Below are 144,179 nucleotides of genomic sequence, written 5' to 3'. Positions count from 1 at the left end.
TTTTTGTGTTTTTGTGTTTTTGTGTTTTTGTGTTCTGTTTAATTAGTATTGAATAAAAGACCAATGCTGAGTAAAAGACCAATTACTGGGTCACCACTACTATTGACACATGTAACTCATGGTTCAGAGGGAAGCTTTGTGCCTCTGGCCCCCATAACTTCAGGTCCAGGACAGAAACCTACATTGATCTGGGGGAAGGACAGCTGGTGTCTGGAAGCAGGCAAAATGGCCCTGACACTACACCTGCTCCACACCTTGCAAAGACTGACAAGAACCAGGATGATTGATATGCCTGGATTTGCACTGCATTAAGCTTCACTGAGTGGCTTTTTTGTCTCAAGCTCCAAATATGTAGTAATTTCCTAAACTTCCTTTTTGTTGTGTAGTGTAAGTAGAGCCTAGGTTGAATGCTAATCTCACATATTTGCTACATTCAGCAGAAGGCATTTCTCCTCCAAGAGGGCTTCCCACATCCTTAATTTTTAAGTCTTTTTTTCAAGGAAAATCTTCTACAAGTTCATTGACTTGATTGTGGTTTTGCATCAAAATGCTGTTTTGAGCTAAATCAGTAAGTCACTGACTGTTAACCAGTCCAAGCTGACTTGAAACTTTTGGAAGTACAGTCCCTGACCTGAGTAAACCTGGCCTCAGTTAAAAGTTTGTAATGAAGTCCAAGGTAATTTGCTACCACATGTTTTGTCTGAGGCTTAATATTCCATATCCTCTTCCTTAACAACGAATTTATCACTATTTACTGTTTGCATGGTTGCAACGGTGAAGACGTACTAAGGCACAAACACCAACTTTACTTATCTGGCCACTCCTATCTGCTACCTATGTCAGTATCACTGCAGATTATGACCACTCACTTGGCACTGCCAGCTACTGTTGATAGGATGTGGTCTTTGCTCCAGTCCCCATATTCGGCATGCAAGCAGCTAATCAGTCCGACCGTTTGCTGAGTGACTTGACAACTGCAAGAACCAGATGTTAAATTCTAGAATTTATTTTTCCAATAGGGTCATTTAGATCTCTGATTTGTTTCCTAGCTAGCTCTTCTTAAGTCTTTTATCTGCCTTCTTGGCTGATTTCCATCAAAACAATAAAGCATTTATAAGTCTCAGTTTCCGCATAATCATCATCTCCAACTGCAATTCCAAGAAGTCCCCTGTGTAAGGATGTGAAGGTTTTATTTTCCTTGTGAAAGCTGCGAATGTGGTACAGATTTTGTTATGTCAGATATAATATTCGTGTCTTGTTTATAACAGCTCAAAAGAACATATTGTGAAGCTTCATTCACAGAATTGACATTTCAAATTTATCAGAACAGGATTTACACTCTGATATTGGTACAACTACAAAAGTTATCTCTGATGGGTGGAGGAACAAGTTTGTTTTGGGTGGAGTGAATCCATCCAAGTCTCCATAGGGAGCAAAGAAAGGACAAGAAAACCTGGGATAGCCTTTGCAATCATACTGATAACAGTCACCCTGAAAACACTAGGGAAAAATAAATTAAACACTACACATTTTCCTGGTAAGCATTCTTATCCTTTGCTTGCTTGCACTCAGAGTTTAATATTAAATGAAACTAATGTGCAATAAAAATATATATGTATATGCACACACTATATATGTGCATCTAAACATTTTTAAGACAGTGCAGCTTTCAAACTCCATATAATTTGGTTCTGCATGAAGGAAAGCATGAAAAAAGAAAAAAAATTCTTGATATGTCAACACCCATTAATCAATGTCTAACAGAATGTCCTGGTTTGAAAGACAGGTATTTGCAAAAGAAAGGCAGAAGCCTCCCTCTGAAATGAAGAGTATGATCCCTTCTCCCTACAAATTACTATAATTTTGGAATTAAGGGAGATTTTAGGTAAAGATATGGGGAAAGGAATAACTGTTCTTTACCAATATATCTACAAGACAAACAAAAACAACAACAGCTATGAAATTAGCCAAACAAAACAGCAACTCAGTCCCAGTCCTTTCTGGCTGCAGCTGCCTTTTCCCTGAGCTGCAGTTCCCAGTGCTGGGGGCGGGCAGGTCCCACAGAGCTGCAGGAGGGCTGGGGGTGATGGCAGCGCTGTCCCAGGGGGAGAGAGAGATGGAGAGAGAGCTCTCCGCTCACGGTGTGGGTCCTGGGGCTCAGCAGAGTGCTGGATGGTGGCAGGTTACAGCGAGAAGGCAGCAGGGCAGGGTCCCACAGCAGTGAGGATGGCTCCAGGCGCTGGGATGGCAGGAATGGAGCTGAGGTGGCGATCGTCCTTCTCGTCCGAACTCCATGGGGGAAATGGGCCGAGCCAGAGCCTTCTGTCTGCTCCTCTGGATGTTTGGATATTGAGAGGTTTCCCTCTTCCTTCCCCTCCCCCTTGCTACAACATCCTAATCAACAGGTATCTTAGCATGGCAATGGGGAAAATTCCACAGAGGGGAAAGGGAAAGAAACAACTCCCAACATTATCCACCCCGAATTTTCCCCATAACAACTTGCTACATCAAATTAAAATCTACAAATTATAGACATCCATATAGTTACAGATACAGGCACAGTATCATAGGTAGTTCACCCTAAAGCAAGGTCTCCTTAGGGTATGCATTGGGTCTGTCCATCCCTTTGTATCACCTACCAGGTACAACCTGGTCCTTGAGCGAAAACCACCCCGCGAATTGGATTGTCTTTGCTGGAGGCAGAGCTCACCCAAACAGTTTTTCCTAGTATACCTCTCATGTGCACCACTGGAACCTTATCTCCACCTGCTGTTCTCAAGGGCTCAGACTGGGCAGGGCCTGCTTGATTAGTGGAACCTCGGGTGTTCACTAACCATGTGGCCTTTGGTAGATTCATCTCCCAGTTCTTGAAAGGCCCCCCACCCAGTGCCTTCAAGGTGGTTTTAAGCAGTCCATTGCACCGTTCCACTTTCCCAGCCGCTGGTGCGTGATAAGGAATGTGGTACACCCACTCGATGCCGTGTTCTCTGACCCAGGTGTTTATAAGGCTGTTCTTGAAATGAGTCCCATTGTGTGACACAATTCTCTCAGGAGTACCATGCCTCCAAAGGACTTGCTTTTCCAGGCCCAGGATGGTGTTGCGGGCAGTGGTGTGAGGCACAGGGTAGGTCTCCAACCATCCAGTGGTGGCTTCCACCATGGTCAGCACGTAGCGCTTGCCTTGGCGTGTCTGAGGCAGTGTGATGTAGTCAATCTGCCAGGCCTCCCCATACTTATATTTGGACCACCGCCCCCCATACCAGAGGGGCTTCACTCGCTTGGCTTGCTTGATGGCAGCACACGCCTCACAGTCATGGATAACCTGGGAAATACTGTCCATGGTGAGATCCACCCCTCGGTCTCGTGCCCACTTATAGGTAGCATCTCTGCCTTGGTGACCTGAGGCATCGTGGGCCCATCGAGCCAAGAACAACTCTCCCTTGTGTTGCCAGTCTAAGTCTATCTGTGACACCTCTATCCTTGCAGCCTGATCTACTTGCTCATTGTGTCGGTGCTCCTCATTAGCCCAACTCTTGGGGACATGGGCATCTACATGACGGACCTTTACGGGTAGCTTCTCTACCCGACTGGCAATGTCTTTCCACTCATCAGCAGCCCAGATTGGTTTTCCCCTACGTTGCCAGTTAGCTTTTTTCCATCTTTCCAGCCAACCCCACAGAGCATTGGCTACCATCCATGAATCAGTGTAAAGGTAGAGCTTTGGCCACTTCTATCTTTCAGCAGTGTCCAGGGCCAGCTGAACGGCTTTGAGTTCAGCAAGTTGACTTGATCCACCTTCTCCTTCAGTAGCTTGTGCAACCTGTCATGTGGGGCTCCATACGACTGCTTTCCACTTCCGGTTCATCCCCACGATGCGACAGGAACCGTCAGTGAAAAGAGCGTAGCAAGTTTCATCTGCTGGCAGCTGGTTGTATGGTGAGGCTTCATCAGCCCAGGTCGCTTGTTCTTGCTCTTCTTTGTCAGCAAGACCAAAGATTTACCTTCTTGCCAGTTTGTAATTATTTCCAAAATCCCAGGGCGATTTGGGTTTCCAATACGGGCGTGCTGTGTGATGAGGGCGATCCACTTGCTCCATGTGGCATCGGTGGCGTGGTGGGTAGAGGGGACCTTCCCTTTAAACATCCACCCCAGCACTGGTAGCTGGGGTGCCAGGAGGAGCTGTGCTTCTGTGCCAATCACCTCTGAGGCAGCTTGAACTCCTCCATAAGCAGCCAAGATCTCCTTCTCTGTTGGGGTGCAGTTGGCTTCAAACCCTCTGTAACTTCGGCTCCAGAATCCCAGAGGTTGGCCTCGGGTCTCACCAGGTACCTTCTGCCAAAGGCTCCAGGACAAGCCCTTGTTCCCAGCTGCAGAGTAGAGCACATTCTTCACCTCTGGTCCCGTCCTGACTGGGCCGAGGGCTACCACATGAGCAATCTCCTGCTTGATCTGGGCAAAGGCTTGCTGCTGCTCAGGGCCCCAGTGGAATTCGTTCTTCTTCCGGGTGACCAGGTAGAGAGGGCACACGATCTGGCTGTACTCAGGAATGTGCATTCTCCAAAAGCCTATGGCACCTAGGAAATCTTGTGTTTCCTTCTTGTTGGTTGGTGGAGACATCACGGTGATCTTATTGATGACCTCAGTGGGGATTTGGCGTCGCCCATCTTGCCACTTTACTCCCAGGAACTGGATCTCTCAGGCAGGACCTTTGACTTTGCTCCTCTTGATGGCGAAACTGGCTCCCAGCAGAATCTGGATGATCTTCTCTCCTTTCTCAAAGACTTCCATTGCCGTGTCCCCCCACACAATGATGTCATCAATGTATTGCAGATGTTCTGGAGCTTCACCCTTTTCCAGTGCAGCCTGGATCAGTCCATGGCAGATGGTGGGGCTGTGTTTCCACCCCTGGGGCAGTCGGTTCCAGGTGTACTGCACTCCCCTCCAGGTGAAAGCAAACTGAGGCCTGCACTCTGCTGCCAGAGGAATGGAGAAAAATGCATTGGCAATGTCAATGGTGGCGTACCACTTTGCTGCCTTGGACTCCAGCTCGTACTGGAGTTCCAGCATGTCCGGCACGGCAGCGCTCAGCGGTGGAGTCACTTCATTCAATGCACGATAGTCCACAGTCAATCTCTATTCTCCGTCAGATTTGCGCACAGTCCAGATGGGGCTGTTGAAGGGTGAGTGGGTTTTGCTGACCACCCCTTGGCCCTCCAGCTCACGGATCATCTTGTGGATGGGGATCACGGCATCTCGATTTGTCCTGTACTGCTGGCAGTGCACTGTAGAGGTGGCAATCGGCACTTGCTGGTCCTTCACCTTCAGGAGTCCCACTGCAGATGGGTTTTCTGACAGTCCAAGCAAGGTGTTCAATTGCTTAATGCCTTCTGCCTCTACAGCAGCTATTCCAAAAGCCCACCTGAGTCCCTTTGGGTCTTTGTAATAGCCATTCCTGAGGAAGTCTATGCCTAGAATACACGGTGCCTCTGGGCCAGTCACAATTGGATGTTTCTGCCACTTCTTCCCAGTCAGGCTCACCTCAGCCTCCAGCAAAGTCAATTCCTGTGATCCCCCTGTCACCCCAGCAATAGAAACAGGCTCTTCCCCAACATGTTCTAGTGGTATTAGGGTGCACTGTGAACCAGTATCAACTAATATTCTTATGTTTCTGTGGCTCTGATGTGCCAGGCCATCGGATCCACACCGTCCAAAAGACCCGGTTTTCCCGTGCCTCTCCCTGGCTAGAGGCAGGGCCCCTCTAGCCCTGGTTATTATTTCCTTCCTGGGCATACATATTGGAGGTTCCCTCAAGGGGATCTGACAAATCATCCTCCCTACTGTAATACCCTGTACCTTGGTTATGGGAAGTTGAGGCTACCTTCACTTTAGTGGAGATCCCTTGGTTAGTGTTTCCCTCCCTGAGTTGATGCACCCGTGCTGCCAGGGCAGAAGTGGGTTTCCCATCCCACCTCCTCATGTATTCCCCATGGTCACATAGAAAGAACCACAGGTCAGCTTGTGGGGTGTATCCTCACTCCCTTGCTGGGGGACGTTGGGCTCTAACTCTGGGATCTCTGACTCACACTGGTGCTGCACTGACCTTCCTCATCTCCTCCCTCATCTCTCTCATCTCCTCTTTGAGTTCCCTAATCACGGCAGAGACCTGAGTCTGCATTGGGCCATTGATCATATTCTCAAAATTTCTGAGCTTATTGGCAACAGAACCCACTGTCTCATGGTTGGTGTCAGCATTAATGGCTGCAATGAATGTGGTGTATTGAGATGGCCCCAGGTGTGCCAGATTCCACAACATCTGCCCTGTGCACCTGACCCTGTCGGGGTCATTGTCATGTTGTCCACCCCTCCCAAAGAGGTACCTCCAGTACTGCCACTTCTTTCAGCTGTTGGATCCCCTCCTCAGCGGTCTTCCAGCGCATTCTATGGTGGTGGTCCTGCATTCTCTCTCTGTGAACAAACCTTTCTCTTAAACTCATTAAAAGCTGCTCCCAGAGAGAAAGGAGGTCTGGTTCCCTGACTTAGCATAGTTTTTCATTTCCTGGCCAATGCACCAAAAATTTATAGTTTGGGTTTGCCAGTTGTAATATATTTACCTTTTGTTGTGAAATAGGAGTAAAAGTAAAGCAGGCTTAAAACTTAAAAGGTAAAAAAGAAAAGCTTTATTAACAACACAAAGAAAAATAAATAAATTCAGAACAGATCTTCAGACCACTCCGTCTTTCCCCTTTGTCACAGCTTAAGAACATACAGAGACACTTCAGTCAATTCCTTACTTAAATAATCTTTTTTAGTTCACTTTAGGGAGAGGAGTTTCTTCTTTTCAGCTATAGGCATCTTTTTCAAGAGGGGAAATAATAAGTTCTCTCCTGACTTCACTTTTTCCATGAATAACAGCCACCCAGGATCTGCCATCATGAAACTCCTCCCACTTCACAGCCTTCCCAGAGACGTGCTTGTGGGCCATGTTAAAAAGTCATGGGGTATTACTTTTAAGGATGAGCTACTCAAAGGCAAAAATTCTCTTCAGCTCACTTCTCTCTGTTCATACTTCATACCCAGGAACAGAGATCCCCTTTTTCCCTCAGGGCAAAGGATTCTTCAAACACTTTACACCTCAACCCCCATCCACCCCCCTGCCACCCCCTGTGTCTTTCTCCATGGTTTAAAGGAATTCTTCAGTGTAGTACAGTCCACCTCTATAACTTACAAAAAATATTTTTTCAGCCAACCTTCATGGCATCTCCTCATCTTCCTTCCATCTAGAAACTTAGCTTTTGCTTCATTGACTTTGGTGTATCCTTTCTATTCTTCTTCCTCTCACCCAAGGAAAGATGGAAAATCTGTAAGTCTTATCTGAGCATTGGAAAAGTTAAAACCTCACACAGAAGTTTCAGGGGCTGTGTCAGGCCATGCCGGAGCTGTGTCAGGATCTCAGGGTGCCCGGGCCACGCTGGAGGGGCAGGACGAAAACTGCAAAGCGCATCCAGAGGAGAAATGGGTGCCAAGGCCGTGTGTCCATGGCTTTCCCCCGGCGCTGCCCGCCCCCAGCTCCAGCCGCAGCCCGGGGGTTCTCCCTCTGCCCTGCCCAGCACACAAAGCCCTGGGGGCTCTCCCGAACCGGGCCCGGCTGCCTCCCCCCAGCCCGTGAGGGCGGCCGGGCGGGCTCGGCCACCCCAGGGCTGCTCCGAGCCGGGGCAGGGAAGGGCAGGGCCCCCCGAGCCACGGACACACCGGGAAAAGGCGAGGATCCCAGCAATGGGCTTTGATTCTTTTTGGTTATCGGGGCTCCTGGTTGGAAACTGGGCCCGGCAGCTCCCGAGCCCAGCCCTGCCTGCCCCGGGCCGCACGGGAGGGGGGCTGGGCCAGGCCGCTGTTACCTTGTGAAAGGCTGGAAATGCAAGAGAGCTTTCCCGGGGTTTACTTGCTTCAAATGTGATTCACGGAGAGAACCGAATTTTCCAATTGGTTTCTCAGGCTGTGAACAACTAAACCAGCCTCCAACTGGTCCTATCAATTCACAGAGGAAGTTCTCATGGAGAAAAACTTCCTAGTGTGCCTTCTGCTCAGGTGCTTCAAGGTAAAACCAGCACATTCCCTTATGAATATGTGATCCACACCTGAGTCCTGGGTCAGGGGTCCCAAATTCCTTGCCTCAGTACCATCCAGCTGCACACCTGTACCCATAAGGTCCCAGACCCGCAGTAACCACGTTGTAAAAGCCTCACGGCCCCTTCGTACAACATCTTTACGCAGATTACGGAGACTCTCGTACGACAGGGACTCTGTGACGATCTCAACCTCTGGCTCCCCTGCTGGTTGTGAGAGCCCTGCTTTCTGATCATTATTATCTAGGTGCTTTGTTTTCACCTTAGACTTTCTAGTTTCCATGGGGTCAACTGCTGCTGGCTGTGAGTGCCCTTGCAGTTCAGCTGGAACCTGGCGAGATGTAATGTTTGTGGGTTCCACTGCTGCACCATCAGGTTCTCCCTCTTTAAGGCAGGGGGAGAGTTTCTCAAGAGCTGGGGAAAGGTACTCCTTCAGCATCTGGCCCATCTCAATGGGGATGACAATGGGGAAAATTCCACAGAGGGAAAAAAAGGAAGAAAAAAAAAGAAAACCCCAACACAGAATCATACTTGCACCTATAAATTAATGCTTCTTGTTTCACAGGTGTGCTTCTTTCTAGGTTTGAATTATAATTCTCTCTCTCTTTTGCAGTTCTGGTATGAAGAAGTACCTGCTTCTCACAATCACTTAAATTAATTGCTTTTCAACCCTCCTTATTTGCATGGTGATAACTATCGTAATGTAAAAGCAGTATCCAACAATATATTACTAGTTCTTCCAGCCAATCAGGCATTAGATGAATTTGCTGGTTCAAATGCAAATCCTGTCTCAGAATCTGCAGAATGTCAGCAGACAGGGTGTATGCACTATGGAAGAACCTTGTTAACACCTCACCTCCTTCAAAACCCTTCCCCTTGGTTTCATGTTACTGGTTACTGTCAGAGATGAGCTACTGGTAGAGGGTGCTTTAATCTGAATCACTCCATTGGTACTCATGTCAAACAGTTTTACTTTGGAAAGCTACTCTGTTAGCATTATCAACCTCCAGCACTGCTGGGATGACAAACCTCGATTTGACAATAATATCCAAACCCAAATCGTCCACTCACAACCATGTCCAAAATTAACAGTTGTGCCATCCTGAAGCAGTCAAAGGTGTAGTCATGGTTATATAAAGCTCAGAAGACAATGTAGTTACTACTCTAAAGAAATTAAATCCAGGGTGCTGAAGCCTTCTCCTTTTAGTCATGGTAAGTGGAATTTCATTTCCACTCTATTTGAGGGTTTAGGTTCCACTTCACTTGAGTAATCACAGGACCACAGAATGAGTCATAGAGTCAGGTTTGTACAGTGTTGCTGGTAGTGACATGAAGTATCATTTTCTCTAAAACATACTTTCAGAGGCCAGGGTGCATCTCTTCCATTAACAGCATAAGCTAACCCCTTTTGTTGGCAGAAATTCATGAACATCATGGGTTTTAGATTCTTATGAAGTTTTTAAGCCTTGTTAGAGGCTGTTAGTTTTTCCACATTCATGGCTATTGTAAACATGCTGTCTGAGCAGTGTTGTTGGCACACCTAATTAATGTCCTTGAAAAGGATGTCCTTTCTCTATGGGTGAAAAGATTAAAAGAATTTGAAGAGAAGAAAGCAGATAACAGTAATGAAGTATTTGAGTAATGGGTGAAAAATTCAAAATTACAATTTCACCTACCTGACTCTGAAATATATCACAATAATTGTTTAATAACATCTCTTCATGCAAGGAGGTGCTGTGAAAACAAACAAAAGAAATACTCTGAATGTTTCTGGCACAGTTCTGGTAATGTTCAGTCACTTGTCTAGTATTTAAGAGAATTCACAAACTACTTGTCCTGGTTTGAAAGACAGGTGTTTGCTAAGGAAAGCAGAAGCTTCCCTTTGGGCTGAAAAAAAATGTGATTCTTCCGATTATTATAATTTTGGAATTAAGAGAGCTCTCAGGCAAAGATATGGGGGTAGGAATAACAGTTCTTTACTAGTATATCTAACAAGACAAACAAGAACAACAACAGCTATGAAATTACCCACAAACAGAACAGTAACTCAGTCCCAGTGTTTTTTGGCTGCAGGCACCTTTTCCCTGAGCTGCAGTTCCCGGTGCTGGGGGCGGGCGGGTCCCGCAGAGCTGCAGGAGGGCTGGGGGTGATGGCAGCGCTGTCCCAGGGGGAGAGAGAGATGGAGAGAGAGCCCTCCGCTCACGGTGTGGGTCCTGGTGCTCAGCAGAGTGCTGGATGGTGGCAGGTTACAGTGAGAAGGCAGCAGGGCAGGGTCTGACAGCAGTGAGGATGGCTCCTGGCGCTGGGATGGCAGGGATGGAGCTGAGGTGGCGATCGTCCTTCTCGTCCGAACTCCGCGGGGAAATGGGGAGAGCCAGAGCCTCTGTCTGCTCTTCTGGATGTTTGGATATTGAGGGGTTTCCCTCTTCTCTCTCCTCTCCCTTGTCACCAGGGCCCAGTCAACAGGTATCTTAGCATGACAATGGGGAAAATTCCACAGAAGGGAAAGGGAGAGAACCAACCTCCAACACTACTTTTTGTCTCACTCTTGCCAGCTGTGAGTGTCAAAGGGGCCCCCAATGCCATCAGCCAGATGATTAGGTTTTCAAACCCAGTTTGAAGTCTCCCCAGCAGATTATTTCTCTCTGTTGTATCTGGGCAGGATGGCTTCCAGGGAATTAATTTCTGAAGCTTCAGACAATTTTCATCTCTTTGTTTCCCTCGGTTTATTCCCTCTGATAAAAAAAAAAAAAAGTTACTACATTTAAAACACTTGAGTTTGAGATCTCACTATTTCTTGTGACAGATGGATCATATGTATAAAACTTGCATGACTTTTCTTACTGTGTGTATCTTGAAGATTTATTTTTTTAGTGATGCTACACAAGAATGAAAGTGGCTTTACCTGGATCTTCTTCTGACATGCAAGTGTTAAGGTAGCTCCATGATCCTCCATGTTGTTTTTCGGTAGTGCACAGGCTGTGTTGGTGGGCCAGCACAAAAAGACAGTGCTCCCCTCATGCCTATCCTTTCCAAACATGCTGTGTCTTACCCTCATATAGGGAAAGGGAACATGAGCATGTCTTTCTAAGGAAATTTTCATCAGTGAGTGAAAACATTCCTCTCCTCCATTCTGAACATCTGACAGAACATTCAGACAGATCCTCATCTCCTATGGGTTGGCCATGGGAACACTGGTGACAGTGAGCTGGCTGGAGGTTCTTTCTGTAATGCCTAGCTCATCCTTCTGCATTTCATTTCATTTCATTTCATTTCATTTCATTTCATTTCATTTCATTTCATTTCATTTCAGGTGCCTGCATGCATGCCCCTACTGTGTCTAGGATTCCTCCAAGCCTTGAGAGGGTCCTGTAGCAGAGGTGTGAACTGTAGTGGCAGGTTTCTGCTGTGGCAGATTTATCAGTCCTGGGAATCACTTTTTTGAAAGCTGCTACAATTTGCTTGTGTGGCTTTGGTTGCATCTCTGCTTGGGTCTCTGCTGGCACATTTTTCTGTTTCCAGTTGATAAGGCATTCCATACTGAGACATTCAGATGTCAGGTTGAATTTTCCCCAGTAGATAGTTTTACTTTGCAGCCAGCTTAGTACACCAGCAAAACTTTGAAGTTTAGATGATATATTAAGTTTACTGTAGGTTTTGATTTAGTATCAGAAATATTATACCATCAATTATTCTTTAAAAACTCGTCCTTTTTTTTTTTTAATTAATCCATGAGGTCAGATCCAATGCAACTTTCATTCTGAGCTGAAGAAACTATCAGGAACCTTACTTCTTTGATTTTGTTGTTTTAAAAATAATCTCTTGAAGACTAAACAGCTTTCCATATGCTTATAGTAGCTAGTAGTAAAATACTGTGGAAAAATTCTTAGTATATCAGATAACTCGATGCTGATGGATATGCCATATACACACTTTTAGTTAATAAAACAACCTATTTAGCAAATAAATAAATAAATAAATAAATAAATAAAATTTGACAAAATTTTAAGACAAATACAGACCCATAAAAAGTCATGACTCCAGGGGTCAAAGGCATCAACTTCACTAAGAATGAGATCAATCTCTTATTTCAATAAGCTTTCAGAAAAAAAAAATACAATTGTAAAGGGGTTTTTTTTTAAGTATTTTATAAATAGTATTTTACAGTATCAACAAATTCATAAATCTTAACACTACCATTACATCAGTCTTTTTTTATGCAGAATCTTATTTTTTGCATTTGTAAAACTTGACAAAAAGGAACCATGACTGAATTTGTGTTGTTCACCCTTGGTTACAAGGCAAGACATATTTCCTAAGTTCTGCAGAGCAAGAAAGAGAGAGACCATCCAGTATGGCTTTTATTTCAGAGTAGCAGCTCCCGGTATAGTTCTGAAGATCATGGTAAGTACTTCTTCATTAATTTTCAGTGGATTAACCAATCTTTTCCACCCATTGTTGCCTCATAGCCATCAAGCTGGTAAGTATGAGCAGGCCTATGACTGATGGTCCTCTTGGTCAACATGACTTCACAGAAGAAAGGGAAAAGGTTTCTCTATTCATCTTACCTTCACAAAGAGGGTTCAATATGAATGTATCAACTTAAATATGGTAGATACACATGAAATGGAAAGACTAGGGCAGATTTATTTTTCAATATGCAAGTGGCCTCTTTGCATTTTGAGGTATAGTCATCTTTCATAAGAGCTGCTCCTGTCTGTTTCTGAGCTGGATTATGCACAAATATCTGCCTCCTCCTTTACCAAAGTAGCCTATATGCAAATGCCAATGGTTAGCCAGTGCAAAAGTCCTACTTTAAATTACAAAAATTGCCAATTGTCTTAGAGGTTTTCTTCTGCTCTGTGGATGCTAACGTGTTCTATTCTACTCCACTGATTTCAGTGGCAATGGATGAGGAGGGACAGATTCTGCATTACAGATGTGGCAAGCCCAGTATTCTGTGACCGAGTTAAGTTGTTGGGAGGCAATTCAAAGAATCACAGTAAAATTCAGCTCTGGAACTGATAAAAAAATTAATGTGATTAATGTGATAACAAGTTATGTTAAAGAAGAACCTATTGTAAATCTGTAAAACAACCACACATCTTGTAAGAAAGCTTTTTTTAAAATGCAAGATATCCAGTAATTGTTCCTAGATTGCTACATTTGTGCAAAAAGAACTGCTATGTATAAATAACTGCCATATGCTTTCTATTAACATTACTCTGATTTTAGATTAGAACAATAAAATAAGGAATAATGCAAAGTTTCCATGAAAGACCACAAGAACACAATATCTGTATTTCTTTCTCTTTAGTAAACTCTGCAAGAAAGTGGGTGCCCCTGCCTTTTACTTGCTTAAATAAGAAAATTACTAGAAATAATCCAAAATCTTAAATAATTGTTTTAAATTTGCAACTTAAGTAAGGAAAATTTCAGGCTACAGCTATCCACTTTCCTGTACTCATACATTCTATCTCACTCAAACTCTATAGTGTAAACCTTAAAAACAGGAAAGAAATTAGTTTTAACCTTAAAAACAGGAAAGAAATCAATTTTCTGGAAGTTGTGACAGCTGTTTCTTTCAGTTGTTTAAAGGTAAAGAAGTCATGTTAGATATGTAAATAGTAATGCTTATACCTTTGTCAGAATGCTAGCAAGAATTTATAGCCTTAATTCTGCCTAAATTGGAATGATTACAGTTAGAATGTTTTAACTTTCTGTCTTTGCCATATGTGGATGTCACAGGAAGAAAATTACATGAGGCTGGTGTTATATGCCCTGAGTGTGCCACTTTACATGATAGATTTTAGAACTCTAGTTCTAAAAGTATATAGGAAGCAAAACTCTTCTTGTCAGAGAGAAAAAACAGCTACAGGACCCAATTAAAGGATCAAACTGCTTTCTTAAAATATATGAGGCACTTCACAAAGTGCATAAAAACATAGTTTTCAGAAAGACATGAAGAACTGTGACTTGAAATGCCGAATAAACCACCAAAGGCTTCTCATTCTGTTACAACTTTCTTCCAAATTAAAATTGATGATCCACTGGGGTATAATCTTTATTAGTTATGAAGAGCAAGATGTGATTAATAGCCTCAGTGGTATCCATTTAGGCATAATGTGTCTTTGTTTGACTCAATAGGAACTACAAAATAATTATACGTTTTCTTAAAGGGTTTCTGTACAATTGCACATCTATTGCAGACATTACTCTGCTGCCCCAGCTTGCAGAATTTTATAAAGAATTCCAGTACTGTCACCTACAGAAAAAAATAATAGCTTTGAATTTTTACAGCCAATTTTGACAATGCAAATAACATACAGCCTTTACTAATGAGAACATCTTGCAATATCCCAGAATAATTATCTGTTCTAGGAAGAAGATCTGCTTGTTTTTTAAAATCTTTCTTTAACCACTATGCTGTGGTGGATGAAGGACCTCAGCCATGCTTTTAGACGAAGATAATATCCGTTTTAACAGCAACTTCTATGAGTAGAAGAAGCATTCAATGCTTTGGGCATGAAATTAAGTTTTTACTGACCACAAGTGTTGTTATGTCCATTGAGGATTTGATCCAGTGCCGAGTGTAGTTGAAAGACACTGTTTAAAACCAAGTTAAAGATTGAGAACTGGATCAAGCTTGAAGTGATCTAAATTAAATCTTGTATTTTTGAAAAAAAATCATACTTGCTTGCTGAATTCCTATCAGGATAGCATCTGATTTTGTCTTTGTAATCTGTTTTACTATCTCAGATACTTCCAATTATCACTGGGCTTTTAAACTTCCAGAAAACATAGTAATTTTAGCCAGTAACAGTATAAGTTATTTGCTTTCTTTGGTTATTTTCATATGAATCTCCTAACTTTAAGCTCTTTCATGTTTAAAATTCATAGCTAAAGTTACAAAGCTTCTTTTATCCACTTACTCAATGACCCTGATATTGGAGTCCCAATTAAAAGCAATAAAACTAATACTGCAGACCTTGAGACTCCACCTTCACTATGCTCCTGTGTGTATTTTCACTAGTTATGAGCCCATACTTCTCCCAAACACACTTAAAAATTATATCTTACCATATTCAGTTGCACACACTAAACTTGATAGGACTGAGTCCTCTGTAAAATAAACAGGAGGAGTTTGCAGTATAACTTTTTATGCACACCTGAAAAATTTCTAAACTACCTCAAACCTAATGACTGATCCAAGTGCTTAAGAATAGCTGTAGTATAAGCAGATTGCATTAATGGATGAACCAGAAATTTTTTTCATGTTTGTTGTTGTGGACTTCTTGTCCATATATAATTCTGCATTTGCAAGGTGAAGCTCTGTCTACTTTATTTCTTTTTCTGTGGCTGTGAGAAAAAGGCATAACCAAGAACTTATTCCTACACAGATATATAAAAGGAAGACCATGCCACTTATGTCATGACATGGCATTTTTGAGATGGGTTAATTTCTTCTTTCTTCTGCTTTGTAGGTTTGAGAAAGCTATCATATCCCTGTATAATTCAAGTCTCCTTCCAAATACTAGGAACTTTGGAAATAGGCATATTGATAGTAATAAGAGCTTAATTACCCATCTTGCACATAAATGCCTGTGTTTAGACATTTAATACCGACAGGTTATTGTAAAGAATTCTTTCTACATTAAAATCCAATCGTTTGCAGGAAAAGCAATTTCTGTAGGTGCATTCTGAGCAGAAAAAGCAATAGGATTGCTGTTATGGAAGATGCAAGTGATCATAAGAGACTGTCTGAGCTAAAATAGCTTCATTAAAGTTTAAGACAGTATGGGTAAGGTAGGTAGGAATGTAGAGGATTACTTTGCATTGTTATGAAGGCAGTATCAGAATGTGATTTAATGCAAGTTTTCTACTGAGAATTAAGTGCTACTGTGACCTCCAACCTCCCCTAATTAATAATTAAGCCTAAAAGAAAATGTATTTTCCTGCATGGCAAATAATAACTATTGTGCTGTTTGTCCTGCTGTGCTGTTTATGCTCCCATGAAAGTGGCAAACTTCTGGCCCACCTTCTGTTCTGTGTCTGTGGCTTGGCATAATTCAGGCTTGCAAATTTCAGTCATACTGGCATCCTTTGGAAATAAAATTATATCATTTACAACATGACCTCCTGAATAATTCTGCTGTCAAAAGTCAGACCAAACATAGCTAGAGCTAAGGAGAAAACAATATTAAGACAACTGTCAGAAAACATCAAAAGTACATAAAAAAAAAGTGCATCAAAAGTACAAGGAACTTTAAAAACTATGGCAAAAACTTACTTGTATGTGATATGTTTTGTCAGGAAAGCCTCTGGATATACATTTTATACCTTCCAGGTGTTCAGTCACATAGAACAAAGGTGTGCTTAATACAGAGTTACTGTCTTTTCAGTTATATATTAATTAATATATGAGGTTTCTTCATTCTTCAATAGATTTGAATCACTAATTAACTAATAAAGAATAAAAAGTAAAAATATTATTTTTTTAAACAAAGGGAAAGAGAATTATGCTATATAATCCCTGGGTCAGCTAGGAAATCATTAAATTCTGTTTTCTATAAACAAAAGGGTAGAGTTGACCTATCTGTTTGTTAGGGTAAATACTCTGAACAAACAATAATTACAAGTGGTGGGGGGGAGCAGGGGGGAGGCAATATTCTTCTGATTTAGACAAATCTAATCCCACAGAGTACAGCTGAGCTCATTCCATAAGGACAATTATGTGCTCACTAGAAAGTTGGAGTTGTCACATAGCACAGATTTACTGACTCCCAACAATTTTAAAGAGGTATACTGGTTTTGATTTTTATGAGACATTATCAGTTCAATGCACACTTCCTAAAGGATTGCTGTGTGTAACAGCATAGTATGATTTTTCAGTTTTTGTTCCAGATTACTGTGAATTTGAAGGAATGTCAAGATGGAGAATTTCACCTCATAAGACTGAGACACTTCCAGAGCTATGAAGTTAGAATTGGAGTTAAGCCTGTTCAGCACAAGAATTTTTAAAAATTTATTTGATTACGGGCAATGGACATTATGAGAGATGGAAGAAAGGCAGAGGCAGATTTAGGAAGAGTAGTATCTGCATAACTTTTGGCTATGAGCCCACACCCAGAGCCAGGCACTGGAGATGCTCCAGAGGGGAGACAATTACATGGAAGAGCTGAGAAGCCATGCAAAGGAAAGTGTGGCATGGATATCCATGAAAAGGGTCCTCCATTAAAGACCAAAAGAGCATCTATTTCTGATATCTCAGGTAGGATATCTGTCCAAACATAACCTTCTGCTGTGCAAGGTCCACACAGCCAGTTATCCAGATTTCCTTGGGAGATGATGGAGAGAAAAGGGCAGTTTACTGCTGAGGCTGCCTTCAGGAAGGTGTCCATGCAAGCCAGACAACCAGCTCTCCTGAGTGCCAGTTTCTGCGTGTTGGATAAGAAGGGAACATAGACAGCCAGCTCAGATCACAGAGCTTTCACCGAATAAAAGCAGCATCCTGAAGTTGGAGGTGGTGAAATTTTATTTAGCACCTGGGCTGGGCTGGGCTGGTGTTTCAAAGAGGCTGCAAATGATGTTCAGGGAATATTGTGGTCATAGTGTGGGAAGCAGTGGCAGTGCCCAGTATCTGTGTCTGTATGCCAGGGAATAAATGCAGAACAGTCCGGACTTTGAGGGAATGAGAAAAATTAAATGGCTTTTCTGAAGGAATAATTACATTTCATTTTTCTCAGATGTCTAGAAATGTCTTAAATTTTCTAGAAAGAGAAAATAAAATACACTGTCACTGGCCAATGTGAGCACTCAGTGTTTCTGTTTCCTCTGGCATGTTGGGTAGTCTATAATCTGGGAATGCAATCCCCCTGAGTTTAGGAAGATGCACACTTTCACTCCACACCATTCACCTTTTCTAGGGGTTGCTGAAGGTTGAAAGGGCTGAACAATTACATGCAGTCCATGTACCTACGGTAATTATCTTAACACTCATGTGCATAGCACATTAAGATATTTTCTTCTCATTTAGCCTTCTAATTTAGCAGACAGTGACTGTTGTTGCTAGTGGGGTGATGTACAAATGCAGCATAAATTACTGTAAACTTCAACTATTTTCTGAAACCCACTGACAGCCTGGCTTTTTTGGTCTATGACTATGCTGCATCTAAGGAGTTTGCATCCTTCTACCTGGATGATTTTGCTCTGTCTAGATACACAGTGATCCCACAGAATGAGTAGAGCATTCTCTTTTATCTGCGCTCTCTCTGCCATGAGAAACCTCTGCATCTTTTTAAAAGATTAAACTCAGGCCCCTAACCATTTCACAGTCCTCCTTGCCCTTCCAGTGAGAAGATCTGTCATGTCCACACTCTGCAGTTACCGATAACAGTAACTGTCAGGTTGAACTAGAAAAAGTAGTAAATATTTGCATTTGTTTGTTTTGGCCATGTTACTGCTGAAATCTCTCTCTAATCCTTACAGAGTTTTCCCTGACCACAGAAACTCATTGCTTCTGACACACTGAACAATGTACATCAACTCCCACTGCTCAGTGTAGAGTTACATTTGGAAACTATTATTGTTTCAACAGTTTTCCTGTCAGATGTACATACACTAGAAATTTTCTATAGGGAGCGTTGATAAATAGACTGCAAATTTTGTTTATAAACTTATTTATTATTTATAAACTTACTTATTTTTGTTTATAATTTATTTATAGACTACACATGCATGAGGTGTTTGGCTTAACATTTCTCTTTCTTTTGACCACAAGACATCCCTGAATATCTATACAAATGTAGATATTCACGGAATGTCCACAAAAAGGAGGATAAACAGCTTGTGTGTTCTTGTAACAGAGTATTGATTGTTCTTTGTAACTCACAAATTAATGATAAATTAGAGATGACAAAATGCACTTTCAGTATTAGAGTGTCCTCTAAAATATTCTACAATACCAGAACAGCATTTTGAAAAAGCTTGAGAAAAAATGTTATTTTTAAATATGGAAAACAATTATCCCTTCCTTCACTGATGTGGGATATCACAGCTATACTTCTACAGACTACAGAGATTTCCAAATTACATTAAAATTAAGCAATCCAGACTGTGCAGTCTATATATCACAGTGTAAAATTCCACAACTTGGCTCTTTAGAGCTGTCATTTCTCATTAGACAATTAAAAGCTTCTTCACAAGGATTAATTTTCCCTAACAGTGTCACACTGCAGTAATTTGATCCCACTGAACACACACTGGCTGCTGGAGAAAGGTTTCAGGAACCTTGATCCTTCTACCTGGCTCCCACTGTGGTGTTGATACCTTCCCAGCTGCACCCAGCATCACACCTTCTCAAACACGTTTTGCATGGATGGCAAATATTTTATAAATTTCTTTAATTCAAAAAATGTAATGGGGAGGTGTCCTTTAATACATGGACAAAAAAGTTGTTCACAGAATCTTAAAGGACATTTATCCAAATACTGTTATTTGTACACATCTATGAAGAAAAAGCCTGTCTTGGACAAAGGGAAAGAGGAGATGATTTACAAATTAATGTAGTATCTCTCATTAGACTACCTAGGGTAGGTGGAAAAAAAGCAGCCAAACTCATGGGCACAGCAGTCATTCTTAAGGTTTTGGGGAGAAAGTTTGCATTTGTAATAATTTTAACACTTATTTCTATGACTCATGATTTTACCTTCCATTTGCTTTGTATCTAGTCTGCAAATCTTGTGTTTATGAAGACATAAGTGCCACAAAACACTTTGACACTCTCCGTTTCCTTCATCTGAAGCAGCAGCATTATCTAAAATAAACGGGCTGCCTGGCTAAGGAAGGAGACACAGCGAGTGCTTTTGCCTGTGTTTCTGCCAGTGACTCCAAGGCGAGAGCAAGAGGGGAAGTGAGGCAGGGCCTGCTGTGGATGCTGCTGGAGCAGCCAGTGTCCAGCAAGATACTGCTGTGTTAATTTGACAAACATAGAGAGACAAAGGGGTGAGAGCAAAACTGTGTTTGTGCCAGTAGAGATTAAAAAAAAACCAAAAAAACTGCTTGGCACAACTTGTCTTGAGGCTGCGGGTTATAGCTTGTGTTCTGAAGAAGCATGTGCATTCTCACATGCTTTTTGTACTCCTTTGAGATGCAGGGTGATTGCACTTAGAAATAAGTACACAATGTACCTTGGATATTGTCCTTTCCACAAGACAAATGTTTGTGTTCCCCTCCGAGGACCCAGTTTTAGTCCATAGTCATAGATTCTTCCATAATATTAAACTCTTTGATTAATATGTTTACTAGGAGATTGTCCTAAAATCTGAGTTTGGAAACTCAGTCATCCCCTGGCATATCCTTCATTCTTACCAAATTTCTGTTTTTAGAACCTCAAATAGTGCATTACTCTGACCACTTCTTTACCAGTACTCTTGGGAGAAAGAGCAGGAGTAATGATCCACTGTTGAAAAAACAAGGTAAGCTCAGGAACATCTCTTACAGCCCTGATTTGTAACAGTCTCAACAATAGAAAGCACAGTATATAAAATAGCTTCCTAGATTTGTTGCAGAAACATCAGTTCGGGTCAGTGCTTTTCAGCAGTTGCTACTGCAGCAAAAATGACCAACAACCAGCAGCCAAAGCTGAAGTAGTCTTATCTAAGTAGTAGTGTGGCACCTTGGGCACCTGTTTCCTTGCTCTTCTTGCTGCTGGCCCCATCATTCTCATCAGGCAGCACTGAGGTTCCATTTAATGCACAGACTCACTGGACCAGTAAATATCTGCTGGATTTTCTAGTGCAAAAACATTAATTAAAAAGTATTTGTCAGACCTGTGTATAGTGATACCAAATGAATCTGCTGTATGCTAAAAATGAATGTCAAGTGATCCAAGTGAAACAGATACCTAATTTGCTTCCCCTCCCCTTGCTTCTGTCAATGTGTACAGCTGGAGATAAGACACAGAGACAGATACTTAGATCCTTGCATGCATGTTGTTACCTTGTAAGAGACAATTCTCTCTAGTGCTGAATGTTTAGTTTTCCTCATTTGCTTTTAACTTCTTTTAGCAGACTGATTTTTCAAGAGTGCAAAGAGCAGACTTTTGGGCCAAGCAGAAAGGACACAGTGAATGTTTTAATAACCATCAGTGTCTTTTGTAGTATTTGGGCTCCATCACTTAATATATTTGAGTCCTTTTGCTGAGTTGTTGTACTCACTGTTCTTACTAACTATAAGATTATGGGTTTAAGAAGAGAAAATTTCCAAGTAAAAGCACAGAGATTAGCCATCATCCATCAAACAGGTAGTTAAATATTTGCTGAATACGGATATTTGAAATGCAAAACTAAAATTAATACAGCGTTAGGGTGTAGTGTAATAACCAACCAGAATACTAAAGCCAGAATTCATCAAAAATAAAAATTATAAACCATACAACAACACAGGAAAATTAAAAAGGTAAGTACAGTAAATAGTTTAGAAACTATTGTGTAGCTCTCCTTTATGTTCTTTAGGTGTTTCTATCCTGTCCTACTCCACCAGCAAATCTATGCTTGGTTTTCTTCCATGTAGTGCTTTCAATTTTGCCTTGATTCAGGATAGTCCCTTACAAACTACCACAGAAAACATGTAAGAGTATTGCATTCATTCTTAAGTCCTCCTCCTCCTCCTCCCTCCCCTGTAGCACTAACAACAACAGAAATCAACGGAATGCTGGTAACTGAGTGAACACTGATAAAACAAACCTTTGCTGCTTCAAGTGGATGTTAGGGGAATCAGAAATACCTCGCTGAGCAGCTCATCACTCAGTGATGTGTGGGTTTGACTGCAGTTCCTCTGCACTCCTATTACTTGCTACAGCCCTTTCACATCCTATCTTAATAAAGTCTGCAAGTTCTCTTATGGGGCAGGTATGTTCCCTGCCCCTCTGATGGTAATGGTATGTTGGTTCTGTGCCCTGTTTCATCCCTCCCTTTCTAATGGGAGCTAAAGGCATGAAGATACTTCCTGTACCCAGCTCTGTGCCAGTGCTAGCTTGACTTTGAATTGGTTGTGATTTGTTATTGGCAAACAAATATCAAAACTAAAGGCTAAACTCAAGCAAGTGAAGTATCTGCATTCCACTGGCACATATGCACACCTTGGTTCTGGAATACTGCAAATCAGATCTGCCTCAGGCTACTGGAGGACAAGGTACACTGATCTCTAGATAAATCAGCTCTGCTGCACTGTGCACCCTGCAGCTACAGTGCTGCTGCTATCTCTGCAACAAGTAGAAACTTACCTAAAGGTCAGAAAGGGTTATCCAGTCAGATCTCCCAGAAAGCAGAAACCATAGAATTAAAGAGTAATTTTGGTTCTAAGGCTAGAAGAAACCTCAGCAGTTTATCTTATGCAACCCTCTGTTCAAAGTGGGACCAGTTTAGATTAAGTTGCACAGGGTGTCAAGAATTAATTCCCATGTCAGTGGAAATTAATTGACTTTAAAAAATTCTGGGAATTGAGAATTTTTCCCCAAAGACTCATTTTTAGCCTTTGTTTGACTAGCTTTAGTATCCTCTCTTTTAACTCTGATTTCTTGTTTTGATACTACCTGGCAGAGGCTGTCATCACATAACCCTTTGAAACAGACTGAGTTTCATGAATTTGTTACTGTACTGTGTTTTTCGTGTTCCAACTGTTTTTGCAACTCTGCTCTGAGATTTCTCTAATTTATCAACTCACAGATTACATGAGCAACTGCCCAGATTACAAGAGGAACTGTCTAGTCTTGGGCAAGTCTATGAATTTTCATAGTTGCAGAACCAAATACAGAGCTAATGTATGCCTTTTCTATCTATGGTGACTTTCCCCTTTTATATCTATCCAAGGGTTAAAATAGCAGTTTTGGAAATGGCATCATGATGGTATTCATATCCAAGTTAGCTGTCTGCCATGAATCCAAATTTACTCTTCCCCATGTAGGCCATTCACATGCTACAATAACATTTCTATGTATAAGACTTCCCATTTAGCTATATTGATCCAGTGATTCCATGAATTTGTTTGTGACTTCCTTGTGAAATTATTCAATTATACTAAGCAGTTCATTCATTACATTACATTACATACACATTTTTTGTGGTATCTGCAAAACTGGTCAGCAGAGATTTCATTTTTTTTCTCAGATAATCTATAAAATGTGATAATTAGCACCAGAAAAGGGCTTTTGGAGTATCACTAAACAGCAGATCATTGATGATTCTCAATCTGCATTTCTATTTCAATAACTAATATTTGCTACTATTTTATTTAATATGTACAATATTGGTATTTTAATTTTTATCTTTCCTTAATCAAAATGTCAGCAGGTACTAGATAAAATATTTTTAAAACCCTGAATTGTACTGCACTCATATTAATTTTGTGGTCACACGTAAATGTCAGAGTTGGGGCTACATATGTGGCAGAACTGTCTCTCTACAAACTACCAGTGTGAACTTTCCTTTGGAAACCTGATGAGAAGAGAGTTTTGTCCCTGAGAATTTTTCAGTTGCTCAGGATAGAAGCCTTCACAATGGCATGTACAATTATTCTCCAATTAAGACATTCCACATGCCCTGCTTTCTTGCACAAATACTAAAAGCTGCATATATTTGAATTACACTGAGGGATTTCACTGCTTTTAAAGAAGACTGTTTTTTTTTTTTTGTGTGTGTGTGTGTGTGTGTGTGTTTGCTTGATGTTTTCCTTAGAAGTTTATCTTAAGTGAAGGAAGGGAAATATTTACAATTGCAATGGAACAATGGCCTGGAACTAAGGAAGGGAAAGTTTAGGTTAGGCTATAGTAAGGAATTCTTAACTCAAATAGCCTGAGACTCCAAAATAAGTTTTTTGAGATGGCCTCATGGAAGATTTTAATTAACTGTGCAGGTGGGACATTCTGGAGAAATACTTTATAAAGAAGACAGTCCAGGGAAAGTTGAATACTAGACAATCATGACCTTTTAATATTCTTTCTTTCTTTCTTTCTTTCTTTCTTTCTTTCTTTCTTTCTTTCTTTCTTTCTTTCTTTCTTTCTTTCTTTCTTTCTTTCTTATTCTTTCTCTATAATTTTATTAGTGACACAACGGAGATATAAATTTGAAGCAAATTTTAAAACCCGACATACTTTAGAGGCATATCCACCATTGCACTGATCCTATTAAGAATGATATCTCAGTGAAAAAAATCCAAATCCAGTTTTTTATTCAATTTACAATTAAAGAGGAACATTCAGGCACTGGATTATTGAAAATTTCACCTGTGCAGTAAAGCCCCTCCAGACTGCCCTAAGGATACACTGGCCTTTAGAATTGCCAGCACACCAAAGATAAAAGAGAAGAGTGGGGGGAGATCAGGGTGAGGCTTTCTGTGTCTGAGATTTTTTGAAAAAGACAAGAGGCAGTACCAGACAAATTAGGAGTTCTCACTTTACTCTTTCTAATTCTCTAAGAACTAAAAAACAAAATATCTAAGTGAGAAAAAGTTTGATTCACTTTGGTGCTTCATTCTACTGCCTATTCAAAGAAGTAAGGGAAGTTTATTTAACAAAGTAATCAGCTTTCCTTTTAAACCAGAATTTAAATATGCTCTGTTGCATGAAACTCAATTTTCTTAGCTGTACCATATAAAATAAGCTGGGAGATGGATAGCACTTGTTCTGAAACAAGTCCATTTTATGTGGTAAAAATGCTTCAGATTTATGGTAGCAGAAAAGTGTTCAATCTGTTCTGCTTAATGATATCTGAAATTATCAATTTCAGTATTATGAGCATTAATTTCTTCTTTCCAGTCACATTCATACTTAACAATTGCAGTTCTCTGCCAGAGAAATATCATTCTGAGCTGAAGGGAAAAAAATTATACATCAGATAACTTTGAGGTATTAAGTTACTTTCTGATTTTAGAACACAAAGGATCCACTAGCAGTGCCAGAAGTACTTATTCCTTGAAGCTGCACTGTCTTCTTTGACTGTGACATATGTCCAGAATTGAAGTAAAACTTGTCCCCCTAGTGTACTGTTGTAACATATTTAGGTCACTAATCTGATGGAGTTTGTATAAAGGTTCATTTTGACCTCTTCTGTATTTTCAGCATGTTTTTACTGCACTGAGCACAACTCCTGGTGAAGGACATTTCTCTTGAATAATTTTCTCTAGGCTTCTGTAATAGAACAGATTCCACCTGGTATTACAGTTCCTATAGAATACAAGATAAGAACTAGATAATATTTTGCTTCTGTTTATCAAATCTTGTAAGAACTATCTCAGCATTTATCAATGCTATTAACATCTGTATTTTTGTTATAAAATTTAGTTTTAAATCTGTTTATATACAAGAATTTTCATTATATTTACGAATAGCATTTCCATTGCTTTGGAATACTCTGTTAAAAAAAAGTCAGATGAGATAGGCAAAAAATATTTAAATTATTCATTAATCAATATTTTCTTCTGGGAGATGGCTCTAAAATAACTTATAGTCAATATTTATCTGGTATTACTATAGTATTGGAGACATATTTTCTAAATTATATTTATAGTAAATTATTATGTTGTTCCCAGAGCATCAAAGATAATTTAATTGTTTTATGTAAATGCATTGAACACAATGCTGAAAAATATTCTTGACTATTCACTGAAGAGCCTCACTAAGCCTCAAAGGGAGGCTGTGAGGAACATGTAAATGAGTACCAAATCAGATTAAAAATTTGAAAATTTACAATAGGATATTTAGCAAAAGATGTTTGACTGGAATGGCCACATGCAGCATTAGTATTGCAGAAAATATTTAGCATTTATTTGGAATGTCACCTGCGAGTCTGTGTCTTGGAGTTGTTTGTGGAAGGTACTGTTGAGGAATCTGCACTGAGAAATAGATCCTTAGGAATCTAAAGGGAAGGTTGAAGGATTTTGTTGCCTTTCTGGCTGAGGTTGATGTTTGCCCTAGGGAGGGAGTGATAAGGGGAATTTGGAGTGTGTGCACAGTGTAATACAGCATGGTGGTGCTACAGCCAGCTCCTCACCCCTGCTGGCAGCCACCTCAGACCACCTTGCTGATCCCACAGCTGCTAGTCTGCACCTCAGCCAAAGGAGTCTTTTCCTGTAAAGTAGGAAGAAAAAGGTTTAAGCCTAGGCCATCAGATTAAGGGCTGTCAACAGGACCCTCACACCCCCAAGCAGTCCATCCCCTAAGCTTAGGTATAATTGGGTTAGGGAACCATCACCCTCATGTATATTTTGGAAAAAAAATAGCTTTTTTTTGATAGGTATTGGATGAGACCAATCTTGACAGGATCACCCTCAGAACACCTCATACTTGTTCTCCAGCAAGGAGGTTGAAGAACACCTCACTGGTAAATACCAGCAGGTTGAAATCATAACTTAAACAGGAGCTTTTCACAACTGCCATGCACAAGAGGACAAAGATACTTCCAGAAATTTCTTCTGAAAGTCTGAACTTCCTACAGACTTCGCAACCTTCCACATGCTGTAGTAAATTAGAATTTTGTGGTTTGTCATTTAGGCATCTAATGCCGTCACTTAAAATCCTCTCTAAACAAACTAAATCTTACTTATTATAAATTTAGCACAATACTTGCTTAGTACCGCTTTTATGTTGTTGCAGTGAAGAATCTTCACTGTTTTTCACACACTGAGTTACAATCAATATATATCCTCATTTGTATTAGGATCAGGTGATGGAATTTAAGGAGACCAGTTTAAAATAAAGAATGTGATGGAGCAGAGATATGTGTCTTGCCTGGAAAGGTCATCTGCAGAGACAACTTTAAAAGCAGGTAATTTGCAGTCCTTTACTTATTTTCTGTTAATTGTAGTTTTGTAGTAATATTTATTCAATCATATCTTTCACAAATATTAAAAATATCCGAGCAAACCGGCCACTTTCTGGATGATCTCCATGTATTCAGAGCATTGGCATGGGCAAAAATCTAAACATGTAGCACTTGATGTTATGGCATATAAAGATATTTTCTCTGGATCACATTTATAGAAAATTTATTAAATATACAGCTAGAAAAAGCTAATGCTATTTACATTTGTTTTCTCAAGATTAATTTGTTCAGATTAAAGGGCAATTTACTCCCAGTAGTTTATTTGTAGATATAGGATATTAGCTCAGTTTTTAAGAGTGTGGTGCTAATAAATACCAAGGTTGTGGGTTCCATCTGCACATTGTTATCCACTTAAGAGTTGGATTTGATGATCCTTTTTCGCCCTTCCAAAGCAGAATATCTTATGAAATCCTATGAAAATTCCATGCCATCCCTGGAAGATGGAGAAGATTTTGATTTAGATCTCACAGCAACTCATTGTACCTGCTGGTCTCTGTTAGATTATAAATGAGAATTCCAGTCACTTCAAATTGTTCTTAGAAGAATATTTTGCCTCAAAACCCTTTCAAATATGTTTGCTCCATGCACCATTTCTACAAGGAGTATTTTTCCCTAAGCCACCTGACATTCCTGCCTACACACACAGAAAATGGCGCATGGAGGATTTGGCACAGTCACCTTCAGGATGGAAGGTGCCTGATCTTTTTTCCTCTGAGTTCTCCCTCGGTAGCACAGCTCAGTTCACCGTGTGTACATGGACTTTGAGCTCCATTGTGGATGTGTTTCAGATGAACTCCCATAGAATCCCAAGCAATCCTTCCAGCAGAAGATTTTCCAGCGAAGAATCAAATCAATCATATAGGGGGAGAACATTTTCAAAGTTGAGGGTTCAACAAACAAGGCTGTCAGGCTTGCCCTCAAGGTCGAGCCTTAATTTTTCAGCCTAGTGATAGGAATTGTTTGATTTAAAAGAAACTCCACATGCCAACTCCTCAGAGAAGAATAACTGAAATTTCTTTGCTTTGTGTGTTACCTAACAATCCTTTGAATCAAACTGTGCTGTCTGCTCTGAAACTGTGTCAAATCCTTGGCTATTATAAATCATTCTTATCAAATTCATCTATTTTTGTCATCTGAGGTTCTGACTCTTCCGACCTATGCTCTCCCCTTATTTAAGGTTAAGAAAATATATCTCCAAGATGTACAGCCCAAATTTATGGGCTGTAATTCTTTGGTTTTGAAAAAAAAAGCTGATAAACTCCCCCTGTTAGACCAACAAGGCAATGTCTGCAAAAGAAATACAAACATTTCTAAAGAATTATTAAATGCAACCTTTACAGGCTTTTCACTTAACCAGTTTCATGACTATCTGAATAAAAACTTGTTTAGACTTCTTAAAGGCAAGCAGGACATATCTAAAGAAATATTCAACCTGAGCATGGTAAAGATTGTATCAGGAGAGAGTGAGCAACAAACTCCTTAGAGAATTCTCCTTCTCAGCTGGTGTTTGTGGCTAAACTGAAATGATTGTGATGAAGAAGTGTAATACAAAGAGTAACTGTGTGAAAATAGAGAAGCATGTGTGACAGATTGCACATAACCCTGTAAAAAACACACAGATTGTATTTGATTTTTAATCACTTCCCTGTGAACCTGCTGAGCCCACAAGGGTTGCTTGGGGATAAGTGAAATACAAACCTGATCCATTTGGTTTGCTACAGCCTCTGGCAGTCTAAATGTAATTTCAACCAAATCAGAACAGCAGCAGTTTATCCTTAGCCGGCACAGATGCAAGAGATGACTCAAGAAGAAATGAACTGGTAACACATTTTGGATCAAGAGGATATCTCTGGCTGTTTTGGAATTCCAAAACAAAAAGGAATGTAATTTGCTCCCCATTTTGTAGCAGCTGAAGGCTGTTTTCCATGTGAAAACAGTAGCTGTAAAAGGGACATCTTGCTACATTATGCATTTTCTTTCTTTGCTACAGCAATCACTGATATGGCTCTTAAAATTGGAAATTCAAGTTCCAGTTTCTTGAGATCTACTGTTCTGTTGGAGCCAAAGAGCAGCCTTGATGCCATTCACTGGTCATGGAATTCCTTTAACTGGGAAAGAAGGTTCTGCTCTGAAAGAACAACAGGGACAAACACTGGATTGTGTACCCTTGCACACGCTGGGCCTCTGCTCCCTGTGGCCCCAAGACAGAAACACAAAGGATCAAGAGGAAGAGGCAAAATGGGCCTGGATGGAGCCTGAGGAATTCTTTCAGCTAGATCTACCAGCTCCCACACTTCATTTGCTTCTAATCAGCAATTACTCTTTCACAGGCTGATGACAGCTCATTAGAAATTAGGCAATCTGGAATCAATTATGGTTTTAGACCAAAATGGTTGTGCTGTGGATATATCAAGAAAAACTGCTGAACTACAGCCAGCTCATGTGCCCTATGCTGAATTACCTTGAAGACATGTGCAGGGTGTCCTAGTTTGAAAGACAGGTATTTGCTAAGAAAGGCAGAAGCCTTCTTTCAAAAATTAAAAGTGTGATTCTTTCTCTTTACAAATTATTATAATTTTGGAATTAAGGGATCTTTTAGGTAAAGATGTGGAGATAGGAATAACTGTTCTTTACCAGTATATCTAACAAGACAAACAAGAACAACAACAGCTATGAAATTACCCACAAACAGAACAGTAACTCAGTCACAGTGTTTTTTGGCTGCAGGCACCTTTTCCCTGAGCTGCAGTTCCCGGTGCTGGGGGCGGGCGGGTCCCGCAGAGCCGCAGGAGGGCTGGGGGTGATGGCAGCGCTGTCCCAGGGGGAGAGAGAGATGGAGAGAGAGCTCTCCGCTCACGGTGTGGGTCCTGGTGCTCAGCAGAGTGCTGGATGGTGGCAGGTTACAGCGAGAAGGCAGCAGGGCAGGGTCCCACAGCAGTGAGGATGGCTCCAGGTGCTGGGATGGCAGGGATGGAGCTGAGGTGGCGATCGTCCTTCTCGTCCGAACTCCGTGGGGAAATGGGGAGAGCCAGAGCCTTCTGTCTGCTCTTCTGGATGTTTGGATATTGAGGGGTTTCCCTCTTCCTTCCCCTCCCCCTTGTCACCAGGGCCCAGTCAATAGGTATCTTAGCATGGCAATGGGGAAAATTCCACAGAGGGAAAAGGGAAAGAACCAACCCCCAACAAAGGGAAAGAAACTTATTGCTTATTAAGAAGGTGAGAGCACTGCTACTGCAGGCATGAAGGTGAGAGCATAGAAACAGGGCACAAATTGAAATGTGGTTTCTGAGCTTTAAGAACAGAAATGGTTGACTGAAAGTAACTCAATGGACGAGTTAATCTATTGTTTAAAGTGACAGAAAGCACTATTCAGACAGGATTCAGAAATATTTCTTCCTGTTCTCTTAGGGAAGCAAAATAATTGCTTTAGCTCTTGGTATGGAAGAAATGGCTAATTCTTTGGAAGAATTATATTTTGTATGTCATATCTGATTTTTAGTTCAATCCAGTGGAAATAAATCAATTCCAAAATATCAGTATCAGATCTCCTTCTACACATTTTATTAATAAAATAACTCCAAAATAGAGTTTCCTTGAAAGATAGGATTTTTTTTTGAGAAAAATAATTTAATGTTAATGGAAATAGCTGAGTTTCACCAGAACTTGGAAAACCTTTTATAAAGAGTGTAGAAATATACTTAAGACATTTTTCAGAATTTTTCTCTCACTTGGCTCTTTCTCAGACTTTTTTTTTTTTTATTAGCATGTATTTGACTAGAAATCAAAGTAGAAGGGCAGTGGTGTCTGACATGGCTCCCACTTGTGTTATCACAGATTGTAATGAAAAATTGCATATTACAGAGATGAACAAAGGGTTGGGGCTTAGAAAGAGAAGCTGAAAGATTTTTAGAAGTTGGTAATTAACCAATTTAGTACTTCCTATTTCCTATTGAATCTAGAAAAGGAAAAATAAATTTCTTCTCCAAGTCTGTTATGACATCCATGTAAGTTTGGGTTCATTCCTCTGACTTTTGGAGTACCCATAATGTGCCTAAGTTACCAGCTCATTTCCTCCAGATTCTATATTTAATAGACAGGTAGATGACTGGAAATTTTCAAAGGTGATTTTGGCTTAAAGGTGGCTGACTAATTTACAGTGCCTTTCCCTCCATTGATCAGGAAACAGACTGAGGAAAAAGGTGTCTTTAGTGGTGGGCCACTCAAATAAACACTTACAGTTAAGTGGAATTAATTCAGGACTACAGGGTTTTGGTTTACCACTGAACCTATCTCCCCCATGCTTCTTTTCTGTATACATCTCCTGTTTGAAACTAAATGTGGTAAAGATACATGTTTTAGTGCTGCCAGTCTTAAGTTTCACTGCCAATTTATTCAAGCATAGCTTTTTGTTTTCTCAGTGTTCCTTCAAGCAGTGACATTTAAACTGAAAAAGCACATTTTCAACAGGATGCTCAAAATTTGTATATGTTTTGTAAGCAAAACATATATGCGTAAATCGTATTTCCTCATGTAATTAAATTTCAATGATCTATTGAAATTTAGGTCTGTCCAATATGTAAATCTGAGTTCCCCTTATAAGCCATATTACTTAATCCAACAAATATTTATTACTAAATAAAAAAAGCTGTAAAGGAAATTTTGAAGTGGATTATGCTGCTTAATAGCCTTGTTTTCTTTTTTTTTTTTCTTTTTTATTTCTTTTTTTTCTGCATGCCTAATTAATGTAACACATTCAACAATTCTTCCTGTTTGGTCCAGGACAATATAGCATGTGTTAATGGGTGGAACATAAAAAGTAAATAATGATTCTTCCATTCTGCTCCCTAGTGTCTCATAAAATTTCTGTCAATTGAAGCAAATTACTTCAAAATGTGTTAGACTTGTAAAGGTGAACTATAAATTAAGCTTTTACAATTTTCATAAAAAGAGGTCAAGAAAGAGATGTCATTGCACATTTGTCACTGGAGATCTTGAGCTTTACTATATTCCTTCAAACAAACCACCCCATTCTGGTTTCTGAGGACCTAAGCTTTTTCTTGGGTCTCCACATGTTTTCTCCCCAATATTTCCACAATTCTATCTTACTATTTCAGCTGATTTTGAGGTAAAATTTGTCTTTTTCTTCTTCTTAGGCTATGCCTTTTGCACTGAGCATGAACTGCTTGTAGTTTCGCAGACCTAATCTGCAGCTCTGGGTGCCTTTGAACTGGACTATATAGTCACCAAGCAGCTCTCTAAACAGAAGAGGATTCTTCTCTAAATAAAAGCTGAAATATGATACCAAGCAAAGTTCTGTTTTACCCTAGAACCTTTCTAACCCTTGGAGGGGCGTAGGGTCTGCCTAGTTTAGATGAGTTGTGTAACTGACTCTGATAATTTGGCCTGACCCATCCCTGTTAATTTGGTCCCCCACATCTTCAGAATTTGAGGGGGGGAGGAAGACAAAGGCAGAAGTACACATTTAAGTGCTTACTACATTTGAATGAAGGCGAATGTTGATGGCTTGACTGAAGCCACAGTCTTTCACCTTGACCTAATAGATGGAAACCAAACTCTTTCCACCCTTTGGTTCTCCCTTACATAAATATTCAAAATATTTCATTTTCCAGGAGTCCTTTAATCCGAATTTAGAGATCTTGACTTTTATTAATTGAAAATAGGGGGACATCTGGGTGCAAAATCATAGAAAGATAGTAGTTTTAGTATCATTCTCATTCTTAAGTATTAGCTGATATTTGGCTCTCTCCTCCTTGTCTGCATCAGTCCCACACACCTGAGTAACTGACACATTCCACAATGCCAGGAAAATACAGAAACTTGATATCTATCATAGCCTCAGATTCCTGTTTATCATTACTCTACACTAAGTCCTTAACAAATAAAAAGGAAAACATCCTGTCTCGAAGAGTTTTGCAACATAAAAACATCAGGAAGAGTCCAAGAGCAGATGGCAGAGGATGCAGAGTACAAAGAAGGAAATCAGAATTCTGGTGCACGCTACAGATGGTAACATTCAGGGTCAGACTGGACAGGGTTCTCAGTAATCTGATCCAGCTAAAGATGTCACTGCTTGTTGCAAGAGGGCTGCACTAGATAACCCTGTAGGTCCCTTCCAACCCAATCTGTTCTGTGAATCTGTGTCGTCATGAACCTGTTTGCATGAGCACAGACTGGGGCACTTACAGCAACACCCGGAAAGAGAAGCAGGGTAGAAAGGTGAAAGCAAACAGCCCACTGATCTCAGCTGAGTAAAGCACATTCCTGGGGATCACACAGCAGGACTCATGAAAGGCTTTTTAAAGTTCCATGCATTTTTCAGCTGGGTTTTTTCCTAGCGGTGTGACGCACTTCGAGAAGCACCTGTTGTTGATAGGAGCATATTTTTTTAATTATTGCAAGTATACAAAACAGAAGATTTCTTTGTTACAGAGGGGCTCTGTTGAGAAGAGAAAACAAATCAGAGTCAAGGGATGCAGTCTAAACCAAAGGTTCCCATCCCTTTGCTCACCATCTGTGTAGTCAAAGATAGCAAAGGCTTCCTTGCCATTGAATAATGCAAACTTGGGGACTTCCTAGACGTCATTGTGAAGGGTGGGTGGTCTGTGTGAGACATCTGGCAGCATGCCAGTGATGAAACACTTTAGAAGATCTTCAGTGGTAAAGCATAAAATGTAGTTCATGAAGAAACAGTGCAAGTCTTTAAGCAAACATGTATAGTCCCTACTTTTTAAAAAGAATATTTTACTGAGATTTACTATTTTTCTAATAAATTAATTCCCACATGCCAATCTGTAAAGCTGTGCAGAAAATGTTTTAAACACCAAACAGGCATTCAGGGAATAAGATCTAGAATGTCATATAGATAGGTATAAAAAAGCTCTGCTTCTGGGTTTCTTTGAGCTATCAAAACTGCTAAAACACTGATGGAAATGCTGGAAGAATTGCAGCTGTCTTCCTGTTCCAATTCCAGGCACAAATTCTGTGAGGAAGAATGATATTTTATAAATCATTTCCTGTCCCTTTGCAGAAACAATGCAAGTACTTGGAAGTTCAATATTTCCTAAAGCCTGAAGTGACCTCTGAGGATGAGTTTAGAAAAATGACTTTTTTTTCTAAGCTAGTGAGCACCAAGATGACACTGAATGCAAAATCAACAAATAGTAACTGAGACATCTTTTCAGTGTTATCATGGTTTTATTTGGCATCTGATTCAGCAATTCTGTAAGTCAGGGTAAAAATTTTCCATAATGTGGGAGTGAAAAGAGATTCTTCCATTAGGTTTTCACTCACTGACAGAGTCTCCTTTCTTTACTTTGGTGCTGGACAGTGCTAAACCAATCCTCATTCACACCAACAGTTTCAAGAAATATATTTATCCTTTCTCTTCCTTCAAATGCTTTTATATTTCATCTGATAAAAACTGGGAGATTATGCAAAAATGGACACAAAGCAAAAGCAAAAATGTTAGGGAGGAAAAGAGAATGAGTTTCCTGTGGTCCAGCCCTTTCCTTCACAAAAGAATCCCACCAATTAATGAAATATTGCTTGCAAGGATCTAGCATCTTTGGTGTCAACTTGAACAAAGGAGAGACTCCAGATCTACAGCCTTATCCCAGGGAGAAGATCAAGACTGTAGGCCAGTTTATTCTTGCAGGTGAAAGCTGCCAGGTCTGTTCTCCACAGCCTGATGATGTGCTTATAAACACCACGAGGCACCAGCTGTTCCTTAAAGAAGTTTATGATTAACTGGTTTAGAGGCTTTATTGGTAGTGACTAAAGAATTCAGTGATAAAGGAGAATCAATTTTTACCTCAGCATAGAAAATGCAGATGTCTATTTACAGAGTTTATAAACATGCATATGTAGGTATGTCCTGAATGCAACAAATGAGGCAGAATGCCTGTGAAGGTTACCATGTGGTGATTCTGAGTATCTCAAGTGCATGCTAAGGATAATTTCCAAAACCAGTGAAAGTCACTTCCAGCAGCTGGCATCAGCACCAATATAACCTCCATGTATTTGCAGCTCTCTTTAGTGTCAACTTGTAAGTTCTGAAAACTTGTAAGAAGTGATATCCTTGTCATGCTTTTTCACTGCTCACCTGAAGCTGATCTGAATGTCAATGTCCAGGCAAATATAGGACACTCTTGCTGCTCTCACAACTATTTGCAGTCAGATTAGGGCAGCCATAAGCCATTCATGAGCACATTATTGTGATTTGTGACTGCACAGAGTCCATTCCTCAATCCCCTCAAAGCCCACATTTGAGATGCAGCAAAATCATCTTCACCTTCAATGCTCTTCAGATGATTTGCATCTTTAAAGGTCAGGTCTTGAGCAGAAGACATTACTGTCTACTGTTTCTGAAATTATAGCAGCTCTGGCCAAAATTGTGCAATGAAAAATGTTGGACCTGAGTGGATTTCAGAAGAAAGAAGATGTTAAGATGCACGAAGAAACAGAAAGGAGTCAAATAATATTCCTTAAATAGTAATGAATAAGACAGATATCGGCATCTTTACAGGAATGTGACATGTTACAATCCAAGTATCATTCTGAATAGTTTGTGGTGGACAAAAATATGTTTAAAACACATCTTAGAAACATACAGTTCAAAGACATAAAATTATATGTAAATCCTTTGGCTTCTTTTTTTTATTCATCCCAACCTTACAGCCTCTTGTTTCAGAACAAAAAAAACTACTCTTCATCTTTCAGTGACAATGAGTGTCACCGAAAAGTCATAATTCACTACTATGCTTAGGATTTCTCCTCTGCTTTTGCCAGCCTTAATGAAAGAAAAAAATGGAGAAAAAGGCATTTATGGTCTATCAGACAACAACCTTCTTTCCAAGAACTGCTGTGAGACATACATCTCCCTTGACATCACTGCTATGTTTATCCTAACAATGAAACAAAATAGCAATGCAGTAATATTTCATAGCTCTGTGGTGCTATTTAGATGTTAAGACCAAATGCTTCGCAGTTAGACAGTACTTGCAATAGCAGTAGCTTAAAATAATGAAAACCACGGATTTAATATTGGCAATGCAAAGAGGTCATGTATTGGATGCAAAGAGTGATTTATTTGTGCTTTGAAACAGCTGAAATGGCAGAAGACTTATTTTCACCAGAATTTATCAGATGTTAAAGTCGCTCTGGGTAGAAGAGCAGAAGATGGTCCTGAAAAGGCTAGCAACTACATAAAGACAGATTTTTCTGTGGATTCTGTGTGAGAAAAACCCCCAAACCTCAAGAACTCAAGTAGTGTTTAGAAAGCCACTTCACTGAGTGTGGGAGGTATGAAATTATACATGCATGTAGTAGAACTGACAGAAAAAAAAATTGTATAAATAACCATCAAGCAAACGAAGATGGGATAAGGAAAATTACATTATCTCTACTTCACATTTAGAAGATTGGAGAGATTAAGCATCTTACCCAACAAACTAAACCCTGGATTGCAGGCAACAGTATTGAATGAACAACATTCTATTCCCTTGTCTCTGCTAAAGTTCTTGTCTTTGATGTGTGCCACCAAGAAACTCAGATATTTGTGGGGTTTTTTCCACCTGCAGTACTGCATCTTCTGAGCTGCAAGACTGAAGAATAGAGGTTAAGAAGTTTGTCCTAAGTCACATAGCAGACCAGTGAAACTGTGGCATTTCAATTACTCATGTCCTGCACTATGAGCCCTTAGAACACCATGCCTGGCTGCTACATCATGTCATGTCCAGAGCTGCTGCTGGGTCAGGATAGTGAACAGCACATGTAACTCAGGTGGTTACAGAGTGCAGTTCATCATCTCATGAAAAAATGCACATTATTAAAACAAGTGAAATACTAAAACAAAAATATTTAAAAATTAGTCTAAAAAAATTGGAGTGAAAACCAGGAAATCTTATGTGTGTAAAAATAGACAAAACTTAAAATTTCTTACTTTAAATGTAGTCTGAAAGTCTTAGAGAACTTAATCCTGTCAAAAGTACCTGCTTTGCACATTAAACTGAACACCATTTTTAATGTCAGAATTCCTTTAAATTTTGAGACTTTCTAGTAACCCTCACACTACTTTCTGCCTGTTCTTTATTGTCCTTCACATCCCAGAGTAAGTGACCATGTATTGAGCTAAACCTTGTGAAGAGAATGACTGCAGTGCACAGGTCTCCTTCAACAAATCTGTAAGGATGAATTATGCTTTTCTGTTGAATTAATACTACACCAGTAAGAGACACCAACAGAAAACATAAACACAGCAAAAACAAACAGCAACTCAGTGGAATTGACTACAACTCAAAAAATTCCTTCATGGAACAAAGATCACAGTAGTAAACATAACAAGAATCTATACAATCATTTTTGGGGATTTGCAGGTGGCTGGCATGGGGCTCACTACAGTAAAGGAAGTACTATCTCATCTCTCATTCAGCAAAACAGTCTCTGCAAATAAAAGCACTTGAATCATTCAGTTTTCCTTGTAGCTGGAAAAGCTTGGAGGACTCTGCTAAATGTTTGGGGCAGAAAACAGAAAACAAGGCAGAAAGATAAAATTCCTTTACTGCAAATGGACTGAGGAGAGTGAGGAGGGGAGGAGAGTGAGCCCATGGTTTTAATGCCAACTGTGATGAGGAACTGCACAGCAGGCACTTTTTCACTCATCACCTGACCAGCAGCTCCTCTTCCATGGCTGCTAAGCCTGATGTCACACAGACTTGCCCACAGGGCCTAGCCTTGGTAAAACAGTAAAGCACTCCCCTAAAGACTCTAGAAACTATTCTAGACATTCCTCTAGAAAAGCCATAACATAAAGGAATAAGTGCATTTAGATTACTTGTGAGCCACCTTTTTTAAAAACCGGGTTGTACAGTACAGCTAATTTCAGCAGAATTCCCAATGTTTTAGTGTACATTAATGATTTTAAATACAATTACATATATAATAATTGTATTAATTCTTACAGTTGGCATAGGCTTTGGCAATTCTATAAAAATCATGTTATATATCAAAAGTTATACAATATTAAGAGACATGGAGTCCAGAAGGAAAATGCAAATTCACAGCAAAGACTGAATCCAATTTTGATTTTTCACTCTGCTAAATCTGAACTTCCTGATTACTCTCAAGCCTAATATGTCCCAAGTCAGATTTTACTTTGAAATTCCCAGTGTTTTTGTTTGTTTGTTTTAATTTAAGAATATTTATCGCACAGAATTAAATATTACAAGCTCTCTAATATGTAAACATTGTTCCAGGTGTTTGTGAAGAGCTTAAGTCTCCAAACAGTTTCTGATTTCTTGGTAATATATGACCCATGGTTACTCTATTCATCTCTATCATGGAAAAATTAAGGGAAAGAGAGAAAAAAACAGAAATCAGGCTAGTTTTTTTTCAAGATGAAACAAACACTTTTTCTGTTGTTATTTTCTCATGCCTTTCTTAGAAAGGAAGAGTGCCAGATCATGGGATAAATATCACTGATTTCAGCAAAGTTAATCCTGCATATACCAAGACTGATCCCATAAATCACATGCTCACTAAAGAAAGGGAACATAATGTTTTTTACAAAAGCAGTGGTTTCCATCGCCTGTAAGTGAGGCAGACAGAGTAAGGACATATCCCTGTGTAGAAGACATAACATAGCTTACAGTGTGTGTGCTACAGAATGCTTGCACACAAGCAAACTTCCTGAGAGGGCTGCAAAAAATCAGATTGTTATATCTGGGGCATGGTGTGTAGGCCAGAAGATTCTCTCTAATGGGCTGAATTCAGTACAGGGGGTATTGCCTCAGCATCCATTCATAGATTATGCACTGCATTAGGGAATAATTACCTCTGGGGACAGGATAATTTATGAAGTTCCTGAAATAAAAAATGTTTGGTGTACTTGTAAAATGTTTGCTATGCTGACACTCTTCTCTGTTTACTGTTATGACAACAGGAGGTTTGGGTAGACCTTAGACAAGATGTCTGTTCTATGCTTTTGGACAGCTGAAAATGAAAGACCACTATGAGTTAAGTTACAGTACATCAGCTCTAAATAAATATTAACCTCTATGGGTATCTTTGAACAAAATTTCCATTTCCTTGCCTTATAAAATATTGATTATTCTGTAAACTCAGTATAAGTACCGCAAAATTTGACAAAAATAAAATGTTTGGGTGTATGTGAAGTCCTGATCTTAACCAATTACTCATAAAGCAAACCCAGCACCTTACAAGAAAAAGTCCTAGCCACTTTTCCATGAGTTCTTCCATGACAAAGGCTGGGCTGAAAATTCAGTTCCATGGAAAAAAACAGTTTTGCCATTCATACTATGGATCTGGCTTCCACCCTGGTTCATAATTTATAATCTTTAAGAGATGGTGTTTAACAAATATCACAATGACGTATGGGAAATACCTGAAAAGATATGTTTAAATAGAAAAAGTGTTCTAAAAGCTCATCTTTCACAAGATATGTTCATTCTTGAGTAGATGTCATGAGGCAACACGAACACCTACACTTTTCAAAATAAACTAGTAAGACTGCTTAGGTAATCGGCCTGAGCTTAAGCTTGGGTAGTACTCTTTCACAAATACAGCACCAACTGGATGATGTTCTGTGGCATTTTTGTATCATAGAGCAATATTTTCATTGGGAATATGATCACCATTTTTGAAGGAGCCTAGATTTCTCTCTTATATACTTAAATCAACTTGTCCAATATGATGTGCAGCCCTTGAAAAAATACTCAGGGATGTTATAGTAGAAGCCTAAAACACTTGGGTGGTGAATAGGAAGTCCTTCAGTAGATGAAGCTCTAAAATCCCAGCCCTTTTTAAAGGATAAACTCTGTCCAGCATTTCTGAAACACTATGCATTCTACAGAAAGCTTAAATGAGATATAGGTAAAAGATATGAACTCCTGAAACAATTAGTAGTTGTTTATGTCCTGCTGTGGGCAGAATGGCAGAGCCAGCACTCAGGTTTCCCAAGCCAACTGATAACACAACCTTCCCATGGCAGTTCTAAAGCTGAAGATACGTCAGTGTGGAATCACTGAGGTCACTTCTCTCCTTTGTTATTCCCCTTTTTGGCTCTCTCCTAAATTCAAAATTGTTTTAAAGCTAACAGGATTTACAATAGTGTAAATAAAGGATATTATATTAGCTTGCATATCAGATATGCTTGTTTATTCTGTCCAAGGAAGAGCTAGCAATAGCATTTTCATGACATCAGAGGCGAAGCAAAGGAAGCCATTCCAACTAATTAATCTCAGTATTGTTTATAAAGGAATACAGGCAACTGATCTGTATAATTGTTCTAAGGAGTCACAGTTTGCACACTATGTTTAAACAATGTATGACTATTAAGGGCAACTTTGAGGATGGATTTTTAATTCATCAGTACAAGGAAATTTTTTGAGTTTATCGAAGTGTGAGATCCACAGTGGTGCAGATGCAGACTTGTCTGTAATTAAAACCCTGGTGAGTTGGTGGAAGGAACTAAAAACCTTGTCTAACACTAGTAATTTGTGAACTGCATAGCAGAGAGTTAACAAGGATTAAAATGATTAAGAAACTAGATTTCCACTAATATGACAAAATTTTGTGCAGACACAGTGGAACTTAAATAATAATTCTGAAATATGGTTCTCATTTTCTTCTACTTTATTTTCACCTGAATATTTGCAACTTCTAAAGGAATTTGTTGAAACTGCAATACATTGTACATATACAAACACTGAAAGCATCACTGTGGCTAAAATGTGACTTAAATATGGGAATTAAAGGATGTAACACTGCTTCACAAACACCAAGTGCTCAAAATTCATCTTTTTTTCTGTGTGATAAGGTGATTTGGGAGCAGTTTCTTTAAGTTAAAATTAATTTAACCAGCCTTCTAAAAAATTGCATGTAAAAGTTTTGTTCTGTTTACTTAATAAATATGTTTAGTAATCCTTCATACTTTACTTTAAACTTCATTGAGACTTTTAGGGGGAACTGAGCTATAAAAAGAGCTAATACCATTACCATTGCAAATTTTTTCCCTCCTGTACTTCATCAATCACTTTTCTTCAGTTTGCTTTCTGTCAATACATGGGGACCAGTGATTTTTACATGTCCACTGGGTAGTTAGTAGTATCTAGGTCAGTTCAAGTTTAATTGCAGTGTTCATGATGCTACTGAACTCATGACTAAAGCCTAAATTTGCTGGGGAATCTGTGGCGTGGGAAGGGTATCTGGTTGTTCTTTACTACCCTGCATGCTGTTTTGCAAGCAGAAATCCTTCCCATCTAATAAATAAAAAACAGATGTGTCTTTCACCCCCTGTACTCTATAAACTCCTCCCTCCACACCCCATTTCATCCCTCCTCCTCAGCCCAAGATACCTGCAAGTGGTTCCTTTTCTCCTCAGTGTCTGCAGGTCAGGAGCTGAGCTCATGTCTCCTTAATGCCCCTTGGGTTTGGTGGGAACACTACTGCCACTTGCAGCTTCCCATGGCTCCCTTCAGTCGTCTTCAAATTGTATTCCACCTCCCTCTACCTGACTGCCCTGCAGCAGCCGACTGCGTCCTCAGACTTCCAAATTCCTTCACCAAAACAGTTGTCACTGCCCAGTGGGATAGGAAGAGAGGGAATACATCTGGGACAGGTGATTTCTTCCATCAGAGAAAGAACATAGCTCTTTTCAGTTCCAAAGACATCTTAGAATTTTTTTTTTTTTGTAATGTTTGAGATACCCCAAAAGTAATTCAGAAGGATAGCACTTTGCCAGTCAGCAGCTGCCAACATTTAAAGTGGCGCTGCCCAGGGCCATTTTGGCCATCAACAGGGCCTCAACATGGGCCTCAGCCAGGCCCCCAGCAAACAGAAGAACATGCCAAAAAATCTCTGTTGATACACTAAAGTAGTCTACTTTTAGGGCTGTTCAGTTGAGCTTAAGAAGGATGGTACTTCCAAAGTGCCCACTGGCTTCTAAGGTTAAAATTTAGCCTTGAACAGCCACCCCACAGCTCCCGAAGGGGAGGCCTTCCTCCACACACTGCCAGCCCAGCCTCAGAATCCCACTCCCATCCACAGCATCTTCCAGCTCTCACTTTTGGCTGTCTCCTCCCTTGTTTTCCTGTGCTCCACTCCATTTGTTCCTCTCACAAGCTGTGGGGAGACATTTTGTTGTCTCCCAAACCACTGGCAGTACGGGGTGGTGGCAGACAGTTTGTATCTAAGACGATTCAGGTGTTGAAAGATATCCTCTTGGTCACCATGAAAATTTTAAAAAATCACTAGATTCACAGTAGTAAATTCTGCTAGCGCTGGCTGAGTTGTGACTTTTCAGAGAATTTCTTTCAGCTGCAGGCTATCTAGGTCAGAAACCTGCTGTCAGTGACCCGTGGCCAACACAGGGCCACCAGACCTGTCACCCAGCCAGTCTGTCCTTGCAAAACCTGCTGAGGATAAGGAGCAGAGATGACAGTGGAATTCCTGTGTTTACATAGCATCTATTTAATCGAAATAAAGTCTTGCTGTCATACCTTCCTGTTTTCAGAAGTTATCCAGCTGTGAGCTTCCTAATCAAAAGAGATGTGGCAGCATGCCATGGAACAGCCTCCCTTCCACCATGTAGCCCAGAGTATTTCCAAACCCCAAACTGTGACTGGAAACACATGCCTTGGGTGAAAATTTGGCATTTATGCTATGTGCATCAGAACATACATTCATTCAAAAAAAACCAGAAATTTCAGGCACCAAGACCCACAGGCCACTTCGGAGAAAACCCCAGTGTGGAGTGAAGCCAACTAAAAAATCCAAGGCTTCACTTGTTTTTCAACAGATAGATATCTGTCCAGGAGGGACATATCTCATCAAGTTGCACAGCTGAATCTTCATGTATTTAATTTAATGTCTGAATTTGCTTTCAGCACACTATAAATTCAAAGGCCTCATACATACAGCATTATAAATCTCTACTGTATGCAGTAAATATGAGGTAACAGGTCCTCTGGGTCCTTTGGTTGGTGGTATGAGTGATCCTAGTCCTTTCATGCTTCACCTGAGGGCAACATGAAACAAAATTCCAAGTACACTGGAAATCTGACTGCCTGGCATTACTTCCAAAAGGAATTTTTGTTCCTACAGATTTTAGTTTGGGATTACTAATAAAAAACAATAATACAAGTTCCAGGAGTCCTGTCAGCAATCTAGAGGCATACTTTATTAATTTCAAGGATCCAAGAGTAATATTCCTGACGTGGGGCAAAGTGAAAATTTCTTAGCAGCATAGTATTGCTTTGTTTTGCATAATGGGTGAGTGACATGTTCCTGACTTGGATCTTGCTGCTCACAGTGTGGAAGAGGGAAGAAGGCAGAAGGTTTGAGGCTCTTGACATGAAGAGGAGAGTGTAGAGAGTAGCTGTCATTGCTTAAAGGCGTGGTGGTTCCCCCAGCCACAGGTGCTGTCCATGAGCTCTGGCACTTGCCTCTGGGAGGGGGGATGCTTAAAGATTCCTATAGCATGGAAAGATAAACTGTGGGGTTATGGTCATTTGTTCACACCAGGAATCCACTGCCTTGACTGATGCTACGGCTGGCCCCAAATTCAGCGAACAGTACTTGAAAATCAAACTCTCTTCATCAATGAGCATATTTTCCATGAAAATTTTGCAATAAAAAGCAATAAACTTTTTATTGTAGTTGCTAAAAGTATATCAGCTCACTGAACCCAGTGGTACTTTTGTTTTAATGCTCCTATAAATCAGATGATAATAACCTTACTATCCTCTGTTTTCCAGGTGTCATGGTTGAGGCTTACAGAAATCCTTTCCTTGTCATTTGTCAATCTAAAAGTCAGGTCATAATTTGTTATATTTAAATGTCATTCCAGCATGGATTTGACTCAATCTCAGGTAAAATCAGTAGATACAAAAGAGTTTTGATGTGTACATGAGCTCTATGCCCAGACATACTCTAGAAACTGCAGCTGAACCAAGTCACAGGCACAGTGCTGAGACTGGAAAGCACTTAATCCCTTTTGCCTTTCATTCAGCATGAGCCTTGGATTCCCGTGGTGCACCTCCCAAAAGTCTGCTCAAGGTGATTCTTAAGGAAATTTCAGGGTGCAAAAATTTCCACCCATGTCAACTACCTACAATTCAAAATCCTTCTGTGAAACATTTTATTTTGTAGAGAGGCAAAATGAAAATGGAGGAAATGGTGATGTGAAATACTTTACCAAACCACCAAGATTTACCTACTGTGAAGTTGAGCATGATCCTTTCCTCAAAAGCCAGCATGACCTTGATATTGAGATCATATCTGGAAATTGTTCCCACCTTATGCATGGAAGTGTTTTTATCATAGCTAAAGAAGAACAGTGCATGTTTTTTCACTTTCTTTCCTGATGCACATCTGGACATTTACATTTGCCAGCCTGGGCAGTTGGTTTAATAAACATGTAAGTGTGATTTTTGGGGCCTTGTCATACTTTCATTGTGTGGTAACAAATCTCCATAACATAGGTTGTGGGTTATTACTGCAAGAGACATCTGTGATGTGGAATCTGTGTATGAACCAGTCTCATTTTATCTCTGTAGTTGTTTTTGCCCTTGAAGAAAATGATGTGCACATATTAACTTAAACCTGAATGAACTGGTTTCTAAAAAAATTTCTTAAAAAAATGAACTTCATCTGGACATACCAAAGCTAAGACTACCCACATTTGCTGTCTGTCACATCTCTCCACAGATAAGTCATACTGAATATCAACAACACAACAGTTTTCAAAAATTAAAAGCATATTTGTAAATCTAAAAATAAGGAGAAACAGAATCTTAGATGATTAACTAAACCTTACCTCCTACTCTAACTGTATCAAGACAGTCTGTGTTATTTATAGAAGCTTTGAAGTACAAAGACACAGAAATATTTCTTTTTTCCCATGTTAATGAGGAGCCTGTGTCTCCTCTGGGCACTGAAGTGAAATCGAACAGAAAGCCTGGCCTAGTCAACTGAAAAATCAATTACTTACATAAGGCTATATGCAAATATCCAGAATTGAATTTTTCACACCTGATTGGTGAGCATAATTGCATGCATTTTCAAAAGCCTATGAACCCGAGCTCCAGTTTATGCAGTGTTTACATACATAAATTGGATGAGTAACTTCATATTAAATACTGAGAGAAATTTTTACCTGCTTCACGGTTTGGCAAGTGGGAAATTTCCATCAGTATCTGTGTGCATGCCTGAATCAGACTATTTTCCACATTTACTCTTTCTGCAGTTTTTCTTTGAGAATTTGTTTGCCCGTTGGTGTGATATTTTCTGATGACACAGAGAAAGACTGCAGCCCCTTGTGTTTTGCTGATTATTATTTGCTGACTAATCTTTGCATGTGTCTATCTGTCTTCCAGAGCTTTTCCATTCTCTTCTGTCCTGGTTGGTACTCTGTGCATCCCAGTGATTCTTCTACTCTTCTATGTGTGGCTGTTTCATCATCCAGGATTGTGGAGGACAATGATAAAGAGACTACTGAGTTATTAATGATAAGCATCTCTTCTTGAAAGCCAGGACTACTTGTTGACACAGTGACTCCCCCAGATATTTAGGACATCTGTGTAGAAATCCAAGGAGGATAAGTGTATTCTTAGCCTCCTGAAGAACCAGAGGAATGCTGTCTTTCAGTGCACGAGACAGACAGCATTACAGAACTGTACAGCAAGGACACATAAACAGGGATTTCCCTTCCAGCAAGATTTTGGAGGAGTTTATTTGGTTCATCATTCTTGCACACTTCTTCAATCTTCTTTGTATTGTGAAGAGTCTCTTCTAATAACATTAAATCCAAACATTAATACCCAAAACTGTAAGGCTGCCTGCAGACATGCAGGTGTAATTAAAAACCTGTCCCCACCCAATCCACTCTCCCCTTGCCTCACACTCAAGGCTGCTTCATGGTTGAATGCTAAATATGTCCCTCTTTACACTGTAAAGCCAGATGCTGTCGCCCATTAGTCCAGACCATTACTTCACACAACCAGTAATAGTATTTGGTTCATAATAGGAAGAGTCATAATTTGACCTGGAGAAAATGCAGCCTAAGCAAGGAAATGTGAACACCCAGACACAGTTCCTTCTTTTAACCGTTTTCTACAACCAATATAAAGAAACAGCCAAGATACCCAAGATGAACTTTGTTATTATCTTCTAACTACTGGACTAGTAAGATGGAAAAAAGATGATAGGTCAGAAATCTACCAAAATCATAGAAGAAAGTGAAAACAAATGACATCTTATTCAGGAGGAAGGAAAGAAAATTAAGAATCTATGTGATGGCTTTGGGCTGCAGAACTCTTATATGAGAGCATTTACCTGCACTAAAATATTGCCCACAGGGCAGAAGCAACCAGAGGAAGCTCTTGAAGATGATGAAGAGGTGAATGATTTTGCACAAGTGCAGTTATTACTGCTGGTTTGTCAGAGACTACAGCAGTCTCGGACAATAAAACGATCCAGTCGTAAACATGAGCTGTTGAGAATGCTGCCTGCTGAGGGGGGAGATTTTCTATGCAGCACCTTCCTCTGTGTATCTCTCTTAATGGCATACAGAGCTGGGGATAGTACATGACCTGCTTGAAACCTAAGTTTTCAGTGTGCTGCTGAACTCATCATGAAACTAGTAGAAAGCTGGACCCTCCCCAGATATTTACTCTTTTTCAGTGGTTATAGAGTTATATGTCCACTGATGCAATGTTTGATAAGAATGTTGTTAACATCTGATCTGATTCTTGTAAGGCAAACCACCTGAGGCTGAATGCACAGTGAGTAGCTGATAAAACCATTGATCTTCACACACACCAGCAAAGTATTGTGAAGTCCAGTGGTCTCCACTGCCAAAGTAATATATTTAATCTATGCTATTCTCTGAAAAGTCATTATATTTCCCATAAAAGCATAATTCCCATGCGTATGATGAATAAAGTCACTTTATTTTGATGCTCCAGGTAGGAACCCAAATGCTCTCTGAATTTGTTGCCATTGCCAGTTGCCATCTGGGAACACCTCCTGTTCTTTGACTCCATGAGATATGGTTTCCTTTTTTCTCATCAATCTGGAGCAAACAAGCAGGCACTTACATGGGAGATAGTGTGCACAATCAGCCGCTTAAGTGCTCTCTTTCTGTGCTCCAACTCTTAAATACACGTCTCCACTGTCAATCTGTAGTTTCCCAGAAAAAAAACAATATTTCTTTCTGTACAGGATTCTTGTTTAAGGGCAAGGAGAATGGTAGGAGCTTTTTTTTCCAAAACAGTAGCAACAATTTAAACATTGTGAGTATCCCCTGTGGATTTTGGAGCAAGATCTCTTTTCTGTTCAATGGATACATGGGTTTGTGACGGTGGTGTTGGAGAAGCTACCACAGTGACAAGGCAGTCAAAACCCATAGAGGAACTTCTGTTTAACCACATTTCTTTAGAATGTTTCATCTTGGTGCAGCAGGCAAAGTACAAAAAAATCACATGATAATAAAATCACATAAGAACAAGCAGTAATACCACCAGGAATCTCCTGTGCCTTTTATGTTTTATGGTCCATGCTGCTGTGCTGCTGCCATTTCTGTAAAATTAGCATGGCAGAGATCCCAAGAACAGAAATCATCACAGTTCCTGTATTGTTATTGTCCCCATTAAGCACTACAGATATGTAGTACAGTGTAGTTTCCCAGCACGTTCAGCCTTTTACCTGTGCTCAGAAAATGAATTTGTTTCAGAAACTGTTTATTCCTGGTAGTATTCCCATCTTCCTCCTGGTGCCACCACTTCATTTGAGCTGCTAAATGGCTTGTCAGAATCCTGTGTGTTTTCCACACACAAATCCATTCAGTACAGAGATTTCAACTCTTTTGTTTGAGAGGTTCCTAGGGCCATGGCAGAATGAAGAGTTCCCTGATAGCAACTTGAAAACGCTTTGGTTCACCAAAAGATGAATCAGTGCAAATGTATAGTTTGACCACACATCCTGCAGTTCTGGCTGATTACAGCTGGCTTGGCAGTGCAGTCACAACACGCTGCAAGAGAGGATCCAGAACACAAACAGCTAGCTCACCATCTGGAAGAAACAGCACAGGATTCCTGCCCAGAATAGGCCCCTGCTGTCTTTATGCCATTGTTATAGAAATTAAGTAGGAAACAGCTGGCCATATGGACACGGTTATTGCAGAATATCACTTCTGCAATAGGGTAGCAGGAAAGGTCACTGAAAATGTCAATGTGAAATGAGATTTTCATATGCACATGACTTGGTCAGTTTGCAACATCTATTTTAGCAGTGGAGCTTGACTTCTTTCACTGCTGTCCTTTGCCTTCCTACCAGGTTAAACCTCAGAAGTAACGACAAGAAAGAATTTTGTGCTCATTACAGGGATAATAATAGAAGATAATTATAATATGTTGCAATTTTTGCTGATTTGGCATTCAAATTGCATTGCAGAGAACTGTTGCTCAGGACAAACTACTTCTTCATGTCTGAAAGCCTCAAGACAGAGAAATTAAACAAAGTTAATTATCTTGTCATGGTAAACTAAGTCTCTAAAAACCCCTCTTTTTCACTAGAGGACATTTTGGAAAAGTTTAGGGAAGCTTGTTTCAACTCTGTGCTTTGAAGGAAAAGTCAAAATACAGTAGGAAGAAGAAAATGCGGAACTCCTTAGAAGAGTAACTTAACCAAAAAGACTGCTTAAGCATGAGGAAACAGGCAAATATATACAGATGGGTTATTGTGTGATGGTTTGGAGATCACTTGTGCTACCAGAAGTAAAGATTAATAGATTTGGATCTTCTTCAAGGCCTGTCTGCTTCCACAATTGTGCATCCATGAATACATGAACTCTAAGTCAGATTGTCCATGAAATGGAACTCAGTTAAAGGTTATGCTCAGCCTATGGCTGCTCTACTAATGACAATGTGTAAACTCAGGGACCACGGCCTTCCAGCTCTCAGAAATGGATTATTAAGCACCAAAATCAGAAGGAAGAACAGAATAAGCATTTTACTATTCTCAGGAACCTCAGGAATGTGCAAAAGTGGTGGCTTGATGATCTTCTTGAGCACAGACATTTTGCAGAAGTCCCCTTTTGACACAGCAGAAATCCCTTCAATTTTTATTTTCAGATTTTTTAATTAAAAAGTTTGCTTGCAAATACGCAAATGTGTTGTCAGGTTTGCATTACCTGAGACAGGGAGTTTTCAGTTCACAATAGGGTAATAGTTTTTGATCAGTACTCCGTAAATCCCTGCATGAGAAGGAGGTAGGTTTTTTTCAATAATTTGGTTTGGAGTTGGTTTAGATTAGTGCACCTACAGACAGACAGGTCTGCTTAATTGCTATAGATTGCATTTTAAGTATTCATGGATGAATACACAGCAGGTCTGACAAACAGCTATACATTGAAGTCTGTGAACCATAACTGGTGCCTGGATGATTTGTGTACAGTTCCACTAAATATGAAAGTGAGTCGTATGTATTCCATGCATATGACAAACACTTGAGTATTTATATGTGGAGTTAAACTAGCATTAAACTCTGCATAAGTAGGAATTAGAGAAGATGAGAAGGGGGAAATACTGAGGAAAATAAATGAGGTGAGATTAGAATGAATGACAAAATGCTTTAAGGTAAACATGGGAGAGCAAAGAGCAATTTTTGTGAAAGGGTCAGGGAGTCAGGGTTATTAAAAGGGTAGCGTAGCATAATGCACAGGGTAACCAGCATGTGTTAGTTTTTCCATTTATGAAACTTTCCCTTTTATTTTATTTTTTTTTTAAACTGAAAGTAACACAGACATGTTTGGATTAACTTCTGTATTTTCTGCTATCTGATAGCAAATGTTCTGTGTTGCATTTATACAAAGCTAGCCTTCTAGACAACATAAGGTTTTTCAATTACAGCAATATACCAGCTCTCTGTTAGTGCTGTGGGAATACATCCAGCAGACCGGAAATAATTTCTATGAGAAATGATTTGCACTACAGCTTGATTAGGGGCAGCACCATCAGGCTCAGCTTTCTGTTGCATGGCTTGCTGTCCTGACTGTCATTTTCCTTCTACTTGCATGAAAGTGAGAAATACTAAAAAACTGTAAAATTATTGGAGAAATAATCACCTCCAAAATTCCTCCTGGAATGGTTAGACAGACTTTTTTTTACAACACAAGGTGCTGGCAAAAATCACCATGCATTTCCTCATGTCCATGTGCTCTTGTGAAAGCTCTAAATCTGGCTGAAGACCTGCCCTGAGACAGACTTACTGTTGTGGTTTCTTGCTGTGGTTGTTGCTTTGTTCAAGTGCCTCTCCCAGGAAAACTGTAAAAGCTTTGTATAGACTGCAACTTTCCCTTAGTTACTCTTCTTGTTAGGTGTGCACTGCACCATGCAACTTTCACCTAGACCAACTGTGGTGTTTTAGCACAGAAAAAAAGTACAGAGAGCCCATTTTTTAATTATGTCACATCCTATTGTCACAGATTCACTACACAATTTGCTTTTAAAAATACCCAAGGCACATATTTCTATCTGATAGAAATATTCTGGAAACTCATCACAGAAAATGCTGTCTTTTCACAGACAGATAACTGCATGAATTCAAATAGGAATTGTAGCTTATGTTTATGTATGAATCCTTTGCTTCAGGACAAAAAATAATCACTAACTTACACAGACTGGGAGAAATTCCTCCTCTGGGAAGACTTTACATGATGAGATTTTTCTCAGCTTTCTTTAAACCATCTAACCACTGCCAAACACAGGGTAAATGCAATGAAATTAAAGATCTCTTGGAAAATCTGAGTTCTTTCTCATTATTATTATTATTATTATTATTCTCCTGAGCAATGTATACATTTCTCACTATCAAAAAAGTCATAATGTCCCTCATCAGAAAGAATCAGCCTCCCTGGTTTCTTTCTCCAGCTACTGCAATAGAACTTCTTCAACACAAATCCAATATCCACATCCAGGCTTAAAAATGAAACCTTGTTTCAAGTCAATTGACTTTATCAACTTCACTTAATTACTCTACAGTCTTTTAAAAGGGAGCAACTGAACCCCCAAACAAATTTATGTTCCTTAGTTTTGTCTTTAATGCCAACTATCAGTAGTCAGAAGTCTGCCTGGCATTTTTCTTTACCTTTAAAATTGCTAAATATAACCCTCTTTAAAAGTTTTCCTCCTGCCTCCATCTCAAGATTTCCTCAAACTAGCTGCTAGAGTGAATTTAATTACCATTGCAAAGAAGAAAACAACTAAACAAGGGTGTTTCTGTCCAATGGTCAGAAGTTATTCAACAGAGAAATCCCATAAGAGACCAGATTCAGCAACTGTCCAGGACAGCTGCAGAAAACTGAGGAAGAAACTGAACTTTGCAGGCCAGGTTACATTCTCCACATCAGCAACATAAATCCTAAAAAATGTTTCAACTGGTAATATTTAGAGGTTTCAAAAGCTCTATTGCTTCTAGAGCTGCTGAGTACTTTTAGCATGCCCTCCTTAGAACAGGAAAGCTCATGGAGGACTTGCTTCTCCCGTGACTGCAGTAGTACTGTTTCTGAAACAAAAGATTGGCGATCAAAATCTCTCAAATCTGCAGGTGCCTAGATGTGCCTTGATAAGTAAATCAAAATGATGATTCCTCTCACATGCCATGTTACTCCCACTCAGCTCCATCAATTTCATGGAGAGAATGTGGATAAAAATAATGTCCAGCACTGTGCAAAAATCAATTTGCAGTTCATCTAGGGATTTTTTTCCCCCAATTACATAAGTGAATTTAGTTAACCATATCCCAAACATTTTGCACCACTAAATTACTTAATTCAATTTCAAAAATCTCTACTAGAAACATCAGCTAGTATTTCTTGAGAAGGCTCTAACTTAACTGCAATTTAACTTGGCTAGGTGTTACTAACTTCCCTTGTGCTTATATGCTCCAGAATGTAGTCCTATGGAAAATTCCCTGTTGGGTACTTCTCAAATATTCTCTTGCATGACTATAACAGCCCAGCTACAATGAAAATGAAGGATTTTATTTGTGAGTTCCATAGAGATGCTTCTCTGCTTCTCCTTTATCATAGGTTTTGAAACTTTTCAGACCAGAAAAGAAGATCAGAAAATACCTCTTGTAAACAAGAAGTGGTGAAGTATTTTGCTTGGAGACAGAGTTCCTACATCTTTGGGAACAATGTTCCTTGAAACATTTGTTATCATTTCCTCTTTTAAACAGTTAAATAAAGAGACCTTAAACCAAGGGTTCACAGCAATATTAGCAAAAGGTTAAGATAATATTTGCAGACTATTTTTTCATCAATGATTTCAAAGGGGAAAAGCAGCATAATTTAATTTTAATTGCTGCTCCCATTTCCACAGAATGGTGCATATTGATAAAACAGATGTAATCACACTGTCTCTGGACACTCTTACTCAGTGTGGATGTGGACATGGTAAATTAACCAGAACTGAATAGGAGGAAGTATGGGTTACATTAAAACACTTTAAACTAGTATGTAAATACTTTATCAGAAATGTTCTTTGTACAATGCTGTTTGAACCATTTGGCAGTCAGTCCTCCAGAGACTAATTCCACAGTTGCTTATGGTCCCAGTAAGACAGAGCTCCAGGTGTGCTGGAGCTCTGCAAGGCAGCAAAAGGATCAGCTGCATCAGTAAATCACCATCTCCTCTCATCTTGGGCAGGGGCAGAGATGCACTGCAGGCTTTTGCTTTCTAGCAAGCCCAAGGGATTGCTAGATTGCAGCAAACTTGTACACTAACCATGTCCCAAAACTTTTCCAAAGTGTCCTCTTCCTGCCATGAAATACATCTTACACTGAATGCAAGCCACACTCTGTGCTGAAGTAACCTGCTGGAATGGTGGGGGAAAATATTTGCAATTTACTCCTGGTATTCAGAAATCAATCAAGATTTGATGAGTCTTTCAGAAAAAAAATTGCATCTGTGGCTTTAATAGTACAAAGAAAAGGTCCCACAGGATGGAGAGAGAAAAAAAAACATGAAAGAGTTAGAGAGGAAGACTGGAAGCCACTAATGTGAAGAACAGATAAAAAAGATCAGCCAAGCAACCCAAGCATACAAAGAAGCTATAAGCTGGAACAAAGGGTAAAGTAATTTACTGAGCTAAGTTTTCATACTACTGGGGCTCCATGCACAATCTCTAGTCAAAAAAGAAGCTGTTTCTTTTTCCTCTGAAAAATCTGGAATATTTTATCATTTAGTGAAAGAGCAGGATTAAATTATCTTTTAATATACAGTCCAGTTCATACTTTTTCTTCACTAGAGAAAAATTAAGTGATCTGAAAATATCTGCAGACAGAGAAACAGATTCAGACCAGAATTAAATGAAACCAGGTTGTTTTCCCAGCAGAGAACAAATAAAAGAACCAAAGTATTTCAGGTTATCTGAAGTCTACTGCTAAACACTAAATAAAGTGTTTCTTCTGATGACTACTTGGTTCAATTTTTTTGCCCTTACAGCTGGAAGTGTTTTGGCCAGCTGCATAGCTGATAGGAGGCATTTGACCTAGAGGGCAAGAAGTGCACTCAGAAATAAATCCAAGTAAAAAGCCAAGAACAAATGCTGCAATATTTTTTGTCCTGTTTTTCTGCATCCCAGATAACAACCCCAAAGTTTAAGGAATTCTACTTCGATATCCAGGTCTGGTTCAGAAATCTAGTATGACATCTTTTTCCATGCTTCAAACTGCAAGAATGACAAAGAAAAACAATTATTTGAAAATCCCTATTAAAAATCTTGTAATTAAACTGTTCTCATAAGTGAATGAATTAGGTTTAGAACTGGCCTGAAAAATTCCTTATGGGTTTACAAGTTGCAGCAGGTCTCCGGGGAGCTAGATTCTGAGTTATAAACCTGCCAAAGTACACAGATCTATGCAGTGTAGACAACATTTGGGAGCTGACAACTTTCCACATGTCTTCTGCATTAAATCATACTTTGTATAGGCTTTAACCTAAGGTAAAAATGATAAAGTTAGGAAAAAGGGAAATTCCAGATAGTAGCAGAAAAACAAAAATAAGAGTAGTTGTTCCCAATCTAACAAACTTAGGAGGGTTTCTTCCTTGTTTCCTTCGATTTGCAAACTCCTGTAGAAATGATTTAATGTTCACTAGCGTTTTAGATGTGTTTTGCAAAAATGTTTATCCTTACCTTTCCTTGTCTTTTTCCTTTGTTTATTTATATGCCAAATGAAAAATAATGACTCCAACTTACACTACCATTCAAAACTCTTATTGTGAACTGAGCCTGGGATGGCTGCTTGACCACCAGCTCAGTGCTTGGATTTTGGCCTAGCTAGTACCAGGACAACAGAGATAATAAATGCTGAATACAGTTTTGATTCTTTCCATTAACAGAGACCTTTAACTGTTTCTCTCTGCCTCTCACTCTTATCACCTCCTTCTACTTAGCATTTACATGAAATATCAGGACCCCAAATATCTTTAAGATTCAACAACCCCTCTATCAAACACAGTTGAAATGAAACAACTGTTTCAAAAAACTGATGGACAAACTATTGGAATGCATAATCCCATTCCTTCAGTAAATCAAATAGGCACAGTAGAAAGCATAATGATGCCCTTAAACTACAGAAAATCTTTGCTACGAAACTCTTGCCTGAACCTTTAATTCTTTTTCAGCAAATATTGTAGAAGGTAACATTACTTACTTACTTTACCTTTTAATAATTCCTATGTGTTCCACGCTGTTTAAACAGAGTTGTTTAAAGGAAAAGTGAAAGGTCTCTTTCTTTTGCAGAAAATACTGTTATTTTTTAATGGGCTGACAGAAATTTATTTTTTGTTGTTGAAGAAGTAACAGTCTTTCCAAGATTTTGAAGGAAAGAGTATTATGAGCAGGGCTCAGTAGTGTTTCCTTTTTTCACTGAGTGTATGCATATTTTTCAGGCAAGCTCACATATACATCTTTTCAGATGTGATCACCAAATCATGAGTAAGAATGCCAATAAATAGGAAAAAAAACCAGGAAGTTTCATAAGTTGAAATAGGCATTGAAAACTTTTTATCTGCAAAAGTATTTTGATTTGATAGAATTACATACAAGTATTTGTGAGAAATCTTGCACACATGTCTTAAGTGGAAATAATTCTATCAGAATTTGTTTTGGTAGATCATGCCTTGAACAATTTCTAAAGCTTGTTTTGTAATCTTAAAAGCTGTGTTTTCCTTTTCTGAACACTTCAAACTCTGAAGAGAGTTGTGCAAAGAAGGATGCTCCAGGAAAAGAGCCCTCATTTCCATTAAAAACTGTTGTTTCTTAACTATTAGTTTTCTCCCCTGCTATTGGAGTGAAATCTACGTATATATGGAGGAATGATTTTTATGGCACACGAAGTATTTAGGCTTGATATTTTGAAAAACCCACAAAACTACACAACCTAGCTTTGTTTCCACTATGTACTTAATGTATGCTTGTAGTGTTTCCAATATTTATGCGGCACGATCAGACAGAAGACAATGTGTTGTGCATGAGAATGCATCAATATAATTTGCCTGCATTTAATAAGTTCCAGTTAAAAACAGTAGTTTTAATTAGCAGCGTAGCATAACATGACCACCTTGATTTTTAAACAGAAACTATAATAGGAAACAATTCTTTTGCAACACTGCCCAGCTTTGTGCCTCCCAACTAGGATATTAACTTTCTTGAAAATCATGAAGTAATCCAGTTACCCTTGCAGCCACCAGGGAGCCTAAGTAACGCATGAAACACAGAGCACTGGAGCAGTGCAAATGTAATGTAAATATGTGGGCATTTAAAGTAACCAGAGCTGCAGACCTGAAAGGTGATGGTTTTGACCAAAAGCCCTGCTTCAGGCTGCAGGTGTTAGTCAAGCAGTGACTTGAGGTTTGTTACATCCACAGGGCTGGTGGTTCTTCTTCATTTTCCAATGTCTTGAATTTTCCTGTACACTTTTCTTGCTATTTCAGTGTTTTCTCCCGTATGTGCGTTTGTGAAACAACTACTGAGAAAAAAACATGTTACCAAAAAAGGCCATAATAATTTTTTATGTAGTAAGTAAGGATTTGGGGGTTTAAGAAGATGTGAGAATTGACTATTTTTTATTTTAAATACTTCTGTTTTCCAAGTGATTAGGTGATTTTGATGCATTGTTTATATGTGGGCCTGCTTGAGTCATCCAAATTAGATGTGATTTTCTCAGGCATTGACAAAATCAAGTTACATCAAAGTATCTCAAATCAGGCATCCTCTGAACGGAGAGATATAAAACCACCAGTTCTTTTTCACAGCCTTGGCTGCTACATTTGGAAGCATTTTAACCCAACCACCCTATTCTGATGCAAGTAAATTGTGGCCTTTGCCCCATAGTTAGTTTCAATATTTAGCCAAATCAACAACAGAAATGCAAGGGCTGCATCAGATGCTTGATCTGTCATGGGGCAGATCAATTTATCCAGAGTTTCAGCCGAAGAATTTATTCCACAAGGAAAACCATGCTGGCATTCAGCCAGAAGATTAAAACATACTTTGGGAGCAGCCCTGCAGACTGTCAAGGCTGTGTGATGTATGCTGGTTGATGTTTCCATAGATTTTCCTGGCCTTGTGAAGCCTTGTGTAAGGCATGGTTACTGCCAGGGTCTGAAGAACTTCTCCTACAGCACAGCTCTCTTTGCTGCCCAAACACAGGGCTGTAGGTCTACAGATAACAAAGTCTGCTTCAAATTTTATAGGCCTGGAGGGATAGGAAGGATTGTGCTGGCACCATGGGCTATGTAGGGGTGTGTCTTTGCCTCCACCCTCTGTGATGGCACTATCCTGTTAACATTAGTCTGCCAAGTTAGGTACTTCATGTTCTAGCAGGACACAGCCTTCTAATGATGTTTGTCTGACAAACAACAAACTTGATTTCCAACAGGTGGTCTGTATGGGGAAGGCTGCTATATTGCAATTAGATTTCAGTCATTCTTACAATCTGAGAAACCAGAGCAAAGCCACTTATAACTAGTAAAAATAAATTAAAAATCAACATATCCTAAGGAAAGTTGTTTTTCATGAGAAAGAAAAAAATATGAGACTGTCTGATATCCATGAATGAACAGGTGACAGAAGCAGTGTCCCTTGAAGGAATAGTTGTTTGTAGTTAATTTTACTTCTCCCGTGGGCCAGAAATAAAATCAGAGCCCCATAGAAGTAGAGTCCCTCAGTATCAGCCCCCACTGCAGTTAAGGGGTTGAGCAACACTCAGAGCAGGCCAGTGACAAAGGAGCAGGATGCAGCACCCCTCAGCACAGCCTGGGGGGCACAGTGGAATGACCTCTGGGACTGACTTTTGTTGTGCCAGGCTTCCACACAGCTTGGTTGGCATTTTTCTTCCAGGAGTATACAATCCAGGGGGGTTCTTTAAAGTAAGTCAACAGAAAGTTTTTAAATGGCATTAAAGAAAGCAAAAGAAAGCACTTAGAAAAACTGGCAGGCAGAAGGAAGGATATAGGTTAGGTGTAGAGTAGAGGGATTGGAGAGGGTGATAGAGGAAACAAAGGGAAAAAATAACAAAGTGAAAACAAGAAATAAAAGGAGCAACTATAGAAACAACTGACAATGTAAAGGGGCGAAATAAAGCATAATTTCTTAAGCAGACATTCATGATTAGGAAAGGTTATTTCTCTTTTCATTTTTATTTCCTTGGCAGAGAAGGGGGAGCTGTAGGGAGGAGGAAATTAAGTTTTGGTGCTGGTGCCGATGGAAAACTTTGTTTCAGCTGTAGCTCAGAAAGAATTTCCCCTGGTCAGACCCAGGTGAGGGCTTACAGAGCAGCGGTATCTCTGTCCAAGGCAGAAACCCTTAATATCTGTATTAATTTGTCAGTCCTTGACTAAGGAAAGCAATATAAGTGAGACTTTAAAATACTTGCCACTGGCATGTGACATGTGTCTGTAAATATTTAAGGAATGATGGGATCACTAAACCACTCTTTCTTCATTTCAGCCTCAGTTCCCATCCCAAACTGAACTGGAAAAATTTTTTATGCACTTTGGCTTGTCTCAGTTAAATTAACACCCCCACCCCTCTTTCTATACCTCCTTTCCTGTCTACTTCTTCTGAATCACTCTCTCAAGCTATGTCCAGGCTGCTTTCAGCTCTGGCGTTGAACTGCAGCTTGTCACTAAAAGCACCTTGGCACGTACATAAAAGAGATTTGAAGGTGGAAATGACCACCCATTAAATCACTTCATCCCTCCAGTCAGTGTGAGATTGCTCCTGCAGCACACTCCCCACGACCTGGGGTTTTAATGCTTTGAGCAACAGAAATTCTACCTCCACCCCCTTTGGGAGGAGTGCATGAGGGCTAATAGATCACACTCTTACGCAATTTTTCCTGATACATAGCCTGCATTTTCCTTTGTTTGATGCCTTTACTCCGTTATTCATATTTATAACTGGTGCTGGGTGAATCCCAGGTGGTTCTGAGGTTTATTTCTGTTTAAGAAGGCATGCAAAAAGCCAGAGACTACTCCACATTCTTTAAACCTTTTGGTGCCTTCCTGACAGCCTCTGTTATTTCTTCTCTGAAACTGCCCAGGACCCAGTAGAAAGCCCCATTTCTCTCTATCCCAGGAGGGCAGAAGTTTGGATCCTGTTCAGTCTCCTGCTATGGTAAATCTATCCTGAGAACAGAGACTAAAGCCCTCATCTCCTCAATCTACAATATGCCTTTTTCTCATCAATACCCAGTAGCCTAAGTCCTCCAGTTTAATTTCCTGTACTCATCAGGCTGTTACTGTGCTTTTTGTACACCTTACCTAATTGAGGGGTTTTATCAATCTCTTTTAATTGCACTTCTTCCTCTGATGTCTGAACATGAGAGATACTTATTTAAGTATTTCTTCTTAAGAAAGGAAGATACTGCTTAAGATGTTATTTCAATTGATATCCCATGAAACTCTGCAGTAAATCAAACAGGAGCAAGCAGGATCGCTTCATTTGTTCTGAAGAAATCTTGCACAGCAGGATTTGGTCAGGGGCTGTGAATTCATTGTGTGGACCTTCCATCCATTTGGCACATGGAGCCAAATACTGCAGAGGAGTCTCAGGGTACTCCATGCTTTAAGGATGCCCAAGCAAAAGTCCAACTAAATGGTTACTGGAGATCCTGTTTAGCAGGGGCATATTATAATGTGTGCAATGCCAGTGACAGACAGTGCTGCTAGGACTTTCTCATAACCTGATATTATTCACTGTGGGAGAAGGCTCCTCCCTCTTCAGATGCCAGAGACATTATTCCAGTCCTTGATTCAGGCATCTAACTTGGCCAGGACGTGTTAAGTCACATTCAGAGGGATAACTCCTAATATTGTCATTTTAATGAATACTAGTTACCAGGGCTGTAGCAAGTGCCAGATCATACCCTTCTCCTGCAAGGGTTGAAGAGGGATTTAAATCCATGTTGCTGTCAATATGGCCCCTGTGCTACAGTGAAGTCTGTCTTCTCACTCTTCCCCTTTGAAGGTTAAATAACAATAAAAAATTGTTCTGCTGCAGCAAGAGAAATAAAAAGTGAGAAATGTCTGCTGTAGTCTGGTAGTCTAGGCATTCAGATTACAGGAAAATTATTTTTAAATGCCTTTACCTGAGGCATTTTCATTTTTTATGCAACAGTAAATTGAGTACACACTGTTCTACAAATAGCATGTTTTTTTTCCTCTTAGAAGGCAAGAAGACTGCAGTTCTACACCTCACCCAAATGCAGGATGCTGGTTTTCCTCCAGTCACATCACTACTGCTGTAACACCAGGCAAGACAGAAGGAAGAGGCACAAGCACCACTTCTGCTATGTTCTTTATATGCTTTAAGTGTGCTTTTTTTCCCCAAAAACAGAAGCTTGCTGGCTTTACAGGCCAGCACAGGGGTGCTTGTTGGCCTTTGGAGGTGTTCATGTAGTGAGCAGCTGGGGACCTTGTCTGTTTTCATACCACAGAAATACAGGTGGGAGAAAACCAAAGCTTACATAGACATGAGCTTCCTATGCCCTCTGTCCTGGACAATTACAAATACATGGATACAATTCTTGTCATCAGCTTATTTTTTAATTATATACACAGGTATAAAAAACCTGAGAGTAGGGATTTATTGTCTAAATTAAATTAAATGGCAGTGTCAAGAAGTAACTGACACTGAAAATAAACTGCCATGCCAGAACAATTAACTGGGCAGAGTACTTACATATAGAAAGGGGAATACAGTTATTTTTTTCTTAGGCAGAGGACTAAAGACCATCAAACCAACCCTAAAATGACACAGGAAGACTTACCAAGAGTAGTATGTGTACATAGAGAGACCCTTTTTGGCTCATACAGGCTGTATAGACTGTAAATTATGGTTATTCCTAGGAGGAAAGAAAAGAGGTTCTGTCAGTTGTACATTTACTTTTTATTGGCAGTGCTCTTTCAACTCAAGAAAACATTGGCTGAGGTTCAAGACCAAGATTTGGCTCAAACGCCACCACAATTTTTCAGAAATGTGATGAATGTTCCTCAAAAAATAGTTTCCTAAGAAAGCCACAAAAATGTGTCCAGCTAGGTTTCAGGATATCTAAAATGATATCCAAAAGTTGTTACCACTGAAGATCAATTGCCTTAAGTAATTTCACCAAATGACATTTTTACCTGTCAGATTGACTGATGCTCTCTGACAAAGGGATCCCTGGCACATCTGGATGAACAGTTTCATAAACTTTGATGTATGTACATTTGTACACAATTCATCACACACATCTCAAGCATTTGTTTTGAAGGATAAGCTATTAAAAGTGACAGTGGAAGACAGTCCTGTCAGTCTGAAGGTAGTGACATGGTCGGCCTGAGGGTGATATACTGAACATAAATTCAGTCACTGATCCCTCATGCCTGAGTGAAAATATTCCCAACCCTGAGTGAAAAATTCATTTCAGAAAAGCTGATGAGACTTTCTTCAATTGCTATCAATGAAGATAAGATGTAAAAAGTCTGTCTTCCTGCTGTCTTCCCTGAATATGTGTCCCTGCGATATAGCAGGGTTAAAGTATTAACCATTACTACTCTCAGTTCTAGAAAATTAGCAAATATTAGTAAAAAAAATCTTCAGCTTACCTTGACCTGAATATTAGATTGCTAGAAGAGACTGGAGATGTGTCATGAACATCCCCTTTAGTTCCCCAAAGATCTGTAATGGTTACTGCAATAATCTAGAACACAAAAGGCTATTTGTACAATTTTTCTACAGTGCTTTATACAGAAATATTGGAAAATTTCTAGGCACTTCCAGAAGGATTCCTGTCTGTAATGGGATCAAGACATGAAAGTATAACCATCAAGCAAAAGCAGGAGAAATAGTAATTTTTATTTGTAAAACATGCATATAAAGAGGCAGATTTAAAATAAGCTTGACTCTAACAAATATTAGAAATATCTTCTACAATTTCAGAAGTTTATCACCTTTGGACTTTTAATCAGCTGTACAAATTGGTGTTTTTAAAAAAAAATCATTTCAGTATTGAGTTAATTAAATGTAGTGACATATTTAGAGATTTACCAGAGAAAGGCATTGCTGCTGGATATCAGTTCAACCCTCTCCTAACTGAATGGGCCTCTTCAAATCTGTACTTTCTCTGTTCCTTTTTATTTTCCTGGGTTGTATAAAGATCCATAGTTAACCCAGAGGATGGTTTTATCTCTCCATCAACTCTCCAATGAATTCTTAATACTTGAAATTTTGATACAAGTGTGATCAGATACTTCTTCCTCACACTCATTTCCAGTTATTTATAAGATTGTAAAAGGCCTGGCATAGTCTCAAGCACAGATCTTAAATCTGGCAACAATGCTCTAACAGACACAAGCATACAGAAAGAAGAAGGCTAGACAAAACAGGATAATGTGAAGACTGTATTTAATAACACAGGAAAGAAACAGAATCAAATTCCCCAAATTTGATAAGATTGCTGCTAAGAAATGAACTTGTAGCTTAGTGAAATATTTAAGTTTTGCCCCTCTGCAGGCTATAAAAATTAATGCTTGCTAGTTGAGGTTTCAATACATTTCAATAGTTTGGTTCATAATTATTTGTATTTCTAGACAATTGAGAATAAATACAAAAAATATTCATAGTTCATCTGGAGTTCACTGACTGAAACCTTTCCCAGATCTTAAAATACAACGGGGCGCTTTCTTCCCAAGGAAAGGTTAGATTGATTCCTAATCAAATCAGTTGCTAAGCATTATTAAAATCAGTGGTTCATACAGTTTCCTAGACCAAGAATAACCCTCCTGTTATTAACTCTGTACCATCTGACAGTACCCTCTTATATGGAACAGACCAAGGATGTAGTAAATAGATGACAAAAGACACCATAGAAACAGGTGATAACATATTCCTATGTCTTTAATGGAAACATTTTGTTACAATTTAGGTTATGTGTTATTCTTGCTTTTTTTAAATTGTGGAAGAAAATGCACAGAATAAAAAGTCAAAGGACACCAGTGAATGTAGATATTTTAAATGACCAAGTCATAGAAGAAATAAAATACATTACACAAATGAACATAGGTTATATCCACAGTCATGAATACACACTCTCCTCTACACAAAAATAAATAAAATCACATTATATGCAGATAGTTCTACTTACATCAGTACAATATACTGTGCAGCTTTCCATTTTTTTTCCATTTTCTGCTCAACTGGCACTAGGTTTCTCCATCGTATTGTCTCTTCAGTATTTTTCCAATAATAGGGAACAGCATCACCATAAAAAAGGGGACAAAGTTCCTGTCCACAGTGTCTATCCTGAGTCCTGTTATTTTTGATTGTTACATCCCATGCACAAGAAACATAGCAAATTCTACCAATTGCCTTCATCCTGTCTCCCCAAGTTTTCTCAGCACTTTCAGACCTGCACGGTAAAGAATCTCTTTTCTGAGAGGAAGGGAAGTCCAGACCATCCCCAATTGGAAAAAAACACAGCTGAGCTCCTTGTCCTGCTGCTAATGCACAACATCAGTGAAACCTCTGTTCATAGTTGGGGCAGAATCGTGTGTTCCCTGTGCATACCAGCTGGCATTACAAAATACATCCCTAAAATAAGGCTTTTTTTTATATATATACCGATTTTGGCACGTTTTTGGTGCTTGCTCAAGTATCCTCTAGAAACATTCATGTAACAGAAACACCACAGAACAATTCACACAGAGCGGATTTTCACTTTTCAAAGACTTTTAATCCAATGAATCCAATAACATTTCTGTAACAATGTCAGGTTATTCTGAGTAATTTTTCTTTGATGCAGAATATTAATTTAGTTGCTAGCGAGAGAATTTGAAGGAACTGTAAGCCTCTCCTTTTTGCTAGTTTTTAATTCTGTAAATTTGTTTTATGCCAATTAGGACCTTCTGAAAGGTAAATTCTTGTAGAAGTAATGGCATTATGAAAGTCTATATAGTGATACACTGGGTGCAATTAAACACTAACCCAAGAAAGCCTCAAAACTATGGCAGCCTTATCTTCTTCATCAAAACCAGCAGTAACTCCATAAAAAGTCCAACAGCAACCTTTTTTTCCTTTTTTCCTTTATGCATGAGATAAAGGGAGAGCTGTCTTTATGACAGACTTAAGGCTTCACTGGGGAAAACCACAATGCTCAGCTTTCTGTTGTTATTCTTTAGAAGAGAACAGACACTATCAATGTCTGCTGCCCAGCTTGCTGACCCTGCAGACAGCCAGGTCTGAGGTCTCTCACAAACAGCTATTTGCTTTAATTTCAACAATCATTTCTCATCAGTCTCAGAGCTCAGATGTTAAAAGGTATCTGAAAATGGAAAACAATTCAGCTCTCAAGCCATCTGAATTAATTTTTGCCTCTAAGCAGGGATGTGCACAGTGCAAACTCTTCCATTCTTTCACTTGAAAGGTTTCACACACACACATCTTTTTGTGCTTTCAACAGTGAGAAGGAAAGGGGGTGAGGAGAGGTGACACACAACATATCTGAAAGCAAAACTTTTCCCAGCATGTCCTTAAAAACACATTCCAAGAACAACGCCTGTGTTTCTTTGTTGTTAAAAAGAGCTAAAACCGACTCCTACAAAACATGCACTTTGAAATTCGTCCCTTTACAGCTCACTGCTGTGATGTGAGTCATTAGGGCATGCTGCTAACCAACAGAAAAGGTAATGTGCCATTAGAAACAGGTTGCATATGCCCTGCCTTGGGGAAGGTGGTCACTAGACTTGACATCATTTTATAAGAACAAGAATATTTAAAAAAAAAAACCCAACAGATAATTCTAGGTCTAGAACTCTGATAGTGGCTGGCATGGCCATGGGCCAACACAAGGTGTATTGAGAGCAGAGCAGGGTTCAGCAATGAACGGTGTCTCAAATTACATAAAAGCTAACACTCTCAGTGAAGAAGATTTCTGACTAAATGATGGAAAATGGCTTTCTTCTTTCCAAAATACTTCTGAACCTAGACAAAAGACCATGAAAGAAATTGGTAATTAAAGACTGTTCGCTCTACTCTGGGAGAAAATGAGGAAAAATAACCTTAACTGCTTCACAGAAAGAACCAGAATGCCCCCATGGCTACACTCTGAAGCACAGAGGAGGGCAGCGAAGGATGTGGAACTGTCTTGAGCTCCGGAAAAGGAGGACTGAACTGCCAAAGAAATTTATGACCAGGCCTATTAGCTTCCTGTCTTTGATGTCTATTCTTGGCTTTCCAGGAGCATTATGGCATTCATGAGGTGAAAACAGCACTGAAGCCAAGGTCAGCTAAGGCTGACGCAGCCTGTTCTACTGCAAAACTCAGAAACTGACTCTGAACTGCTTCAAGCCTGAAGACACTCATTGAGGGCCCAAATTTACTTCCACTGAATCAGTAAAGAGGGTTTTTTTTTTGTCAGCTTAATGTGTGATTGCATTTCTAAGCCAAAAAATGAATCAGAGATCAACCTCCCAGTAAAACATGTTGTCAGGGAGAACACTCTTTATTTTGTCCAGCACAAATGTTTTCAAAGCATTAGCTACACCTTAATAACTCTCCACTGAAAAACCCCAACAAAATACTTCCAACAATGTAATAGCGTATGGCTTAAGAACAAACTGAAATTAGCTCAACATGGTTTATTTTCAGAAATTAATTAATACAACACTTTAATAAACTGAATTCTAGCCACAATCTTCCAAGGTGTTCTCAATCACACTCAATCACAAGTTTTAGCAAAGACTGAATGTTTTCAGAGCTCACCTGGGTGTGGTCTTCAATGAAGCACACTAGAGCAGGAACTGTGATTAACTGGTGATGGTGGTAGTCACAGACAACTCAGAACACACAAAGTGTCCATAAACAAAAGTTTCAGAACTACCAGTGGCCCAGGACAAAGCACCTAGAAGTCTTACTCTGAAGCTGTGGGTTTCAGGAAATTAAATCACAGACACTTTTGAAAGTTCTGCTTCATCTTTGTCACTTGCAGTAGAAGCCTGGGTATTGAAGTTATGAGGATAAAAAGGCAGGAAAACTGTCCACAGAACCCTCAGGAACAGGAGGTGAATCAGATTTTAAGATGGCCACTGTTGAGTGATTTTAATAAATACTAAATTAGCAGAATTTGTCAAACTTTGACAGAGTATGAAGCCACTAGTTGTATTTCAATTTAACAGGCACAACTGTAAGATTTAGCAATAAATATGGCCTACACACATAGCCTTTCTTAAATTCAATCACATGGTAAATTCTCTGGTTGGTTCAGCCACAGCCAGGATCATACCCTTTGATCCCAAGTGAGCAAAGTACTTAGAAGCTGAAGTTGAGAAGAATATTTTAAGTGTGTTCTGAAGTGCTGAGCTGAGTCAAGAGTCTCCCTGTGCTTCTCTGTAATACAGATGTATGTTTGTAACAGGGGCAATTTGTTGAAGTCAAAAATGTAGGTATTGAAACCTCTTTTGAGAATCAATTATTATTATTATTATTTTGGTTAGACATTCCCTTACAGAGTTCAGAACCTAAACATTGTGGCACTGAGCTAATGCAGATGAATCAGAAAGGAAAAATGCATTAGCCAGTAAAGAATCCCTCTGCTGAACAATCTAATAAACTCAAGGTAGCTTCTGATCTATGGCCTATGGAAGACTTGGGAACTATTAGCAAGAGGCCTGTGAAAGGCAGCTAAGAACAGCAAGTTTATTTATGCTATGAAGGAATCTACTTATGTGAAATGTCTTAACTGATCTCCACACTTCCATGGGAAAAACGCCTACGTTTGTCTCATCAATTTGCAAACATTAAAGTCCATTGATCTAAAATGCTCTAAGGTGCAAAGAAGGTTCACCTTTCTTGGGAGGTGCTGGGACACACAGTTTTGGCTAAGCCTAGGTCAGCACCCCACCAACAGATATCTCACAGAAACACTTCCTGAGGTCATTATTTAAAACCCTACATAGGGTTTTTTTAAAGGATCAGAATTTTTTTTTTAATTCAAAAGTGACCTTTCACTATATTTTTCTAACAGGTAATATAAAATGTCATAATAAATAAACCATCATGAGAATTTGTTGTCTCAACCAGATCTCATGTCTTCTGGTGTGACTCAGCTGTGCATGAGGAAAAATGCACATCTATACAACTGTCTTGATTCCAAACTAGCCACTGTTTGAGTACTAGCTCATTCTGCAAAGCAAGTCAACCTCTTTTCTGTACATATTTTAACATTTTCCTTGCCTTTTTTTCTGTGACAGAGTAGTCAAATGGGTAAAAGAAAGCCAAAATACTGAAAGGCATATCTGCAAAACCAGAAGTAAATCAAAACCACTTTGGAAAGTATCTAAAAAAAAAAAAATCCCAAACCTTAGGCATGTCCAGGGGCTAGACAAACTCAACTGCTTGGGGAAAAGAAAAAGACTTCCTGATTTGTTTCTGGATTTTTTCCTCCTCAAGTCTATAGCTGTATGAATGCTGCTCTAGCCTACTTCTGGTGCCCATGATACAAAGAGAATACCTTTCTTCTCTGGTGCCCATGAAATAAGGAGAACACTTCAGGAAACTGTCCACTGATCAGTGCTGCTTTGGCTAAAGCACCTTTGCAGAAGTCACACGGGCCCAGACTGGGAAATGGGATGCTGTACTGGAACTGCCCTGACAGTCAGGAAGCTTTGCCCTCTGGCTGCTTGGGACATAGGACAGTAGATCACAAGGGCAGGTGATGAACCCTCCATATGCTAAGAATAAAATTAAATATAAGGAAAAAAAAATACATGTCCAGCAACAAATAAAAGGCAGCAGAAAGCAGACACAGTGAGTTTTTGCTCTTCAGTCCCAGGTATCCCAAAGTGGTTTCTCAGAATTAGTACTCTGGTTTTCAGGGTCTAGAAGTTTTGTAGACATCAGGCTTCAGAGCCAGTTTTGAGATTAACTTTCAAGAACTGCTGAGACCAGAAAGCTCTGCTTATGAAATCAGAATAGAATAAAACAAAATATTTCATGGACTCTTAGAACCATAGTCATAGCTCCGTTTCCCCACTGACAATACCTTTATGGGTCTTCTTTACCACATTTACAGTAAGTACTGTTCATTTCCATTTGTTGACTAGAAAGTGCAAAGCTCTCCTTTGTCTAGTATAAAATAACCTGTCAGTAGCTAATTCAACACAGATTCAGTTTTGCTCCTGATAAAATAAATGGCAAAAGTTCCAGGATACTGATGGCAGCAGGATTAAAGTCTGCTTCAAACAGCATTTTAACACACAACTTCTGAAGGTAGTTCCTAGGGTGTTCAATTGTACACACATGGATAGTTAAATCTCACTGACTTATATAGGACTCTAACATGTGAAAAATGCATTATGTACAGCATCAGGGTGACCATCACATAGACAATTCAATAACTGTATTTGTGTTGTTTAAGCAACTATTTGAATGTTGCACATGCCTGGAGAAAAAAGTGGGGCAAAAAGTCTATCACCATCCACAAAGTCATTTATCCTTCCCCAAATACTGGTTCCAAAATGTATTTACAGCTGTTGACTTTCCCTGCATATTACTCCTATCATAAAAAATATGTCTTCAAAACATCCTCTTCCTTAATTTTTAATCCTACCAAAGCAAAAATAGATACTTTAATAGAAAAATACAAGATTAAAAATATCCTAAAAAATAAAATGGTAGCATGGAATGTCATTTTTACACACACACAAAAGAAATCCCCTTTTGAATTGCATCAGCTATACAAACACTTTCATATTTACAGTTGTGGATGCAGTCCTGTGCTCACTGAAGTTAATGGGATTGTGCCATTAACTTCACTGGGAACAGGAGCAGGCTTGACATGGGCTACATCTGCTCCTCTGAAAAGTCATGGCAGTGGACAGAAAAGAGTGTGACAAAGCACATATAAGACTGAGGAATTAACAAGTCCTCTCCAGGGACCTGATTGTTCTCTGTCACTTCTTCACACGTGTGAAACTCCTCATCCTTCACTGGAGTTTTTCCTAAGTCCCACCAGCTAAGAGGGGGAAACAGTGCTTTTGACTGTGACAGCCACACAAACAAGGGAAGAATGGTTCATGTGTTTCCACCTGCCTGACTTTCTCAGTGGAATTAATTACAACCAAGTGCCAGTTCCCTCCCAGAACTAAGGCCCGTACACCAAATTTCATATCCCCTGTTATCAGCGTCAGTGATTCAGTGATGCAGGATTGTACCCCAAATGACTCATTTTTTTTCCTTTTGACAGCAACCAACACCTGTGCCTCTGAAACCATATTTGATACCCATGGGTGAAATGCAAATATGGAAGGAGGTGGTAGAAGCTAAAAAAAAAAAAAAAAAAAAAAAAGAAAAAAAAGGAACAAAATGAGGCATTCCCCATCCACTACACCAAGATCTGCTAGACTTAATGTATGCCTTAGGAAATACTGTCTTTGCATATTAAGTACATCCTATAACATCAAACTGCATAATTTTCTTTTCTTATGAGATGAAAGGCCATGCGGCATAATGTGATTAGTAAATCATTCCTGAGCTTCTGAAAGAAATTAAGACAAAATTACTGCTTAAAAGAGTGAGTTCTTCAAGAGCCTCTTCTTTTTACACTGATGTCTTTGGTTGTGTCCTTTTATCTAATTCTTTCTTTTCCCTAGGAAGAATGGGATTCTTTTTCATCTTCTTCTTTATGCAGCAGAAAAATGAGACCTAATGGAATCTTCACGTAACTGCCGATGTTTCCCCATGTTACAGTCCTCCTGTCGAGTTCGTCTCTCAATAGTTATTCTGTATTTCTTTCTGCATGAAAGGAGAGGAACAGAATGAGAAATCATTCTCCAGCTACAGCCTAACAGACTTCCCTTATGAAGAATGCCTGTAGGGGACAGCTGGGTGCCATTTGAAAAATGAAACGTGGCAGAATGTGAAACCCTGGTCAAAGATTAAAGTAGTTTGCCTCAGAACATTTTACCCAGGCTCAAGAATGCCTGTTAATTTCTACACGGCAGTCTCAAAGCACTAAGGCATGGACATTTGCTTCTTTGAAAATTTCTGATCTAAGTGATTAGGAGTTTTTGTGAAATGTCATGTGAACTGTGCCATATCACTGTTTTATATTGATCAAAGCCAAATTTCTTTTCAGTATGCTGGGTGGCAGAGAACTTTCTGGAGAGTTCAAACAACAGATCTGACTATTCAGCTGCATTTCTCACTGAAACTATGTATTAACTAACTAATCTTCCCATTTCCCTCTGAGAAAGCTACTATGTTTGCAATGTCAGAGGAGGTAAGATGATGAATTAAGAAAAGGGATGTAGAAGACAGATAAGAAATAAACACAAATGCTCATGTATCAGACACAGCTCTTCCTGTGTGTCTTCCTCTAGGGCCTTTTGAATTCTGTGTTACTTTGTATGTCAAACAAACCCTCTGACCGGCTTTTAGCTTCCCCTTTTGTACCCAAAATCTCCCCCCTCCCCGCTCAAGAAATCATCAAATGATTCACATCTACATTGTATACCTTTATGCTTCTACTGAGTTTCAGGAGAAATTTTTCAGAAGGGCATTAGTCCAGCTCCATGCACTTATACTGCTGGTGGAGATGCATGGCAAAAATCTTGTGTGGGAAGGAAAGCCCTGCTCCACCAGCACAGCTGGCAGGAGTCACAGCTAGGTATGCAGCAGCGGAAGAAAGATTTTCACAACACCAAGGTTTTGATTCAAGCAACATGGCTGAATAGAAAACGGCAACCTAAAAGTTCTGAAAATATTCCCTCAATACTTATGGCTGTATCAGTAAGCTTGGAAAACCTGGGCTGTTTACTTCCTTTATGTATTTTCAAGACAGATCCTTCCATGGGTCAGAGCATGCACAGTAGTGGCTCTTGCACAAGGACAGGTCCAGATTTTAGATACACAGGTGTTTAAGTTAAAATCCAGTCTACATATCAGAATTACTCCACAGACCTTTCAACTGTTTGCCTGCACACTCAAAACTGTATTTTCATACTTGTTTGTGCAATTACAGATTCAAATGAAAGGTAATCAGAAGGGCACATTTACAATTTAAAAGGTACAGAAGCTGCAAGTACAAATTACTTCCAGGCATACAAGTGCTAAATCTACATTTTCTGAAAATCTGACCCATGCACCCTGATTTGTCAGGTTTCAGGTATTTATTCTAATAGTGGAATATGCAGGTTGTCCCTGCTCTTGCTTTGAGTAATTGCAATCAGATCTCCAGAGTGAAATTCATCCACAGGTCTTTAGACATCTCCAACACATAGATCCATCTGACAGCACCTGCAGCTTTCTTCAGTAAACTGAGAAACAGGCACTTCTCAGAGACCTGGTTTAGCTTTTATATGAAGATGACATGAACTGCACAGAAGAACACTGCTCATTTTTCCCCTTTGACCATACACAAACAGACGGGGTGTTGAGCTCAGGTGTATTACATCTACTTTTACAGACACCCACCTCTGTTCACATGGATTTCCAAATCTTTGTGTCAGATGACTAGGAGTTCAAGTTCTGTTCTTGCACTGATATTTCGCACAGCTTTATAGTAGCCCAGGATATTTGTTGTTTTATTTATTGTCCTTACACACCAATTCCCTCCCAATAATGCTACTACCCACACCTAACAACTGTCATCTCTGTTTGAGAATCTATGTAAGATTCAAGAACCTCTGATGACATAAAATATAAAGACAGATTTTTGTTCTCTTTCTTTTAAAGATAGTCTTTATCCAGTCCAAGCCAACTTAATGCTATTCCAAACCCAAACAACATACTATATAAGCAACGAATGCAAGCAACAATAAAATCACCCTGCAGAATTTCAGTTTTAAGTACCTGATGAATAAGCTTGGTTCTTTGAAACCCTGAAAATGTTCTGGTGAACTGAAGCAGGTTTTGCCTGTTTTATCTTGTTAACATTTTTTGTGAACAGTTATTTTTTATTGGATAGGAATATTTAATTCTTGTATGCAGAGGCTAATTCTATTCTCCTATCTGTCTTTTCCATAGCAGGAGGACAAATTACTGCATACATAAGGTGCTGAATATGTATAACTAATTTATTCCATCAGTACAGGGTCAATTGTCAAGACTTCAAATTTGCTGACAAGCAGTGTGAGAACTATTTTACTTAAACAAGAATAAAACACTGATCACCCTGCACTGACCTCAGCTTATTAAGTTAAATGCACAGCTTTGGAATCCAAATGCTCTCATACTCCAAAACAGAAATCTCTTTCTGTTCTGCAGTACAATTCCATTCAATACCAGGCAAATGATATAAATCTCTTGCAGATCACAGCCTGCACAACTGTGCTGACAAGGAGCACCAAACAAAGGCAGCTTTCAAGGCTGGAGCATTTTACTAAAGCAACTGTGAATGTCTGGAACTCACTGGAACTACTTCCATGAGTAACATTACTTAGAGATGTAAGTAGTTACAGGATGAAGACCCAAGTCAATAAAATTATTTGGATAAACACAAAAGGACAATCAAAGCGTGTTCCCTGTCTCTGGTGAAAATGTTACCACACATTATTATGGTGCCTCTCTGTCTCCCACCAAGGATGTTCTGCCAGGAGCTGAGAAGTTTGGATGACACATAAAAAGTTTACAGAACTTTCAACGAATTGGACTAACCTGAAGAAGTAAAAAGCCATTAGCAGTCCTGCTCCAAGCAAGGCGCCCACAACTATTCCTGTAACTGCTGATTCTCCTAGACCACCTGCTTGAAAAAGGGAAAAATAAGCAATCAGGGTTTATATTGAGAACCATCTGCATTTATGTTTTGGAAAATACACACAATTAGGAAATTAGTGATCAACATTAGATAATAACTAAAGCCTTTCAGAGGTCAGGACTCTATGGGAACCTGTCCAGTGTCTGCATGTCTACTTTATGTCCTTGCCTTACTTGGGGTTGAAAAATCCCCCAACTCAGTGTCAGATGAAGACACAATTCTGGAGATGTGTTCCAAGCAAATGTTGTTAGGAAAGTGTTCTGGACAGCTTGGTCTGAATCCTAGCACTGACTAGGGTTACAGTGACGTACATAATGGGAATCAGCACTGAATATGCTTTGAGTCACTGTAACAGAAACAAATTCATCTTACCTGGATTAGAATCAAACCCTGTATCACCCAAGGCTTATTAAAATGACTATGATTATTCAACAGTTCCTAATTTTTTCTTATTTCCTCAAGATACATTGTTTCAAGTTAAAGACATGTGACTTTGGACTTGCTTCAAATCTCAACAGAGGCAGAACAGAGACACAGTAGCTGAAGAAGAACCCAAACAGGGACTGTCTCTGGGAAGTGCACAGCTCCTGAAGAACAATGACATTTTCATGTGCATGTAGTCTACTCCCATTTCCATTCCCACCTGTTTTTGTGGAAAGGAACATACAAGGAAATTAAACTGCTCCCTTCCTTTCCTTCATCCTTGACCCTTCGAGGGGATTCTATCTGTACAGAAGGAAGAAGGGGCATAGCTACACCACACTGACCACAGATGATCTGTGCACGCACCAGTTTTTGAAGGATTCAAGAATTTACTGGGCTGGAGTTACCTTGTCACTGGAGGACTAGCAGTTTGTCTCCTGTGAAAAGTTAAGACCACCCTTTGTCACTGAGGCACCAGTATTCTCCTAGCCCAATCTCCTTGCAATGTCCTACAACACAGCCTGTGATGACAGTGTGCTGGAAAGAATGGCAAGCTGCCCTTTGGAGGGTAGTCCCAGACTTCTGAATTCACAGATGTCACTCCATTCAACTGCCTTCACTTCTCCTCAACCTACTGACCCCCTCACAGTGCCTTCTCATAACACTGAAAATCATTCTGCACTGGGAGAACGCTGCTCCCACCAGCACAGCTGCTAATTATCAGTGTGATTATTCTCTGCTGGGGTTTCAGTTACATCCCTCTTTCTGGCTAAAAGGCCCCTGCAAAGACCTAAAGCCTCCAGGGCCCTGGCCTCTGCATGATTCCTGTTACATTTAAGTTCAGGGGAATGATTCAGACCATGAACTACCCATGGCTGCCAGACCTTAACCTCCCAGCAGTCAGAAGAGAGAGACAGTCACCATGTCTCAGCTGGACAGCTGTGCTAAACAATTTAACATGGCCCATGATGTTGCAGTAACTCATGGATTCTTCTCTTTAGAGCTGGGGCAGAAGTATTAAGTCGCTAAACTTACATGATTTACACGGTGTATTGTTTGTGTGCTCTGAAATTCGGCTTTCATCTAGCCGCAGCCTGCCGTGGTTCCACGGGTATTTCACATTCGATCGGATTTCAAATCGTCCCTGCTTTCCATAGTAGTCCCCGATCACCTATGCAAAACAAGAAAGGGATGAAAAGATTCCCCTATCAACTTAGAGAAGTGGAACAAACAGGAGAGAAGCATCTCTCACTCGACTCCTGTGGCATGATGTTGGATCTCGAAGAGGGCTGAAGGGGTCTGTGGGAGGTTATGTAGTGCATGCCCTGCCCTAGGGCAGAATCAGCTGAACAAAAGCATTCCTGACAGATCTTTATCTAATCTGTTCATGAAAGCCTTCAAAGACTTGAGACTTGAAAATTTCTGCACAAATTATTCCAGAACTTAGCTATCCCTACTGTCAGTTGTTTTCCCTAGCATGTAACATTAAAACATTTTTTAGTAATTATCCATCACTTGTTATCAAATTGTCAGTGGTCATACAAACTCACCCTTTCTAAAACACTGCTTTACATATTCACAGATTCTTACCCGATTCTGCCCTGTGGCTTTTCTTCTATATAAATCCAGTTTACACAAGCTTTTTAACATTCTGAATATTCCTCCTACTCTCCTCGGGCTTTTATGCAGTTGCTCCATAGTGAGTTGAGTGCTCAGGATTGTCCCCCAGCGAAGTGAAAGCATCTGTAGTTGGACACGAGTCCAGAATGGGCTTGAGCAGCCCTGCCCAGAAGGACTTGGGGGTGCTGTGGGTGAGAGGCTGGACATGCCCCAGCCATGGCACTCACAGCCCAGAGAGCCAAACGTGTCCTGGGCTGCATCCAGAGCCCCGTGGGCAGCAGGGCAGGGAGGGGATTCTGCCCCTCTGCTCTGCTCTGCTGAGACCCACCTGGAGCACTGCATCCAGAGCTGGGGTCCAGCACAGGAGGGACAGGGACCTGCTGGAGTGAGCCCAGAGGAGAGACACAAAGATGATCAGAGGGATGGAGGATCTCTGCTGTGAGGAAAAGCTGAGAGTGATGGAATTGTTCAACCTCAAGAACAGAAGGCTCTGCTGAGATCTCACTGCAGCCTTTCAGTATTTCAAGAGGGTTTATAAAATAGAGGGAGAACAACTTTTTCACAGGCAGGTAGTGACAGAACAATGGCAATAGATTTAAACTAAAAGAGGAGATATTTAGATTAGATATTAGACAGAAATTCTTTGTTCTGAGGGTGGTAAGACACTGGCATAGGTTGCAGAAAGAAGCTATGGGTCTAGCTTCAACATTCCTGGAAATGCTCAAGGCAAGACTGGATGGGGGTCAGAGCAATCTGGTCCACGGCAAGGGAATTGGAACTGGATGATCTTAAAGGCCTCTCCCAACCTAACCCCTCCTCTATTTCCAGGAATTCAAGCACTTTGCATGTTGAGACTCTCAGCTACACACTCCAGGTTGGAGTTTTCTCTTTTGGCAGAATCTGGAGGTACTTCATCATGTTGAGTTAAAACCTTCAAATCTTGTGTTTCTTGTTGATATTTACATATGCATTATTCTGGTAGTACTGTAGTATTTTTTCATACCAATTCATAAAGGCACTTCAGAATTTCAGCCCTGTCTTCAGAAGTTTCAGGCTTTATTCAAGATAATCTATGTTAAATCTACTGCAGCAATATGTCTAAAAATATCTATGTGCAGCAGCCAGACCATATACTGTGGTACTGAAATGGCCAGAAGCAAGGCAGTAACACATCAATAGATCCATTTGTCCTACCACAGATAAAACCCAGACATTAATACACCAGGTTTAGAATTCAAGGCATGAATAGCCTCTTCAAAGCTTTCATCTGAATTTCATTTTGAAGCCAATGACAATACAGAATGTTTGCTCTGGTTAAATACACAAATGTATATTTTACATTAAATAAAGATACTTATTTCTCTCATAGTTGCAGCTGGAATATAAATCCTTTGAGGAATTAATGTGTCCAACATTTATCCAAAAATTAAGGCAGATTCAGTAAACTGGAAGAAATGGAGCCTATTCCCAGGCATCAGATTATTTATTAAGAGATTGTTTAATTTATCAGGCAGGAGTAGGTGAGTCTTCTACCAGCAAGAATTACCAAATAAGAAAATATGCAAAATGATTTAAGAACAAAAAGCTATAAAGCACGAACCACATGGATTCAGATCAGAAGTAGGATATAGATTTTTGAAGAGCAGGAGTGGTTCATCTGTGGAACAAGCATTGAGGGAACCAGCAAGGCAGTCTCTGTTCTTTCAGTGTCTCCAAACCAAAAATAAAAAAAAAGCCTGTTACAGCATGAGCTTTAGTCACATGTAAACTACAGGGCTCCATAAAGGTTAAGAAACCTGCCTGTGTCTAATACAGCAGAGGACAAACTAGGAAATCTAGGTTTTCTTCTAGCTTTAAACTGTGAATAGACCTGGGAAAACAGCTCTGCCCAAAAACCCATCCATCTGGCACAGTTCAGCTGAGAAACATTCTCATACGCAGAAAAAGATCGTCCAGATGAACAGAACAAGTTTTCAAAGAAATAATTTTTGGAGTGAAGCATGAAGGTTGAAATTATGTGGCAGACAAAAGTGGTAAGTAATCATGTGTAAAATGTTAATTGCATGTATATTTATGTACTTAATAAAGCAGACAGAAATTCCACAATAAGTTAAAATAATAAATACAACATTAAAAAAACCCTAATTTAAATTGCGCGTGAAAGAGCAATGAATGGAAGAGTAAGAGAAGGAAATTAAATTGATAAATGAGATAAAAAGCTGCTGGGCTGAACAAAGAAAAGAAACACCCAAGTTGTTCCAACCATTTTGTACTCTACTGCCCCTGGGAGTGTCTGTGGTTTACTGGTAATAGATTTCCAATCACTTTTACACACTAAATCACACGAGACATCCTCACGCTTTTAAAAGGGCTCCTTCAGTTTTTCTCTGCTGCAGCAGTACCAACAATAATATAACTTGACTGGATTCAAAACCACACATTGAAATGTCCAGCTCAGATACTGCTAAATTTTGTTTGAACTTGTTGATATCAGCAAGACCAGCAAAGCCAAGGTTGATGCTGATTTTTGCAACCAACGAAAGCGTTACACTGCAGCTGGACTTGTGGCACTACATGTATTAATAAACTCAGCCCAGACATGCTATTCTCTGTGTGCAGCTGGTGCTGGTGCTCACAGACCTTTTCACAGTCTACCTCTTCCACTCCTGCATCCAGTGGAATAACCTATCAGGTATATATGGAGTTATCTGATTAAAATGTTTCTTAAACACTGAAAAGAAGACACTCAGGAATGGCTGCCTGACAAACAAGGCCAGGCAAGGCGTGCACTCCTGCTTGTGGCTGACCACAGGCTGACCATACCTGTACTTGCTGTATTGATACATCAGGACAAGTTGTACATCACTGTTACTGTAAGATTTGCTTTGTTTTGCTGTAAGGTGCTTTCTTACCACCAGTAAATAAAAGGCCTTGCTCATTTTCAGTCAATAATTTCTCATATTCAGAATTAGTGGTGCTTAGCCAGCTTGTGAGAATTCATCCTTTACTTAAAGGCTAGCATCATGTGAAGTTGTATTGTTACAGAAAACAAGAAAGTTTAAAATCTAAAACCTACTTTGAGATAGCTATTTTACAGAAAGGACCTGGTCTTTAAATTGGTAAGATTAAGCCACCAAGTAAAAAGATTATACCATGTTACTTTATACTGAATTACCAATTTGTTAGTGGCCAATTGCAATGATGTTTGTTTTCTTACCTCCTGTGTGCCTGCCTCCGGGTCTGTCATTCCAATCACAGAGAAATCCCCATATCTGTCTCCATTTGCATCAATGGACACCTGCCCTGCAATGCCTAAAGAATGGCATGTGAGGAATCAGAAGATTAATTAGTTAAAATACTAAGTCTTTCCAAGTAAAACATGAAAACAGTGGACAGGTTTTTGCAGACTGATATGACAGGAAATCTCATCAGTCTCCCTGCATTTTTGTTGGCATTCCAGAAGAAATTGTAATTTCATCTCAGTGTCTGCATTCCTAAATTCTTAACATTTCTCCTTTTTAAATATTAAATGTGTGAGACTGGAAAATACGTGAGAAAAATCTAACCCAAAAACCAGCATGTAAGACTAAAACAGAAATATATTTAACATTAATTATTTACAGAGAGCCCAATCCTGAAATATCTGATGATGCCTCAGTAAAGAGAGTCCAGCTCATGTGCTGCAGAGGACACAGGGGCAGATCCCACAGGCTGAAGGGGCTGCTGCACCCATACAACCAATCCAGTGTTGTTTCCACCTAATAGGGTACTGGAGGTGGAATGGACAAGGGACACCATTTGCACTACATATGCATTAAGCCCGGCATTCATCTACATGAGATTAACTACTTAATACATGCAGTTTGGTTTATATTCTTAGAGCCCCATTCCACTTCCCTGTTTTACAATTTCTACAAAACTTTGGGGAAAGTGGACTCATTGATTCATAGGATATCTCAAGTTTGAAGGGGCTTCAGGAGATCTTGAGCCCAACCTCCAGCTCAGAGCAGCAACAGCCAAGAGGATGCTCAAGGTTTTATCTTCTCTCTAAAATCTCCAAGGATGGAAACTGCACAGCCTCACTGGGGCAACTTGTTTGATCTGCCATGGAAAATGAACACATCCTTGGATTAAATCTAAACCTCTTCTTTAAATGCATGTCCTTGTATACAAAAAGCTTGGCTTCAAATTCTCGAGGTGTAAGTCAAACAGGTTTTTAAAATCCATCAAACAATACCTATTAACTATGGTGAAGACATCTTAAGACTGCTGATACTTTTTCACTCAGATGTTCTCAAATGTGATCCTCCACTGCCTTACACCAAACAGAGTCATTTACACCCGTGCAAGGCTAACAGTCATCCTTGTACATCCATGTTACAACAATTACATGTCTAGACCAGGCACAAAGCCATGGAGATTCAGGCTCCCTGTGACAGTCAATCAGAAAATAGAGGTCAGATATTCAGAGTATAAATTTCCCCCAGCATGCCTGGTGATAGTGAGTGTGCAACAGACTTAACACACCTCCATTTATTCTGTACCTGTTCAAATTAGGGATGTCAGGAATATTGCAGCTTGCTGAGGTTTTAAAAAACATGTAGTGGTAATCAAAGATTATTGTCAAGCAACTATTTCATTATAACAACACAGTAATCAAGCCATTGTCAGTTGAATTACTGCAGGGAAATCGAATGGGTGTAACAACTACTTGGCTGTGAGACACTGAAAGAAAAGGCCACTCTGAAGAACTGTAATGTCCCTGCTTACACATCAATTTGGATTCTGGATCTGACAGGAGGTGCTAATTGGAACCTACATATTTGTGAAAAACTCAGTTGTTGTGAATAGGTACTGGAATTGAAACTTGGAGTTCCTATGGGATTTTTTTTCAGCAGGAAAGACTAATCTGTCAATTTTTCATCCAAATCAAAACAAGGAATTTGAAAAGGTGATATTTCTTGCAATTTCCTTAAGAAATAGAGTAAAACAGAAACAAACCAAAAATTTTGCTACTTTTTCAGAGGAAATGCCAATGAATAGCAAATATTCTCCACCAGATGTGCCCTGAAATTATATCATGCTGTCTTCAATAATCCAATCACTAAGAAATCATTTGATCACCTCAGCCCTATCCTTTCCTCAGCCCATAATGTCTGTGAAGCTGTGGCAGGCAGATGGAATTCTGTAGGAAGCAGTATCTACATTTTGTTGGGAGTCCTGGTAAGTCAGAGCAGGCTGTAAAACGAGGTGCCAAGACAATCAGGTATCTACATGTCAGAAGGTAAATTATGTCATTAGTGAAACTAGAGCTCTCACTATCAAGGCCTGCAAAAGCCAAAGGGAATTACAAAGCTTCAGTCAGGCAACAGAACCTGATGGGTGTGCATGAACCATACTCTGTGATGCTGCATCCACTGCAAAAAGGGGCTCAAAGGCAGAATAAAGGGATGTGATCTTCCTTAAGGGACTGGATTGCAGGACATTGAGTTAAAAGCCTCTTTCAAAATCAATTTTATGTTCAGCAAACTACTGCCAAAGAGAGGAAAAGGCATATGACTTACAAGAATTTTGAGCAACTGCACCCTCACAGCCCAACTCAGCTACATTTTCAGAATAGGTGGAACAGGTCAGCCACCAGCAACAATCTGGTTTTCACAAGTGGGGAAAGAGAACATGTTTTTCCTCCTGCCAGGTTTTACAAGCAAGGTGTGACAATCAACCGTGTAGCCCACGTGGAGCACGTGGCATGCACAAAGGATGCATGGGCACACCAGCTGGTGGCTTCCTGGAGCACAGGAGCAGAGGAAACACAGGCTGTGCTGGGGCATCTGCTCATGCACAGCACAAACAGAGAGCCAAATCCAGACACCAGAATCCTTCCCTTTTAAAAAGTGTTTCAGGAAGCCACAGATTTGAAGAGATGTAGTGGGATGCAGAACACAACCTACAGATGGTGGAGGGCTGTTTATGGGATGATTGCAACCAGCACAACATAAAGCAATCCCTTGCTTTAAAGTGCTTGAGTGTTCCCTTAAGCTGCCCTGAGTATACTTCTGCCTTGTGTTCACACAACAACAGAAAATTGGTTTGGAGCTGCTGCTCTTCTTGCCTCCCTACACTACGTCCAGTGTGTTCTTAGAGCTGAGAACCTGGCCACTGAGGTTCTTCTTACACATTCAAATGAATCATTTGCTTTTTATCTAGGGGAAATGTTTCCTTCTCTCAGGCATTTCCACAGGAAGTCTTGCCAGTCCTGCATCAAATGATTGGACTGTTATATGAGATGGACGGAAATATTTTAAGAGATGACAGATTAAACCAATAATCTTCAGTTTCTTTATTACCATTCTTACCTGGCAAAAGCATCTGCATTGTTTTGCATCAGCAAGGTGACATACAAGTGCCAGTTGCACTGCAGAACTGCAGCCTCGAGAATTGGGCACAAGGCTGCTCAGCTGCTGCCTCTGAGACAACACACACAGCTCCTGAAAGGAGGCTGGGGGAAATCCTTCTAGGGCCCAAAGAAATTCCATTGAAAAACACAAAATAACCCCAACCCTGGCACCTGCTTGCTTCTATCCATTCCCAGACTTTCAAGATAAAAAAGTGAAATGGAAAAAATGAGGCAATCTCAGAGCTAACAGATGAATGTAAGCAAAGCAAGCAGCTGTAATCTTTTCAAAAACAAATTAAGGAGCCTGAGAAAATTATTGGTATTTCTTTACAACATCAGTGAGGGTCATTAAATTGTTAAGAATTTTTTTAACTGAGTCAAGACCTTGACAGTTGGTGCAAAACAAAGACAGACTGGTGAGATATGTGAGCCAGCCTCAAAGATGCATGTGGTTTCATATGGTTGTTTTCCTCTCTTAGGAGTGGAATAGTCATGAGTCCTTACTTTGCACAGAACAAAGCCCTGAAGTTTTTTGACTGTGAAAGCTGTAATTCCATAATTACTCTTACCTTCGTATGTTCTGTTCCTTGTTTGTTGAACTATTTTTTCCCCATCTTTCTTACTGAAACCAATCTTCAGCACTTCCTGTAATGCTAGAGCATAAAGAAGGATGGCATCATGGAATCCTTCCACAAACATGTTCACCTAAAAAAGAAAGAAGAAAAAACAATGGCGATTGATACATAACAAAATTTTTCTTTCCTAGGTAATTGATTGACTAGACAGAATCTAAAAATTAGCCAAACTGACTAATTTGGAGAGTTACTTTCTCAGCTGTTGGAACAGAAAGGAATATACCTCAAAAAAACCTCAGGGAGACAACAGCAACATCTGACCTATTTTTGGAAACAGTTAACCACTATCTGCTATTCTGGACATTCAGAATGTTGTGTCTGAATAACTCTGCAGATAGGGGAGAAATCTGCAGACCCCAGTTCCCATGCTCAGAGCACAAACTGTGCACTTGACCATGTGAGATTCTGTCAGGTGCTGAGCACCCTCATCCCACAGCAGAAGTATAACCCACTCCCTCTGCACAGGGGACTTAGCACCTCTCTGGGAAGTATTTTCTGTCATGATTTTATTTGGAGAGCTCAGCTGGTGGATTTGCTTGTTTAATGATTACCACTTCCATTTCTGGCTCTTGTTCAGCCAAGCATCTCTCCACTAGCAAATGAGCAATGGAGAAAACTACTTACCCTCTCCAGTAATGTGTTCTCTGGAACTGCCAGGAGAACTTTTCCTGTCCTTCATAGTTTTCTCAGTAAGTTACATGAAATGAATGAAATAACCCTAATAATCCTAACCCTGCTTTATAACCCTAACACAAAAGAAGATTGCTTCCAATGAACCTTCATAGCTGACTTACAGTTTTTGGTCTGTGAGTTACAATAAGAGTTAACAGCTGAGTGCTGCAGAAACATTACAAGTTTGCTCTCAGGAGCCTGATATGCTTCAGTGGTGAAGCAATAATTATTTCAGGAGTGGAGCTCAGATGGAGACCCATCAGCAGAAGCTGATGTAGAATGACCAGAGCAGCACAGGTACTCCTCTTCTGTAGGTAGCAACTCACATTTCAGCAGTGCAATCTACTCACTCAATGCACAGTAATTCAGAATTAATTATCTTTTCAGCTGCAAGAAAGATGTTCCCATCCACTCAGAGTTTCACTAAAATAAAAAAAAACCTCTTGATATCCTAGCAAAGGCATAACCACATTATGGGGTCTCTTACTGCCACTTCCAGCAAACAACTCACCTTTAAAAATATTCTCCTGGACAGAAGTAAAGTTTAGTTTGTCTTCTATTTCAGTGTATCTAAACAATTTTAAATGCTGGTAAATGAAGTGCTACTCTAACCCCCACAGGTTTAGCTGGACATTAAAAATGCTACAAAATAAAACATGTGGCCAGTTAACTAAATAACTGCTCCACAGATAAAAAGTATTACATAGCTGATTTGCTAAGCTGAACTAATCAAACCCTGATAATGTAATTACATCCAAGACATTCCTTCACTCTTAAAGCAGTTGCCAACAGTAAGGAGAACTTCGGAGTTATTCACTGATAATATAGAAGTTTACATTGCTCTGATATTTAAAACTGGACTTTCATTAACTCCAACCTATGCTGCAGTTGAATGCATCACATTCACCACGGGAAGAGCCCATGGTGCTACAGGAGGTGCAGAACACCTCAGCTCATTCTGACAGCCACAGAGTAAAGGGCAGCTACAGTTATTCTGAAGTAAAGAGAAAGCCTGAAAGGAGGGAAAAGTCAGGCTTTTTGGTGGAATAATAAAAGCTGATGGACAGAGTGCATACTAGGACAGGTTTTGCCAGCAGGGGCTTTAACTTTTCAGAACTGAAAAAAACCAAACCAAGAAACCACAAATCTCGACAACTGCTTCATGTGCCAGTGTTAGAGTCCAAGTGGCCTGTGGATGATCAAACTTCAGCTTTCTTAATGTGACATTCTTTCTCTCAGGACAGAAATCAGACTCTCCAGTAGCTACACCTCCCTGCTGGTTGATTTAGTTTGTGGCAGGCATTTGTTTCAAGGTAAGCTATTTGTCACTTCTTGTGTCCATGGCAAAGACCTCTCAGTGTAACACAGCAACCTTCAAAATCCATTTTGTCAGCTAATTTGCTCAACCTGAAATCTACTCATGACACCAGCCTGAAAACCCTTCTGTAGACACCGCAGATTTGCCAGATAAGCCCTGTCAAAATTCACTTGGTAGTTTGGGAGGTTACTGCCACAGCCTCTTGCCAAAGCTCTACTTGGCAAAAACCCCTAACGTTACAAGCGAAAAACCACATTAGAAAATCGTCAGAAAGTCATTTATGCCACTGCTCAGTTGCTCACACACAAACCCCAGCATTTCATCTCATGTTGTCAAGGAAGCTGAAACTATGGATAATTTATGCCATTTAAAATCTTCTGAAAAAGTTGTAATCACTGTTTGCAGATGGGACTGCACTTACACTCCGCAGCCAAGCCATATGCTGGGCACACCTGAGACTTTTCACATTAATCCAGGAACACATTTAAGCAGCAGTTCTTGAAAGGTGATACAGGATCCCATGAAGGGAATAAAGTTTTCCTGCGTATCACCTCATTCAATCATTCATAAGTTGCCACAATTCCACACAGACCACAGGTTGCATGATGTGTAGGATCAAATGTGATGTAACAGCTGCAAAAAAATTTTGAAAGGTTTGCTCTTTGCAGCAGGAAAAGCATTAAAAAGGGCTAGACTATAAAGTTTATATTTCAAGAATGCTTCAAATAGGAATGAGAGCAACTCAGATGTCTTCACAGGCTGCTTAAAGGTGTCCATGGTAATTAATAATGTGTTAGTTCAACCTCAGACACCCTCAGGATAAAAACTGAACAGAGCATAAAATCTATTAAGGGCCCACTAATCTTACAGGTAATTTGCAATTCTTTTAGTTGAGCTCTAATACAAAGCAGAGTCTTTTTATTGCAGTGTTCTCCATTTTCACTTATGCTGCCTTTTAATTACAGGTGTGAGCAGAGCTCCAAATGCTGTGATCACAATTTCCATGTCATATCTACTGAAATGTTGCTGTCCCTGGCCCATACTGCAGGACCACCCCCTCAAAGTGGCAGCAATGCCACTGGCAGCAGAGAAGCTGCCAGGTTTGCTGAACATCTTTGGAGGCTGCAGTACAAATATGTAAAAACCTCTTTCTGAGCTATCTTCTGTATAACTTTCACATCCCATTCCAAGGCATACACCAAAAAAGCAAGTATGCTAACTGCATAGGTGAATAAGATATATACCCCTTCTAACTTCCTGCCTTTCTACCCTAATCATCTTCTATCAGAGAAAAGAAAACAACCAAAACCCAACAACCCCTCTCAGTGGAAATCGCACGCATAAATTGTACCCAGTTCAAAGTTATAGTTCCCCAAGCAGCCATATCGTGACCACACTGTTCATATATACCAAGGTGTTAACAGCATACACAGCAATGCAAAATACTACCGATGTGGAAGACAGCCAAAATACAGCTATGCAGGACCCATAATTTTCCATATCCTGCCTACTGACTGTAAAATACGATTCTCCTGCATCTGGAACTGCCCAGCCCTCAATCACAGCAATTCCAGCAATTCATACCACTTCCATGCTTAGTGGGGAGCATCATCATCATCACTTTCATTCTATTGAAAATGAAAACATCTCCCACACTTGGCCTCTGCATCTACTTTCTATGTTCACAGTGATATTCAAGCTGTCAAACTATAGTTTCGGCCCCAGTCAGTGAGGACCCAAAGGAACTGCAGAGAACTGTACCCAGACATTTTGCAAAAATCTCACCAATTCATTTATTTGACATGATGCACCTACTATCTCACAGTGTTACAAAGTATCTCAACAGAAGTATTTTTCTAAGCAGTTGCAATTTAACTGTCAGTTCTCCCCTTTTATCCCTCCTTCATGAAGCCAATTATAATTACGGTCCCTTCTTTATCTGCTTTTTTAAGAAGCCCTGACATAACTAACTTCTCTTACATGCATCCTTGACAGATATCTTAGGTTGTCTTCTGCTGACTCACTATCCAGCACTATTCACTTAATTCTACTGCAGGAACTTCTTTCTTTAATACCATTTTTTGATGTTGCATATTCCCATTGCATGGTGCCACAGCTCATGCTCTTCTAAGTATTTATTTATGGTCCTGAGATGGTCAGGGGCCTTCAGCAGTTCTTTGATGAGTTGCTATGACCTTGCTCCAAGCTGCACAAATTTAGAACAAGGTGCTCATGACTGCCATACAGTAGATGATCCACATATAGAAATGATTAATGTTTAATTTTTTAAGACAAAATATCATTATTACAAATTGATTTTGTGTTAAACTTCTAGTTCACATAATCCCAGTGAGAAACTCTGGGTGGAGCTGACAGGTAGATTGAGAACATGAAGCTGAGGGAAGAGTACTCTTACACCTGATCATCACCTGAGAAAAGGTGAAGTGCATTTCAAACCAGCAACATCATATGCAGTTCCAGCTTTACAGTAATATATTAGTTCTACTGCCATAACACTACCATGTATCATTCTGCATGCTACCACCCTAGCAGGATTATCAAAGTTTTCACTAACCCACCGTCCATCTCCTCAGATCTTCACAGGATTTCTTCATTCCATTATGCAACAGAAACTCACAGAGCTCCTGAACATCACCTATGGATAATAGCTGGGTAATGCTAACATGCACTGGGACTGGGATTTCAAGGACTCCCAAGAACAACAAATGCAAAGCCATGGGATATACCCATAGTCAGCTGTCATAAACAGCATATCTTGGGATGCCTACACACCGGGCTGTATCCCTGTGGAACCAAAGCAGGATCTGGAAAGGAGAATAAAGCTGTAAGCTAACCAAATCTCTATGTTTAGATGCCTAAGACTAAAAATACAGATTGTTTCCTTGGGCAACTGTACTGCTGTCCTACTGAATCATAGTGCTTCAACCAAACAGCAACAAAAAGGAAAAAAAAAATGAAACATATGCTTTCTTTAGAGAAGGCCATTTCCACAATATTTAATTCAAAACTGACAAAGAATATGTAGCATTACATCAAATTCTGGGCAACACAGCTGTAGCCTCACACTGTATTCACTGATATTCAGTCTCTATAGATATATAAATGGGAACCTGTTCAGGAACACATGAGGCCAGGGCTCAGGACTTGGTTTTCTAAAGGATATATCCAAACTCGCTTCATTATTTGTGGCTGGAACTCACATCTCTCTCTGGGAAAAGAGGAAGAGCCTAACAGTAAAACCTTGTGCATATCTAGGAGAGATTTATTCAAGTACTGTTGCATCAATTTCATGTTTCACTGGGAGATAATGCTTATGTGGAAACTCACAAGACATTTTTCTTACAGGGCAGCACATGACTTTACAGTGGGATTCTGCAGACTGGGGCTTATACTCCACTCTAAAATTTATACCTTAAAAATTCAGCACCACAGTCAAACAGGACATCACTTCTTCCCTTTAAGGAGGCTTCTTCCAATAAGGCTGCCTGCTGGGTTCATCTCCTTGCCAGTATTTGCTGGAGCAGCAGTGCTGCTGAGAGCAGAAGAGATGAGGTGTGTGTTCCACCCAAGCACTCTGCACACCAGGCAATGCATCCCTGGCATGAGGAATTTGCAACTGAAGCCCAAGTTCGGAGAATCTAGGGCACTAGCATTGCTAGAAGTTCATCAGCTGCCCATCACCACCACAAAACAGCCTGCATGCACCGTTTGAGAGACAAATGTAAAGTGAAATCCCTGCTTTTTTCTGCACTTTCTGTTTGATTTGGACACAAAGATGCTGTGCTGCAATTAAGCCCATTTCTTTGAGATGAGACCATGCCTCTGCCTGCCTGCACTGTTCAGCTGGTACACGAGCTGAGGTGCACTCCAGGCATGCCAAACCACTGCTGCCTTTGCTCCACTCAGACAAGAGCATGCTTACTCCAACAGGAGTGAAGTACCACTACTGACAAATTCCCATCCACTTTAAAGCCAACTCCGGACCAGAATCCAGCCTTTTGTTCCAAGAAAAGGTCTGCTGAAATAAAATTAATTAACGAAAAGAAAACAAAAGTAAATTAACAAATTACAGCAGTATCTGTGATTTACTTAAAGGCAGACAAATTCAGGGAGTTAAGGGTATTTGTCAGTGAAGGTTGTTTTCTTGCTATGGAAAGAAAACTAACTACAGAGCCAGCTCCTTTGCTCTTGTTTCTCATCCCATTCTTCAAGCCTTCTTCCTTGTTTTTCTTAATACCCCATTCTTGAACAACTAGTAGATTTACTCACAATCACCTGGCTGGGGCAGCCACAAGTTGCTCTATTGTCTCAATGGTGAACTGAAGCAAAACTCGACTCAGTCTGAGACTACAGGGCAGCTGTGCTGTGAAATGTCAGCTAAAACACATCAGGCTACAGTGACAACTGAGATACAAAGGCGTGGAAAAAACCTTCCACCCCACTGCCTGCAAAAGCTGCCCATTCATTGTTTATTGCTTGCAACACTCTCCTATAGTTATCTAAAAAATGGCTGTAAACCCCCAGTGCCTGCTAACAGGCTGGGAAGCAATTTCCAGCTACAGCCAAAATGAGCTCCTTCCATTAAACACAGAAGGAGGAAGTGTCACCTCAGCAGAGTTGGAACCTTACCCACAGTCAGTTCACACCAAAGGGCTCTGACCGCTGCACTCAAACATGGCTTGACATCACTGGCCTCTCAGACTCTCCCCAAAACTCCACTTGCAGGGCCAAAGCAGGGACAGGTTGAGCTGAGAACTGCCCTGCTTCAGGAACAGGATGCTCTTCTAGACCAGATTTCTCCCCTGAAAAACTGTGTGGGATTTATTTCTGGCTCTATTCATTGTGTTCACTGATACCTTCTGCAAAGTGCTTACCCTTCTGTGACTTTTGTTCCTGCATTACCTTTTAAAGTTACCCTCAAAGAAGTGCAATTGATGTATCTAAGGAGCAAAACTGTTTTGTACCAGAACTACCTACCTACAGAATAATCATTTAGAGGAATTTCTCCTTTATGTATGATTCACACACATACTATTCACCTCTACAGTTTAGCTCTAAAGGGTTCCAGGTCATCTACCAAGGAAAAGAATAGAATCAGAGAATGCACTATTGTGCTCCTGCAGTTAAGGTGAAATATCCCATGTTTATATTACATCTCTAACATCAGATAAACAACTAAGGCAAAGGATCTCTAGCACATAGTGCTATACTGTGACTGCCTGAGTAATGAATAGATCTTAACCACAGAACGTACACTTGTCATTTATAAAATTAACCTTCCAACTGTTTTAGGATTTCCTGCCTTCTGAAATACTATGTGGCCATTCATATGACGACTCAACAAAACTATGTCCAGAAATTTTATGTCTAGTCATAGTGGTGAAACACAAGAGATATTAAAGAAATTATTATTTTCAGCTGAAAACACACAGACATACAGAAACTAAAATATGCTTGTTTTAAGAACATTTTTCTAAGAATCTCCATTGGTGGTCTGATAATCTGTTATACAATTGTAATGAATGCTTACATTTTAAGTTGGTATTTAAATTGTGACATTTTAATGGCAGATAAACACTTAGCAACAACAACAACAAAAAAAAAAACAGTACCCCCATCCTTTCATCAGATATTAAGTTTTTTATGTCAGCGGACAAGAATGTGTTACAAGCAGGAACATCTCAGCTTCCAGGATGATAGTCACCTCGTCTGAAAAAATCAGTTCTACTTGCTAAATTAATGCAGAGCTACGACAAACAGCAAGGACTTTTTTTTTGTTAAATGTTTATCCTTGTACAATGTGCAATTGTTTTGGGTTCTGGCTTGCTAACATTATCACCAAACCACAAAAATCAGAGACGTATTTTATTTTTTGTATTTAAAACTCTCAAGATCACATCAGTTCTATGCAAAACTCAGAAAAATCACTGTATCACATTGGAAACAACTCAAATTGTTTGAACAAACTGAATTTACCTGTTCAAACTGAATTTACCCACACTAGCTGGTGGGCTGGTAAAAATCTTGGATGGGGTAAAAACACATCTGATGAAAAGGACTATTTGATTTCTGCTTTGCAGCAGATTAGCAAAGATTACCCAGCAGAGCAATTGCTTTACAGTCTTAAGGGCTGGATAAACAGAATTACTAAGACACAGCCAAAAGGGACGCTTAGCTCAGAAGTATACTTGGAGCTGGGAACAGTCATCTGAGATCCTTACTCAGTACCAGACAAAAATTAGGCACCCAAAACCAGAATTCATAAGAGCAGCATCCCACCTCACCCTTGCCAGCAGAGCAGGTAGAGAATGAGGGATGATGTGACCCTCTTATTCTCACACAGGCAGGTAATGACTCCCCACTGCATGAACTTGCAGTAAAGCCTTTCCAAAATCCCACAGGGCACCAGTCCTTTTCAATTCCCTGCTCCTTTTATCTAAAAGCCTTGCACCTCCCATTACTGAGTTAGCATGAGAAAACTTCAGGGTCCAATCTCTGCTTTCAGAGAATTTGAATTACACCTTTCCCCTGACCAGTCTGCAGGGCATCCTGAGGTGGAGGCACTCCTGGAACTGAAATCCAGGTGCTGGGGGAGAGGTATGACCCAGGGGATCTCTGCGCTGGGAGTAAATAATTTGCTATGAGAGCCCACCTGAGGCTGTGGTTGCCATGACAAATGATCCTTTTATTAAATACCAGGGTAAATGGGCATATGAACTTGTAAACTTTAACGGCATGGAACTAATGTAAACCCTCAGGCTGCTATTAGTCTTGCTTTCACTCCAAATAATTTAAAATTTAACTACTTGGTTTTGTTATTTTCTTTCAGATAGTGGATATCTGATGAAAGGTGTTCAGCTGCCTGATTAACCATCCCTTTGCTGGCACCCCTGTGAGGATCACATTAGCACATTATCTCAGCAGGTATTTGTGTGTACCTGTCAGCAGGCAATAAGGTTCCAGCTGCACACCTGAAACACATCCTCCCACTCTTCAGCAGAAGCATGGTAGTTAATACCTCTAAATCTGAGCATTTGCAGCCACTCCAAGAAAGTAAAAGCTCATTTTCATAGCTCATCTGTATTGACTGTCTGATCCCTGAGATACTCCTTGGTTTTGCTAAGGTATTTTGTAGTCTGAAGGTTGATGGGGTAACTGGACACATTGTACACACATTTCTCATCAAAAATAAATGTCCTGCTCAGTGAATGTCACCTCGTTCCCAGCCACAGAGCAAAGGGCGTCCTCACCTACCCTCCTCCCATTGTCCTGTGCCCCTTTCTCATGCTCCTCTTACTCATTTGCTCTGGGACAGAGACACTCCTTGTCCTTTCATTACCCTTTGATATACGAGTTCTTTTTAGAATGGGCTAGACCTTCTCATTTTTTGTCCCCGACTTCCCTTCCTAATGAAAAAAAGTATATACTAAAGAGAGAAGGAGAGTTTTGAATATCCTCCTGCAGGCTCCTACGCCTCCTTGCATGCACAAGAACACCACTGCCTTTATTCACACAGCCCATTCTCACTGGATGACTACATTACCCCCTCTGCATCAGCAAAATTGCTAAATATCCCCTGAAAAATGAATAAAAAAATCAAGAGTTGGCACGTTGTACACTGACCTTTTCTTATAGCCCAGAGTGGAGCACACCCAAGCCCTACTGCCTGTCTTGGCTCTGACAACACACATACACCAGGGTGACCTGACTCATCTATGGGACTGGCCTGCCCTTCTGCTAAAAGATTTTTTTTTTCCTCCAGAGAGTAAGCCTTTCCCAGAGCTACCTTCACCTTAACCTCCGAGCACTCAGCCATAAGAAATGAATGTGCTGACACAGAAGAAGATCTCAGACTTGAGGTGTTACTGATTGCCACTTACACTGTTTTTTCAGACTTGTCACTTGTGAATATCACAAAGTCATACCCTGCCCTGCTGTCATTCAAAATCACTTACACCATACCAATTCCCCAAATAAGTGCAAGAAAGCTTTCCTGGACCACCTCAGTATGGAGGCAACAACTCTTCTGCTCTGGTGTGATCAAACAAGGAGTTCTCATGTCTGGCCTTGAAAAACTGTTCTTCCTTTACATCTGTAATGAAAATAAAGCATGGCTCCTTCCCCACACCTCCTGCCACCCCCATAATCAAACTCTGTTTAAACTGCTTGGCTCAGACAGAATTCAAACACTGGACTCTCAACCCAACCTGTGTGACCACAGTGTGAAGGTACCAGCACAGGTGAGGTGAACCCTCCACAGCACCCAAGGTGCTGAGGCTGGAGCATCCCATCAGCTGTCCAGCAAAAGTGCAAAGAGATTCCAGCTGCTGGCTGCAATACCATCCTGATATGGGACAGGCTCACCCAAACCTCCTCTTTGTGCCCTGTTGAGACAAATATTCTCAGTAAATAAGGAAAACTTCTAACTCAGTGTTATTTTCATGAGATACCCAGAGAACAAGACTCACAGAAAAAGACAATGCCTGTAAAAAAAGTCTATTAAGCAAAGATATTTCATTTTTCAAGTGACATTTTATGCAAAATGAGATAGAGAGTCTACCTTCTCCTTCATTCAGACATCTCAGAGCCCAGCCTGAGAACCATTCTATACCAGTGTCAAAAATCCGAAGAATTTACATTAAAACAATACCATAATGGGGCAAATTAGCTTTTGGTTTACTTGCAATGTAAACAACATGGAGAAGCACTAAAACAAGAAACAGGCTATGACTTTTGCAGGAAGATGTATTTTTCACACTTTATTGGTGGAAAATAAGGCATATTTCTAGCAAGTACCTCAAAGAGAGCCTTACCCATAAATTTCTGAGTGCTTATTTAGTAAAGTGGAATATAAATATCTGTGAAATCCAAGTAAAAACATGGGGCAATGGAAAATATACAATATACCCATGAAGATCAACTCTAAACTTTTACATTCCCAAAAAGTTCAGACATTACTATTTCCAGATATACATACAGTTCTACACTATCTCCTCCATGGTTTAAGACAGCTTCAAAAATATGCTTAGATAGGCTAGAAAAACTAAACAAATCCACTGGAAGAAAGAGTAATTTCTTTCTTTTATTGTCTTTTATGACATCTGTTACTGGCAAATAACTTACTATTACACTGTAATTTTGCCTAAGACCCTGACGTGGATGACACTGGTCTTTCATACCACTGAGAAAGCATTAACTTCAGGAAAAAAAATAAGTGTCTGCTGTATTCACCAAATTTAGCAGTCCACAGGTCAATGCTCCTCTTACAGAAAATACACTCTCACTAATTCCAAGGGGTGAAAGGTTGGTCGTGAAAATCCTAAGTATGTTTTACTAATAGAATTCAAATTGTTAATAAGCTGGCATGTGAAATAATTTTTTCCGGCTGCTGAAAGCAGCTTGTGGTTTGCTTTTATTGTTTGGAACACAATTAGCAAAGCACTCCAGCAGCTGAATAGACCCATTCATTTGAACAAATAATTCCCTGGCAGGGTTTGGGGGCTCTTTTTTTTTTTTTTTTTCCCTTAAATCTCCTTAAAACTCTCTCCCTTGACACAAAAGACTGCCTGACATTAATCTTGCCTGCCTGTGCCTGAAAAAAGACAAGTGAGAAGGACATTGCTGAATAAGTTACATTTTCAGCACCACAGCTACAAGACTGAATTGCTCACTTCTCCCAGCCTTATCTTAGCTGGTGTGCAGTCCTAATTAAAAGGCTGACGTAAGGAATACACACAGGGAAGAGTCTGGCACGGATGTCATGGATGAGATGATAAATTTTACGAGCACAGCTACCTCCCATGAAGCTTTTGTAATTAACTGTTGGAGCTAAAAGGGTTGCTTTTTAGTCCACCGTTTGTCCTTTCAGAGGGCTGAAAATGTTAAATAAAACAGAGTTCTCCTTTCTAACAGGGAGTAGTATCTTGCTGATCTAATTAATTTACATAGCTCATTATTTCACTGAGATAACTTTACTGGTATAAATCAGGCTCCAGTTCCCTTCTCCCAATGCTCATTTTCAGAGTGAAAAAGGCTGTGGGTAGGAAAAAACCCATGCATCCACCTTGTGAACAATGCTGTCATGTAGTTAACACAGCAGAAATATTTGTTTAATTAGTTACATTTTCAGCTTTTAAATGAGAAGAAAAAACAAGCCATGGGTGGTCTGTAACCTCAGAAGAGCAAACACTCCTGGCTATAAAATCATCTGAGCTCAGAATACTGTGTTGGACATAAAAAAAGGATTTATTGAATCCTAGGCCTGACTCAGGAACAGAAGGTGCATTAAGAACTTCCAAACTGCACCCACCACCAATTCATTAAGTGTTCAGCATTATTTAATAAAAATGGCTTATGCATATACTTTAGCTGAAACACTGTTTATTCATAAACATTTTTAACTACTATATGTGTTGGGAATTATTCACACACCCCTTTAGGGACAGTTTTAAATTCTTCCTTCAAGTAATTGCATTCAATTCCCACTGCTGTCTGCCTCAACTAGGCCATAGGTCTGCAAGCAGAGCTTGCCCTGTATTTTGCAATTAAACCAAGGATGTTAGTTGGTTTACAGAGAACAGAACTCCCTGCTGTTAAGGTCTTGTCAATGTATTAACATTACAAAAGCAAGAAAGCTGCCACCATTTGTATAAAAGCATTAAAGTGATTCTGCTGCATGCCTGAAACCCAAATTTGATTAGATTTTTGAAAAATTTCTCCTTTTCTGCTTATTTTATCAGAGAAGTCCATCTTCAGGTAGGCAAAGAATAAAATGGTCAGGCTTTCTATAAAACTGCAAGACGTTTCCTGGAAAAACATGGGACGCTATTGAATGCTGAAACGATGGCAGAGCAGTTTTATTGCTTCAGCTCACAGTTCTCTGGGTTACATTAACATGACAGTAACTCCCTTCACACTCAGTCTGGTGAACAAGCAAACTAGCAATATTTGCTAATGGACTCAGGCAGCTGCTGCTATGGGACATTGCAGACAAGGAACATCACCACTGCCCTATGCTGTGCAACCCAAGTATTTCTAAGATGCTTTCTCAGAACCTCTCTGCCACTCTTGCTTTCAATGCTGTCTAGTTAAAAGTGGCTTAAGGAAACTTTTTACTTCACAGAAGAGATTACTGGAGAAATTGTCTTTTCCATGCTAGTGCTCCCTCCAAAGGCACAGGTTCTTCCACCTTCCCCATTTCCAAAGCATAACACTCTTGCAGAAACAACAGAAACTTTTGAGCTGGGCAAGATGTACTCAAAACAGTTTTTCTCTTTTCTGTGTGACTTCACAGCTGGAGATGAAGACAGCCAACACCCTTTGACCTGCTCCTCCTCCAAGGGCTGTATGTGCTCTGCATCTGGCAGTGGGACAGCTGCTGCTTTAGGACTTTGCCCTTTCTGTCTCCCTTATCTTTCCTTCTGTCATCTGCTTATTTTCCATTTTTATTATATTCTTTTTTAGTAGATAATAATGCCTTTAGGATTAGTGCTGGCAAGAGGCCAGGACAAAATGGCAGCATTAATGAATTTTGTTTGAGTTAGGGTTACTGTGAGATAATTTAGACCATGGGCCTGGGGCCCCATTTTCCCATGACATTGGAAAAATCCACACAGAAAAGCAAACACACTGAATGCTTCAAATCCAAACCTCCCTATGCATCTCCTCTTGGGACACAGCTTGCAGAAAAGAATGAGGACTATATTTCAACACCCATCGACAGGACTTGAGATGGGCTGCACTATTGATTATCTTTCTACATAGGTTTTGCTTTCAGGAGCAGAATCCAGCAGAGCAAAATCCACCTCTGTCGCTTCCCACCCACTCAGCTCAAGGACTTCTCCTTCCCAGTCCTCCCCTGGAGGACACAGCTTTGCCTAAAGCATACCCAAGGCCACTTTTTTCCCATGTTGTCAAAGAAAGCACACTTAATGTGTGCCCACTACCCAGAAATTTTTCAGAGGGGAAGAAACTGGCCTTTAGTCTGGCTTTTTATTTTTCCCCATTCGTTTTCAGAATGGCTTTTTTTCTTAATCCTGAAGGTTGCCCCAAAATGTTCCTTCTCTGAATAGGGCAGCAGGACAATCAGTTGTGACAATCAGAATATGATGCATCTCTTTCCCACTGTCCAAAGTGGGAAAATGTATAATTAATCATAAATGATGCAAAGCAAACCAGAAAGTTAAAGTTCACACACTGTTAATGAAGAAACATAGCTATGGGTCTTTTCAACCAGCAACTATCTCTCTTAGAGACATTTTATTTTACCATTGTTAGAAGGCCATGAAAAAGCATGAAGGGGAGGCTCCGCTGAGGTCTCTTTCAGCAGCAACCATCTAATTCCAGGATATTCTGCATATGAAACCAAATCTCCTTCCCCAGTAGCCATAACCTGTATCTCCTCTACAGAGACCTCCAGGTCCTAATGGCCTACACCATGGAGGCTGCCCATGGGCCAAGGGCTGATGTTGCAGATGGCAGGAATCTGTGGTAGGTATACACAGATGATGAGATGTTCTCTGTATCCCAGTAAGAACAGATTGGGAAGCAAGAAGAAAGCCAAGTGGGAAAGGAAGAACAAGAAGAAATGTAGAAGAAGAAGCAGCAGTAGGAAGGGGCCTATGCAACTTGCCTGGCCCTAGCAAGGGCTCAAGGTTTTTGTGTGAAGGAGTGCTTGGAACAAGGTAAACTACTCTGGATCACAGGTGGAAATGAGACACAGGGAGAAGCAGCCTCCAGAGTCATGCAGAAGAAGGTTAAGGAGGAGATGGTAGGGAGCCACCTCCATTTTTGCCCCAGGACAGCCAGGAGCACACAGCAGCCATAGGACAAGGAACGACAACAGAGGACTTCTGGCAGTGGATGTACAGCTGTGAGGGAGTCTCCCCAAAACCAAACACATTAGCCTCCAAAATCTCACCCTTACTGGCACACGGGAACTTGCTCGCCCTAGATTCAGTTCTGGTTGACCAGAACAGGGCTCGTACCTATGCAGCCCAAATCAAGACTGCACAGGGTTTGCAGTGGGTCCCCATCCTAAAGAAGAGAAAAACATCCTCTTGCCTGCCTCCAAACTGCCCACAGACAGCACACTGAGCTCTCAGCAGTATAAGGCTTTTCTTATCTGGGGAGATGTCACACTGCTCAGACTATAATAAAAAGCCACAATACTGCAGACAAATGGATCTTAAGTATCTAAAATTACATTTCTCACCAACCACAGCCAAAGGTACACAGCAGGTTTTGAAAGGACATAGCTTGCTAAGTGACAGCTGCAAAAGGACATATAGAAAAGGGATCACCAGCACTAATTAAACTCCCATGGCTTTCTTCAGAACTCATTTAGCAGGTTCTTCAGAGAGCAGCACCTTGAAGTTGTGAGGTGGGGCTTCTCTACCAACCCAAGAAAAAACATGCCAATAGAAGACTATGACTAGATTTTGAAAGTACCACAAGAATAATATAAACCACTGTTGTGAGTCAATTATAACATTTTAGGTAAAATATTTAAAAGAAATACATTCACATTCTAAGAAGCACAGATTTTCTAAAGGTATACAGTAAACCACAGGAAGGGTTATTCATTCTTTAACACAACATTCAAGCACAAGCTGGTGAACTAAAGATGGACACAATACTTAAAGCAAAGGGATGAGATGGAAGCCTAAGTGAAAGCTGGAAAATGAAGGGTTTGGGTTGTTTTCTTGGGTTTCAGGTTCCCAATTCCTACAGCTAAGGACTGACCAAACTCTCTTCAAGCCTCCTTTCTTCATAAGTTTATCTGGAAAGTTGACACTGCACCATGGAGAAGGTTGACCACTTGTTTCAACATGCAGAAATCCCTGCAGGTCTGTGTTATACCATACATTCTTGTTTCCACAGATGACTTTTCTATGAAAATGCCTAATGAACTAGCTTAGCACTGGCTCAAAAGCAATTTTCAAAGGCATTTTCCTCCTACATTTTGAGAGGTTAAAAAAAGGCATGGTTTCCCTTGTTCACTTCTGGAAGACAGTGGCATTCCCCAAAGCTTAAAGCAACTTGCAAGGACTCTCTTGATATTTTAGACAGTTCAAAATCAAAAACAACTACTTAAGTATGCTTTGTTGAGAAATAAGACCACTTTTCTCATTCACATCAAGAATTACTTCATTGCGTGCAATACAGACCGTGTAACTTTCTGAGACTGGATTCTAAAAAATAAAAAACATTATTGGGAGAAAACAAAAAAGAAGGCTGTATTTCTCTGCCACTGATAAGAAGACTTGAGACCTTCACCCAGCCTTTCTGCTGAGGAACTAGGAGATGAGTTCAGGGCAACTGGTCATGGATGCTGGTGCACAGATACAGTGCACCTAGACCAAGCCTATCCTTGTAATATGCATTATCCACCAACAAAAAAAAAATTTATGTGCAACTGCACAATTTTGCAACTGGGTCCGTATGATTCTGTCCTGATAAGGTCTCACTGACACTTCTGCTTTAATTAGAAGCATGTGTTTGAAGATGCCGTGATCTGAAGACTGTCATCAGGTACTTACATAGTCATCTTCATGAAGACCTTGCTTCTGAACAGAACTTTTCACCTCCAGGGAGAACTTCTCAAACTCAGGCTTCACAGTCCTCAGCAGAGTGACAGTTTGGAGGTATGAGTATGCTTTCTTGGCTTCAAGGTCATGTTTGTCTCCTCTTTTCCAAGAACCATTTCCTAAAGAGGGAAACAAGCATATTTCCAAACATGTGCCATTACGGGATTCTCTTTTCCACCCAACAGTCCCCTTTTTGGATCATTGGAGAGACAATAAAGTACAAAGAACAGACTCTTCTTCAAGGTGTGCAGGAAACCAGGCAGTGAAGAATAACTAAGAAGCAAATGTGCAAACCAAAGGACAATCTTACTCCCACACTGTTTTTGCTTATTTTAAAAGGGTGGAATAAATCCTAAGTGTGAGGGGGCATCTTGGATCCAAACATATATGCCAGATCTCAAACACAGAGATATTTAAGTTAGAAGTGAGGGAGGATTCAAACACAATGTTTTTGTTACACATCACTCCTCTTGGACAGTCAGAAAGGCTCCAGTAAAGTCAAGAGCATGATCATCACCCTGAATGAGAGGCAGATGGTACAGCCCTCCCACTGTGGTCAAGGACAAAACCATGCGTGCCATGGCTGCCAGAGCAGCCCTGCTTTTAATGGAAAAGGAATACATAGAAACAAAATGGAATCCTGCGCCTGCACAGTATTTACACGCGTTTTGTGTCACTGCAAGGGAACAATTTAACTCAGACCACCAGTAAAGAAACCACATTTTTAAAAAGCAGGATAGCTGACTGGTTGTTTATTAGCAAAGAAGTCCTTCTGACAAACAGATCCTGGCCTTAGCAGGCCCTGAGATCCTGATCCAAAGCTTCAGGAGGTCAGTGGAAAGGTTCATGTTGTCCTGGAGTAGGTTTTGTGCTATATGATGTAAATAATAACTAAAAAAGACTAGAGGGAACAGTGGTAGCCCTAAGCAGTGAGCCTTTAAATCTTAAAGTAATTAAAAGCTAGACAGTCTTTATTTTTTGAACAACAGCAATAAACACCATTATGGCTAAATGAGCCAAGACAAAACTAATGCTAGATTCCCAAGGTGACCTGGAAGCACACAGGAACCTGAATCAGAGTGGATGTGGTTATTTTGCTTGTGTTGTGAACCACAGTGTCATTTGGACCAAGAGAAGCAAGTTGTAGAGATGTTAAGGGAACTGAAATACAGGTAAAAACCCCATGGTGCTCCTTGCATAGTGCTTCCCAGCTGCATCACACAGCTGCAAGAACAAACTCTTGGACCTGAAGCAGGTAAACAGAGCTTGCTTTTTTTCCCCCTCCCAGCACTGCTGGAAGGACAGATCTTAACTGGAGATTTGCTCTGCTTCCTCAGAGAGCACAAGGGAAGGAGTAAAGGCCCTGCACTTCTCTGGGGGGGTAAGCCCTTTCTCCTGCAGCTTTTTGGTCTAGGGCAGCTCCTGTCAGTCCCTGCACAGCAGGGGAAACACAGGAGCACCAAAGCTCTTCCACCTCTCTTGTCCACTCCAGGAAAGCCTTACTTACCACAGCCCAGCACCACCTAGGTAGGAGCTAATAATCTTTAGACATACCATGAACTATTTTATTAAGTGATTTATTTTTTAGGACGGAGCTTTAGATACATGTGCCTTGGCTGATAGATTTATTTCCCAATACAAGGTTAAAATCACTTACACAGAATCCTATTCATCACACCCAATGGAGTCACTGGATAGCAACCACTATCTGGTTTTACCACTCTTCCCTTCAGTGCCTGCACCTATCCTCTTTACAGCTTTCAAAGACAAAGAAATGCACATCTGGTAGTTGTAAGCAAGCACATCTTGCTACCTTCCCCAAAAGAGAATACAGCCTTGCAGAAGCCTCAAAGCTGAACAGCTTCTGCCCCAAGTACAGCAGAGACTACAGCATGGAGAGCTTTGCTATAGCTTTGCATTTGCACATGGAAATAGCTAAAAAGCATGAGATTACAGACATTAAAAAAAATAAAAAAAAAAAAGGTAGTGCTAGTAGAATGTAACTTTCTCTCCTGGACACTATACATGTTCCCTCTTTAAATCCTGACACTGGGACTGGGGAAGGTTCACTTGCATAACAGCGTTCCTAGAATAATTTACATATTTAAATTCCTTCATGGATTATTTTGTGGGAGGTCATCCTGCTACGATACTTGTGTACACTTATTGCAGTCTTGGCATTTAATAAGCCTGTTCTTCTGAAAAATTAGAAATATTCAGAACAGAGGGCAACAACAAACTGCAATAAAGTCATCTGAACGCAAAGACAGTGCCAATTGCCCAATCACACCCACTCTTTGGTTTTATGAAGTACAAGACCTAATATCTCCAGGCACTGGGAACATGGATTTATGGGGGAATTTCTCTACACTTCTCTTGTGTTTGCTTTCCACATGCAATGACCATCTGCGCTAAAGTTGACTCCTGGTACACAGTCATTTCACTCTACATGGAAAACACATGCACAAGCAGAAAAATTGTTTTAAAACAAATGTCAGGAAATGCCACACTCTAACTACACTGTATCAGAAGTCAGACACTTTTCATTAATCCCTCAGAAAAGCTACAAGAATACTGGACTACCTGCAATTAATCCCTCAGAAATTAATTAATCCCTCAGAAAAGCCACCAGAAGACCTGTAATGCAAAGGAGGGTGGTAATGAGGCTCCCACATTGGCTTTGATCTTGATCTACAACTTCATGTTTTATTTGAGTGATTTCCTTCTTAACTAGCAAAATCTGTCATCCTTTAGCTAATACTGATATATGTAGCAGTATCTGTACTTCTGTACATACCTAGATCTCTGAATTTATACAGTTGCCTACCTTCATTATACAGTGTGTCACACAGCACTGTTTACTGTGAAATAATCTCAGTGGTAGTAGATGAGTAACAGAAAGTTTATGCCAAAGAACTTCCAATTAATAGATCAACTTTTAAAAATTATCCTTTTTCAAATTCAGTTGTTTCTGTTGGTCAGTCTTTGCAGCTAAAAGAAAGTAAACCCCCACACTTTGCCTTTTCCCCCAACTTCCACTTCGTTTTTTAGATTGAAATGAAATTGTGATTTTAGAGGATTAGTTAAAGCAGTCTGCACTGAGGAAATTATCTCCTCTACATCTGCAAAAGAATCTGCTCCTTTTAAGACCCATGTTATACTTCAAAAAAACCTGCCCAGCTTCAGCCATCTGATGTTTGATCTCAGCAAACAAATTCAAAGTGATATTGGAGCAATGTGAGTGAGACAGCTGCACCAGCTGAGAGCAGGTGTAGTCCCTGCCATGCACTGATGTAATATGCAGTTACGATTATATTTTGGCATACAGGTGTATTAGATACATTTCCAAAAGAAAATACATTTAATTTACATTTTGAAGACATGTTTTAGTTTGACAAAAATGATCCCTTTTACTTATGGGTGCAAACGGACACTTATTTACTCTGCTCTAGAAACTTTGGACTGCCTGTATCCCAACCAATGCTTTCCCTTTAACACAGCATGGCTGGATATTTTTGCAGAGTCTGTAATTAATAAATAAATAAATTTGACATGTAGATGTCTCCTGCTACTTCCCCAAAAAGTAATTAAATAAGTAATCACTGTAGTGTATTTGGCACCTTGTGACCCACCCAGCTGCAACTACAGCCACAAGGTCTGTTTTATTTCCTGCAACACTATATCCCAAGTGGAAGGTAACTGCAACAACAGCGAGAGACAGTGGTGTTTTCTGGGATTCAGTGCTGCGTGTTTTGAAGCTAACAAATCTAAAAATACTACAAGCTTGCAAAAGACTTTGCAACACACTTGGGCAAGAAAAACATTACCATATGACGAGCTGTTGAAGAGCTCAATATTGAAGAAAGCATAGTCCCCGTTGGTCATTCCTTGTCGATGAGCAGCCAACATGATGTTCCTGATAGTGTCACCACTGGCACACATGATTACAACTGGAAGAAAATGAGAAACATAGATAAGAAGCAGCTCAAGAACTTCAGAGAACAGCCTGTGAAGCAAGAATGCTGCCAGACACAATGACCCCAGCTGTCCTCCCAGTTTTGCAACAAACGTAAAAAACAGATTGCAAACAAAGCTGATTTCCCAAAGAGCTGACAAGACAGGTAGTGAACACAGAGAGGCTTCCTCTTTCCTCATCTCCTCTGAAGATAAACAAATAGATCCTCTGTGTGATCTAGCTTTTTACCCCTGAAAAAATGTGTATGTTATGGCTCCAGATTTCTTTAGCTGTATATATTTGTAACTAGACCACAATCACAAGCTTCTGTTGTTATTTCTAAGCAGATGTAAGATGAAGATGGAGATACCATGACCTTACCATTTCAATTTCCATTCCATTGAACAGTTTAATGCAGACTGAACTTGCCTACACCTCAGATACCTGATTTTTAGGTATCTGGCCTAGATTTTGGTGCCTCTCTGCACATAATGGAGCGCAGCACTCATGCAGGAGTCACAGTGGTATGAGTCTTTCCAGAACGTGACTTCCTCTCCAGACAGCATACAATAAGGCTAGGCAACAACCAAGCACTATTTTATAAACATAAAGATTAAAGGTGCCCTCATAGCTAAGCAGAGGATCTACTGCTACCATGAGACCAACTGTGATGACCGTGGTTGGTAAGTCTCTTCCCAAATCTGCTGGGCAGGGGGATTACTGCCCTTGCTATTCCCTCCTTCTGCAAAAGGAAAGGCTAATCCCAACAGGTAAGGTCTTCAACAACGGAGAGAGAACTCCCACACAGAGCAAGTTATACTACAAGCTTTTATACAGGTTCACAAGACTACAGGTATGAAAATCCTGATATCAGAGGGAGGAGGAAAGTATTTTATCACTGTAAGCTTCAGGACTGTATCCTACAGCAGAGGCATAAGAGATCCTGTTAGGACGGTGATTCAAAACGAACTGCACACACGTTTCCAAGAACACCGTCATGCATGGCAAGACTCAAAAGCTACAATAATGTACGCAAATATTTCAACCCAACAATAAAAATTAATCAAAACCGCATTCAGCTCTTCTGGGTGGAAGCGTTTTCTATTATAAGAAATGAAAACGCCAAGCAAGCCAAATCTTTTCGCACACAATGAATCTTCTCCCATCTCCTTTCTGGTTGGATGCCATCACAGGCATAAACCTCCAGATGTGCCGCTGGGGTGAGTCATGTTCAGTACAACCCCATGCTTCAGGAGAATTATACCATGCATAGCTCTGTCCTCCTGATTATGGCAGAGTAATATAATAATTTCCAGAGCAACAGAGCAAGACATATTTCATGACCATTGTGAAGCATATTAGCATGAAGGAAAAGAACAAGAAAAAAGTTTTCTTACAATAAAATCTGGACCAAATATTTTCCAGATGCACATCAGGAATGAATTTGTCTCACTGTTCTTAATTTCAGTATAGGTGAGAGATTTCCTTTTGAAATGTTTCCTTGCTGCCCTCCCAATTCTTCCTTGACTTTGCCTTTGTAATTCACTTCTATCATGAAACTGTGATCAGTAGATGGAATCAAAGTGATTCCCACAACACTAATAAAAGATGTCGAGCAAAAGGAATAAAAGAAAGACAGTGTGTGGGGAACTACTTTAACATACATTAAATCATATTTTGTAAGCCTCTAAAGGAATGTAAGGGAAGTAATATTAACTGTTTGGAAGGGGTTTCAAACCCAGCAGGAAAGCAGAGATTGCATATTTCAAGTTTCTGAAGCAAATAAACTATGGACATGTTTCTCACAATCTTACCAAAACGTAAATTATGTATTTAATCTGCATCTGTACCTTACCACTGTGTATGTACAAACATGTATGTGCAAACCCATACAAAATATTCTCCCTCCACCATAATACACACTATCAGACCACAGTAATTCCAGTACTAATATGCTGAATTTATTTACTAGGATTTTTCACTCATCCTGAAAATACTTTAGAGTTTAATTCCAGTTTAAAGGAATAAGTGTTCCCTTTGCTACAAACATCCCTTGGACTACGTGTTTATACATTTAAGCACAAGCCTGAATTTGTGAGCTTTACAGTAAGCCTGAGCCTACAATATGAACTCTGCAGCAGGCTTACCTGAGCCTATAAGGAAGCCTGAACTACTAATCAAACTAATTTTAGATAAGCACTTAACTTTTATTATCATATTTTTCTTTTTTTTTTTCCTGTGACTCTAAGACTTCAGTCATTTCACATGACTCCAAGGACTGAACACAGTCCCTGATAGACAGGGGTGAATGGCTGTGTGCCTCTTTCTCCCAGGGATCTGAGAACTCCGTGTAAACCCCACAGCCAGCAGAAATCTAACCCCTGGGGCCAGCCTCTGTCATAGCACAGCTGGTGGGGCAGTTTCTTTCCCAGCTCTGGGAGAATTTCAAGCAAGAATCCTGCATCTGCTTGAAAGCCCACTCCCAGTCAGGCAGTTCAGTGAAGGCTGACCACTCAGGTGGGACCCCAAACAGCAGCAGCCTTTGAAAGCTAGAGAAGTTGAGGGCTGAAAGCCAAGGACATTGTCACAGCAGGTGAGACACAGGAATAATTAAAAACTGGAAACCAACCAAGCAAAAACATTTCTAGAAAGTGTTCTGGACAGTGTGCTATTGCCCACAACTCCTGCTGTGCCATTGGGGGGATCCCAGAGTCCCCAGAAAAAATAAAGACCTTGACAGATCTTCAGACCTCATCTGGTACACCCTCCACATGGTGTAGAAATCTTAAAATATTTTGTGGTAACCTGAAAGATGCCATGAGCAGCAGGGCCAAAGCAATCTGCCATGTGAGTCCTACAGTCAGTCTTTAAGGTCAGAAAGGCACAAGTAGAATCTGGAGGGCCCCACTTGAGTGGCAGCAGTGATGGAAGGAGAGATCCCACAGGGCACAATGGGGAGAAAGAAGAGGGCTGCTTCTGTTCAGTCATTTGCAAGAATTGTGAAAGATCAAATGTCTCAGCTCAGCAAAGCATTTAAGCAGACCAGGCTTAAACCAAGCTCTCTTCTCTGTCTGTCAGCATGATGCGAAGAGTGGGGCTGGGTGAGCACTTGTCCTTTCCTGCTGCAAGCATGCTGTAATGCTCTCAGCATCAGGAAACCCACACACACACACTTGACAAGCATCTTTCCCCACACTGTGGTTTCCTCCAGCACTGACACATTTATTTCTCTCCATTCATTATATTTCCCCAAATGGTACTTAAAAGGAAAGCTCTCTTTTTAGCACCTGCTTCAGTGAATAGGAAATTAAAGAGCCCTGTGCTGTTAGATCTCAGCTGTCTCACAGACTCCCGTACATCAATGATTTCACAGCAGAGTAACATCAGCAGTGCAAGGCTGCTCCATCCACAGCCTACAGCACCACAGTACCAGTTCTGCCTGCCACACACAACGTGACCTTTATCTGTCCAATTCCGATGTTATTTTTAAGACTCTACAACAAGGTATGCAAGAATCGTACAAAGAGCTTCGTACATCCATAGTTTTTGAGGAAAATCCTACAGACTTCATCTTCACCCTGCCGTTCACTCCTGGAATACTTCTTTTCTTTTTGCATGATTTACTGGGGAAGCCTGTGGCTGATAAAACCCTCTAACAGAAAAGATATTTCTGATAAGCCCATATATCTGTATATTGCTAGGCAAGATCTCACTTTAAAGCACATCTATCTACAAAACTGCACGTTCCAAAGCACTTGGCTTTGCTGCTCCATGATGCAAAGTCAGTTCATCCAGCCCATATGCGACTGACCCAGATGTTTCACAAGCCATTTATCTCCACGGTGTCTTGCTAACTGTTGCTGGCAATATCGCAGCATGCACTCAGGTGTCTCACACTCCCTGAAATTACCATTTCCCCTAAATGCATCTGTTATTTATGAGGTACTCGAGGGGGCTCCCAATGGAAGAAGCAGTGAAAAGGTCTCCTGCTGCAAGGCACAGCGGGGTGAGAAGAAAACATCTGTGCTTAGTACCCGAACTTACAGCATGACCGCAAGTCGGGAGGCAAAACTCTACCTCTGTGGGCAGAGCTTTGGCTCCGGACTGCAGCTCCCGTCCGTCGGGGGATGCCTGGCCGGGGGCCGCAGTCGCAGCACCGCAGTGCGTTCCCCCACGGGCGGGGACGACCCGCGGCTCTCCCCCTCCCGCAGGTCCTTCCCTCCGCGGAATTCCCGCTGCCCCAGCCGCCACCCAACGCCGTGGAGGAGCCCGGTCGGGCACTCCACCGCCACTCACCCCTCTCGCCCGTCTGCAGGGCGCGGACGACGTCGTCGATGTCGAGGTGCCTGCTGGTCTCGTCGAAGCTGTGCACGGCCATGTGGAAGGCCTCCTCCTGGAAGACCACATGGACGCCCTCCATAGCGAAGAAGCAGCTGCGCTCGGGGTTGCTGTCGCTGTAGAGTAGCGTGGCCCGGTTCCACTGGTGGTGGCGGAAGAGGGCCAGCAGCATCTCTCCCATCTTGGCGTAGGCGGGCGCGACGCGGGTGAGGTGCGAGTACTCGCCGCCCTTGGCGCCGAAGCCGGCGGCCAGCGCGCCCGCCGACAGCATCGGCACGTCCCAGTGCGCGGCCAGCCGCGCCACCGGCGCCGCCGCGTACTCGCACACCGGCCCCAGCAGCAGGTCGGGGCGGCGGCGCTGCAGGGCCACCATGTCCACCAGGCTGAACAGGGCGCGGTTGCCGCACGCCGAGTCCTCGTAGGTGAGCTGGAAGGCGTAGCCGGGCGGCAGACCCGCGCCGCTCTCCCGCAGGCTCCGCACCGCGTACTCGATGGCCGGCCGCACCCGCCCCAGCGAGAAGAGGTAGGCGTCGTCCTGCGGCAGCAGCACCAGCACCCGGATCAGCTTCTCCTCCGCCTCCTCCTCCGCGCCCGCGGGGCCGCCGCCCAGCGCCGCCCGCGCCGCCAGCACGCAGCAGAGGCTGCCGAGCAGCCAGGGCGGCATCGCGCCCGCCCCCCCCCCCCGGAGACGCCCGAGCTCCGGCAAACTTTTCGGCCCCCCCCCCCCCTTCCCCGCCCGCCTCGAAATTGTTCGGTCGTGCTTTATTTCTCAGGTGTTTGGCGGGTTCACAACCTGCCCCTCCCCACCCCGCCCGCGGGTCACGGACGGAGCATCTCTGCTCTGCTTTTCTCGTTCTCTTATAGATGGACGACTACTACTATGATCACTTTCCCCCGCCCCACGCTGGATCTCCCCGCGGGGCTGCTGGGCTGCGCCCTCCCCGCTTAAGTAGCGCGGGAGCGGCGGCGCCGTCTCCGCACGCCCTGCGCGGCGCGGCCGGGTTTGTGCGCAGGGAGGAGCCGGCCCGGGCGCTCCCTCCCTGCGGCCCCTCCCTGCGGCCCCCCCGCCCCGCACACCTCCGCGGGCGGGCGGTGTCCTTATCGCGTACGTCTTACATCGGTGTGTGTGTGTGTGTGTGTGTGTGTGTGTGTGTGTGTGTGTGTGTGTGTGTGTGTGTGTGTGTGTGTGTGTGTGTGTGTGTGTGTGTGTGTGTGTGTGTGTGTGTGTGTGTGTGTGTGTGTGTGTGTGTGTGTGTGTGTGTGTGTGTTCGTTCGTTCGTTCGTTCGTTCTGCGTACCTTCCCGCTCGGCTGCTGCCCTCCCTTGCCAAGCGAGTCCCCCCAATCGGGCCCGTGGAGTAAAGGATCCTATTTGCACTTATATATATTTTTTTTTCTTAAATATTTTTTAGGGGTTGCTCCAGCCCGCTCAAGCTGTCGGTCACTGCGTAAGGAAGGCTTTTGAGGCGCCCCGAGGGCTCAGGGGTTCGGCGCTCGGTAGGGCTGTGGGATTTCGGGAAGGAGGGGTTGCAGCATCAGCACCAGGGGATGCAGGCGGCAGCCTGAAGGGCGCTGCGGCAGGGCACAAGCAGGGCTGCCCTGCTCCCATCTCCTCACCCGGAAAGGTGCCCATCCACAGCATAAGCCTCCGGGGGAGCTGACAGTGGATCTGTGACTCGTGCCTGTGTCCATTTGGGATCCTTCTGAGCCCTCCCCCGCCTGTGCCAAGAAGGTCTGGATGCCGGTTGTTGTCATTTCCCATTGTGTTGAGAGACACAGTTTCGTGCCCCAAGCAACAGAGGTTAACCCCAGTGAAGGACAGGTCTGAGATTATTTTACTGGGGAAAAGAAAAAAAAATATTTTGGAATTACTGGGATAACACTGCCTAGACCTAGGAGCATTCCTGTTCATTTCTACTCACTGGCCTAAAACTGATATGCTTCAGATTTTGTTTGCCTTTTCTGGAATAAAGTGATGTGAAATGTGAAAGATGTTTTGTGAAAGAGGTTTTGGAGCACCTGATGCTTTTTGACTGCAATATTCCAAAGGATGCTATTCTGTGGAACTCTGTGAGCCCTGTAGCAGCACACATCCTGAAAGCCAGAGCAGGACTGCATGGTTTGATGTCTTATGGTTGCTAGAGAGTGCCAGGTTTGTGTTCAAAAGGTGAGAGAACTGCTCCCGGCTTTACAGAGAGGGTTTGTTTAGTTCAGCACAGAGGTCGTTGTCAGGGCAGTATGTGTAAACTTTTTTGTTGCTGCCTTCTCTATGCAGGCTGTGAATGGGAAACCTGCACTCCTGTGGTGACCATCTGCTCACCTTTAAGGTGCCTCAATTAAATAAAGACAGCTCAAAGCGTTTGTGCAATTACAACCAAGAAGTGGAATGAAAACACCAGATAACACGATGTATAGAAATAATCATCAACATTTATCTAACACGGCTCAGTAAAATAAAGAAGCTCAGAAATTCAAAGATGGGTAGTGTCTCTGGGAAATGTGCCTCTCGTAGTTTTATTTGATTACTGAATCAAACTTCAGAGTGTTCTTGAAGATTACATAAACATCCATCCTGTTGAAGCTAGTTTTGTGTGTTCCTGTGCTGTAAGTTATGTCAGGCATTTTTTTGTTGTAAATGACTCCATATAACATAGAGGAGATTAGGCAGAATGTTACAATATACAACACACCAGCCATCTTTACCACAAAGCTTACAAAAACATTTTCTTAAGACACATTTTGAAATGCTGACCTTTGTAGTCATTGCTTTATGGTCACCCTACAGATGTGTTTACAGCACCAAAATCTGGTCAGATGTCTCCCAATTTCCTTCTTCTCTCAGCAGAATATCTTTTCATTCTACATGAAATGTAAAGCTCCATACCCACCTAGCTGTCTTACTTGAGTGTAAGCTGTGTAAACACAATAGAAGAGATAGTAAGCCCATAACTCACAGGACTGCTGCCCCTTCACACGGGCTGCTCCTTGTGAGGTGAAGTTGCTGCTGTGAATGAATAAGAGTGGGAGAAGCAGGGCCAGCATGAGGTAAAACAAGAACCAAAAGGCATCTAGCCAGTACTGTGTAGCAGTAGTAGCATCAGAGTCCAATTTCAGTGCTTTCATAAAAACATTTGGCCCATACTATGTGGTTCTTGCTCACCTGAGTAACTGCATTCAGTGTTATGGGAGTCAGTGTCTCTGTGGGCCTAGACTGCTATTTACATTTCTGTTCCTCTTTGCCTTAAGTGTTTTTATAAAGAAGAATCCCAGCCTGTGATTGACTTATTTTTCTGAGCCAAGAAGTTTTGCATGAGAATTTACTTGTTAATCCCAATTCAAAATGTCACTTAATACACCATCATCAGTTCACTTACAGTATTTTCCATAGCTATAAATTCAACATTTCTCCACAGACATTATTTTTTTTCAGCTCTGTAAATGCTTTTTAATAGGAACAAATCCTGCAGCTGCAGATTTGTGGCAGGCAGAATGCCACAGACTGCAGTGAGAACAGATTTCAGAATAGCCCGTTAGGACAAAAGTAATTTCGGACACAGGCTATTTTCTCCCCAGAAATAACTCAAACACAAGTCAAGAATCACTTGACTCTCTCCAGCTAGAGTTAGCAGCAGCCTCAGCTGCCTGATGCCAATTCAGAATTTTTTTCACAGATGGGTTTACTGAAAACACAGTCCCACCTACAGGCTGAAAAGATGAAATGCTTGCTGTACTGCAAATACACCCTGCCACTCAGACTTGCAAATTATTTCCCTGTTTTTCAGGAAATCTGTTATCGTCTTATTTTAAAGAATCTATACTCTTTTGTAACGCACCTAATGGATTTCTAAATGCATTGTGATGTATCTTGTGTCTGTTTTTGTGTTCTGTGACCTTACCTTCATATACTTCTGTTACGTAAAAATCAACGTGGTTTTTGGGTGAAAATACTGCAGCATGAAAAACCAAGATGAGCCAATCTGATGCTAAAATAATAGATGGAAATGGGACTTTTTTTTTTAATGACACCAACATCTGTGGAGATATAAGAATCCCAAGATCAACAAAGTGAACACAAAACATAGATGTACATACATACAGATATACGCACAGACACACACGTGTAGTAACACTTTGCCACTGTTCCTATCTGAACAGCTTCCACTTCACAGCAGAAGGTAAAGGCAGGCAGGTAGATGTCATTTCTATTTTGTGAATGACATGCTAGGATGAAAAACAACTGGCCCCGACTCTTTTCTTTTCCACATGTTATAAAGACTAAACTTCTTGTCACAAATGTTTAAGGAGGAATGATACTTCTGCTGCCTACCACTCTAGACAATATGCAACATGGACAAAATGCAGCTTTATACACAGCAAAGACTAATTGAATTAGTCATTAGTGTTTTACAGAACACTTGTGTTTCCATTAAAGCCTGTGAAAGAACATAACGATCAGAAGTTGACATCACAACCTTCCAGATAACTTTTATTTCTAAGAAGAAAGATGTTTTTGCAATTATTCTTACTTTTAAAAGTAGCCCTACATTTCCTATTTTGCAAGTACTTGTAATCAGGAAAGTAATCTTGAGGATGCAACTATTGCATTCTTTTTAATAGTGTAACCTTATAACTTACCTTGAGTCATACTGTCTCTCTGCTAAACTCACTTCCCTCTTCTAGACTGGACTATCTTAGAAAATATTCACTTTGTTTAGGTGACCATTTTCTGTATTTAGATACAATATATGTGTATAGATACTATCGGGATTTAGACTTTTTGCTGACTAGACTAAATTAGGAGGATCTAACTAAACTAAATTGGCTTGGATCCAAGTTGTTCCTGTGATTTTTCACTTTTGTTTTCATTTCCATGTTTTAGATAGGTGTCCTGGTTTGAAAAGACAGCTGTATGCTAGGGAAGAGCAGGGCCTTCCCTTGAAATGGAGCTAATAAATCCCTCCCTCTGAATTAGTATAGTTTTGGAATTAAGTGGGCTCTCAGGCAAAGATATGGGGATAGGAATAACATTTCGAGATATGTATGTATGTGTATATACCAAGGCAAACAAAACAACAACCATGAAATTACCAACAAAGAGAACAACAGTTCAGTAAACAGCTCTTTTGGCTGTGCACACCTTTCCCCTGTGGTGCAGTTACTGTCCCAGGTGGCAGTGAGTGCAAGCCGGCTCCTGGTGGGCAGGGGTAGATGCGGTGATCCCGCGGGGCTGCAGCGGTGCTGGGGGTGACGGCGGCCGCGTCCCGACGGGAAGGGTGGAGGAGAGGCTCTGCTCTCGGATCCTTGGGGCGCCGTCGGTCCCGGTGTTCCGACAGGATGCGGGAGGCTTGGAAGCAAGGCCGAAGCAGGAGGGCGTCCGAGCAGGGGGTGCGGGGTCCCACAGCCGAGGAAAGGCAGCTCCCGGCGTTGGGATGGCAGGGCGAGGTTTTCCAGCGGCCGTCCTTCTCCCAGAGCCAGACGAGCGAGTGCCAGCAACTGCCACCCCCCCTCACCCTCCTTTACCTGCTTCTAGTCTAGCGGTGTTACCTCCCTTTCCCCCCTCCCTCCAAGAGAAACTCCCAAAAACACAGGGAGGTTCTCCCTCTCCCATCTCAAGGACCTAGACATCAGTACTCCTTAGCATGTGAATGGGAAAAAATTCCACAGGCAGAGAGAAAAGGAAAAAAAGCAAACCAACTCCCAACAACAGGTTAGCACTGAATGGTCACTGGAGTGCACAGGATGGTGGCCAACTTGTTCCTCATGTGCATCTGCCTTCATCAAACAAATGTATCATAGTTTGAGATAAAGAGTGAGTGGTGAAATACGGACTGTGTCAGCTGTGCCTTACCAGTATCATGGCCTTTCTGCCCATTTGATTTCAAAGACTTTGCAGAGCAAAGATCATTTCTGCTTGAGATCTAGTAAACCTATAATAGGTACCCATATAGCTTGTAAAAGAAAAGTTAGAAATAACTATCACAGTGTCCCTAAAATCAGTGCTGGGATCAGACATCCCAGACCACTGACAGCTAAGGAGCTGCATTACTGTTATGTGTAATTTTCAAGACAGGAACTATTCCTAAGTCTACTTTCACATGTATTCCCACATAAGAGGAACAGAAGTCTCACAACATAAAGAAATCAGACAGCTATGCTTTGACTGGATATCCAGCTCTGCAGGATGTGTCAGTTTAGACAGCAGTATTGTTCCAGGAATGGATTGATCTTTAGGAATATTCTGAGGCAAAAGGTGCATTATTTTTTAAACCAAATCAGTTCATTGATATTTTTTGTGGTTGTGTTGGCACAGCAGAGAAAGAGATCTGAAACAAGAGCAGCAAGATTCCAGAAATGAGATGCAGGAACTCCTTAGTGGAAATTAGTACTGAGATCTCTGTATGTCTTTTCTCTTTCATGTTAGTTAATGATTAAATTACAGGGAATGCATGAAAAAAAAATTAATACTATTGACAGATCTTATTCCAATGAGCTGATACAAAAGTATTTTAAATATTTAATTAAATAAAAATAAAATAAATAAAAGCATGCTTCAGGAGTTCTGTAATTTCCAGTTTATTAAAGCACTAATGTGGATTAAAACAATGAATGTATGGATTTGGTAGAATACAAAGTTGTCATTTGTCATCACATCACAGGAATGGGAACAAATGAGATTAACGAGTGAGGACAAAAGCTCCAGGAACAGATGAGTGGATGGAGGAAGACAAAGTACAGAGCAGACAAAACTGACAATAGTCAATAAAGAGATACAACAAAGCAAATCAAAAAAGGAGATCTTACAATTAATGGCAAACTGGCAATTTCACACATCAGTTAATATAATTGATTTAGACCAAGATGGATAAGGGCTCAAAAAAATAAAGTGAACCATGCTGCACAGTTCTAGTTCCTGCTCAAAGGCAGGAATCCAGCAGTGATCTTCTGCCAGAAGCAGAGCAGGAGGAAATGAAGGTGTCCTCAATCTCTGTGCAAAGAGAGAAAGACCTTTTGGGAGTGTGGCTTCTATTCCCAGACTGATAACAGAGACTTCTGGAAAGTGATATATTCTTTATTTGCAGTTTATCATGTATTTCTTACAAGCCAGCTTGTTCTTTCCATTAGTTTTATATTTTGCTCTTGCTGACATCCTAAGTGTGCACACACAGACAAAAACCTGCTTGAAAATATTTAACTCAATCTCCTGTATGTACACTTGTACTAAGAGAAAACATACAGGAATTAGACATCTTTCTGAAGAAGTAAGCCATTCTACACTTCCTTTTTCCTCTTAAATTTTTCCAACAGTTTTTACAGAAAAAAAAAAAGACAGAAAATATTGGGGTTTAATTATTTTTGTGTTCAACCTCAGTTGTTATACTACTCTTCTTTTATCACTAGACAGATCTTTTTAGGCTGATGTGTTTGACCAGTTTAGTTTTCTCAAAGGCAGCTGGGAGCTGGTCCAACATAGGCCAGAGAAGAGCAAGACCCCAATATAATTTGTAGCTGAAGCAGGACAATTGGGTTATTGTGTACAACTGCCAAAATCAATAGGTCTGCCATGAGTAAAAAAAAAAAAAAAAAAAAAAAAAAAAAAAAAAAGGAAAAAACAAACAAAAACAAACAAAAAACCCCCAACAACAACAACAAAATACAAAACACCGAAAAAAAAACCCCACTTCAGGTCATGCCCATTTTGGCAGTAGCTGATGTGAAAGATGGGGCTTTCTGACTGAGTTCTGCTGCCAGACTTTACTGCCCTTCCAGATATGTCAGGACAAGTGTGTGCATAATTGCTATTTACCCTCATTCTGTCAGCCTGATTTGAGTGTAAAAGGTGTTTCAGCTAAACTAGGTCACTTAAATTGGGCTAGGGAGCAGGTGATTTCTTCCTTGGGAAGAAATGCCAAGAGGCTGGAGGGGGTGATAATCTGTGGTAGAGAAAACAGCTCCAGGTGAGCTGCAATAAAAAACTTCTTATCCCAAGGCAGCTGCACCCAAGATGGCATATTGTGCTCAGGTGATCCAGATGTTAAAATATACAAATAAATGTAGAAAATGTGTGTATTTTACTACATTTCATTCTCTTACGGTTAACCCTTGGTGTCAATATTAAACCATGCCATTGTTTAAAAGGGTGATTGATGATTGTGATGATTGTGAAATAAGAACTTTATGTAGCAGTACAGTCTGTGTACAATGAATGATGCAGTGCTTTACTTGTAAGGGAGAATCACAAGCAAACAGAGCCAGAATCATGCCAAACTAATGGGGATACATCAGGGAGACATGAGAGCAATGAGAAGTGCAGCTAGTTTTGATAATAAACAAAAAGCTCTGTATTAATATAGGCTGCATTAATTACTGAACACTTCCACAATTAAATGAAACTGTGTTCAGCTAGAAGGATATTTCAAGCTGGTTCTACTCTGATTTTATTCTGTGTTTGGTTCTTGCCCAAAAAGTCATTAGCTGTTAATGAGGGAGGAAAGAGTACATGTTAAAAAACTATGACCAATGAACTGGAGAGGTAATTTGGAATCAAAGAAAAAGATTGCTACTGCCCAGTCCTCTTCTGTTCAGGGAAGTGTACAGAAAAAGGAGGGCACAGTATGGAATGGAGCTGCTCATCCTAACACGCCACCAACTGAAGTGAGTGAGTGATACTGTGCTGTTATATCAGCTGAAGTGCCCTATGTCAGGTCTGAGCAATAGTCCTCTCTGCTCTACAGAAATACTGTGCTTGTTTTAAGCATCATTGTTTTGAGAAAATCACAGACTGGAGAGTTGAGAAGGGAAGAGTCAGGGTCTGGAAGCATGTTTCCTGAGACAGGTTAAAATATTAAGTCTGCCAAGTCTAGAAAAGAAAAGACTGAAAAGACATATTGTGGTCCTTCCATACGGAGCAGATGTTTCAAAGATAGTGATGCGTTGTTTTTTCCATGCCATGCTACTGCCAAGACATCCCATCCCATTCTTCTAGGTAAACTGATTAAATTAAGCTTTTTATGTCCCCTTGGAATATTTTTTCCTCTGACCAGCTCCTAACAATGGAGTCCCTCAGGAATCCACCTTGTGGTAGCTACTGCTAACTAAGGCGTTTTCTGTCCTCTATCCTTGTAATTATAAAACCTTGAAATAATTTACCAGTTTAGTACTATTTTCAGTAATATTCCAAACACTTCCAAGTGAAAAGGACACAAAGAAAAAAGCTTTTATAGAACTTGTCACGAGAGGTCTGACAAAATTCACAGTTATGATGTACCTCTTCTCATAAGCTTTCATGTGTTCCTTTATTTGAAGCAATGTTGCTGGATTGTGTCCATGAAACATCACTAAAAAAGGATGTTAATGAGAACATCACCAGAACATTTGAGTCATAGCTAAAAAGAGAAACCAAGAACAGACTTTTCAAATAAAATAAGTTTCACTGGAAACGTGTGAAATTAGGTCACTACTGCAATGAAAAATATGGTCAAGAAGAACAAAATCCTAGAATGCAATATCTGACTTCCATGTGTTGTCTGCAATTTCCTCCCAATATTGTCAGATGGAGCCTTAGCAGAAGACAATACAAGCATTTTTATTCCCTTGGTATCTGGGGATTATTTCCAGTGCTATGGAATATGACAGATATTGCCTGGAATAAGAAATTGAATCTGGAAAAATCAAAGGTTATGGACTGTAGCTGGGAAATTACTGGAAAAAGTATTTCCTACTTCTAATTGCATCATGTAGAAAATTCCTCCATGTGCCGTGTCATACCACGGCATGGAGGACTTGGCCAACCAAGAAGATGGAGGAACATTTCAATCTCAATAATGTGAAAATCAATGTGTTTTCTGGTAAGAATATCAGGAAGGTTATCTGACAGGGTTTTTGTTTGTTTGTTTGTTTTCTTTTTTCTTGTGGTAATTATTTCTTAGATTTTAGAAATTATAAAATTTATCTTCTAATTTTATAGGTATTACATAAATATATCACTGATCTGCCACTACAGAAAAAGAAAATGTTATTCTGAGGGAAAAAATATCAATTATATCTATAATAAAAAAAAGGGAATTCCATTATTACAAACTTATTTGTCAAAACCCACACTCTCAGACTTTGAATTCTCAATCACACACTAAAATGAACCATATTTTTGGGTTAGGAACAAAAGGTTTAACAATAAAGTAGCTTATATTCTGGAAAATTCCACATATAAGCAAAAAAAAAATGTGTGTAGTGCAGTAACTTGGTGATGTTCAGTTAAAGCTTGTTTTAACTTGGTTACAAAAACAAAGGATGTATCCAAGATCCAAAAGTTTGGCAAAAAAAAATGTATCAATGTGATTTTAACATGGCGTTTAAGGACCATCAATGTGATTAAGGACACATGTGATTTTAATTTTTTTCTTGTCACCCCTCCTCCTCAGTATACAAAATAGCTAACATTTTATTTTCCTTGTAAAATGACTGGTGCCACACCGTTTGATCTTAACCTACACACAGGAAATGGAAGGCAGGAGCTCAGGATCCACAGCAAATTTTTTCTGAGACCAGCATCCAAAATAAAAGCTTTAAGTGAAAAACAATGATAGTTTTAACAGCAAATCTTACTGGAAGATAGAATCATAGAATAGGAGGAATTTGCTGCTATACTGTGAAGCAGGGGCAGTTTATCCTAAAGGTAGGAGTTTGGAAAAGTTTCTTAATCCTAGCTACATTGATGAATAATGGATTAACAATGCACCCTCCAAAATTACATGCCTAAGCTCTACAAAAAGAACACGGAAAGAGCTGAGTTTGTTTGAATGCATGCACACCTACTAATTTTTATGATGTGAGACAAAATATTGTTGGCTCAGCTATACATGCTAAATGCTAAAACATTTTAACCAAGTGACTACAGGTAAAGTTGAGATGCAGGGGAAACAAGACATGAGATGTAACTGCTATGTTTGTTATGAAGAAACAGAAAGCCAAATCTTGTTTTATTTAAAGGAGAAAAAGCTAGGGAAGAAGTGAAGGGAAAATCAATCACCCAGCATCTCCCTCCTTTAAAAGGCCCAAGGATTCCTAGCAGAAGTCTGATGCTCATCTGATGTCAAGGAGTGAACCCTGGTTAGAAGTTTCACCTGGAATTTGTAACCTCTGATCTCAGCACCTGTAACTATGAACAATGAAACTGGTTGTCTCCTACATTTTACCAAATACATGCTAATTGTGTTTTATTCAAAAAACCTGCCTGGCCCTAGAGAACAAACTGACCCTAAGTAATTTGAATGTATTATCTGCACTGCTGAAGGTATGAAGTGGTAAGAGGGGAAAGTGGAGAGGACCTGCATCCTGGGGGACAGAGGTGGCAAAAGGCTGTGTAAAGTGTGTTTCCAATTCACTAAAGGTCTGGGATTTCTGCTGTTAGTGAGGATTTTTCCCCTAGCATGCACGGGTGTGTATCACTCCTTGGAAAAAGCAGAAACAAGCCCAGTATTTGGGCAAACCTCTTGGTGCGTGAAGATTACCAGACTACATATGATAGTGGCTGTACACAAAGCCATCATGGATATAGAACCAAATAAATATTTTTTATTTTTTGCTTGAAATATCAGTTATTATTCTTGTCCTCCTAAAAAGATAAGTATTTTAATAAGTCACCAGAAGCTGAAGTAATATCAAAAGTCAAGGCTTAGATTTCATTTTCCTAGCATGTTCCATTTTGAATCAGTTCAGTTATTTTCCCAATATATAAATTTAATGTCAAATTTATTTTTTAATTTACCTTTACACATTTTTCAATTTCTGAAAATACATTTCTAAGACTGTTATAATAGATTTCTAAGAAGTTTACTGCTTTGTTGCATTAACCCAGGGGAAATTAATACAAGAGAAATCTGCGCAAAAGTATCTCAATTCTTAAACCCGAGATTCTCATATTGTATGTTTTCTTAATTTTGAGATAATAACTCTTTGCTTGAAGTGGGCTTGTGGAAGTCCACTAGACCTGGAATTCAAATTATATCTTTTGAACCCCCAATGTAAATGGGTGGCATTCATACAATTTTATTTTCAAATTAATTCAGTTTGTGAAAACAGTAAATATTCGACAGTGAATATGTCAATGTATGTATATGAAAAGTACACAAGTATAAACAAAACTAGACACTTTACAGACAGCCTAGTGCTGTATTACAAGTCAAATGTTTTCCCTTGACCAGCTGGTGCAACTAAATGGTGTAAATGTGTTGCATTCATTGCTCTAAATTTTTATTTGCATTTGGATTTAATTTTGATCTTTCATTTTCCTAAATGAAATATAAGCCAAGTATTATATAATTCATTATATTAAGCCTGCAATTCCACTAGAAATTTCTAACCACATTTTTCCCAACAAACTTCTCATGAACCAGAAACATCTATTCATTGCTGATAATCATTAAAGCACACTGAAATAAATTTACACTATTAGAGCATGGCTGAATTTAGGCGCACACCATTAATTACACTGCTTAAGAGAAAAGTCAGTAAAACATTCATTTTATTTTGTGCTTTTTCCCATAAAACCTACCTCCTAAAGTCAAGAGCTGAGTGGAATTTGTGTTTCAGCAGCTTAGCGTGTTTCTCTGCTGCCATCTTCTGGCACAAGAGACGGTTTCCCCATTGCTTTTGAAATACTTTTTTTTTTTTCTCTCTTGAACAGCATCAGTATACGTTTCTGCTCATTTTGGCCTTAGATAGCTTATCTATAAGTTTTGCAATGTTCTGTCTCTTAGCCACTTGTAATTTGTCCACCTAAAAATATAAACATTAGTATTATAAAACAAATGCCCTTTGTATTACTAAATATTGCATTTCTACAAAAATCGTACATATATTATTACATTTAGCTGTTTAATAAATGTTTTTGCCAATATTATGCTGTTCATACTTTACTTTCAGACAAAAAATGTACTATTCAGACCTAGGCCTGATTCTGTCTTTAAACTACACTGGCTCATTTCCCTATTTTAACAAATAGATTAAAATATTTGCATTCTTTTTTAAGCTCCTACATTTGTGGTCAAATAGCCCAGTGACATTCTCTCAGCCATTCTTCACCACACATAACCACTGTTTATTAAAAGCTATATAAAACGTCCTTTTTTTCCCCTGAACCTTTGACTCACAGCACTTAAGTCCATGGAGCCTGAGGCGCCCTGATATCCATCTGAGCACATTTTAGACACTTTAAGCTCCCCAGTCACTGCTGCAGATGAAGAGAAGGCAGCTGTTCCAAGAGACAGAAGTGGCTGAGTCCTCTGCAGGCAGCAAAAGTCCAGGGCAAGACCTGACCTGTGATTTACTCTCTTCAAAGTAAGGATGCTGTGCCACAATTTCTTGGAAACATGAAATATGGTAATGAACATCTTGCTTAAACTAGGCTATTGGATGTTCTCACTGATATGCTAGTATGGCTAAGGTCACCAAACACATGTAAGACCTTGGGACTGGCCACTCCAGGAGACCACAGCCACCAAGAGATTGTGCTGCAAGATAGTAACCTTCTTAAATGAAATGTATTATTAGACGAGAAAAACAGCAGAAAAGGAGGGAAAGATGGTTGCAGAGCAAAAGCCACATGTAGCTATCGCATCCTTTCCTTAGAGGTGTCTATAGCTTCCGAGCCACTGAGCTGAGGCTTCCCTTGGGACAGCTGCAGGTGCTTCTGTGGTTCAAGTCTGACATAACCACCTCAGAATCTTTTCTACATATTCTTTTCCCCGTCGCTTGGGAAATCAGACAGTGGTCAATCAGTTTTTTGTTGAAGTCTCTTTTGCAAAGAGTACTCCCATTCCCTGATCCATCCTTGACTGAACATCATTGTCAGGGGGAATGGCAGCCAGGTATCCCTGGGTTCTGGAGAGAGTCCAGAGAAGGGCAGCAGAGCTGGGGAAGGCTCTGGAGCACAAATCGGCTGAGGGAGCTGGGAGTGCTTGGAGAAAAGGACGCTCAGGTGGGACCTTATCATCTACGTCTCCCTGACAGGAGGGAGTAGCCAGGTAGAAAATGCACCTCTTGTCCCAGGCAGTAACTGACAGAACAAGAGGACAGTCTTCAGGTGCGCAATGGGAGGTTTGGGCTGGACATTAGGGGGAATTTCTCCACAGAGAATGATTCGGCACTGGAACAGGCTGTCCAGGGGGTGGTGGAGTCACCGTCCCTGGAGGTGCTCACACAAAGGCTGGACACGGCACTATAGCCCCGTGGTCTACGTGACAAGCTCAAGTTCGGTCGTAGGTCGGACTCGCTGATCTCGGCGATCTTTTCCAACTTAATTGATTCTGTGATTCTTCCAGCGACAGCGAGCAGACCGCTGTTGTCCGAGCGCGGGGCCGCGCTCGCCGGCCTTGCGGGCGCGGACACAGCCTGGGCCATGCGCAGCCGCCGCAGCCCGTCCCGGGCCGCCTTCCCTCGCACCACCCCAGGGCGGCCCCGGCCACCCCCCGCTCCCGCTCCCGCTCCCGCTCGGCTCCATTGTCCCCGGTGGGGCCGGGCCGGGCTCCGGTTGCATCAGCCGCGGGCCGAGCGGCGCCTGCGCCCGGCCCGCCCGCCCCTTCCCGGGCGGCTCCGCGCGGCCATGGCGGGCGGTGACAGCCAGGTGGGCCCTGCCGCCCCTCGGCACCGGGGCTGCGCTGGGCGGAGGGGAGAGCTGGATCTCTTCCGAGGATTTCCCCAGCTCCGGGGGACGGTGCCCCGAAGAAAAGGAGAAGGGAGCTGGGGGCACGCAGGGCTTTGCGAGACTCGGGGGTCGGGTCTTTCACGCGGTGTGTGGGGCAGAGGGGAGTTAAAGCGCCTTAGGTGTGAGGGACTGCCGGGGCTTGACTAAGCGGTGCTCGCCCTCCGCAGGTGGACGCTGGGGAAGAGAAGAAAGCAGACTGCGGGAAGAAGAAGATGAAGGAAGGTGCTGGCGATGGAGGGCGGTCGGAGGTGAGCAGTCCCTCGGCCGCGGGGGTGGGAGGACGCGGAGACCTCTCTGCTGCCCTGCTGCTATTGCTGGTTTGCCCTCCTGAAGTATTTTATCGGACGTTACAATTGCACCTCCGACAGCGTGCCTTGAAGTGCCGTGGTGTTTTTTACATTAATTGGTGTAGTAGGAGAACAGCTCAGTGTCCCATAGCTGGGTTCGGTTTTGCTTTTCCCTGCGCCTCTTTGCAGCGGGAAGCAGGCGGCAGATCTACGAGGTGAAAAAAGCTTGCTGAAGGTGCTCTCGTCTTTTTCGTCTTCGTGGTGCGTAAACACGGCTCCCTCCGACTCCACGGAGGGCCAGCTGCTGCTCGGCAGCGGTGCTGAGCCAAATGCAGGGCTGTGCAAAGTCGGCTGTGCCCGGGGATAGTCCTGACGTCATTACACGTGTTTAAACTGCAGTCATTTCCTCTCTGGGTGGCTCAGACTAGAGTGTTCCCTCCGGTTTTTAACCTAGTAAGAAAAATGCTGTTTTATGTTGAAGTTACACTGTTTTTTTCTAGTTGACTTTTGTCCTTGTGTAGTTAGTTAGATGGTGTAGTTGTTTGGCAGCATATGTGGTTTATTGAACAGGTGTACTGTGGTACCAATTTCATTAAGCTGAAGCCTTGTGGTATTGTGACATAATACTGTATAATCTGAAATAACAGTGATTATGGGTTACATGTAACACATATGTAGATATCATCGCATAGTTGCTTAAGAAAAGTGTATCTGGTTGTGTTGGCATTCTTGACGTGATGTGCTATCAGATTAATAATCAGATGAATCCTTTGACTTTGTTATCTACAGCTGAATCCTTGGCCTGCATTTATCAATGAGCGTTTAGAGATGTACAATAAACTTAAGGCTGAACATGATGCACTCCTAGCAGAAAGAGCTGCAAATGACAGTAAACCCATTAAAGTTACATTACCCGATGGCAAGCAGGTTGATGCTGAATCTTGGAAGACTACTCCTTATCAAATTGCTTGTGGAATTAGGTATGTTTCTATTCTCTGATGCTACACAGTCAACTTCAGACAGCAAGTTTAAGGGGATAGGTAATGTGTGATTTCTTTGTCTTTTATCTCAAGTCTTCTCAAAGCATCTTTTATGCAATAAACTGAGGGTAGCCAGTAGGGTTTTAGTTTTGGAGTGCAATTTTATTTTGCCTTTTAAAGATACAGTTTTTTAAATTAAGTAAGAATAAAAGTGAGGTATTTTATATACATCCTAACAGTGTATTTTTCCATCCAAATACCGCTGTTGAATTAAAAACTGATTTGCTGATTAGTTACCAGATGGAATGTTAGTACTGCAGACCATTTTGCATTGTCCTGAGGAGGATAACTGCTGGGTGATGTTTCAGTTGCTTACAGAGAAATTTAACAATTTGAGTATTCTTCATTTTTATTTGCATGGGAGATATCTATTAAAAAGAGCATTACTTATCTCCAGGTTACTCATAGCTGCTGTGGAGTATTTTTGAATGATTCACAGTGAACACCCTGACAGTTAAAATTGCAAAGACTGGGCAGTTCCTGAAGGTGAAATGCGTCCTTTTTTTAATCCCTGTCCATAATAAGGTGCTATGTCATTGGAACCTTCTTTGCTTCTGTGATTTGGGATCATGAAAAGGGTATTTTGCCTAATGGATACAAACAGCAAAGCTGCTATGTCAAAAATGGCATTTGATAACTTTCAAGAGAGTGTTCCTCTCTTACATTGCAATAGGATTGTGAGGTTGGGTTTGTACTTGGAGGATGGTGCCTCTAAGTCAAATATGTATGAAGGTTAAATATATAGCACAGTTTTCTTCCCATATCCCTGAAATACAAGTAGGATTTTTCATGAATGTCCAGGACTGGCTAAACTGGTCATTTATTAGGAATTTATTTACAACATTGTATCCACTCTGAGCACTTCTAAAGTCTTAATCAAACTGGAGGGCAAATTTGGGGAACTTCTGCTTGCTGATTTCAAAGTAAAATATACTTTCTTATTATACTTCTGTGTTTGTTCTGCAGTCAGGGATTAGCTGACAACACGGTTATTGCCAAAGTGAACAAGGTGGTTTGGGATCTAGACCGTCCTTTGGAGGAGGATTGTTCCTTGGAGCTGCTTAAGTTTGAAGATGAGGAGGCTCAAGCAGTGAGTGTCTTTTACCAAAATGGTTTTTGTTTCAGGTTTACATTTACCTCAGCATCTTGAAGTTATTTAAATATTTACTGTGTTCAGAAGGTGATGAGAACAGGTTTGTGTTTTAGGTCCATCTGCATTTCCCCATAGTTCCTTACTGAAGGGGTTGTGGTACTACAGATAGTGTACATTCTACTGTATACTTGTAGCCAAGTTTGCTTGCAGTTGCTATAACTCTTGTTAAAAATTTGTATTTTCAGCCTTCATCTTAATGTAAACTAGGTCTTTTGAACTGACATCTTCAGCACTGATTTTTGGGGCCAAAACTGTATGTAGAATCATAAAAGTATTGAGTAGAGTGCTCTTTGTGTATGCAAAAGTATCTACTTTTTTATTTTGGCTACTCAGTCAGATTAATGTGCATACCCAGTAAATTTGAATAGGTTCTTTAGAAAAAAATCAGTTGGTACAAGAAGCTTCACAGAAGTTTTACATTCAAACCTAGGATTTTCATATTGGCTAAATGCAGCTCCCAATTTATGATTTCAGTTTGTGCTAACCAAGGCAGACTAACTCTTAAGTGATTTGGTTTTGTCAAAATCTCATGTGTTCTACAAGATGGAGCGTGCAGGATTTCCCATGTATAAGATTGCTGTATCAGAACCACAGCTTTATGTTGAAAGCACATCTTTGGTCATTACGCAGATCTGATTGATTAAAGTTCATATTAGAAAAAGGCTTCTGAGTTAGTTTCTTGATTTCTTGACAATAATTACATAATGTGAGCAATAGTTTAAAGTAAGAATTGTTTGTTACCACAATGTAAGTTTTCCATTTCCACAGTTTTGTGGTGGAAGTGCTGCCTTTTGGAAACATTGATGCTGAGGATGAGAGGGCTGCTGGGCAGGTCACTTCTGTTCTGAAAACTGTTCTAATACGGGAGGTGCCTCAATTATCCTTGAAAGCAAGCATTTCAGGAAAGGTTTAAAATAAAACAGTTGGAAATGTGGAAATGGATTGTGTGTATTCAGACTGATCCCTTCTTTTTTGACTTCTGTTAGGTCTACTGGCACTCAAGTGCTCACATAATGGGTGAAGCTATGGAACGAATCTATGGTGGCTGCTTATGCTATGGCCCTCCGATAGAAAATGGATTTTATTATGACATGTTTCTTGAGGAAGGGTAGGTTTTGTGTTTTTCTGATTTTTTTAGGAGCTGAGGGTGGGTGGCAGTCATGGAAAAATTTCTGTTGTGTGCTTGTTCCTAGAGCAAAGTCACATGTACTGCTACATATAGCTTTGGTTTTTTACAGGACCATAGGTTGGTGCATTGCTCATGGATCATAAATTACAAATGAAATAAAAAATTACTTCTCTGCATGTATTTTATTTTAGGGGTGTATCAAGTAATGACTTCTCTTCTTTGGAAACATTATGCAAAAAGATAATGAAGGAAAAGCAAGCCTTTGAAAGACTGGAAGTTAAGAAGGAAACATTGCTTGAAATGTTTAAGGTGGGCTATTATAGACGTTTTTTTCTAACCTTGTGCAATTAGTCTTTTAAATATTTGTAACTTCAGGGCATGTTTTATTAGTGGTAGAAGAAAGTACATAAAATTAACTTTTTAAGGTGATATAGTCATAGAAACTAATTTGTGATATTTAACCAAAAAAAAAAAAAACCAAAACTGAAGTAATTAAGTTTTAGGTTCTTGGAAATAAGCATTCTGATTTTCTAAAACTGTGAGAATTCTCATTCTTCCCCAGGTTGATTTAACTGAGTTCTGTGAAGCCACATGCTTTATTTACTTCCTAGAAATGTAAATTTGCAACATATTATGTGTGCAGTTATGTTATCTTGTCTATGGTGATACTGTGACTGTGTTGCTGCTGCATTCAGACAACTTCATAAAACATTTTCAGAACAAGGACTTCTAAAAGAGTCTAAGCAGCACTAAAACCTGACACTTTCTCTCTAGTATCTAGCTGCAAATAATTTTTTGGCATTCCTGAAGAAGACATTAATGAGCTTTCACTGTTAGGGCATCAGGAGAATCATAGCATCATTCAGGTTACCTCTGTAGGTGTCCATTCCAGTCTCATGCACAGGGTATGGGGTCAGACATGGGGACACTGAGGTCAGACCAGGTTTCCTTGTCCAGTCAGGCTGTCAAAACCTCCAAGGACACAGATTGCACTGCCTGTTCTCTGGGCCCCTTGTTCCACTACTATCCTCCTGTTTATCTCTTTCACAGGCCTGTTCTGATGCAACATAGCATCAGATTTGCAAATAATCTGAAGTATTGGCCTCTTTCTTTATTGAGGAATTAACAAGTATGTGTGTGCTTTTCTTCTCAGTATAATAAATTCAAGTGTCGCATCCTGAATGAGAAGGTCAACACCCCAACTACGACAGTATACAGGTAATTATTCATGGATCATAATATTACTGGATTTATGATTCTAGGATTAAATATACCAAATAAATGCTTTCCTTTTCTTAGGTGTGGTCCCCTGATAGATTTATGCAGAGGCCCTCATGTCAGACATACTGGCAAGATAAAGACTATTAAAATTCATAAGGTAAGTGCTGGAACTGCCTTACACAGATGTTTTCACTGGAACATTTCAGATATGTTGCTGTCTTTGGGCTTAGCCTGGAAGGTACTGTGAAAGGGGTGACCTGGCCAAACACTCGGTTTTATAGATTGTGAAAGGATTGTATGCTAGAATGATATTCACACGATGTGAAGCCCAGCTAGTGTCCAGGACCTGCACTTCCAGCACAGGAGTGTTGAGTTTGGTTTAAGGTTTGGCCTAACTGTGTTAATTGGAGTTTATTTTTTTTGTTGTTCAGCTGATGATTATAGCTGTTTCTGAATAAACGGTTGGAATAGGATAGCTACAAAGCAGATAGGCTTCTTAAAAATACAGGAGCCTGAAACCATTTTTGCTTAGTGTATTTACCTTTAAGGATTTTCCCAATCAGTGCTCTGAATTTCCCATTAAAATTCTCTTGGTGCCTTAGTTGTTCCACAGTAAAGATTTATTAACGATTGCATACCTTTTCATAGCAGGCAGAAGTAGTAAAATGTGGAGGTTTCTCCCTTTCTTCAATGTTTAATTTCTTTTTGCATGCAGAATTCTTCTACCTATTGGGAAGGCAAGGCCGATATGGAATCCCTCCAGAGGATCTACGGAATTTCATTCCCAGATACAAAAATGCTGAAGGAGTGGGAGAAATTCCAGGAGGAGGCTAAAAGCAGAGATCACAGAAAAATTGGGCGGGTGAGACAGCTTTTCTAGTAAAGTATTTCTAAAGTACTATGTGGATATAACCCCTTAACTGAAGCATCTTGAAGACAGCTGATACTTGCTGCCACAACCAAGGTGTGACACAATTTTAGTTTAGGTTGGGTTGTGAGGATTTTGGTTTTTGTGAGGTTTTCGGTTGGGTTGCTTTTCTCACAAGCATCAAAGTCCTAAAATAAATAACTTCTTTGTGCTTTCAACACAATGACATCCTTATTGCACACATTGATCAGAACAGAATATAAACACTTTAATCATGCAGTTATTTCCTTCTGCATGATTTCAGAATCTGCAGTATACAGCTGTATTTTTCAGTTGGCTGGTTTTTGGGTTTGTTTTTTCAGATGGAAACTCCTGTCAGATAACTCATAGTTCTGAACAGGGTTAAAATGTCTGCTGCTAGTAATGACAGAATACTGAAAAATTCCCCATATGCAGACCACAGGTGTGTGCAGTTTGTAACATTGACCAGCTATAGTTCACACATTCAGTTCATGTGCAGATAATTAGTGAGCTGCAGAAGCAGAACTAAACATTTACTTGTCAATGTGCAGAGGTTACTGTGGGGGCACAGTTGGGAGTTAAGTGTAAAGTTTTGTCACTTCAGTAATGAATGAAACAGGAAACTGAAAAATTTCCCCTGTAACTGCTGACAAACACAAAAATATTAGTGAAAATGTGTCTGATGTATTGGATATCGCTTTTTTTTGCCATGTTTTTCTTTTTGAAACTCTTGTTAGTGATGTCCAGTCAGTAGCAATTCATTCGTGAATGTTAAGTGAAAAAGGTAGGGTGCAAATACTACGTTTTTAAAGTATTATTTTCCTGCAGGACCAAGAACTGTTTTTCTTCCATGAGCTCAGCCCTGGTAGCTGTTTTTTCTTGCCAAAAGGAGCTTTCATTTATAACACATTAATTGAATTTATACGGGTAAGTAATACCTTTTGGAAATCTTGTAGGAGAGATTGCATAATTTAAAAAAAAATGCATAACATCATGCTACATTTGACAGTATTAATAGCCCTTCATTTCAAGTTATCTTTTAATTTTGTAAGCCATGGAATTAAGAAACCTTGTTTTCAATTGATCATGTCACAGTCACTGCAAAGTTATGTTTATGTTACACCTGCAGTTAAAGTTATGATAAAGGTGCTTTGTCATAGGAATTTCTTGACATCTAGTAGTAGAGCTAAGCTCACACTACTGCAGTTTCATCGATACATTTTGATTTGTTTTAATAAACATACTTAATTTGGTCTTGTAGACCTATTTGTTTTTAAAAATATATGTAGGGAAAGAATTCTGATATTCCTGCTGTAATGTTTGAAGTCTGTGTTATTCCTGTATATTTGGGCTGCCGTGTGATATATCAAGGGTCATCGAGTAATTAGAGGCTGCTGCATTGCTTGCAGGGAGGAAACTTGTTCTTCTTGCTGACTTTCTTCTAGAGAAATTGTCTGGGGGAAGGGTGGTGGAAGGGATGTATGCTGGCATGCCCAATTTGAAGTTTTGTCTTCCTTTCTCTCTTCCCTTCCTAAGTCATGGGACTTTCATGTGGCATAATTTTTATATTTTTAGGGCTGCAGATTGAAGCCTGTGCTTACTGTTGTTTACTTTGTCACTTATTTTATCTATTGTGCGTGTTCTAGAGTGAGTATCGAAAACGTGGATTCCAGGAAGTTGTCACTCCAAATGTTTTCAACAGCAAACTGTGGATGACTTCAGGACACTGGCAGCATTACAGTGACAATATGTTTTCCTTTGAAGTGGAGAAAGAAATCTTTGCTCTGAAGCCTATGAACTGTCCAGGACACTGGTAAATACATAGCAAATTCAGTTTACCAGAGATTGTGCTGACTGAAAAAAAACCCACACAAAACCCACTCTGCTTCCTTTGCCTGTGTAATTATAAAGATGGCTACCTCCAGTTATTCATTCTGTCAGGAATAATGTAATTATATGTCTTGCTGTCTACATGCTCTCTTCGTTTGAGACACTGAGAAATCTCATGTCATTTTACCATCATTAGAGTGACCCCATCATTACGGGGGCATTGGCAGTTTTGTGGCAGTTCAGGCATTCAGCTTTTGATGCTCAGTTTTAAGAGGTGTTTTACCTCTTCTCTGTGAGGAGGGGAAGGCCTGCCAGCTGTAAAAGGAGATCATTTTCTGGCAAATCTAGGTAAGAGTGATGGCTGTGTCCAGATTACACCGAAGGCCTTACGGGCATGTGCTTCATCACTAGCTGCTTCTCCTTGGCTGTTCTTTGTAGAATTTTGGTTCTCAATGAGCTTCAAGTAATAAATTTTTCCTTCAGCCTTATGTTTGACCATCGCCCGAGGTCGTGGCGCGAGCTGCCGTTGCGGTTGGCAGATTTTGGCGTCCTGCATCGCAACGAGCTGTCAGGAGCTCTCACAGGACTCACCCGAGTACGCCGGTTCCAGCAGGACGATGCTCACATCTTCTGTGCTATGGAGCAGGTGGGGGCTGCTGCTAAGTGAAACCAGGTAGTAAAATCGGGTAAACTGAAATTTCCATATTTGAGACATGATTTCTGTTATCAAGATTGAAGAGGAGATAAAAAGCTGTCTGGAATTCTTGCGTACCGTATATGATGTCTTCGGATTTTCGTTTAAACTGAATCTCTCCACTCGTCCTGAGAAGTACCTGGGAGATATTGAAGTGTGGAATCAAGCTGAAAAGGTAAAACAGTAGTCATATTCTTTTCAGTGTTGTAAGGTTGCATCTTCTGTAAGAATTTACTGTCTTCTGGGAGGTACAGTGAAGCTGGGCTGGGCATGAGCAATATAACTTTGTCTTCAGTTCAGTCTGGCTGCTGTAAATTGTTTGCTCTCAGTATAGAAGCAGTCTCCATGTAAGCATCAAATGAGCTCTTTCCCCTTGTCTTTTTTTGAAAACTAAAAAGGAGGAAGAGAATCAATTTTGTCAGCCCCTGCAATAAGACTTAAAGCCATCTCCCAGGAGTGAGGCTGAAAGGGATGGGGTTGGCCACTGCAGGTGCAGTGCTGGGGAGAAGATAGGTCAGGAATAGACATTTGGTGTACCTGGGCAGATGTCATTTCAACATTAACTGCAAACTTTGAATTTAGTATAAAATGTTCTTGTATCTTAGCAATTGCTTGTTTGGCTTCTTCCAAAATGAGTGCATTAATTTTGGGTGTTTAAATTTGGACAAAATAAGTTGTTTTTTTTAAAAAAGCTGCTGCTCTTCCAAAACTTCCTTTTTTCAGCAAATAAATGTGTTTCAGCAGTAACTGAGAAGTAGTGAGAATTTGGTAGGGTCACCTATTTGTAGTAGCAGGCTGACCTAAAACTAATGTGTAAAGAAATGCTGAGTGTGTGTGTGTGTGTGTGTGTCCTTTATCTCCAGCAACTTGAAAGCAGCCTCAATGCCTTTGGTGAGAAGTGGGAGTTAAACCCTGGTGATGGAGCTTTCTATGGACCTAAGGTTAGTTTGTTGCAAACTCCTAGCTGGATTTGGCTTTTAATTCTATTTGGATAAGGCAGAAAAGACTGGGATGAGGAAGAAGGGTTTTGGATTTCTTTGTTATCCCATTTTAAAATGCTGTCTGACTGAAGTTCTCTGTTTTTCCAGATAGATAAACTCTAACATACTTGAGACAGAAATAATCTTCTGTGGTGCTGGTTTTCACATAGTTTTAACTTCTTTAACACTAATTTAAATAATTTGTCTGCTGCTTGAACAGCTGACAGGTTTAGTGGGTAACATAAACACAAGGTGGCACTGTAAGACCTTTTAGCAGAACAGTTTTAGCAGAGCAACTTCTGCATTGAAAATAATCCTTCCAGCAGTAAGTGAATCCTTAGTCAGGAGTAAATCAAAAGTAAACCTGCTGTAAATCAAGCTGTAAATATTTTATTTTGGTTAGAAGCTCTTTGTTGACTAGCTGAATTCTGATAAACTGAATTCTGTGTGCAAAATTGAAAGATATTTGGATCTTGAATTGTTAAAGCACTGATCTGTTTATTACAAAAATTAAAATAAGGCATGCTCCCTCAATATATAGCCTAATATATACTTGTAAAATGACGTGTAAGTCAGCAATGTAACAAATGAATAAGGTCGACGCTATAAGTCTACTCTTTTCTCTAAGTCTTCCGTGTCTAAGTTGTATCACAAGGGTACTCAGGATTTAAGTGTTACGTACAAAAGAAAGAACAGGCTTGACTTGTAAGGTCAGAACAAGTGTTCCTGATTGATAGGAGTTCCTGCTGGTAAGTGGACTATTTAACAGGTTCTTGTCCTATGTTTCTGCCATGATTTTGTAATACAAGCTACAAAGTCTTCAAATACTGCATAATGAAGAAGTGTAAATTTGCCACTTTGAGGCTGAACAAATCTCATTTGTGGGGAGACACGCTCAGTTCTGCTTTTACCTTCTGCTGTATTTACTCATTGAAAAGACCCATGAAAGTTCCAGACTGAAACTCACAAAATACAGTCTGAGGCATTAAATGTAGTTTCCCCTGATACGTTATCTCTCTAGTTACTCACCCTGTTTTTAGCTCTTAACATTTTTTGCATCAGACCCTGAAAATCACTTAAAGCCTGATGAAGGCTGAAGTAAAACTATGCTGTTTAAAACTACATAGAATTCATCTTTATTGAATGAAACTTTCCATCTCAAAACAATGAACTTGCTTTCAGAGGGGAATTCTTGTCTCTCAATTTAAAGGTTTATCTTTTTGTTCTTCAGATCGACATTCAGATTAAGGATGCCATTGGCCGCTACCACCAATGTGCTACAATTCAGCTTGACTTCCAGTTGCCAGTCAGATTTAACCTCACCTTTGTCAGGTAAGCCCAAAGGCTGGTGGTTTTAATTTCTGTACAGTCTAACTTCAAGTGACACTTGCAGGCATAAGGTTGCATCAAGGAAAAAAACCTTATGAAAGTATGTCTTTACAGCCACGAGGGCAATGACAAGACGAGACCAGTTATCATTCATCGGGCTATCTTGGGATCTGTGGAGAGAATGATTGCCATTCTGACTGAGAACTATGGAGGCAAATGGTAATATTACAGAAAAGTTATTATTCCAGTACAAGCAAGCTCTTCATGTGGGAGAGAAATTAGCCCCAAGTACTGGGGAGCAAGAGGGTCTCTTCCACTTGCTTGCTAGGGTGACATGCCTAGGAATACCACAGGGCAATTTCTTCTGAACCATCTTCATTAGATATTAAATTATTCAAGATATGGTAGATTCTACATGATGCTGCCAATGCAATTGCAGCATACAGCTAGTCTGGCCCTAGCATATACATCCCAACTGCTTTTGCAGCAGGGCTGTCTTGTAGAGTTGTTAATATAGGTGATCCAGTTTACCTGTGTTAATATCCAGTGGGAGTGACCCCTCTGATTATGACAGGACTCGAAAGTAAATGTTTCCCTGTGCTTAGTCAGTAATGAGCTCAATCAGTTAGGCTTTGTTACCTGTCATAAAGCACGATAGCAATCTTCCAGTTGGCAAGTGCTCGTGCCCACACTGCAATCCTTTTAGACTCTCGGTTTTTTTGTGGGAAATAATTGTGATTAATATAGGGCTCTCATCACTTCTGAACCCAATCTGTGCAGCTGGCTTTAAGAGTCTCTTGTGTAGATTTTATTCCTCTCTGTAAATAGTATTTTTTATGCTGAAAAAGCACTGAAAGCTATATAAAATTGTTTTGTTTATTGAAGGCCACTCTGGTTGTCGCCACAGCAAGTAATGGTGGTACCAGTGGGACCAGCATGTGATGAGTATGCTCAAAAGGTGATGTATATGGTCTCAGGGCTTTGTTTTCAGTATATTATATTGATCTGAAAGCTATTAATGATTAATACTATTAATTTCAGAGACTTATTCCAAGTCTTTGCATATTACATTCAGTCATGTTTTATATCACAGTGACAATTAACTGCTGAAGTTGTAGTTCTCTTAAAGATAACCTGAGTTAACTAAATCTAACTGAGGTAGATTTTTGGATATGTAAATAACAAATGTTGCTCTTTGTGAGACTTTTTTTTTTTTTTCAAAACTTAGTTTTTCTCTTGCTCAGATCTGCCTTACCCTTCAGGTTCTAGTCCCCCATGGTCATGTGCCTCTTGCAAAGCAGTAAAAAAGATGAAAATGAGCCTTTGCAGATTTAACATCCAGCACACCTTTGCCTGTAGTTTTTTCAACCACATAATATATAAACAAAATGGTCTGCAAAATTTAAAAGATAAATCTCTTCTAATCACTAAGCTCCACCATCCTGTTGCCTTTTACAGTATCAAACTCAAATCACTACTCAGCCCAAACATAGTATGTTCACATCACTGCTTACTTATTTATTGTGTAAATAGTTGCATGATAGCTGATGTATTTTAATTTCTTGAACTAGGCTCATCTCCAAAGCCTGAATCCATGACAGTGCCTTTGTTTTAGGGTTCAGATAATCTGAAAGGGTTTAAATCTACAAGTCATTTAATAGTTCATGATCATGAATATCCAGTAGTGACAGTTTTAAGTATTTTTTTCTTTAGGTTAGGCAGCAATTCCATGATGCTGGATTTATGGCAGATGTTGATGTAGATCCTGGGTGCACACTGAACAAGAAGATCAGAAATGCTCAGCTTGCGCAGTATAACTTTATTCTGGGTAATGTATTAGTTACCTTGTACTGACTGGCCCTTTTGTTGCAGGGTTTGATCGTTCTGTGAGCAAGGCAGAAAGTTGTAATCAGTGTTTTAGGTCACTTTGTTCCTAAAAGTCTCCACTGCACAGAACCTCTCATGCTGATATCCTAGGCATTTCTGGCTTGGATAGCTGTCCCTGAAGGGAGATCACTGTGACCCAAGGCATTATTGGTACCTTTTGCTGTCTTCTGGTCAGCAGTGTGGGGATAAATATGAAGTCTCTTGTCAGATTCCCTTTATCGGTCCAATTTTAAGTGATTTTCCATCCTCCCAGTAATTCATGCTCTTGCTTCTACTTCAGCAAATTAAATAGGTTTTCATGTATTCAGCTGTGGTACACTTCTAATCTAGGAATGCATGCATAAGAGAAGCCTCTTTGAGAGAGAGTGATGCAGGAAAAATTAGAAACTCATCCTGAGTTTCATCCTGAAACTCAGCCTTTATGATTTGAAGCCGCATGTTCATCCTGTTGTGTGAATTGGGGATCTAGCATTGGCCTTAGAAACCATCTGGAATCCATTAAGGGTAGAAGGAGCCTTTGACAGAGAAACTGTACCCTCCAAGTAGTTTTTCACAGAATTGTGAAAAAACAATTAATTCCTTTACCTCTGGGTTGTTTCTAGTTGTTGGTGAAAAGGAGAAGGCAAGTGGAACAGTGAACATCCGCACCCGAGACAACAAGGTGCATGGGGAAAGAACCATTGCAGACACTGTGGAGAGGCTGCTGCAGCTGAAATGCTCTCGTTCCAGACAAGCTGAAGAAGAATTTTAACACCATCTGTTCTACCTGGCATATAAAGAATTTGTGGTTTTCCTGATTTAGTTAACCAGAGTTTTTGTTCTGAGCCAGATTTGAAGTATATTTCACATTTGGACCTGTTGCCTATTTTAATGGGGATCTTTCTTTAGTCAAAAATGCCTCTTTTTGTATAAAAAAACTCCCAAGTTTTTAAAAAATGTTGAAATAGTTTTCTAGCTTCCAACCAATGATAGATGAAGCAAGATGAAATAACTTTCTGTGACTGCCAGGGAAGATGGAAACATTAATCAGGGGTATCTGTGGCATTCTAACGGCCCTGTTAAGAATAACATAGATTTTGATAATTATTTTTCATGCCAGTTTAACAATAGACCTCAGACTTAAGAACCCACATAGTAACCATGTGCTGCAGCAGTAGCTTCTGGAGTGTCTTTATGAGCAAGGAAAATGATACCTTGCCATCTTGCCTCATGGGCTCTTGCCATTGTGAGTATATTGACTCTCCAGAGCTCCCAGTCACACAAACAGGGACATGAACAGAGGCCTCCTGCTTCCATAGTGGTTGTTGCCTCTGGCAGTATCTCAGCTCCCAAGCAAGGCATTCCTGACTTCACTGTGGGGCCCTCTGCCACAGAGCACTGGGCTGCTAACCAAAGCCTACCATGCCCCTTTCCAGAGGCAGTCTCTGAAATGTGCTGGCTCTGCAGGTAAGGTCCTCGGAGCTGTAGAAAGGGGATAACACTGTCTGGAAAAAGCAGGGCACAGTAAAGCCAAAGAAGCAGCTGAGGAAACCAGTAGTATTGAGAGCAAAGGATGTTCCTGTTTGTGTCTTTGAGGTGTCATTACAGTAAGGGCATCTGTCACACAGAAGCAAGAATGTACTGAACAAAATAAGGTAGTGATTACTTCTTTAAAACAAATGCTACTTTTCACTTTAATAGGTACAGTCCTTTCCAGGGAACTCTTCCTTCCCAAGCCTCTAGTCTAAGGCATGATATAATTAGCAGCCCTTCCTATCTTACTGCTGAAGGATCTCATCTATTGATTCTGGGTTTGGTTTGGAGATTTTCTCTGCTTCTGGCTAACAAGAGGCAAATGTCTGTCACTGACAAAAATAAAATCTTGGTCTAAGGTTTTTTTGCAGTTTTTTCATTTTATTAACCTTAAGTAACTTGAATAGCTTCAAAAGGTGGTTGATAACAGTTCATTTAAAAATAAAAAAAAGCTGTTGCTACAGCCTAAGCAAAGATCAGACAGATCTGAGGCCAGGTTTGAACTTCCTTGCCTTTTGAAAACCTCAATGTCTTGCCATTTCCATTATTGTCTGAGCAGAAGCATTTCATCCTGCCTTTTCTCACCTATTTTACTCAGGGGTGATGGTGACATTTCATCAGCACTTGAACCCTTAGTGTATTCAGACTCTGCAAGACTGTAACCCCAGCAATTTTCAGCAAAATCTATTTCATCCTCCTTTCATTCATGGGGATTAAAGGTTCCATCTAACGGCTGTGAGGGGAAGAGGGGGAAATTGATTTTTCACTGCCTTGCTGCTTTTAGAGTTATTTTTGTGAGGGTTGTTATTTTCTTTATTTTGCACCTGCTCTACTTTGCTGAGAAGTAACTGTTCCTCGTGCAGTCAGTGCAGTGGAGCAGACATTGGGTACCCCTGGGGCAGAAGGACTTAATTAAGTGGTGATGCAAACCCCGTGTAGACACCAGTGGCCCAGGGTAAAGGAGCCACCATCTCTGTTTCTCTCTAGAAATTGTGCTTCATACTGCCTTTCCACTGGTTGATTTTCACAGAGCTCTCCTTTCCTTTTGTGGGGATCCCTGGGTGTACCAGCATTAATTAAACTGCTAGACACTGCCCAGGTTGTGTGATGAGAAGCTGGTGCTGTAAAGCAGCCGCTGCTGCTCTTATGGCACAGCAGGTGTCAGTTTTGGAGAGGCTGTCCCTCTACAGCAACCTCATTTGCTGAGATTGTGCTCTTAAATACCAATAGAACAAGGGATATGTATGTACTATGTGCACACATTTCTAGAAACACCACCCAAGGTACAGGTCAGCACAGCACAGAGTCCCTGCAGGGTGGTGACAGGACTGAGGTGTCTGCTTCCAAAGGAGGTCAGCTGTGGATGTGCACAGAGGTAAAGCTAGCTCTGAGGCAGTGCTTGCCCAGCCCTTTCCCTGCCAGAGCAGCAGCCTTCAGCTGAGGGCTAGTTGAGCACATGCCAGCCCCAAGATACGTCTGATAGGCAAATACTACTGTGAGTCAGCTGTCTTATTCTATAAATAGTTGACAGCTGAGGGCCTGTTGAGCTCTCCTTTATGGCAGTGGGCTGCATGCCAGCATGTCCCCTTGAGTAAGGACTCTGCTCAAGGTTAGTCATGAAGCTGGGAGAATCCTTGCCACAACAGCAAATGCTTAACAGCATGATCTTTGAAATAGTGGCTAAGTGATATGAAGGATGTATTGCGCACATGTAATCCTTTGGACAGAAGCTGCTGACTGAGTCTGGGATTAAGCCTGGATCCAGCTGCACCTAGACTCCACTCAGAAAGGAACTTTGAATGTGTGGGGGTCCTCCCTGAACTTCATGACTCAATGCCAAGTAGGGTCTCCCTACAATTTTGCCTGATCCTATTCTCTTTGCAGTGAAAAGCAAGTGTACCTTGCCACTGAATCTTGTTAAAACACTGTTGAATTTATGATCAAACTTCATTAAATCATTGTTTTACATTGATAAGCATATTGCTATTTCCTGGTTACGAGTGAAATACAATACTTCATCTATAGCACTGTCCTGGCCCAAGCAGCACATCCTCTCCCTTGGTTCAACCAGAAGTCCCCTGAAGAGTGGCTTTGGTCGCTGCTTGTCATTGCTGGTAGGATAAGCTACCAGCAAAGTACTCTGTCTCCTAAGGCAGGATGATGCAGCTTTCGTGTCATAGATTGATGGTGGGACCACTTGTCAAGCAGGAAAGCAGCGTTTATATAATTCATTCTGGAGTCCGAGAAGGCTGAAAGCCACCTCTCCAGTTTGTCAGAGCGTGTTCCGATTACCAGCTTTAGGTAAGAAAAATTAAAGTAATTTGCAATTCACTTTTCAGTCTGTTTATTCCTAGGAAAATTTTCATGGGCATTTCCTGTGGAGTTTTGGTAAGGTACATCTCCAACTCAGCTTTACTTCACAGCAAATTTAGTTTGACAGGATCACTGAATATGCTGAGGTGAAAGGCACCCACAGGAATCCAAGAAGTCCAACTCCTGGCCCTGCACAGGATGATCCCCAAAAATCACATCTGAGAGCATTGCCAAGTGCTTCCAGAGCTCTGTCAGGTTTGCTGCTGTGGCTACTTCTCTGGGGACCCTGTTGCAGTGCCCAGCCACCCTTTGGATGAAGAACCTGTTCCTGATATCCAGCCTAAACCTCCCCTGACACAACTCCAGGCCATTCCCTTGGATCCTGTCACTGTCACTGCAGAGCAGAGATCAGTGTCTGCTTCTTTGCTTCCCTTCATGAGGGAACTTTAACTGCAGTGAGGTGTCCCCTCAGTCTCCTCTTGTCCAGGCAAAGCAAGTGACTTTGGCCACTCCTTGTATGGTTTTCTATCCCAACCCTATCCAGATCCTCATTGCCCCCCTTTGGACACTCTCAGATGGTTTCATGCCTTTCTTACACTCTGGCATCCAGATCTGCCCCCAGCACTGGAGGTGAGGCTGCCCCAGTGCAGAGCAGAGCAGGACAATCCCCTCCCTTGCCTGGCTGGTGATGCTGTCCCTGATGTCCCCAGCACAGGGCTGGCCCTCCTGACTGCCAGGGCACTGCTGGCTCGTGTTCCACTCACCACTGACCAGGAGCCCCAGATCTTTCTCCAGCACTGTTTTTCCAGCATCTCCTTCCCCAGTCTGTACACACAGGGTTGTCCCATCCCAGGTGCAGAGTCCAGCTCTTCCCCTTGTTGAGCCTCATGCAGTTGTTGATTGCCCAGTCCTCTCATTCACTGAGGTCTCTCTGCAGGACCTCTCTGCCCTCAAGGCCATCACCAGCTCCTTCCTCCCAGTGTTGTATCACCAGCAAACTTGCAGTCCTTCAAGTCCTATCCCTTCCAGTCCTGCATCCAAGTTTGTGAAGATGTTGAAAAGCACAGGGCTGAGGATTAAGCCCTGCAGAACCCCACTAGTGACAGGTCACCAGTCTGATGTCACCCCAATCACTGTAACTCTTTGTGCCCCACCCATCAGGCAGCTGCTCACACATTACATGATGTGCTTGTCCAGCTCTGAGCAGGACATTTTGTCTGAAAGATTCTGTGAGAGACAATATCAAAAGCTTGCTGAAATGCAAAATGTGAGGGGGAATGATAGAGAAGGAAAATACCTTATTCATAGATCATCCCACTATGTACAAATAAGTATGGCAGTAATTTCTGTATCTGTCAGGAGCCACTGTGCCAGGATTCAATGTTCTATGTAGTTCCTCAGTTCTGCAAACTCCTTGAAAGAATTTCACCTGGATCAGAACCACCTGGATGCTGCTACTGTGAAGAGTAATTCCACTAAGGTGCTTCCTGTCATATCTTGGGATGATAAAACTTACTCCATTACACCAATGGGTCAGTCTGATACAGTTCCAATATTTAGATTCAGTCATGTATCAATTCCTCTAGAAGCAGTGCAGAATCACCTTTAGGGAGAACTCAGCTGTGAGATAATCTGTTAGTTGCTTGTTGGCACCTTTACTCAGTAAGTTTTGCCTGACTACATTTTTCCTACTGGATCCAAACCCAGTCCATACATTTTCCTTGATAAAAGGGAATTGTTTCACTACATCTGACTTTTCCCTTGTAAGACTAGACCAAGATTAAGTGGTCTTTGAAAACTCATGAGGCCTTCAGCTCATGTCCTGTGTAATTTCATGATTGCCTTCTCCATCATTCCTGAATTTCACAGTCATTGCTGACAAAAATCTAAGTAATTGGCCCTCAAATCTGACAGTGATGAACTGATGTGATGGAATTAAGAATTGCTAAAGGCTACTCTTATTTTTTAAAAGACAAAATTTAGTGATTGGTGCTTAAAGAGAATTTACAAAATCATTCAGCCTTTCTACACACTGGTGTTTTTCATCTGCCTTGGACAGGAATATTCTTTCACAGTTGTCTGGATGTGGCTGATGCCTTGTTAACCACTGTGACTGAGTATGCTCATACAGAATGAGATACATTTGGACTTGCACCAGAAGTTTTTTGCTTAATTTTTTTCATGTAGCCTCTGGAGCAAGGCATGCATTAACAGCTTCTGATAAATCATTACAAGAACATGTGCTCAGATAAACTGGGGCAGCCAGGGACATTTTGTAGTGTTCTGAGACATCGAGGGTAAATCATCTTTGCTACATATTTAGTTTCAATACATCAGATATCTGTATCCCTCTGAAGACTACAGCCTTCAAATTGGATCACAAAACTCTTCAGCAAACACAATAATGCTCGGAGTTGCACAGAGGGTAGCTGTGAAAACTGGGAAAAATACCACTAACCAACCCCAAAGTGTTCAGCATCCCAAAAGGAGAAAAAAATTAAACAAGCAAACAAAGAAACACCCTCACCCCCAAAGAATGCACAAAACCTAAACAAAAATAAACAAAAACCAAAATTATTTATCTATCTATCTATCTATCTATCTAATCTATCTATCTATCTATCTAATCTATCTATCTATCTATCTATCTATCTATCTATCTATCTATCTATCTATCTATCTATCTATGCCAGTTAACCATGACAGAAATGCATCATGAGACAGCCTTATCTTCCCCAGAGTCTTCGGAACTGCCTCTCTGAGATCCCCATGGAGACAAGGAAAAACTGGAAGGAAGCAGAGATGAGGCAAGGAAGTATGGAAAAAGGACATGCCATGCTCTCCCAGTTGACATCCAGACGCACAGTTAAGCTCCTTGGAGTCATAACATCCCACCCTATGAAAGGTTTATCTCACTAGAAGTTATGTTCCCTGCATGCCATTTTGGGGCTGACACTTAGAACACTTTTTGCTCTCCATCACAAGAAAAGCAGGCTTTTAAACCTGACTTTTATTGATTTTATTGCATTCCTGAAACATGGCTCTTCATTTTTTAAATACTCAGAACTCACCCTTGTACACTGAGTGTGTATAGTAACATCAGCACAGGTTAACTTAATACTCTGCAGGAGCTTAGATGCAGAATGACAATCTAATAATGTTTGATGTGTGGTTTTCCAATTGCAGGCTTCAGGGACAGACTGTGACCTATCTAAAGCATATTGGCAATAAAAGGAAAATTTCTCTTTTAATTTTTCCTGAACTGGAATACAGGCACATAAGGATGTGAAATCTCTGCCCCCAAGTATCTGCAAGGATGTCAGACTGCACATTTGAACAGCTTTGAATGAAAATGATGTTTTGGAAAGACACCTTTTTTGGTGCACTCACTGATACGTCGAAATGGGTTGAATTGCTAAGCATACCTTTCCAGGAAGTCATTGCCAGCTAATATTTATTGATCATACAATTTCCTTTCTTCATAAACACTCCATTTTTCTATGGGAAATGAGATAACACATAAGTATTCTGAGTTCTGCTCCTCACGTCAGGACAGGTAGTGTCAGAAGAGGGATCAGGTGAAGTCTGAACACCTTTAGATCATACTAATAGCACAAAGAGATCAAATACAGAGTTTATTTAGGAGAAATATTTCTTTCTTTAGGATTTTTAAACCATTTTATGTCTTTTATGTCTTTGTCAGATAAGCCCTGAACTGACTGTACATCCACTTTATCAAGTTTCTCCTTTCTGACTCTAACTCCTCAGCATTGGCAGGCTGAGCTATTTCTGTAATTTCCTGCCAGATATTTTCCTGAGATTGTTCACAGGGTGGAAATAAGAATTATTTCAGAATGTTTGGATTTTCATTTACAATAACAATTTAGTTTTGGTTGTTTTCAGTATCAGACTTTTTCCACAGAACAAGACTTCAAAGCTGTGACTAGTAATGACCATCAAACAATAAATTTCCATTTCCTCATATGATACAAGAACTTGTATCATCCTGGATTTGCCGGTTGGAATTCTGCAACCAGCTGCAGCCTGGCCCTGAAGTACCTAAATTGTAGGGGTACTGTCATGCTCATTTTGAAGCTTGCTGCTTGTCACATACTGTCTCCCTGTCCCAGATGTGCCATTCCCTCATTCAGCTCCCTCCTCTGCCCAAAGGGGTTCAAACCCAAACCCCCAACATCCAAGAAGAGCATATTGAGATTCTCCTATATAGAAAAAGACATGAGAAAAGCAAAGACAGTTAGGAAACAGACAAAACAGGGTCTGTGCTGCCAAACAGATCTGGGAATCTTACTGGGGATTTCAAATACATTTATATTTCATAGGAAGGAGATGCTCTCTTCCTACTGCCAGCATATTAAGCTAGAGTTTTTCTGTTTCTGGTTTAATGAATCTCAAACTCTCAGCAGCTAAGTCCTGCATTTTTGAGACACTCTGTGCAGACCTGGCAAAGCACATAATGCAATATTTTCGTGTATGGCTTTTTTTTCCCAACAACATGCTTTGCAAAGCAATGCTCTGTTTACAGGATAGTATCTTATCCTGTAATTAACAAACTCATCAGAGCTAGAATCATAAATCACTGATAAAGTAATTTCAATCATCTTTATGTATGGGAGAAAATGCAGGGGGACTATATGGCAAACTGTCACTCAGATTATCAGTGTTTCCAAGTGAAGGGAAGAAAGTAGCAGCTCTAATTTGTGGCATCAGACTACACATGAATTAAGATAGGTCAAATAATGCTGTTTTGATTTCTGGTCATTGAAGAAAAGCAAGTACTGCTTTGCTAAGAAATAGTGTTACCTGTAAATCTTGAAATGGAAAAAAGGTATCAATATGTATTTCATCTTTCATTTTCAGCATGTCTCATCACAGTAACTGAAGAACCTTCTGGAGGTCCAAACACTGACAGCATTCTTGTTCTGTTTTGCACCAGGATAAAGCACTGCCACTATGGGGAAACTGCAATGGAGTGCATTTCAGCTTTCCTGAACAGCAAACTGGAGGCAATTTGGCTTGAGTTGAAGTGAGAGAGGAATTATATGAGAGAAGGATGAGGAGGAGACAGAAGGGTACAACAAACAAGAAAGTGCTTTTAAACTCAGACATGAAATGGAAAAGTAGAATTTTTACCTGCCTGTTTATATTTCTGTGCCACTTTGCAGCCAGCACAAGACAAGGCTCCAGGCAGAGGCAAAGCCAAGCTCTCAGAAGCCATCTATTTGCATGGTTTGCTTTTGTCTTCACTTTCCCTTTCACAAACGGGCACTGTCAAAGTGCTGCAGGAATTACACCTGAAACAACTAAGATGCAAGTGAGGATGACTGATGGAGGCTCTTCCATTACCCAACTGAGAGCCTAGTGAGCAACTTCTGAAAATCAATTTCCCTTTTCATCTTTTACCCTGAGTCCCTGGCTAATGGAGAAGCTTCTCCACAACAGTATCACCTCTTCTACCAAAAAAGGATATATCAGGAACTGTATCTCCAAGGCCAAAACTTGCTTTTCTCCTCCCTCAAGTGAAGACAACATGCTCAGACTGCTTCCTGGCAGCTGTGTGCTCCAGCTGCCTCCCTGGCCATGCCCAGCTGTGCTCAGAGCAGGGGCCAGTGCTGGGCTGTGCTGAAGAACATGCTGACCTCCAGATACTGCAGAGTTACACACCAGGACCTCAGCCAACAGGCTGACCTTAGTGCAATTACCACACACCCACAGCTAACCCATCTCACTTGCTCAGACCAGTATTTATGGGCTGCTAGGAAAGCACAGACATCTGTGCCAGGGCTCCTGGGGTGGTGGGAGTTTGCTCTCCTAGCACAGATGCCATCATAGATAACAGGCAAATGACAGTACAAACCTGAGCTGCATGTGTCAGCCAAAACAGGGGAAGTGACACCTCTGCTCTCTTATGTGTCATGAGCTGCCAAAGGGGTCTTCTCTGCAGCTCCTTCCTCTTCCCTAACACCACTGGAACAGCCAGTTCATTCTTAACTTCAAGCCCTTGTGACAGTAGCATTTGGTTAAGGACTGTCATTTATATTTCCTTTATTATGTAGCCACCTTTTGAACATGGTAATATGTACTAAATTCAATTATCTTTATCACAGAGACAAAATACATCAGAATAGTACCAGAGCAATCTCAAGAGAATTTCTGAAAATCTTAGTTCACTGGCAGCTGACCTGTGCAAGCCAGGGTTTAATGCCAGGTGAAGGAATAAATGTCCAATTCAAAATTATAACAGAAAACCAGATTAAAGTTTCAATTGTCCATCCTCAGCTCTGTCCCTTCATCACAGGGTCAGCTTTCTTAAGAATTGTCCTGCTGATGTGGCAGTAAATCTTATGTTTAATAAAATACTATTAATGTGGTGCCAAGGAACCCCAACAAGATCAAAACCTCATTGTTCAAAGCTTTACAGAAGCAGGCTCTGCTCTGAAGTGATGGTGATCTAATTATGTGGGGGCACCAGGAGTGCACAGCACTGCACTGACTTAATCCCTGTCACCCTGCCCAGCACTGGAACAGCTGGACCTTCAGGCTTGGCAAACACTGCACCGCCTCTTATGTTTGCTCTGCCAAGCAGCATTTTTTATGAGATCCCTTTTTTTAGAAGAACAAGCAGCCATGCCTGAGTGTGTACACAGAGGCGCAGAGTCTGTCTGCAGCACTGCAAACAGTCACAGCACACTGGGATTTTCCTACACCACACAGTCTCACCAGCATGCCCCAACCCAGTTTTCTACATCAGAGCAGCAACTGGATCCTACTATCAGCCACAGAAAGAAAAGAGTGGCATGGTCAAAACATTTTTCATTTTGAAAATTATGGAGCTTCCCTGCTGTTTAAATCACAGCCCTTCTCCAAGTCACTACATAGTTTTATTTATGTCTT

At 40.6% G+C, this 144,179-nt stretch overlaps 2 protein-coding genes across 3 annotated transcripts; one reads left to right on the top strand and one right to left on the bottom strand.

The window, feature by feature from the left end:
* Positions 1 to 69,159: 69,159 nt before the first annotated feature.
* NPR3 (natriuretic peptide receptor 3) lies at positions 69,160 to 106,968 on the bottom strand. Its single transcript, XM_062514032.1, has 8 exons — positions 106,263 to 106,968; positions 101,839 to 101,961; positions 97,964 to 98,130; positions 81,347 to 81,482; positions 77,598 to 77,692; positions 73,796 to 73,931; positions 72,238 to 72,325; positions 69,160 to 69,375 (listed from the first exon to the last, which is right to left on the bottom strand). The coding sequence occupies exons 1-8, from the start codon at positions 106,966 to 106,968 to the stop codon at positions 69,264 to 69,266; spliced, it is 1,563 nt and encodes a 520-aa protein (XP_062370016.1). The 3' UTR covers positions 69,160 to 69,263.
* Positions 106,969 to 119,871: 12,903 nt separating this feature from the next.
* Positions 119,872 to 135,281, top strand: TARS1 (threonyl-tRNA synthetase 1). 2 transcript variants are annotated; one of them, XM_062514031.1, is made up of 19 exons: positions 119,872 to 119,904; positions 121,171 to 121,251; positions 122,080 to 122,270; positions 123,297 to 123,420; positions 124,470 to 124,591; positions 124,804 to 124,921; positions 125,766 to 125,830; positions 125,912 to 125,990; positions 126,549 to 126,695; positions 127,551 to 127,649; positions 128,369 to 128,535; positions 129,036 to 129,198; positions 129,284 to 129,421; positions 130,110 to 130,187; positions 131,458 to 131,558; positions 131,670 to 131,774; positions 132,441 to 132,513; positions 133,269 to 133,383; positions 134,045 to 135,281. In XM_062514031.1, exons 1-19 carry the CDS (start codon positions 119,881 to 119,883, stop codon positions 134,191 to 134,193), a joined length of 2,139 nt encoding a protein of 712 aa, XP_062370015.1. In that variant the 5' UTR covers positions 119,872 to 119,880; the 3' UTR covers positions 134,194 to 135,281. The 2 variants fall into 2 exon arrangements, with proteins under 2 accessions (XP_062370015.1, XP_062370014.1); XM_062514030.1 differs by lacking the exon at positions 119,872 to 119,904 and adding an exon at positions 120,902 to 120,922.
* Positions 135,282 to 144,179: the final 8,898 nt, after the last annotated feature.

The sequence above is a fragment of the Cinclus cinclus genome, chromosome Z (assembly GCF_963662255.1).
Source record: "Cinclus cinclus chromosome Z, bCinCin1.1, whole genome shotgun sequence".
Classification (NCBI taxonomy): domain Eukaryota; kingdom Metazoa; phylum Chordata; class Aves; order Passeriformes; family Cinclidae; genus Cinclus; species Cinclus cinclus.
This window is presented reverse-complemented; position numbering and strand designations above follow the sequence as displayed.

Bases quoted from the DNA above. Each gene is read 5' to 3' on its own strand.
- NPR3 (XM_062514032.1), bottom strand. From the start codon at position 106,968: ATGCCGCCCTGGCTGCTCGGCAGCCTCTGCTGCGTGCTGGCGGCGCGG. The intron at 81,483-97,963 runs GTAAGTACCTGA...TTTCTTTTTTAG, and splicing joins GTCTTCATGAAGATGACTAT to GTGAACATGTTTGTGGAAGG. The intron at 69,376-72,237 runs GTTAGTCCAATT...CCTTTCATGCAG, and splicing joins ATGGCTTTTTACTTCTTCAG to AAAGAAATACAGAATAACTA.
- TARS1 (XM_062514031.1), top strand. From the start codon at position 119,881: ATGGTTGCAGAGCAAAAGCCACAT. The intron at 129,422-130,109 runs GTAAAACAGTAG...CTTTATCTCCAG, and splicing joins TGTGGAATCAAGCTGAAAAG to CAACTTGAAAGCAGCCTCAA. The intron at 130,188-131,457 runs GTTAGTTTGTTG...TTTGTTCTTCAG, and splicing joins GAGCTTTCTATGGACCTAAG to ATCGACATTCAGATTAAGGA.